General features: G+C 45.1%; 2 protein-coding genes across 12 annotated transcripts in view; both read left to right on the top strand.

Annotated features, from left to right (window-relative positions):
- Window positions 1–17,870, top strand: part of LOC106587324 (zinc finger homeobox protein 3) — a 328,380-nt gene extending 310,510 nt beyond the window's left edge. For all 6 annotated transcript variants that reach the window (XM_045709036.2, XM_045709037.2, XM_045709041.2 and 3 more), the window contains 3 exons: window positions 3,948–4,074; window positions 4,439–9,994; window positions 11,149–17,870. In XM_045709036.2, the coding sequence (XP_045564992.2) occupies window positions 3,948–4,074; window positions 4,439–9,994; window positions 11,149–12,872 (7,407 nt within the window). In that variant the 3' untranslated portion in view covers window positions 12,873–17,870. The remainder of the gene's footprint in view (window positions 1–3,947; window positions 4,075–4,438; window positions 9,995–11,148) is intronic.
- Window positions 17,871–49,067: 31,197 nt separating this feature from the next.
- On the top strand, window positions 49,068–118,112 carry LOC106587320 (uncharacterized). 6 transcript variants are annotated; one of them, XM_082969491.1, is made up of 6 exons: window positions 49,068–49,254; window positions 49,755–49,881; window positions 50,544–50,642; window positions 59,409–59,546; window positions 86,015–86,088; window positions 116,732–117,681. In XM_082969491.1, exon 6 carries the CDS (start codon window positions 116,795–116,797, stop codon window positions 117,524–117,526), a length of 732 nt encoding a protein of 243 aa, XP_082825617.1. In that variant the 5' UTR covers window positions 49,068–49,254; window positions 49,755–49,881; window positions 50,544–50,642; window positions 59,409–59,546; window positions 86,015–86,088; window positions 116,732–116,794; the 3' UTR covers window positions 117,527–117,681. The 6 variants fall into 6 exon arrangements, with proteins under 6 accessions (XP_082825617.1, XP_082825616.1, XP_082825618.1 ...); XM_082969490.1 differs by having other exon boundaries at window positions 49,755–50,642; XM_082969492.1 differs by lacking the exon at window positions 49,755–49,881 and having other exon boundaries at window positions 49,076–49,254.
- The last annotated feature ends 26,067 nt before the right edge of the window (window positions 118,113–144,179 follow it).

Genomic DNA, 144,179 nt, shown 5'->3' with positions numbered 1-144,179 from the left:
CTCTGTCTACCTCTGCTACATTACCCCAGCGAAAGAACTCAGCTCATTTTGTTTTAATCAGCATTAAATGGAAATATGGTTTTATTTTCTCTCCTTTGATTTCCTGTAAAGGACTGTGCAAATGTTGACGTTTGTTCTTGCCTGTGGAACAGAATTACTCGCTGGACAATCATTCAGGAGAACGGTGCTCTGCCTAGCTGCCTAGCCATCTTTCTGGCCCAGCTAGAAAGCAAATGGCGAACACTTTAGTATGGAAGGCAGCAGTATTTTTCTTTTATAGAGATAACAATGCACTGAGCCCCTACAAAGACTCAGGAGAGAACCATAGGTAATATAATGCACATTAAAACCAGCACCTTTTTTTATTTTTACTGGTGGATATAGATGGAAAGGTACTCTATTTTTTTTTCACATGTGTAGCAGACGAGCCTAATGAATTCTGAAATAGGAGACTTTTATTTCATGTCGACCATGCATAAAGATGCACACACTCTCTCAACCTTCATTGTTATCCACCATGTTCTCTCTCTCTCTCTCTCCCTCTCTCCCTCTCTCTCTCTCTCTCTCTCTCCCTCCTGCAGCCCCATCCTTCCGTTACCCCTCCCTCTCTCTCTCCTCTCTCGCTCCCTCTCTTCCTCTCTCCTCCCCTCCCTCTCTCATTCTATGTCTCATTTTCTGTCTGTCTAAGATAGGGGTAATGAAAATAATTGTGCTTCATTAATTCTGAGTCTGGCTAGATGATAGCCATTTTGAACTATGTTTGCCAATTAGGCGGTCCAAATTAAAAGTGACCTTGGGATACTCTCTGCTCTTGCCTCTCGTCGTCTAATGAAGCAGTTGTCTAGAAACAGTCCACTTTGTAATGTAAATCGCTGCTGTGTTTTGTATTTGTGGTATTCTCCATGCTGGTTGCATTAATTTGCCACTCTCTGTTTGGAGGAGAGCGAAAGAAAGAAGGGAGAAGAAAACAGAAAGTATCTGAATATTTTCCAGTGAATTTCTGATGAGACTAATCGCACAGTGATGGACTAGAGAATGTTTACTGTTCCACTTAACCCTGGAGCCCTATGCAAACCCGCTGTTGCTTGAGGAGGACTCGGCCTTGTGTAGGACTAGAGTGGGTCTGTTTGGAGCTGTGTGCCATGCTTTGTTCACAGACATGTCCTCATTGTCACTATTTGCAGTACACACTGCCAGTTGCAGACTGACAGAGAGTTTGTTCCTTTTAGAAGCAGACCAAAGGTACACAGAGCAAACAGTTTATTTTATGTTTCATATGACTAGGTGAATCCATTATGCCTTTATACATCACTCCTGGTGACTTAAGGTTAAATATATGTTGATAAGATTTGACTGATTATGTTCTGAAGAATATGAGTATTATTTTAGATAGTAAAGGTCAAACAGCTATTTGAATTAGATTCTTCCTTTTCATTTTGTATAGCTTCGTTTGATGTTATCATCCACACATCCACATTTAAGTAAAGAGGCAAAGCCAGGATGACCATTATGGGGTGGTAGGAGAGAAGAAGGGTGGTCCATTGCAGTAAGGAGAACCTGAAATGGAGGTAGAGGATTAATAGAGGCACGGAGAGGGGTGGGGAGAGACTGTGGGGAGTAGGGAGAGGGGTGGGGAGAGACTAGGGAGAGGGGTGGGGAGAGACTGTAGGGAGAGGGGTGGGGAGAGACTAGGGAGAGGGGTGGGGAGAGACTAGGGAGAGGAGTGGGGAGAGACTGTAGGGAGAGGGGTGGGGAGAGACTGTAGGGAGAGGTGTGGGGAGAGACTGTAGGGAGAGGGGTGGGGAGAGACTAGGGAGAGGGGTGGGGAGAGACTAGGGAGAGGGGTGGGGAGAGACTAGGGAGAGGGGTGGGGAGAGACTAGGGAGAGGGGTGGGGAGAGACTTTGGGAGAGGGGTGGGGAGAGACTGTGGGGAGTAGGGAGAGGGGTGGGGAGAGACTGTAGGGAGAGGGGTGGGGAGAGACTGTAGGGAGAGGGGTGGGGAGAGACTGTAGGGAGAGGGGTGGGGAGAGACTGTAGGGAGAGGGGTGGGGAGAGACTGTAGGGAGAGGGGTGGGGAGAGACTGTAGGGAGAGGGGTGGGGAGAGACTGTAGGGAGAGGGGTGGGGAGAGACTGTAGGGAGAGGGGTGGGGAGAGACTGTGGGGAGAGGGGTGGGGAGAGACTGTAGGGAGAGGGGTGGGGAGAGACTGGGGAGTAGGGAGAGGGGTGGGGAGAGACTAGGGAGAGGGGTGGGGAGAGACTAGGGAGAGGGGTGGGGAGAGACTGTAGGGAGAGGGGTGGGGAGAGGCTGTGGGGTGTATGGAGAGGGGTGGGGAAAGACTGTAGGGAGAGGGGTGGGGAGAGACTGTAGGGAGAGGAGAGAGTGTAGGGAGAGGGGTGGGGAGAGACTGTAGGGAGAGGGGTGGGGAGAGATTGTGGGGAGTAGGGAGAGGGGTGGGGAGAGACTGTAGGGAGAGGGGTGGGGAGAGACTAGGGAGAGGGGTGGGGAGAGACTGTAGGGAGAGGGGTGGGGAGAGACTGTAGGGAGAGGGGTGGGGAGAGACTGTGGGGAGTAGGGAGAGGAGAGACTGTAGGGAGAGGGGTGGGGAGAGACTGTAGGGAGAGGGGTGGGGAGAGACTGTAGGGAGAGGGGTGGGGAGAGACTGTAGGGAGAGGGGTGGGGAGAGACTGTAGGGAGAGGGGTGGGGAGAGACTGTAGGGAGAGGGGTGGGGAGAGACTGTAGGGAGAGGGGTGGGGAGAGACTGTAGGGAGAGGGGTGGGGAGAGACTGTGGGGAGTAGGGAGAGGGGTGGGGAGAGACTGTAGGGAGAGGGGTGGGGAGAGACTGTGGGGAGTAGGGAGAGGGGTGGGGTGCATTGGGGTACTGTGAATTGAAATGCAGCGTGGGGAGTGAGGCTGATTATTCTGTTTGGGGAGTTAATTGAAGGAAGGTGAAGCAGACAGTGCCTCATCTCCCGGCCTCTTCCAATCTCAACCACTGATTATTGTTAAATAGGAGCCGCTTAATGAGTGCATTTGATGAATTGTTGCATTTCTTTAAGGGGAAAGAGGGGCTATGAGGGGGAGATATGGGAGAGAAGGAGGGGTGGGGGGAGATAATATGGAGGGAGGTGGCTGTCATTCACCCATGATTGACTTCAACCTTTTGAGAGCAAAGAAAACCTGGCTGCTTCTCTGCAGTTTTTTAATCAATATTCATTGCTCCTTGAAATGTTCTAATTAAAATGGTAGAAACAAATTAAACCATTGTATAGTGGAAAAATGCATAGCATTCCTCCTGAAACGTAATTTCTTTGCGTATTTGTTCAGAAATCTTTATTGAACCTGTTCATGTTTGGATTTATCCATAGTAGCTCTAATTTTGTATTCTTAATGCACCTGAAATAACTTTAACGTAACTGACATTAAACCACTATATTGTGACTTATGCAGGGTTGGAAGGCACAGACTATTTCCCCAAATTGATAGTGCTTATATTACCCAGAATGCCTCTTGTCTGCTCTGGTCCTTATCATTGGAATGAGATGCACTTTTTTCATGGAATAATTATTCAATTAGATTGCCTAATAAGCTTTTCAGTTGGCCAAGGTAGGCTTTTCAGGCCATCTCACTAATTGGCTGCAGCAGAACTTTCCAGTCACATGACAAAACACCAGCAGTGATCAAAGTGCAAATTCCAGGGATGGCAAATAAAGTCAAAAGTAATATGATTATTTGTGAGTGAGTGCATGTGAGAGAGAAACCTTGTGCAAGGGTGTCTGAGATTTTTTAAGATGTCTATCAATTCCATCAGGAAAATATGTGTGCAGTTTTAAATGGAAGGAATATATAATAACATTATATTTTTGTGAGCTTACAGAAACTCCGTTGTATAATAGAACCAGACAGTAATTAACATGGGATGTGTCTTGTGTTTGATTTACCAGGTGACGGCATCAGAGGTTCTGCCAGAAAGCATGTTCATACCAGTACCAGGCCCAGACAGAGAGGCACAAAGCAGCACCCCACAGGCCACGGCTAACTCCAGCTCTGAAGATATCAAGAAACAAGCCGGTCAGTATAGCACCATGTATTTTCCTATGCTTTAATTGTCCCTCCTTTCATTTATATGTGAAGGATAGTAATGGCACGGTTCTCCCTTTGGAAAATGTAATGAAAATGTAGGGGATCATGCCAAGGCCGTCATTGACAACAAAGGAAAAATAATGATTCCTGCATCTGCAGGAGACTGAATTAGTTATTACTTCTGTGTGTTGCAACCTCCCCCTTCCCTGGGGATTCTGAAATGATACATGCGTCAAGGACTCCTAAGTAGAGATAAGATGTCCTCTGTTGAAATTACATTTTCTTGCACGAAGACTCTGCTTATGTGGGAGCCTCTTTAATTCATTTTTTCTTTCTCTTTATTTATTGACAGAACCTTTAGATGCTGAGCCTGAGAAAGGGGTCTCACTGCCTACAGAAATAGCTGAAGCTCACAAGTCACCTCTGGATGATCAGCAGTCTGGAAGGGAAGACACAGGATTCCTGTGTTGGAAGAAAGGCTGTAACCAGGTCTTCAAGTCCTCTAACTCCCTCCAGGTGCACTTCAACGAGGTTCACAACAAAAGGCCTCAGCTGCCTGTTTCGGACCGGCATGTCTACAAGTATCGCTGCAACCAGTGCAGCCTGGCCTTCAAGACGGTGGAGAAACTGCAGCTGCACTCGCAGTACCATGTCATCAGAGCAGCCACCATGTGCTGCCTCTGTCAACGCAGCTTCAGGACCCTGCAGGCCTTGAAGAAACATTTGGAGACCAGCCACCTAGAGTTGAGCGAGGCTGACATCCAACAGCTCTATGGAGGCTTACTGATGAACGGAGACCTTATGGTCATGGGAGATCCATCACTTGGAGAGGACCACGGAGGACTGGGAGAAGATGACAAAGAGGGAGAGGATAGTGACCAAGAGGAGAAGCAAAGCCCAACAGGTAGCGACTCTGGCTCATTGCTAGAAGATTTTGGATCAGAGCCCAAGCGTGCCCTGCCATTCAGGAAAGGTCCTAACTTTACCATGGAGAAGTTCCTGGACCCATCTCGTCCTTTCAAGTGCACAGTGTGCAAAGAGTCATTCACACAGAAGAACATTCTTCTGGTTCACTACAACTCTGTCTCACACCTGCACAAGGTCAAGCGGGCCCTACAGGAGTCCACCACTGGTCAACCAGAGCCCACCAGCAGCCCTGACAACAAACCATTCAAGTGCACCACTTGCAACGTGGCTTACAGCCAGAGCTCTACTCTAGAGATCCACATGCGCTCTGTCCTCCACCAGACCAAAGCCCGAGCAGCCAAGCTTGAAGCAGCAGGAGGAAACACCAGCTCCAGCAGTGGTTCTGGATTAAGTGGCGGTGGATCCTCCATCAACACTTCAACTCCAAGCCCAAGCCCAGCTACTAACTCAACAACCAGCTCCAGCAACCACAGCTCTTCTGGGGCTCAGACTACACAGAGTATTCTTGGAGGCAACCACATGAGCCAGTCTCACAGCATTGAAAGCCTTGGGAACTCCTCAATGACTTGTCATCCGTCTGAAATCCATGAATCAAAAAAGAAGAAATTTGCAGACATGCTCTCTGCAAGGGGACAGCAGCAGCAGCAGCAGCAGCTTCAACAGCAACAGCAACAGCAGTTGGCTCAGGCCCAAGCACAAGCCCAGGCCCAGCTCCAACAAGAGCTCCAGCAGCAAGCTGCCCTCATCCAGTCCCAGCTTTTCAACCCAGCACTTCTGCAGCACTTCCCCATGACAACTGATGCTCTTCACTCACTGCAGCAACAACAGCTGCTCTTCCCTTTCTACATCCCTGGAGCAGAATTCCAACTGAATCCAGAGATGAACCTCAACAGTTCTGCACTTGGCCTGTCAAGCTCCACTGCCAACTCTCTGTTGGAGGACCTGAAGAACTCTGCCCAGCAGGCTCAGGCTCAGAGCTGCCTGCAACAGCAGCTGATGCACCACCACCTTCAGCAGCAGCACCAACAGCAGCAGGCCCAAGCCCATTCTCAGGCCCAGGGCCAGATGGCTTTGCTTCAGCAGAGTGCCAATCTCCTTCACCAGGCTGAGAAAAAGCAGAAGGCCGCTGCCGCCCACAATGAGAAGCAAGAGAGAGAAAGGGAAATACAAAGAGAAAAAGACCTAAGAGAGAAGATTGAGGAACATGTCACAAAAGACAGCCCTGACAACAAGTCAAACGAAAAAAAGGATATGCAACAGACTGCAATGAACTCCAACCACGATCCTGGCTTTCCTCCACCAAGGATTGCTTCAGATGCTCGTGGAAATGCCACTAAAGCCCTTCTGGAGAACTTTGGGTTTGAGCTAGTGATTCAATACAATGAAAACAAGCAGAAAGCTCAGAAGAAGCCAGCGGGGCCTGGACCAGCTGGAACAAGCACGCCTGGTGGGATCACGAGAGTGGTGGACCCCATTGAGGGATTGGAGAAGCTGGAATGTGAGGCCTGTGGAAAACTATTTTCCAACATACTGATTCTGAAGAGTCATCAGGAGCACATCCATCAGGCCTTCTTCCCGTTCCGCTCCCTGGAGAGATTTGCCAAGGAATACAGAGAGCAGTATGACAAACTGTATCCACTCAGACCCCAGACACCAGAGGCTGCTCCTCCTGCTCCTGCACCTCCTCCTCCTCCTCCTCCTCCTCCACCTCCACCCCCTCCGCAGAGAGCCCCAACACCAAATATTCCTGTCTCTGCTCCCTCCATCACACCCCCAACTGTGTCGACCCCACAGCCTCCTGTTCAAATGGCTCAAATTCCCATGCCAATGGATATGCCCCTCTTCTCACCACTCATGATGCAGTCAATGTCTCTACAGTCCATGCCCTCCCAAATGCAATCCCAGATGTCATCTGTGGAGTCACAGTCACTGGCTAATGATCTGGCCCAGCTTTACCAACAGCAACTTACACCAGCCATGCTACAGCAGCAGCAGAATAAGAGGCCCCGGACACGTATCACTGATGACCAGCTTAGGGTCCTTCGGCAGTATTTTGACATCAACAACTCCCCCAATGAGGAGCAGATTAAAGAGATGGCAGATAAGTCAGGGCTACCCCAGAAAGTCATCAAACACTGGTTCCGCAACACCCTCTTCAAAGAGCGCCAGCGCAACAAAGACTCACCCTACAACTTCAACAACCCACCCATTACCACTATGGAGGATACCAAAATTGACTCTAAACCCCCTTCCCCTGAGCCTCAAAGACAGGAATGTTATGGGAGTAAAAGATCCTCAAGAACAAGGTTTACAGACTACCAATTGCGGGTGCTTCAGGACTTCTTTGATGCTAACGCCTACCCCAAAGATGATGAATTTGAACAGCTCTCCAACCTTCTGAGCCTCCCCACCCGTGTCATTGTGGTGTGGTTCCAAAATGCTCGTCAGAAGGCACGCAAGAATTATGAAAACCAGGGGGATGGAAGTAAAGATGGTGAACGAAGAGAACTGTCCAATGACCGTTACATTCGCACCACCAACCTGAACTACCAGTGCAAGAAATGCAGTCTGGTTTTCCAGCGTATATTTGACCTCATAAAGCACCAAAAGAAGCTGTGTTACAAAGATGAAGACGATGACGGGCAATACGACAGCCAAAACGAGGACTCTATGGATCTTTCTCATGAATACTACACCCCCTCTGGGTCCTCCTGTCACACCCCTATGCCTTCTTCCTCAAGCCTCTGCCCTCTCCCTCCCTCCACCTCAGCTTTCTCCCACCTCTCATCCTCTGAGAAGGAGGAAGCCTCACCAGCTAACACATCAAACTCTTATGATGAGAAGCCCAAACATTTGGCTGAAATGTCCTCAGATCCACGTGAGCACCAGACCACCATCAAACAGGAGACTGTGCATCAGCCCCAATCTGAGACTCAACATCAGAGAAGAGAAGCCCGAGATGAGAAGCCACAAACAGCCCCAAAGACAAACAAGCATTCTTCTCCTTCCCTCTCTCAGCAGCAACGTGAGTGTGGTCCCTCAGCCTCTCAGACAAGCCAGGCTGAGAGAGCTTCTCAGAGCTCCCACATGGGCCTCAACCCTCACATGAGCTCTGCATCACAGCAACAGCTGGCACAGCAAATGATCCAATACCAATGTGAGCAGTGCAAGCTTGGCTTCCCATCCTTTGAGCACTGGCAGGAGCACCAGCAACTCCACTTCCTCTCTGTGCAAAACCAATTCATCCACCCTCAGTTCTTGGACCGCCCAATGGACATGCCCTTCATGTTGTTTGATCCTAGCAATCCCCTGTTGGCCAGTCAACTCCTCTCTGGGGCTATGCCACAGATCCCAAGCAGCTCTGCCACCTCTCCATCAACACCCACCTCCACCATGAACTCCCTGAAGAGGAAGTTGGAGGAGAAAGCAGGCACTAGCCCAGGAGAGAATGACAGCACCAACAGTGGGGAGGAGCCACAAAGAGACAAGCGCCTAAGGACTACCATCACACCTGAGCAGCTGGAGATCCTCTATCAGAAATACCTGTTGGACTCAAACCCCACTCGTAAAATGCTTGACCACATCGCTCATGAGGTGGGACTGAAGAAGAGGGTTGTGCAAGTTTGGTTCCAAAATACCAGAGCCAGGGAAAGGAAGGGGCAGTTTCGGGCTGTAGGGCCTGCTCAAGCTCACCGGCGATGCCCTTTTTGTCGTGCTCTCTTCAAGGCGAAAACTGCACTAGAGGCACATATCCGTTCCCGCCATTGGCATGAAGCCAAACGTGCCGGTTACAACCTAGCTCTCTCTGGCATGTTCACTGAGGAAGGGATGCAAATGAAGATGGATCCTCTGGATATCTCCAGCTATTCCCAGCTTGCCCCTTCTAACAATGATGGACAATGCTCCTCTCTGTCACCAGTGAGCAAAAACATGGACTTGTCTCCCAGGGCCCTTTTGAGCCCTTCATCCATTAAAGTTGAAGGAGGAATGGAGGACTTTGAGAGTCCATCTATGTCCTCTGTCAACCTTAGCTTTGACCAGAACAAACTTGATAATGACGACTGTTCTTCAGTGAATACGGCCATCACAGATACCACCACTGGTGATGAGGCCAATGCTGACAATGACAGTGCTGATCAAAAGCATGGTCAAAATAGTGGTGATTACCTGTCTAAGTCTGTGGGTACAGCCCCCTCCCTTGAAAATGACGACCAGATGTCCTCAGGGCTGGTGAGCCCTGCGACAAGCTATTATGCTAGAGACTATGAAAATGAGAATATAATTGACTACAGTGAGACCTCCAGTCTGGCTGATCCCTGCTCACCAAGCCCCGGAGCTTCCGGCAGCAGGAGCATTGACAGTGGAGACCGTCCTGGCCAAAAGCGCTTCCGAACTCAGATGACTAACCTCCAGCTGAAGCTGCTCAAGTCCTGCTTCAATGACTACAGGACACCTACCATGCTGGAGTGTGAGGTACTTGGCAATGATATTGGACTTCCAAAGAGGGTGGTTCAGGTGTGGTTCCAGAATGCTCGCGCCAAGGAGAAAAAGGCCAAGCTCAGCATGGCTAAGCACTTCGGGATCAACCACACATCCTACGAGGGGCCGAAGACGGAGTGCTCTTTGTGCAGTGTCAAGTACAGTGCCCGTCTCTCCGTGCGAGATCACATCTTCTCTGCGCAACACATCACCAAGGTAAAGGACACCATTGGGAGTCAACTGGACAAGGAGAAGGAGTACTTTGACCCAGCCACTGTCCGCCAGCTGATGGCCCAGCAGGAGATGGACCGCATCAAGAAAGCCAATGAGGTCCTGGGACTGGCACAGCAGCAAGCCATGCAGCAGCAGGGGATCTTTGATAGCCCCGCCCTGCAGGCCCTGAACCTTCAGTCTGCCTATTCAAATCTGCAAGGGATGCCCCCTGGACTTCTGCCAGGTGTCGGAAGCACCTCCCTACCTGGCTTTAACTCATCAAACTCAGGTATGTCATCGCTCAGACGTCACATAGATCACCGTTTCATCCAAGGTGTCTTAAACCGATGAAGCACTCTTGGATCAAATGTAATATTTTGTCATATTCATAACTGAAAAGAAGTGCTGTACCAGTATGGAGAGGGAAATGTAGGGTCTCATTCAAGTAAAACCATTAACTAGGTCTTAACTGGGAAAACTAGTAAGCACTTTGGATTAAATAGGGCTCTGAATTTCTCCTACATTTTCCAGTATGTAACGTTTCGACCTTCTTCAGATGAAATACCCTTGTCATCAATCGATCTGTCATGTGGAAATATTCACATTGGAATACATACATGTAATACAATATAAAAGTGTGAGGGCACCTTCCATTTTAATCTGGATTTGCCAGGCACCTGTAAGCAGGTTATTTTTACATCACGTTGTATTTCATAATGAATCATGCATTCTAGTAAAAGTCATTCATTTCGTTCATTTGACAGTGTTGGCCTGCGTTATTGGAGAGACGCTACTACAACAAACAAATACAATATAAAATCAGAATGAGCATCTTCAGACATCTGCTGTCAACTTTATGATCTACTTGAACTGTTACCACTCAGTTAGAGAACATTAAACAAAGTCCTCAAATGAATACTAATCGCTCACTTCCTCAAACCTCTTTGACCTTGGGAACATTAGTAGTACTTGACCTTATTATCATTTAAATTACGTTTTGATTTCCTAAGTTTGTTTAAAGGTCAGTGTCATACTTTATGTAAAGAAACCATTTGCACATGTTTGAAGTAGTAGTTCCTAGAGTCCTTATTATGTTAAGATGTATCTAAATCCTCAGTTTGTCTGTTTTCTTTATTATTGCCCAGCTACTTCTTGATTGGTTAACTCTAGTAAATATTGTGATTGAGACCTCTTCTCATGGGCCTTCCTGGAAAGGCTGAGTTTCTAATTGGCTAACGTTGAATCAGCAAATGCAATGAAATTAATTACCATTTATCTTCAATAAAGTGCTCAGTTTTTAATGCACTGAGCTAGAATAATTAGTGCGTACAGTAGCTCTCTGGAACACCTTAGAAAAACACATACATGCATCTATGAATAACTAATGTCTTGAATCCCCCTCTAACTCTGAATTCTCCCATTTCTCTGTTTCATCTCCTCTAGCTTTAACTCCTCCCAAACCTCCAAACCTCCTGAACATGCCTGGTGCCAGTGTTCCTTCACCCAGCCTCCCTACATCTGGATTACCCAACAAGCCTCCCTCCTCCTCCTCCTTGGCATCACCTAGCCCAGCACAGGCCAACACATCTGTCGCCCACTCCAGCCCTACTTCCACCTCCACCACCACAACAACCCAGTCAGGCTCCCGGCCTGAACACCCCAAAGAGCGTAATGCTGAGAGGTCAAGAGAGAAGGAGAAGCCCCACCACAAGGAGAAGACAGAGAAGCCCTCAACGCCATCCTCCACAGGATGCACCCCAGCCCCATCCACCTCTGCTGCCAGCACCAAGAAAGAAAAACAAGATGCAGCTGTGCCCGCCACCTCCATGCCCACACCGGGTATGGAGTATGTGGTGGACCCTGCCCAGCTCCAGGCCCTGCAGGCTGCCTTGGCATCGGACCCTACAGCTCTACTGACTAGTCAGTTCCTGCCCTACTTCATGCCTGGATTTTCCCCGTATTACGCGCCGCAGATACCTGGAGCTCTCCAAGGCGGCTATCTGCAGCCAATGTACGGCATGGAAAGCATGTTCCCCTACAACCCAACATTGTCCCAAGCGCTGATGGGCCTGTCCCCAGGGTCCCTGCTTCAGCACTACCAGCAATATCAGCAGAGCCTGCAGGAGGCGCTACAGCAGCAGCAGCAGCAGCTTCAGCAGATCCAGCAACCCAAAGCGAGCCAAACTCCAGTTCCCCCTCAACCCTTGGGGGACCGCAAAGAATCTGCCAAAGATCCAGCGAAAACAGAGGAGCAGAAAGGCAACCCCCACAGAGAGACCTCTTCTTCCTCCTCCTCCTTCTCTCACAATAACCTACCCTCCAAGCAGAACGAGATGGATGGCAAAGTCGCAGACCCCCTGCTAGACCAGTACATCGTCCCCAAGGTGCAGTACAGGCTGGCGTGTCGCAAATGTCAAGCAGTCTTCAGCAAGGAAGAAGCGGCCGTCAATCACCTGAAGTCTATCTGCTTTTTCGGTCAGTCTGTGGCAAACCTGCAAGAGGTGTTGCTGCGTGTCCCCAGTGGCGCAGGTGCAGGGGTGGGCAGCCTCTACGACTGCCTGGCCTGCGACACCACGTTGGATGGGGACAAAGCGCTTAGTCAACACCTGGATTCGGCTTTGCACAAACACAGAACAATCAAGCGATCAGCCAGAAATGCCAAAGAGCACGCTACTAGTTTATTACCTCACTCTTCAGCCTGCTTCCCCGATCCTAACACCGCATCTACCTCGCAGTCTGCCACTCATCTCATCAGCACCCCCCCTCCCCCGCCAACGACATCAGCCACCATGCCGTCCTCCTCTGTCTCTTCATCCTTGTGCTCCTCCTCTGCCACCCCACTCAACACCACAGCTGCCGGCAAACCCTGGCCCCAGGCCCCTTTCTCCAGAGCTTTAGCTGGGAAGCCCAATGCCACTCCTTCTTCTTCTTTTCCTCCAGTATCCTCACATTCAACGGTTACCTCAAGTTCATTGAGCACCTCAGGAGTTCAGACCTCGATACCAACAGACGTCTTTACCGACGAGTCTGACTCTGACAGCAGTCAGAAGTCAGCAGACAGGCTGGGCAGGACGGCGGAGGTGCCGCAACAGCCCGGCTGTCTCAAAGACAGTAGTAGTTGTAGTAGTAATCTTGCTAGTGTAGGAACGGACTCCATCAGATTGTAAAAGAGCTTTCGGTGATGGACAATATTTTAAAAACGCAAAAGACAAAAAAAAACACAAATGGGAAAAAACAAACAAAAAAGCAGCGATGTTAAAATACGTTTAAAAGTATACAAAACAATTTCAGAAAAAGATGTGTAAAGACTAACTGCAATTCCAAAGCTTGTAACCAAAAATTTAAATGTTAGTGGATTGTTTTCCCATATCAACATGCTGGTTTTCATTTCTTTCAACTGAAATATATACATTTATATGTATAAGAATAGAAAAGATCACTGCAGTTAAGTTTTGGGTAATGATAGAGGAATGCTGTATAGCAATGGACTGCCTCAAAGTTGTTAAATGGCCCAAGAACCCTTTTGACAAAGTCAACAAGCTGTCCCTTGTTTGTGTAATTATTTCCACTTAATAGCACAGTCACAAAAAGCCAGTATGTACTGTATGGGAGAATAGTCTAACAGTTTTCTGCTGTCAAAGCGTTCAAATACCAATGGCTTGCAAAAGTAAAAAGAATAATGTAATGTCTATTTTATTCTCAGGTCAACAGCTCACAGACGTTTTTCTGTTACAGAAATTCATTGTTTTACACCTTTTGTTCCGAACAGGAGAAACATTTGTGTTTTTTTCTCCAGAAATTGATTTTAATGACAGAAAGTTTTAAAATGAGGGAAAATATCATAAAGGCATAGCTTTCTGGGCATTTAAAAGGGTAGCTGATCTGCTGATTTTAAACATTTGAAATACACTTAAAGGGGGAAGTTTAGCAATCCCATTTTACCCAGACACGGAGAGCATTGCAGACATGTTGATGGGGGATAAAAAAGATTTTTTTGATAAAAAAAACTTTCTGTATTTATGATAGATATGAAGATTTTTGGTGTTAAGTAGATTGTTGCATTGGAAATGAATTTAAACAGTATGGTAGATTGAAAAAAAACTTTGTGTACATTTAGCTTTTGTATCGTCCAACTTTAAGGCGCTTCATTTGATGTTGTCTTGGTCATTCCGATAGACTAGATTATGGAGCAGTAACTTATCTAAACTTTATTTCTGTCTTATTCTCGGCTTCTTGGCTAACGTTCACCCAACTGCCACTCTCCCACTAGGCAGGATCCTCTCTTTCAAAATGTTTTTTCTCTCTGTTTTGGTTGGTATGGTACTAACCAAAAAAGAAAAAAAGACCTGGGGTGAAATGTTAAACAATATTTACTTTTATTTCTGTTACCTTTGTGCACTTAACACTGTCTGACTCATAATTCTCACTTTACTTGTTTCTCTCTCTCCTCACTTTGTTTTTCTCCTCCCCTGCATTTGTAGATATGGAGATAGTTACTCCTCCTCGTGCACTACGAAGCAGGCCTTTTGTTCTTCCTGTAGTGTGGCTACAGTCTTTCTTCGGCTTTATTTTCATTTAGACTTTACGTTGTTGTTGTCATAGATGAAAATTAAAAAATAATAATAATAATAATAATAATAATTCTCACGCTTTAAAACAAAAAGAAAATCCAAAGACTAAACACTTTCACCATTGGTGCATAAAGATGAGAAAAGAGGCTTCTTTATACTTGAGAATTTGTTGCTGTTTTTAGAGGAAAGAAAACAAAGTTTTAAAATAAAGGAGTACGCATTAGAGTTGCCGTTTTTGCTTCTTTGCAAGCAGACGGGTGGCTTTTTTACGTAAAATACCAAGAATACCAAAAACCAAAAAAGGGCCCTTGTCCTTGCATTGTGGAGTAGCACCGTTACAGAGCCATTGCAGTTTGTAAGATAGAGGTTATAAATCTTTGTTTGAACTTTTCTGTCACTCACAAAAAGTACTTTTTTTTAAAAGAAAATGTATAAGGTCTGGCCTTCAAGGACATACGTTTTGCTGCTAATGTAGAATTTTGAAAAAAGAATACCTAGCTAGATGCATGCTCATTTTGCTTTTTGGCTTTAACTAAAACAACAATAAACCATTTTCTTGCCTCTGCGACATCTTTTTTTTTCTTCTTGCAAAAACGGAACTTTGAAGACTGTGAATATATGTTCCAAAGGACATTTTTGCCGATTTTCTTTTTGAACAGACCAATGTTTAAAGCCAATGATATATAACATTAGTATAGAACAGTGCATTCCAAATATCACATCAAAGTGTTTTCTTAAGCAAGGACTGATTTCATTTGAATTAATTTGAATTATTATTATTTCTTCTCATTTCTAAGGTGACTGTAAGCTGTTGTGTAAAGTTAGCATTCTGTTTGCTGAACAAAATTACCTAGATCTGTCATTTTGTGTCTGGCATGGAAAGTTGATAAGAACCCCTCCTTCCAGTTAAGTTTGTTACTCACTTGATCAGCAAGTAATAGTGGTTACCAAAAAATGTATATAATACATCTGGTACTGACGCGTCTCATAGGTTACATCATCATGCCTCTCAACTTACAAGTCTCAGAAGGAAATAATGGCTGTTTTGATAAGTCTGGAGTGCCGGCCCAACTTCCTGGGACATCCAATTGTGACTTGCCCCAGGTGTCTGCAGGGCGTAAAGCCATTTTCACGCACGATGTTGATTACAGGTTTCTAAGGGATGTCTTCATTCCAAAGCGTTATAAATCTGGAAAAAGCAGGAGTTTTTTTTGAAGATGTCCCTTGTGTTCAGATACTGTAGTTAAGAGGTATGTCATGCCTTCATGTCCAAAGAGGTCACTCGCTCCATCTTATAGCAGTGGAAATGGATGTGCTTAATTATCCCCACTCTCTCATAGATGAAAAACTTTTATTTAATTCCTTTACACCAAAACCAAGGCATATTTAAATTTGTGAATAACTGGTTTTCGGCCACTAGTGTATAGCAAGTGTATTTGCCCTAATTGATACAAAGCTGCAATCTAGGAAGTGTGTTAAAAGTGTTACGTCTTGCAGAGCAATGTCATTTGGTGTTAATACTTCCTTACGCATGCTGTTGAAATTCGGTTGATTTGGTCTGCAAGCTTGCCACTCCTCTAGTCCTGTTCTCTAGAATATTGTTCATATGATTATTTTTTGAGAATTCTAATGTTGTACAGTTTATTCTTGAATGCGTTTGCTTTATTTTGGTTTTCAGATGTCAGACATGTATTATTATTTTCTTATAACTATTTGTATGTTATTTTAGTTTCTGTATATTACTTTTCCTCATATAAATTAACACTAGCTTTAATTTCAATTGCTGAATTAAAAAAAAAAACTTTATTCTATGACCTGGCCACTTTATGGTGTAATAATGTTCTTATATTTGTTTGTCTTTTTTGACACTGTTTGATCTCTTATTTCCAAAGTGTAATCTTTGTTTTGGGCTCTTTTGTGAAAGACGGTCATGGTCTTCTTCACAACAGATTCAGCCAGCATGGACTGTGTGTGAGAGTTTGTATGTGTGCGTGTGAGTGTGTTTCATAAGAGCCAGCATCAGTTTTGAGTTTTTATACATTTTATTTTATACTGTACTTTTATTTACGCACCAAAACGTACTGAACCGAAAGCTGGATTATGAATAAAGTGGTGAAGTTTTAGAAAATTTGAATTTTAAAGTTAACAAAAATCAAAAAGAGGAGAACGACGATACCGAAGCACTGAGCAGTTTTTATTTTGATTGAATATATGAATGTGGCCAAAGCTTTATGCAGTTAAAAACAAAAATTAAAATTACAATTTGTGCCCCAGATAAGTGTATATTTTATTGTGGCACAAAACAATAGATAACTGAGATCCTTTGACTCACATTGGGATACTTGATTTTCATGGACAATTACAAAGAAAGTAAAAAACAAGGTTTTGCTGTAGAGGTCATCTTTTGCCCACTGTGAAAATGAACATGTATACAGATATAGATATATTTAAAACAAGACATCAACTTTTTTGTTTGAAATGATAAAGAAGGAATGAAAAGAAGAAATGAACTCTGGGAAACTTTGGAGATCTTGCTGAGAGGACAGGAAAGGCTGTGGGCACACCAAAACTGGGCATGGGAGCCAAAGGCAGGCTCAAGGCGGCTTTAATATCACAACCATATTTGCTTACATCTCTGAGATGGGAATGGACTCTGGAACCAGTGGACATGTGACACAGAGAGGAAAGACATTAGATAAAGAAGCTGAACTATAGTGGCTCCAGCTGCTTCCTTGTTGCTCTGTCTGTCTCTCTCTCTCTTCTCCAGCTCTGCCTCTGCTTCTGCTCTTTTACGGACATGTTTCCGCACTTCTGGACGGGGATGGACAGATACTCGCTTCATTTCTCCCGGTTCATGTTGTTGCTACCTGTTTCATTTCCTCCTGCTTGTCTCGCTGATGGACAAGTATAATCTCTCCGGTCAGATGGCGGCTCGCCCCTCTCTCTGTTCATCCCACCAACCAAAAAGAGAAATGAACCAGAGAGAAAGGGGAAGGGTTTTCTAGGCTGTCATTCCTAAAGAGGCAGTTACACACAAAAAAAGCGAATCAACCAAAATTAACAACCAAACTAACAAACAACCAAACAAACCATTTGCTCCAACTTCAAAGATGAACTGTTACTTGGAGCTCTCTCTGTTCCTTTTGTGACTCCTGGTGCCACAATGTTTTTTTAATGCATTTTCTTTTTCTTTTTGTTTCCTTGAATTATTCCTCCTCCGAGCCTCACAAGCATGGCTCCGTGGCTCCAGGCAGCCCACTGAGGGTAGAAAAAACAGCCTTGCAATGTACAAAAAAGAGCAAGTTAAACCAAAAATGTTGTTCTTGATGTCTTTTCTATACTGTAGTCTTGTTAGCTTTTTTGTTACTGTAATTATATGATGAAGATTTCCAAACTGTACCAAATTACATGGAAACTAACATACATAAAACCACATGGAACTTCAGACTTTTAAAGAAACTTTTGTCACAAAAACCTTGTTGTCCTAGTTAAGTTGATTGTAGATGGTAATTGAATATACTCCTTTGAAAATATTTCATCAAGTATGTTTCTTGCTCATTGTGATACATTAAAAAAGTATGAGCATAAAATGCATTACTTGTGTGCCTCATCCTTGTGTGTTTTGTTTGAATTCAGTTGTATTGCATAATTCATAGACTGCAGATGAAGAGTGCAAAAGTCAAGTGTCACATACAGAGAGAGAACGTTGAACCCTGAATAGCAGTTTGTACATTTAGCTCAAATCAATGCCTTTCCTGCCATGAATGAGTGGTACACGTTGATACTACTATAGCTGCACTCTCTGTACCAACCATGAGCATTTGACCCTTTTATGCTTTCTTCTGTATTTACAGTGTAGAGTTGAAATACAGCAACCTCACACAGCCATAGCTTAGCAGTATTCTCCATAATATCTATTTTTATCAAACCTTATCCTTCACATTTGTATCTCATTAAGGGTAATAATGATCTTAAAACATCATTTGCATCGTCATTGTTTTAATTGATGCATAAAAGTGTGATCTTGTCAGATCCCTTTAGCCTCTTCTAAATCTTCCATGCCCTGAGATGTATCATCCTTCATATTTAGCTCCCTGGTAGGGATGCTCTCTGGACATGATTAATTAAAACATATTAAGGAACGAATGCAGGATCTCACTTAATTAGAAGTGGCTGTTTGTGACTAATTCAAGTTGATTAAGGCTGAGAAAAATTATAACTCCAAGTGAATATATTGTGAACAGCAGTACTTTTTAATTCCTTTTGACTGATGTTGGAACTCAAGTGCATTGTGTATTACTACTGGGCACTCATTTGAAAATGAAGTCATTGAGAAGCTTGGATTTCTAATTATTAGTGCTTGTGTGTGCTGCTTGCAGCTCTCAGCCTTGAGAATGCGCTACATGTGCGCATTTTAATGGATTATTTGCTAGCGTGAGTGTCTGTGTGTGTCATTGTTTTACATGTGTTTTGATGACTATTGGAATGAGGATGTGAGAATTAAAGGCAAACTAGCTTGTACCTGATCACACATGGCACAATGAGACCAGAGCCAGTCCCGGCCCGGCCGGCCTGATTTAGAGAGTTGGGCCAATGTGGTTTCTGCATTATGATGCATTTACATGACACTACAACATTCTATGGCAGCCATGTTAGCTCCCCATTAACATTACATGGGGAATATTTAAACCTTAGAATTAGAATGCTACATTTCAATAGTAATTTGGTATGATCTCTATGATTTAAACAATGCTATATAACAATGTCTAGAATTAGAACAATATTCAACATTGTAAAAGTTGGCCCAACTCTCTAAATATGTGACTCTAAAAGAGACCTTTCAAAGGGCTGCGGGGACAGGATGTTCTATGATTCCTAATGAGCAACCTGGAGGCCAAGAGACGACTCACTCTGGTCCAAGTAGACCTAGTAACTCCTGTAGCCAACCATAGGCCAGGAACCTGCTACCACATATAGCTCACAAAAACCATACATTTCCTAGCATTTGCCTCTTATTTGCTCAGTCTGGAATCAGCACTAAAACACTTTCAACAGGGATTGTTTACACCATTACATCAGACTTATATGAATGTGACATTGATTTAGTGTTAGAGTAGGTATCATATTCAGTGTTATCCTGTGTAGTTTTTGGCATGCAGTAGGCTCCAAGCTGTTCCCTTACTTTATGCACAGGAGTCACAGAGGTTAGGGGGCCATTACGATTCACCCTACAATATTAACAGTAAAGGGCCTTTTGCATTAGTAACACATTTCCAATGCGTTCTTTGCATTTGTCTTGTCTTTGCGAGGTTTGCATGCACAAACATGACACGGTTCCACCATATTGGTTTGATTGTAATGCTGGAGGACTTTATGAAACGGGATGCTTTTTGTGAGAAACCAAACTGAAATAACAAGGGAGGACCTTGATAGTGGGGCCCCCTCCTAGCCAGCCCCAGTCAGGAACGATGTGACACACAAGGGCATGCGCTCCCCTTTGGAAGTTTCCTTTAATAAAGGAGTAGGCTGTTATTATTGCCTTGTGACCTTTAGTGAGCTCCAGTCTGAGAAGATTTGATTGAATTGCTGTCTGTTTTACTATAAATAGGGATGAAGAGGGTGGGCGGAGTCCTTGAGAGCCTTACTGAATTCTTGAAAGTTTCTAAAGGATCTTCATTGGAATATGATTTGAACTTGAACTGAATATTATAAATGAGAAGTGTGCTGTGAACGTGTGTGTTCATACAACATGCATGCTGAATTAACTACGGTGCACGATGGGGTTCTAGGAAAGGGGGTAAAGGGTTCCTGAGAAGCCCCAGAAAGAGAGAGAGTTGGAGGCAGGGGCCATCCTGTCTAGAGCAAGGAGCCTGATTCATCGGCCATGCTGAGCCAATTAACACGCAAGGGTACATCCCGAATGAATTAAAAACACCCTAATCGGATCAGAGTGAAAAACCAGGCCGCTTCCTCCCCAGCCCTGGACCAGATGGCACCCACACTCACATGTAGCATTGTAACAGCCCAGGCCCAAGTCGCAAGAGTGTGAAATTGGGTTAGCGCCTGAGTCTAACACTGGCCATGGGCAAGGGGAGCTCCCAATCTCATACTCTCTTAGCCTGGAGGAACAAGCCCCACATTACAAAATGTAGGGGCCCAATATTTAATTATCATCCCAACTGCCCCTCACATAGCCTGTCAGAAGGCCACAGTGAGTAGAGGGGGTCTGTATGTAGGCCTCGATCTGAGTGACAGCTCCACAGGATCTTGTCTGCCACTCCGCTCTCTCTCTACCCCTGTCTGCCCTGTACATATCTCAGAAATGGCCCCTGATGTATCAGAGCTCACTCCCTCTCAGGCCCTACAGGCAGATTAGAGCTCTGCTGGATAGAATATCTGTCGCTCTGTATGACTGGATGGCTCTAGCTGGGTGGTAATGCCATGTAGAGGGTTGAGGCCTGGTCTAACTAATGTCTCTGTGGGGTTTCTTAAGCTCTTTAGGATCTGCTTTCAACATTTGCAGTGAATCAAGGGTACGAAGTTTGGACAACTGAAGCCAAAGTGACTACAAAAGGCATGGTTGTACATAGCATGACTATGTAATCGCGGGCATTGTTTTAAATGAGAAACATGGCTCTTAAATGGTTGTTTGGCTTGAAGTTGGCACCAGCCCTGGAGACCACAAAGGCAGAAAATGAGGAGCAGAAGCTGGAAGGGAAACCACGCTACCAAACATCCCAGCATGGCTTTCAATCCAACGCTGGGCTGGTCAGGGCATCCTGCTGCCAACCAATCCGCTGCCAACCAACCCATCCGACCGTGGTGTTTCACCTCTGTCACATTAACACAAAGTCCTAAAGACTCCAAACCCACAAAGAGATGCCATGAAACCACCCTACAAACACACACACACACACACACACACACACACACACACACACACACACACACACACACACACACACACACACACACACACACACACACCACACACACACACACACACACACACACACACACACACACACAGTATTTAAAGTAAGGCAGTGTAATAATTTGTTGAGAATTGGAACAAAGTTCTGGATCCTTTGCCAGGACTGTCACTGCTATCAAACCTTTTGAGGTTTTGGGAACATGTTACATGTGGAATTGCAGGTAAACTGTTCTGAACTGTATCGAAGGAACAAATTATAGTATGTCACCAGCAAACACTGTGGACATACTGTATGCATTTGTGGCTCCACCAGTGAAAGCCCTGGCTAAGCAGGGCTGCTTTACACATGAACAGGTTTCTCTGCTGTTGAGGGCTAACCTCGGACAGGCAGTCTGGGACAATAACAGGGTACACCATGAGGCTAAGGATTCTTCTCATTGCCAGGCCTAAAAACCACAGGACTACCACATCCTACATCCACATCCTAGCCCAGTGAGCTCTCCCCCTTTTCTCCCCACCATCCCTGGATCTCCATCCATGCAGTGCCACAATGTCTTCCTCCCCTATCAATGTCAAAGCCAAATCACGCCAGAGCCGCGAGGACAGGTCAAACTAATTCAATCTCATCTGTCAGGAGAAATGATGGGTGAGGGGGATCCGAGGGAAGGCGAATGTGATAAAACATTTAAAACGCAAAGACTGGTTCCTTTTTTAAATTGAAGACAGCTGGGTGAGGCCTGGTTCCCACCTCCAGGGAATCTGATGGGATAGACGAGAATGTCAGAGGAAGGAAGACCTTATCAGGAGGCTCAGACTCTGCACATCACTGATAGCAGACCCATGTCATGTGACCTACAGACACACAGGTCTGTGGGAGGGGCTCTGTGGGTCAGTGCTGACCTCTAACTGGACACTGTTAATGGATAGAGTTATGCAGGATTTGTAAATATAGCAGACTAATACATGCCATTATTAAACACTGTTTTAGTGCAGTCAAAATTCTGTTTATCCTGTGTTTTATGTCATATTGTACAACAGCTGATGAAACTAACACTATAAAAGTGTAAAGAAAAATGTAATCAGTGTTATTTTCTGATAGTTGCTCGTTGAAAAAATACAATCTACACAGGACCTTCTAATCAGTAGATTTGCATGGGTGGGAGTTTCAGCTTTCCATGGTGACATCACCATGCGGTAAATTGGTTAATAGACCAATAACAAAGAGAGTTCCAAACCTCTCTGGCATTAAAAAGCTAGTTTTCAGTTTCCCCTCCCCACTCAGACCACTCCCAGACAGTCCTAGCAAAATTGTTGCTTGAGAAATTGTTTTTTTGCATAGACATTTACCCATATCAGTCTATTACCCCCCATCCTGTGCAGGACAAACTACTGGCCCTTGGCCCCCCACCAGCCTGGGAGCCATGGGGAAGGTGTGGAGTGTGCCTTGGCAGGCACTGGGTCTTGCTGGAGTATTTCCCATCTCCTGGACACAGGATCAGGTGTCGCCTTTTTCACAGCACCTTCTGGTTCTGCTTAACAGGAAATGAGGTCCATCAGAAGAACTCTGACCAAAACTGAGCCTGAATCAGGCCTGACAGGCAGAAATATTAGCCTGTGACGGCAGCCAATAATTGAGTGATAGGCTCACCCCTCAATCGTAATGAGGAGAATATGTGCTGGGAATGTGTTTGTCCTTCTCTTCTCCTTCTCCTTCTCCTGCCCTCTCCTCCCCTCTCTTCGCCCTCTTTTCTCCTTTATCCAATAAATCATTTCAAAGTTCTTCCCTGGGTGTCATTTCTGTAACCTCAAAGTAATCTTATGCATCGAGAGCTTTTCAAGACCTCTGCTTGAGAGGGTTTTAACCCTTGAAAATCAAAGCTCTGCGTTGATGTTAAAGTCATGAGAAAGTAAGTCAGAGTACATGAGAGATAAATTATCACACCACATTTTATTATTGTATGTAAAAATGATAATGGCTAGACCATGTAAGAGCTCCACTGTCTTTTGGTCTATCATTTTTCCTCCATAAATGTGTTTCACAGGATGTCCTGGTCTGATGGGGTCTGCTAAATCACTTTAACAGTTAGAAAGTCAAGGAGAGAATCCTGCCTTTACGTAGATCTATGTGTCTCTGGTCATTGTACTGCTGAGAGGTTTTAAGAAGGATAGACCTACAGAATAAATCTAACACTCAGCATCGGACCACCATTCCTACATCAAATATCTGTGGCATATGTAGGTTTCTGTATGCTTTACAATAATCTACACTCCCTGTGTGTGTGTGTGTGTGTGTGTGTGTGTGTGTGTGTGTGTGTGTGTGTGTGTGTGTGTGTGTGTGTGTGTGTGTGTGTGTGTGTGTGTGTGTGTGTGTGTGTGTGTGTGTGTGTGTGTGTGTGTGTGTGTGTGTGTGTGTGTGTGTGTGTGTGAGAGAGAAACAGTTTACAGTACTCTGAGTGTATCTATGTGAGGTGGAGGGTGTGTGTGTGTGTGTGAGCAGGACCTGGTTTAGTTGTGGGCAAAGGGAGGGAGGGATCTCTCTCTCCCAGAGCCTTTGAGGTGCGGCTTCAAGTTACACATAGCTTAGGGAAAAGGGCTCCGAAAGAAATTCTTAATGCAATAATTGTTCTGAGACATGTTCTTATTAATATTTCTCTGACTCCAGCTTTTTTCAAGGTTTTTTTCATCCTCCTTTTTTCCTTAACCAAAATCAGTTGTTGTCTGTTGCTGCTGGAATGCCTGTCAGACTGGGCCCTGACCCTGGGCAGGCAGCAGTAATGATGGGAAGATGAAAGCGCCAGGCCCATTCCCAGGCTGCTCTGTTAGGGGGTGCAGGCCTGTGAAATGGGGAGATAATGGAGACCAGGTGTGCAGTGGGGGCCAGAGTCGCTCCTCAGTCCTCTGTCTGAGAGGGAGGCCACAATGCCTCTGCTTCATGGACACTGACAAGGAGCTCCCTCACAGACTCACACATACAGTTGAAGTCGGAAGTTTACATACACTTAGGTTGGAGTCATTAATACATGTTTTTCAACCACTCCACAAATTTCTTGTTAACAAACTATAGTTTTGGCAAGTCGGTTAGGACATCTACTTCGTGCATGACACAAGGAATTTTTCCAACAATTGTTTACAGACAGATTATTTCACTTATAATTCACTGTATCACAATTCCAGTGGGTCAGAAGTTTACATACACTAAGTTGACTGTGCCTTTAAACAGTTTGGAAAATTCCAGAAAATGATGTCATGGCTTTAGAAGCTTCTGATAGGCTAATTGACATCATTTGAGTCAATTGGAGGTGTACCTGTGGATGTATTTCAAGGCCTACCTTCAAACTCAGTGCCTCTTTGCTTGACATCATGGGAAAATCAAAAGAAAGCCAAGACCTCAGCCAAGACCACAGAAAAATAATTGTAGACCTCCACAAGTCTGGTTCATCCTTGGGAGCAATTTCCAAACGCCTGAAGGTACCACATTCATCTGTACAAACAACAGTACGCAAGCATAAACACCATGGGACCACGCAGGCGTCATACCGCTCAAGAAGGAGACGCGTTCTGTCTCCTAGAGATGAACGTACTTTGGTGCAAAAAGTGCAAATCAATCCCAGAACAACAGCAAATGACCTTGTGAAGATTCTGGAGGAAACAGGTACAAAAGTATCTATGTCCACAGTAAAACGAGTCCTATATCGACATAACTTGGAAGGCCGCTCAGCAAGGAAGAAGCCACTGCTCCAAAACCACCATAAAAAAGGCAGACTACGGTTTGCAACTGCACATGGGGACAAATATCGTACTTTTTGGAGAAATGTCCTCTGGTCTGATGAAACAGAAATAGCACTGATGGTCATAATGACCATCGTTATGTTTGGAGGACAAAGGGGGAGGCTTGCAAGCCGAAGAACACCATCCCAAATGCGAAGCACGGGGGTGGCAGCATCACGTTGTGTTGGTGCTTTGCTGCAGGATGGACTGGTGCACTTTATAAATAGATGACATTATGAAGAAGGAAAATTATGTGGTTATATTGAAGCAACATCTCTAGACATCAGTCAGGAAGTTAAAGCTTGGTTGAAAATGGGTCTTCCAAATGGACAATGACCCCAAGCATACTTCCAAAGTTGTGGCAAAATGGCTTAAGGACAACAAAGTCAAGGTATTGGAGTGGCCATCACAAAGCCCTAACCTCAATCCTATAGAAAATTTGTGGACAGAACTGAAAAGCGTGTGTGAGCAAGGAGGCCTACAAACCTGACTCAGTTACACCAGCTCTGTCAGGAGGAATGGGCCAAAATTCACCCAGTTTATTGTAGGAAGCTTGTGGAAGGCTATCTGAAACGTTTGACCCAAGTTAAACAATTTAAAGGCAATGCTAACAAATACTAATTGAGTGTATGTAAACTTCTGACCCACTGGGAATGTGATGAAAGAAATAAAAGATGAAATAAATCATTCTCTCTACTATTATTCTGACATTTCACATTCTTAAAATAAAGTGGTGATCCTAACTGACCTAAGACAGGGAATTTTTATTTGGATTAAATGTCAGGAATTGTGAAAAACTGAGTTTAAATGTATTTGGCTGAGGTGTATGTAAACTTCCGACTTCAACTGTACGCGTTCACACCGACACACACACACACACACACACACACACACACACACACACACACACACACACACACACACACACACACTTTACATTTTACATTTTAGTCATTTAGCAGACGCTCTTATCCAGAGCGACTTACAAATTGGTGCATTCACCTATAATATCCAGTGGAACAACCACTTTACAATAGTGCATCTAAATCTTTTAAGGGGGGGGTTAGAAGGATTACTTTATCCTATCCCAGGTATTCCTTGAAGAGGTGGGGTTTCAGGTGTCTCCGGAAGGTGGTGATTGACTCCGCTGTCCTGGCGTCGTGAGGGAGCTTGTTCCACCATTGGGGTGCCAGACACACACACACACACACACACACACACACACACACACACACACACACACACACACACACACACACACACACACACACACACACACACACACACACACACACACACACACACACACACACACACACACACAGTATTTAAAGTAATGCAGTGTAATAATTTGTTGTGTGTGTGTGTGTGTGTGTGTGTGTGTGTGTGTGTGTGTGTGTGTGTGTGTGTGTGTGTGTGTGTCCACCTGACCGGTGGACTACAAGTTCCAAATGTACAGTATAATCTATTCATAATTGCTTTAAGAAACATTAATACACTATTACATTGACACTGAAGGAATAAGGTATCTGTAGATTTTGCCCCTGCCTGAGCATAGCTATCCGCTCCTTCCTCACGGTTGTAGGACCAGCCAGTCAAAGGGAATTATGACAAACCTTACAACAGATGATTCTCACCTCCTCAGTCCCCAGTGGTGCAATGCTGCCAGATATTCATTTGTTTCTTCATTTGGAAGTAGGAAGCCTTGTCTAACTTAATAAGTGTTAAATCCAGCATGTAAATTATTAAAACTGGGAATTATGTCTTGTTAGGCGGGGGCTAATGCAATGAATTCAATCCACATCTGGTTTTGCAGTTATAATACTGGTGGGAAGCAATCTCCGATCTTTAGATTGCATGGGAACACAGTGATTTTTGGTCAGAGAGCATGGATGTGCATGTGTGCGTGTGTGTGGGGTGTTGGTACCATAAAGAAGAGCATTTGCATTATCTTTCAATCAGAACAAGTTTACTTGTTGAGCATTTACCCCTTGTAGCCATTGTTAATCTGAAGTAGTGAAGTTTTAAAGGAAAGGTCAAGCGGATCGGCCGCAAAAGTGTTTCTAATCAGAGCAGACAGGCTTGCAAAGCTCCGCTGTAATTACAATCTAATTAGCAGGCAGCAGACAGAATCCGGCATGCCATTTAACATCAATAATTTAACCCTTCACAGGCGCTCTACAAAGAACATGTACTCCACAGCCCATCGAGAAGCAGATGCTAGAGTGAACACATTGGATATCCCCTACCTCCTTTTTTTCCATATAAGGTCAGTAAATGTCAATTGGAGAGAGTTAAAATTCCTAAAGAGGGACTTGGCTGAAAATGAGTCCTCATTAGGACCTCCTCCATAAGAGCCCAATTCATCTCAGATAAATATTACATTCAGATTATGTATAAATATGAGACTGATTATGACCCTTATCATCATCAGTGACTGTAGGTTCCACCAGATTATCACATCATTCATTCAAATAGGAGGGCAAATAGGCCCTTACATTTAAGAGGGAGACAGTTTAATTATTCCAGGAGGAAAAGCACCAATCAGTTTCTCAGTCACATGGACAAGGAGCTGACAGATACAGAAGTAATCAGTTCAGAAGAATATGGGAATATTGCAGAAGCAAATTTATATTTGATTAATTTGGTCTGGTTATTGAAAGGCCTGTCGCTCAGGGTTGCTTATCTGGTGCGGTAAAATGGAATTCCACTTTTGGCGTGTCAGTTTTTATACCTTATAAATCAAATATTGGCATTGTGTTTACTGTAGAATTATAAAGAGGAGAGAAACATGGTTCTCCTCCAAATGGGAAAACATTTGAAATGATACAGAACAGTAGAAAAAGAAAGGGGCTATGTGTTGGCAAGAGATGGGGAGTAGAGAGTAGAAGGTAGAGAGAGAAAGAAGGTGAGGAGACAGAGGGAGAATGGAGCGAAGGGAGGTAGTGAGGTCTTGTCAGTAGGTGTCTCTCTGTTTTAATGAAAGATTACTGTCACACTGCGAACAGACCCACTCTGAATAAGTCCACTGCACAGTATCATCTTGACATGAAGTTGTTTACAGACATTTGGAGATATTCTTGCAAAAAGCACTTTGACAGGGGCAGCCGTGCTGAGAGTTTGAACCCAGGCAAATAGGATTTCAGAGACAGATCCCTATTACTTTGTGAATAAGGTTGTTTGCAGTAGAAAAGTGAGCTGTTCTGTTAGCCAATTGAGTGGCTGATATTACTTTTTTTTGCTCTTGGTGCACCTGACTGGCACTGATAGAATAAATATTGACTGGTGCAGGCAGATTAGGAGGCTGAGGTCTGTGGGTCTGGCTCTGTGCTGCCAGGAGTCAGGGTCCTCCTCCCAGGCCCCTGTCTGTCCCAACGTCCCTGTCTGTCTGTCTGTCTGTCTGTCTGTCTGTCTGTCTGTCTGTCTGTCTGTCTGTCTGTCTGTCTGTCTGTCTGTCTGTCTGTCTGTCTGTCTGTCTGTCTGTCTGTCTGTCTGTCTGTCTGTCTGTCTGTCTGTCTGTCTGTCTCCCTGCTGGAGGAACACACCTTGGCCTTGTCTGCCCTTCCCATTACAGTCTCCATTCTGACTAATACTGTTGAGAGATATTTAAACATAACTCTAATAAGAAGCACATTGGTCCTCTCTCCTCCTCCCCATATGGGCTCAAACAATGAAAAGGCAAACACTCCTACACAAACGTTTTCTCTTCTGATATAATGAGCGCTTGGTAAATCAATCTTGCTCACACTCATCTGAAGATAATATTTTTATGAGTAAATAGATGTTTATATCATGTAAAAAAATAATGTAACCCTCTAGATGTGTCTCTGATTATAGGCCTTTTTTTGTACAGAGGTTGAAAATCTCCTCAGAGCCAAAATGTTGTTTTCCCGACATGAAGCACGTCCACCTATGTGATGAATTTATTGTTCTTCTACGATAGAATGTTAGTTGCAACACGGCTGTTATGTTTTTTAGTGAGCTTCCTAGCGAGGTCTGTTGTTGCTACTGCTTTGGCCTGCTTCATACCCAACATATTATGGCCCTGCTGAGCAGCCAATCACCTTCTTTGTAAGTGCACCTCTGGGTCACATGCACACTTCTCAGTCACATGCACACCACAGGAGGTTGGTGGCACCTTAATCGGGGAGGACAGGCTCATGGTAATGGCTGGAGCAGAATCAGTGAAATGGTATCAAGTACATCAAACTTTGATGCCATTCCATTCCCTCAGTTCCAGCCATTATTATGAGCCGTCCTCCCCTCAGCAGCCTCCACTGATGCACACACATACTGTACATGTGTACACACACACACGCACAGTCACACACACATGCACACACACATACATGCAGGAAAATCAAACCAAGGTTATTGCACATTCATTTAACTTTGGTATATGGCCACTGTTTGAAATTAATAAGGCCACCTTTCTAAATGCCGGGTTATCAGCTTCATAAAACAAATGCAGGGCAATTCCTCCCCCCTCCCTCCCTCCCCTCCTCCCTTGATATATGAATTTTTGACCAAATGTCCCCTCTTGACTACTGTAACGAGGTATGATGTATTGAGCTTTGGCTGTTGCCATGGAGACCCCATTCCCCTGTTACTTGTCATTAGAGCACAAACAAGCACTGGCATCTAATGTCATTCCAGTCAACATGAGGGAGAGCGATGAGAAAGGGAGAGAGTTTGTGTGTGCTGGGATCTTTCTCCCGCTCCTCAGCGACAAAATGGCTTGCTGCGTATAATGTTTTGGTTCCATTCCCTTTCTGGTGTGCTCAGGGCGGGGGAGTTGGGAAGAATATATAGCAAGAATGGAGTGTGTACCTCCTACCCTGTCTCCTTCTAACCTTTCAATGATTCAAGGTAGGACTGCAGATGAGTCAGGATGTCTTGAAATAATTGCCTGTTCCTGTGATTCTCTCTAGTCCTTTTCTTCCCTTTCAACACCGTCTCTTCCGTTTCTGCTTCTAAGGAACAATGGGGTCATTTTCTCTAGATGGTCGAGGAAATCAAGACGCACCTCTGGTATACAAACAAGAGGACATTGCCACAATTTAACATATGGTAGCAGACATTTCTGTATAAAACATTTTGGACTGTTCCCGTTACATACAATTGTGTAGGAGGCGTTGCATAGTACATACAGTGAAAACAATATATAGGTGTACTGTGCAACCCAGTTGCTGTAGATTAGTGGTAAGACTGGATAAATGTTCAGGGACAGTGAAAGGAGTTTGTAATGTTCAATAACTGGTTAATATACACCAGAGAAAGATGCTCATATACGTTGAGTGAACTGTTGAACTGGTGTGCTGTCTGCCTCTGGTGTTCAGTGGTGAAATATTTCTGGCTGGTGATATGCTGAATATGAACTACAGTATTATACTAACCAGGTAAATTGAACAATAACTCATATGCAAGGTACTGAACAAGAAAAATCATGAAGTGAAATGCAATAGAAGGATATTATCAAAATTGAGAAAACCTCCTGGTGTTTTTCCAGCACTGAGATTATTTTGGGCTGTGGACAGGTAATAATACTGTAGTTGTAGTGCCAGTGGTGCAGTGGCTTTCAGATGCTCTATTCTTTGCTTCAGGTTTAATCAGACACTGTTGTTCAGTCTGGTTGTCTTGGGATGAAAGTATGTGCCTCGTTTTCAGATGTTCCCTTTCCCCTCATTTCCGTTTTAATCAGGCACTGCTTTCTAGTCCTGTTGTCTCGGGGTGAAAGTGTAGCAGCATTCCTCCCTGTCTTCTCTCTGAACATAATCTCTTCCTCACACAAAACATTCATCTACCTTATTTTCTCTCTGTGTTGCTACTTTATTTCTTCCAGGTGTTAAGGCCCTGTCTCGCTCCCAGGCAGATGTTTCAGGAAAAAATGGCCTTTGTTTGGAGTTTGCTGTTTTTCAAAAGGAAATATTCGCTTGGCTCTGTTCTCTGAAGACTTGAATAGACAAAACAGAGAAAACAGAGAAAACTAGAAAGAAAATTAGGTGAGAGAAATTGAGTGAGAGAAACAGATATATATATATATATAGAGAGAGAGAGAGAGAGAAAGAGATACATTAACAGACAAGGTAAAATAATTTTGCCCTACAGCCAGGGCCATTGAGACATCTATGTTAGTTTTGGACAGGAGATCTATGAAGTGGTTGTCTTGGCAACGTATGTGCGGCAACGTTTATATGGCTTGAGTTTTGGCATTTGCTATAAGAACTTCCGCAATTGAAGACCATTATTACATGAATACAACACAGGTCTATCTCAGGTTTCTGTTCACAGTGCTTCCACTGGCAGAAACAAACTCTGTGACCTGTGTAGTACTGGTACAAACCACAAGCAACACAATCATAGAGAATTATAATACTTTGCTTGGATTATAGAGACAATGTTACTGATGTATCAATTTCATCAACTGCATACCCAATAAATCACACTTCATCTGAATAATGCAAGGATTAATGACAGATTAAAAGACACATTAGGTCTGTGGGTATGGCAGAATTATCCTGTTTTGTGTGTGTGTCAAAATGAAAAGGACTCTCTTAAACCTTTCCCACATCTCCCCTCTGGACTTTCTCCCTTTTCATGTAAGGAACTAAACTGAGATCCCATGTACTTGCAATGAAAAGTGACAGGAAATTGACTAAAACATTGGAAATCAATGGAAAGTAAATGCGCTCCTTAAGTACAAGTGAACAGCGGAGAGCGGCCTTATGTCTACCCCTCTCTCTCCCTCTCTATCTCTTCCTTCCTCTCTCTTTTTTACCTTTCTCTCTCTCTCCCTCTCTCACACACACACTCCCTATCTCACTCCCTCCATCTCTGTCTCAGGCTGAGTCAATACCTGTACACAGTCGAGAAAAGATAGCTGATATGGCTTGTTAGTGGCTGGAGTGTGTGTGTGTGTGTGTGTGTGTGTGTGTGTGTGTGTGTGTGTGTGTGTGTGTGTGTGTGTGTGTGTGTGTGTGTGTGTGTGTGTGTGTGTGTGTGTGTGTGTGTGTGTGTGTGTGTGTGTGTGTGTGTCCAAATGGAGCAGTAAAGACAATCTATTCCCCAGTGCGGAGGCCAGGTCATTGTAAAGGATGCATAGGAAGTGCCAAGGGAGTACTTCCAGCTGTGCCTGGCTATACGTTGCTCTGATTGGCTACTGTGATGAGGGATAGGTCATGTAGGCCTACCAGCCATCTCCTTTAAAGATGCACTCCGGGATCTTAAGCATAATACATTTGTAACATATTGCACAAATTGGATTCGTAACATATCACACGAATTGCAAAATTCATATGATATCATACAAATTGCAAAATTCGTAACACATCACACGAAATGAATGACGTAGTAAACAATTGGATGATGTAGTACACAAAAAACGGGGACCCGTTTTGGCTCATGAGCACCACATTCAAAACTATTGGCTGAAATTATACAAAAGTTTGAGAGTGCATCTTTAAGTCACAGGTTTACCTTAGAGGAGATGCTCAGTACAGGTAGCCAAAGAATCTGTCTGACAGAGAACGGGGCGTTACGGCCATGATGTGTTGGGTTAGTTCAGTTCAACCTTGATCTCTGAACACTGGGTCCCAGATGGTTAAGAGAATAGCAGTCCCTAATGCCATTTAACCCTTTCATCTGGGGACCTCCTAGCCTGAGGCACAGGGAGTATGCACTTGACATCTGCTCTGATGGGCTTTTATTGTCGAGGCTCCTGGCAAATTTTGGGCTGGATAATTTATATAACCACTCAGATGAACCATCAAAACCACAGATTTAATTGGATATAAAAGAATGGTTCAGAATAGAATGGAACAAAACAGAAGGGAGTAGAATCTTATAGAATAATAAGGATCTCGGAAACCAGGGTGTTTTCAGCAGTGTACAATTGCAGTATACTTAAAATTACCATTTAAAGCACAAAACATAATATAGCCTACAATTAAAAGTTTATATCCAATGGTTATGTTCAATCTGGGAGAGGAGCCCTAGAGCCTGATTGTGTTGCTTTCCTCTCCCCTTCAGAAGGAAAGGGCCACATACAGATATCAATTATTTTCAAACGTATCATTTAGAGTTAGCAGCAAGGCACCTTTTGCAACAGAGAAGAAATAAATCAAATAAGAGAGTGTGGGAAGGAAACGGGCATGTGGGCGTAGTTGTGAATGTGCCAAAGCGAAGGAAGCATACGTTGGAGGCAGAATCAAAACAATAAAGCTGATTTATACTTCTCCAAATGATGTTCCTGTAATCGAGTCAATTCCCTCCAAATCCATTTACCATGTTTGGAGAATGAGGCCCCGGGAGCGCTTTGATGATGTAATGCCCCATACAGGTTTAGAAGACTTTATTCTTAATCCAGACCTCCGTTGTCCCACAGGAGATCAATGGGGGTGGTGCCAGATCAATAGCATTACATACAAATCTATGTCACTTTCCCACCAAACTGTGCTGGCACATGATCTATCTCCCTGCCAGCTGCCCAGCCAACTTCCACAGCAGGGCAGAGCAGGCTAGCTGACTCCAATAGACACTCACAATGGTAAACACATGCATACTGCTGCCTTAGTTAATGAGAGGGACAACCAGAAACCATTGAAGGAAAAGAAAAGGTTTGCATACAAAATACAACATTAAATCATATTGCACATGAAATATGGAATACTTTGCTATATTTTTTTACTAATGTGTCTTGGGTATCACTTTCATGTTTTTTTTAAAGAGGAGTACATATGTTAATACTAGCTTTTTCACATGAAAGCTGTTATATATTACATATGAAGAAAGGTTAACAGTCTAAATATGGGGATTGTATAAAGAGAGAATGGGAATTGTGGCAGAGGTTCCTGGCAGAGGTTCCTGGCTGTGGGACTATGTGTTTCCATGTTCACTGTGTAATGCCTGTGCTTTCATTACAGATAGAAGCATCCTCTGGGGAAACCATGGTTTAGGTAAAGCAAAAATTAGAGAGAAGACCTTGCTGTCAAAACAAGTGGAAGAGATACATATAAACAAGGATCTTTTTTTTAAATAGGTCCCCTCTGTCATCTCCCTCATCTAACCCCAACCCCTAATGCACAGACTGGTATGAGTGTAACCATCCAGGGGTTAAATCCATTGCACCATAAAACCGGAGCTGTTCATAAAATGGAGGAATAAGAAGCAGAAATAATATTTCAAGTATGATTAGTTCATCCGCAGGGCACCTTGTGCGATTGAGAAAGGGGGTGAGAGGGGAGGGGGCATTGTGCACGGCGAGCAGTAAATTATATCTAGCCTTTGAATGATTCCTGCAGATCCTATTACGACAGGGAGGAGGGGGTGGAGGGGGTTGGAAGGGGTTGGGGGGGAGAGAGAGAAGCAGCAGAACGAATCGGATGAATTCTGTTTCCAGCTGTCTGAATGGGGGTGGGGGGAGGGGTTGGGGGGGGGGGGGGGGGGGGTGATGTGTGTAGGGGGCCAGCAGCAGCAGGGAGGTTGGCTAAGGGATGGGCAGGGATGTGGTGAGACAATAAAATATGCATTTGTTCCCGATCCAAAAACACTGTCATGTTAACATACACTTACCAAAACACACACAAAATATATTTTTTCTTTGTTATTCACTCCATCTTTCCTGTTCCCACCAGCTCCCTTCAAAATGAGGAAAACAAAGTGTATGTATCCATCTTCTATCTCATTTGAACAGTCCCCCGCCCTCTGCTGCTGTGTACCCTGAATATTTGAGAGGCTCTTGTCTCCCATTCGTCATCTTGACTAGTGATATAGTAGCTGACACTAGCTGTTGCGTTAGTGTGCTGCTGCTGGAGATTGCCTTTGCAGGAGACATTCTGCATTTATTCACCCCACTCCTCTTTTTGGAGAGCAGTCACCCAAATATTGTGCATCATCAGTCCTTTTCCTCTCCAGGCGATTAAAACACACATAAGGAAAATCATCTCTGCAGCACTTTCCAATTGTATGGTGCTCTGTAAAAAGAATATGTATACAGATAACAGAAGAGGCAATATAGTGCATTTATCTGGATGGACAATAATCATATTTGAGATAACTCTAACAACAGCTTTGGTTGAATCTAACTGCTGCAAAAGTGTGTATCGGTTACTAGTCCACCATTAGTTCTTACCAGTGGAGGGGAGGAAGGCATATGATGACACAAAGTAAGACTAGCTATATTGTTATTTGATAAGCTGATCAGTTCGATTTAAGATTTATCACTCCAAACCTCAGCAACTCTCTGTCAATAATAGCTTACATGTCTGTTTTTAACATGCTTATTCCATGCTTGAAATGATGCAATTCAGGATGAAACAACTTTATAATGCTATTCGTTAACCATCAATCATGTCTAAAAATAATCCTACTCTCAGAGTGTGTTGAGCGGAGATAGTTTTATAGAAGAATTTACTGACACAACTGTTGACATCAGTCACTTGTTCCAGGAGCTCAACATTCTCTGGGTATGAGATATGTAAACAGGTGAGCTCTGATGAGATATGATCCTGTCGACCAGCATCACATTACACTACAGATGTAGGATCTTAATTTGAGTCCCCTTGCTACAGCAGAAAAATAATCCTGCAGCAACAGGAAATGTGAATTATTATGTAGATTATAATTAATGGACATTTTTGTAGGGGTTGATACTGTACATTTTTCGTAAGGGAAAATCAACTATTTCAGGAAAGTTCTCCTGCAACAAGGTGATCAAATTAAGATCCTACATCTGTACATGTCATATGCCAGCTCCTAACTACAAAAATCTGCCCAATGACAGCAATTCCCTAACCACTCACCAATGTACAGAGGGCCTGAGTAGATTCCACTCAGGTTGGGGATCAAATATCACACAGTATCAGTCCCCCACACTACTGAATATAACATGGGAAATAAAGGCTTTTCATATCAACACAAACAAGGAATGCTTTCACAGAGCTTACAGTGTGACCCAGAATGAGAGTAGGGAATGGTAGCCATGTGTTTTTACTCATGTAAAATGTGTTAAATTACCTCATGCCTGTCCCTCTTGTCCAATGTCCCTGTTCTGTAAAAGCTGTTGTACTTATGCATTAGAATATTAATTAAGTCCCATTTGAACGCAACGTGTTGGGAGCGATACAAAATGGGTGAGAGGGGCTGGACATTTAATGCAGAATATTAATAATAACAGGGGAGGAGCAGGGGGAAATTAAAATGAAGGAGTTCTGCACCCCACCTCCCGCTTTAATTGCAAATTTGAATTTCCTATAATGGATTCTGACATCTCAAGTCACCAAAATCCATCATTCTGAAGGGTATTATTCCTCAATTAACCTGTCACCCCACCATGTCCCGCGTCTTTCTGCGGGGCCTGTTGAAAAGAAATTAAGAATTTGAATTACCTTCAAATGTAAAGCAGATTGATAATTCACTCTCCCACACACAGCCTTGTCTCTGCTCTCTGCTTCCTATTCTGACCGCAGCACAGTGCTCTGCTCAGGGCCCCTGTCTGGTGAGACCGCAACTTCTCCATTCATTTGTAGTTCTAACATTTCAATTCATTCCTTGACCTTGACGATTGCATCTCCTTTTCTGCAGCGAGTAGTGCAGTACACCAACATTCTAATTTTAGCTGGGTTTTCTGCAACCTGAGCAGGTTATTCATGCTTTACTAACATAGTAGAGATGAAACACACATAATATCATGAATAGGTCAGGATACGGAGTAATAAAGAAATCACTAATGATGGTAAGAATAAAAAATGGTTGCCCTGATACAATATACATGCTTTTCTTATATTCAGTGTGTTTCAGATGCTATGTATCACTGTGTTGCTGTTTTGTCTGAGGTGAACCCCAGCTATCTTTGCTCCAGATGTAGATTTAATGAATAAATCACAGGTTCCTGTTCATCAGTGTAATGAATAGTGTTTCTGCTCTCCTGGGTGTCACTGGGATGGTTTTATAGTATGGGCTAGGCCTAGGGAAAGGTCTGCTCGCCAGTGAGCTCATAAGCTTGGCTTTCACACTGGCTATGCGGTCAAGATCACTCCTACAATAAGCATCTTTGTACAAACATATGTGTTGTGTAGGCCTATAGTATTCCTACATAACCGCTGGAATATACACACACATTCTGTAAAATGCCTGCGTAGCTTTTGACCAATGCACATTTTACAGTAATTCTCTCACATGTTCTATCCTGACATTAATGTAGCCTACATTACTACTATTGAACACACTGCTGTTTATAAATCATATTAATTCACTATTAAAATGTCTGATTATTCAACGTATCTATGCTACTAGGTATTGTGTAGAGATGGCAACTTGTCATGTGTGGAGCTCCCCATCTCTTACCTTGACGCTCTAAAACTTATTTCACTAAAACGCAGGTTGAAATGAAATGATAGGGGAAATAAAACATAAAGGTATTATATGGTTGTCTATTTCTGTTGAAGTATATTGAAATCTTTCATTGTCCATCCTTTTTTCCTTTTTCTAGGACATTGTGTTATTGGTTATTGTGTACCACAGTGGAAAGCATGTGCACCCAACATTCTTGAGAGAGCGAGAGAGAGAGCGAGAGAGAGAGCGAGAGAGAGAGCGAGAGAGAGAGCGAGAGAGAGATCGAGAGAGAGATAGAGAACTGTGTACTTCTTTCTCTCCTTCAATCTCCAGCTTTCATAATGAGCTTCACACACAAAACGAGAAATTAATCAACAACCATTCAAATGCAACATTGACATTACATGGTTTTCAACATTTTCAACCATTGCAGCAATTACTGTCTTTTATTAGAGTAAAGAGCCATTCACAAAGGGTTCATTGTGGAACAAAGCCTGACAGCCAGTGTTTCCACACTGCTGATGCTCAGGAAGGTAAAGAGAGAGACGTCTTATTGACAACATCTTGTTTTGCTTTGGAACATTCAAACCATTGTCTGGCTGCTTTTCTTATCAGTGTGATGACAAGTTGTAACAATTATTTATTTCTCAATTAAATACATTGTCAATTTTTTCATCCTAATGAGTCAAATGCATTGTTTTCTTTCCACAATGTGGAATGAGATGTTTTACAAGACAAGAATAGATTACATTCAAAGCACCACTATAATCAACTATCTTGAGTAATGTTCTGTATACAATAGTGCAGAACTGTCACCAGTTAGCAGTGTAGGCTTGGTTCTTTTGTGTTGTAAGGATGCCTCTTCAAAAGGACTTATTTGCCCTGTTTCTCATTTGACAGTCTGAAATGGAGAGACTGCGTGATTAGAGACATATGAGCGATGTATTGAGAGGTTTGTGTGTGCTCCTACTAGATTCCACCACCCCCACATCCAAAGAAACAAGCAAAGAACGGGTTTATGAGCTTCGGACAAGAGGAAAGTGTGGAGAGACATGGCAAATGATACTGAGCATAAAAATGAGCTGTAGAGATGGACAGAAAAGAACAGACAAATTAAAAAGATAAGGCACCTACCTTCTGGCACAATACAAGACTAGCTGGCAGCCATGTAGCTGTTGATTCTTCTTTATTTTTGTAATAATTCAAATTTAATTAAAGGCTGGGGGAGAAAATGGCCTGAGCTGATGGTATAATGAGTTGCCAAGGGACATCTTTGTAATAATCTCAGTTTGTAACAAAGATGTTGCCAAGTCGTGGTTTGCTTGTGAGTCACTGGGCCTGCGTGGCCCATCCATTGCCCATAAAAATCCCACCGACCCTTAGGACTGCATTCCTTTTTACATAATTTTCAGATTTAACTGATTACTGTACTTCATTTGAACTTTCAGCCCTAATCGACAACAGGAAACTCAGAAGAAAGTGAAATCCCAGCATTCGTCATTTGACAACGTCTCATTTACCTTGGAGTGATATTCAGTTTTTAAATTGTGCAGGAGCTACCTGGAGCCAGGCTCCTGCACCTTGGGTCAAAAAGAGAGCTAGGCTCTAGCATTTACGGTTCCAAAGAGAAAAGTATGATAAAAAGTATGATAAACCAAGGTTAGGATTTGGGTTGACATAAAGCTAGGTTTAGGGTTGAAATGTTTGCAAATTTATTGAAAATGAAATCCAGAAATATCTAATTTACATAAGTATTCACATCTCTGAGTCAATACATGTTAGAATCACCTTTGGTAGTGATTACAACTGTGAGTCTTTCTGGGTAAGTCTCTAAGAGCTTTGTACACCTGAATTGTACAATATTTGCACATTATTCTTTAAAACAAATTCTGTCAAGTTGGTTGTTGATCATCGCTAGACAGACATATTTAAGTCCTGCCAAAGATTTTCAAGCCAATTTAAGGCCCAACTGTAACTCGGCCACTCAGGAACATTCAAAGTCGTCTTGGTAAGCAACTCCAGTGTACATTTGGTCTTGTGTTTTAGGTTATTGTCCTGCTGAAAGAGGAATTCATCTCCCAGTGTCTGGTGGAAAGCAGTGTCCTACTTTGGACAGTGTGCTGCTAACAAACCTCCAAACGAGCTTCAATGCCAAACAACACTCCTTCCGTGGCCTCCAACTGCCTTTAAATGCTAGTAAAACTAAGTGCATGCTCTTCACCCGATTGCTGCCCGCACCCTCCCACCCGACTAGCATCACTACTCTGGACGGTTCTGACTTAGAATATGTGAACAACTACAAATACCTAGGTGTCTGGTTAGACTGTAAACTCTCCTTCCAGACTCACATTAAGCATCTCCAATCCAAAATTAAATCTAGAATTGGCTTCCTATTTTGCAACAAAGCCTCATTCACTCATTCCTCCAAACATACCCTCGTAAAACTGACTATCCTACCGATCCTTGACATCGGCGATGTCATTTACAAAATAGCCCCCAATACTCTACTCAGCAAACTGGATGTAGTCTATCACAGTGCCATCCGTTTTATCACCAAAACCCCATAAACTACCCACCACTGCGACCTCTATGCTCTCGTTGACTGGCTCTCACTACGTATCCGTCGCCAAACCCACTGGCTCCAGGTCATCTATAAGTCTTTGCTAGGTGAAGCCCCGCCTTATCTCAGCTCACTGGTCACCATAGCAACACCCACCCGTAGCACGCGCTCCAGCAGGTATACTGCACTGGTCATCCCCAAAGCCAACACTTCCTTTGGCCGCTTCTCCTTCCAATTCTCTGCTGCCAATGACTGGAACGAATTGCAAACATCTCTGAAGCTGGAGTCTTATATCTCCCTCTCTAACTTTAAGCACCAGCTGTCAGAGCAGCTTACCGATCACTGTACCTGTACACAGCCAATCTGTAAATAACACACCCAACTACCTCATCCCCATATTATTACTTACCCTCTTGCTCTTTTGCACCCCAGTATCTCTACTTGCACATCATCATCTGCACATATATCACTCCAGTATTAATGCTAAATTGTAATTATTTTCACCTCTATGGCCTATTTATTGCCTACCTCCCTACTCTTCTACATTTGCACACACTGTACATAGATCTTTCTGTTTTAATTTTATTTTGTGTTATTGACTGTACGTTTGTTTATGTGTAACTCTGTGTTGTTGTTTTTGTCGCACTGCTATGCTTTATCTTGGCCAGGTCGCAGTTGTAAATGAGAACTTGTTCTCAACTGGCCTACCTGGTTAAATAAAGGTGAAATAAATAAAAATATTGATACACCATCCAAAGTCTTCACCATGCTCAAAGGGATAACCTGTGTCTGCCAATAGGTGCCCTTCTTTGCGAGACATTGGAAAACCTCCCTGGTCTTTATGGTTGAATCTGAGTTTGGAATTCACTGCTTGACTGGGGGACCTTACAGATAATTGTGTGGGCTACAGACATGAGGTAGTCATTCAAAATATCATGTTAAACACTATAATTGCACACAGAATCCATGCAACTTATTATGTGACCTTTTTACTCCTGAACTTATTTTGACTTGACATAACAAAGGGGTTGAATACTTATTGACTCAAGACATTTCAGCTTTTCATTTCTATTCATTTGTAAAAAAAAATCTAAAAACATAATTCCACTGACATTATGGGGTATCGCGTGTAGGCCAATGACACAAAATCTCAATTTATGTCACACAACAGAATGTAGAAAAAGTCAAGGGGTGTGAATACTTTCTGAAGGCACTGTATATAAAAAAACATTTAAAAAACTACAACTAAAGACACACAAATGCACACACATTTCAGAAGCAGTACAACTAAAGAATAATAATGTGAGGATGTGTGTAGAGTAGAGGTCGACCGATTAGGATTTTTCAACGCCGATACCGATATCGATTATAGGAGGACCAAAAAAGCTGATAACAATTAATCAGACGATTTTTTAAATGTATATATATATACAGTGAGGAAAAAAAGTATTTGATCCCCTGCTGATTTTGTACATTTGCCCACTGACAAAGAAATGTTCAGTCTATAATTTTAATGGTAGGTTTATTTCAACAGTGAGAGACAGAATAACAACAAATAAATCCAGAAAAACGCATGTCAAAAAATGTTATAAATTGATTTGCATTTTAATGAGGGAAATAAGTAATTGACCCCTCTGCAAAACATGACTTAGTACTTGGTGGCAAAACCCTTGTTGGCAATCACAGAGGTCAGACGTTTCTTGTAGTTGGCCACCAGGTTTGCACACGTCTCAGGAGGGATTTTGTCCCACTCCTCTTTACAGGTCTTCTCCAAGTCATTAAGGTTTCGAGGCTGACATTTGGCAACTCGAACCTTCAGCTCCCTCCACAGATTTTCTATGGGATTAAGGTCTGGAGACTGGCTTGGCCACTCCAGGACCTTAATATGCTTCCTCTTGAGCCACTCCTTTGTTGCCTTGGCCGTGTGTTTTGGGTCATTGTCATGCTGGAATACCCATCCACGACCCATTTTCAATGCCCTGGCTGAGGGAAGGAGGTTCTCACCCAAGATTTGATGATACATGGCCCCGTCCATCGTCCCTTTGATGCGGTGAAGTTGTCGTGTCCCCTTAGCAGAAAAACACCCCCAAAGCATGTTTCCACCTCCATGTTTGACGGTGGGGATGGTGTTCTTGGGGTCATAGGCAGCATTCCTCCTCCTCCAAACACGGCGAGTTGAGTTGATGCCAAAGAGCTCCATTTTGGTCTCATCTGACCACAACACTTTCACCCAGTTGTCCTCTGAATCATTCAGATGTTCATTGGCAAACTTCAGACGGGCATGTATATGTGCTTTCGTGAGCAGGGGACCTTGTGGGCGCTGCAGGATTTCAGTCCTTCACGGCGTAGTGTGTTACCAATTGTTTTTTTGGTGACTATGGTCCCAGCTGCCTTAAGATCATTGACAAGATCCTCCCGTGTAGTTCTGGGCCGATTCCTCACCGTTCTCATGATCATTGCAACTCCATGAGGTGAGATCTTGCATGGAGCCCCAGGCCGAGGGAGATTGACAGTTCTTTTGTGTTTCTTCCATTTGCGAATAATCGCACCAAATGTTGTCACCTTCTCACCAAGCTGCTTGGCGATGGTCTTGTAGCCCATTCCAGCCTTGTGTAGGTCTACAATCTTGTCCCTGACATCCTTGGAGAGCTCTTTGGTCTTGGCCATGGTGGAGAGTTTGGAATCTGATTGATTGCTTCTGTGGACATGTGTCTTTTATACAGGTAACAAACTGAGATTAGGAGCACTCCCTTTAAGAGTGTGCTCCTAATCTCAGCTCGATACATGTATAAAAGACACCTGGGAGCCAGAAATCTTTCTGATTGAGAGGGGGGTCAAGTACTTATTTCCCTCATTAAAATGCAAATCAATTTATACAATTTTTGACATGCGTTTTTCTGGATTGTTTTGTTGTTATTCTGTCTCTCACTGTTCAAATAAACCTACCATTAAAATTATAAACTGATAATTTCTTTGTCAGTGGGCAAACATACAAAATCAGCAGTGGATCAAATACTTTTTTCCCTCACTGTATATATATATATATATATATATATATATACTGCTCAAAAAATAAAGGGAACACTTAAACAACACATCCTAGATCTGAATGAAAGAAATAACTTTATTAAATACTTTTTTCTTTACATAGTTGAATGTGCTGACAACAAAATCACACAAAAATAATCAATGGAAATCCAATTTATTTATTATTTATTATTTATATATATATATATATATATATGTAATAATGACAATTACAACAATACTAAATGAACAATTAACACTTATTTTAACTTAAAATATAACACATAAATAACATCTATTTAGTCTCAAATAAATAATGAAACATGCTCAATTTGGTTTAAATAATGCAAAAACAGTGTTGGAGAAGAAAGTAAAAGTGTAATATGCGCCATGTAAAAAAGCTAACGTTTAAGCTCCTTGCTCAGAACATGAGAACATATGAAAGCTGGTGGTTCAATATTCCCAGTTCTTCTATTCCCAGTTAAGAAGTTTTAGGTTGTAGTTATAGGAATTATGACGCGTCGACTATTTATCTCTATACCATTTGCATTTCATATACCTTTGACTATTGGATGTTCTAATAGTCACTTTCGTATTGCCAGCCTAATTTCAGGAGTTGATAGGCTTGAAGTCATAAACAGCGCTGTGAAGCAAGCATTGCTAAGAGCTGCTGGCAAACGTAGTAAAGTTTGAATGAATGCTTACGAGCCTGCTGTCGCCTACCACTGCTCAGTCAGACTGCTCTATCAAATCATAGACTTAATTATGATATAATAAACACAGAAATACGAGCCGTTGGCCATTATTATGGTCAAATATGGAAACAATCATTTCGAAAACAAAATGTTTATTCTTTCAGTGAAATACGGAACCGTTCCGTATTTTATCGAATGGGCGGCAACCCTAAGTCTAAATATTGCTGTTACATTGCACAACCTTCAATGTTATGTCATAATTATGTTAATTTCTGGCAAATTAATTCACAATGAGCCAGGAAGCCCAAACTGTTGCATATACCTGTCACGCCCTGACCATAGAGAGCCCTTGGTTCTCTATGGTGTCGTAGGTCAGGGCTCGACTAGGGGGTGTTCTAGTCTTTTCATTTCTATGTTGGTGCTCTTGGTATGGTTCCCAATTAGAGGCAGCTGATGTCCGTTGTCTCTAATTGGAGATCATACTTAAGTTCTCCATTGTTCCCACCTGGGTTGTGGGATATTGTTTGTGTATGTGCTTGTTGCACTACGTTACTTCACGTTTCGTTGCTTGTTTATTGTTTTTGTTGAGAAGTTTCACTTTTAATAAAGATGTGGAACTCAACACACGCTGCGCCTTGGTCTGCTCCTTTAAACGTACGTGACAGAATATCCCACCACAAAAGGACCAAGCAGCGTGCCATGGAGGATAAGGTGAGTTGGACCTGGGAGGAGATCATGAGTGGATGCGAGACCCTTCCTTGGCGGGAGTCGCAGAGGACTCAGGAAGGACAGCGACAACGCCGGGGACGGCGGCCACAGAAACCCCAAGGGGTGGTCGGCCGAGCCAAGGAGAGAGCCAGAGCCCGCCTGGGAGTCGATGGAGCAGTGTGAGGAGGGATATCGGAGAATGAGGTTGGCTACGAGTATGCTGCAGCGCAGGCGTTTTGAGGAGCGTGTTTTCAGTCCGGTGCCACCTGTGCCGGCTCCACGCACCAGGCCTCCAGTGCGCCTACCCAGTCCGGTACGTCCTGTGCTGGCTCCCCGCACTTGCCCTGAAGTGCGTGTCACCAGTCCGGTGCCACCTGTGCCGGCTCCACGCATCAGGTCTCCAGTGTGCCTCCCCAGTCCGGTACGTCCTGTGCCAGCTCCCCGCACTCGCCCTGAAGTGTGTGTCACCAGTCCGGTGCAACCTGTGCCGTCTCCACGCACCAGGCCTCCAGTGCGCCTCCCCAGTCCGGTACATCCTGTACCAGCTCTCCGCACTCACCCTGAAGTGCGTGTCAACAGTCCGGTGCCACCTGTACCGGCTCCATGCACTAGGCCTCCAGTGCGCCTCTCCAGCCCGGAGCGTCCTGTGCCGGCTCCACGCACTCGACCTGAGGAGCGTGTCATCAGTCCGGTGCAACCTGCGCCGATGCCCAGTCCAGACATGGTGTCCAGTCCCATTCCCTGGCAGGAGCCTTCCTCTGCGCCGGTGCCCAGTCCAGGAACGTCGGCCAACCCAGCTCCATGGCCGGAGCCTTCCTCTGCGCCGGTGCCCAGTCCAGGCACGGCGTTCAGCCCAGCGCCATGGCCAGATCCGGGGTCTGGGCGGGGGCGACGACCCGCACCGGAGCCGCCACCAACACTAGTCACCCCCCTACCCTCCCCATTTGGTTTCAGGTTTTGCGGCCGGAGTCCGCACCTTTGGGGGGGGGGGGGGGGGGGGGTACTGTCACGCCCTGACCATAGAGAGCCCTTCATGGCGTGACTAGGGGGTGTTCTAGTCTTTTCATTTCTATGTCGGTGCTCTTGGTATGGCTCCCAATTAGAGGCAGCTGATGTTCGTTGTCTCTAATTGGGGATCATACTTAAGTTCTCCATTGTTCCCACCTGGGTTGTGGGATATTGTTTGTATGTGCTTATTGCACTATGTTACTTCACGTTTCGTTGCTTGTTTATTGTTTTTTGTTGAGAAGTTTCACTTTTAATAAAGATGTGGAACTCAACACACGCTGCGCCTTGGTCCGCTCCTTTAAACGTTTGTGACAATACCCTGACTCTGTGTGCAATGAACGCAAGAGAAGTGACACAATTTTCCTAGTTAATATTGCCTGCTAACATGAATTTATTTTAACTAAATATGCAGGTTAAAAAAAATATACTTCTGTGTATTGATTTTAAGAAAGGCATTGATGTTTATGGTTAGGTACATTCGTACAATTAGTAATACCAAAAGCTTACCTTGACTTGGAAGACTTCCAGTGTTGTGTTGGAAAGTCATAGCCAGCTAGCTAACATAGCATCCCTCTGTTTGAGCAGGGTGTTTCAGTAGGCTAAACTAGCTAGCTGTATTTGCTAGCTATGTAAGTGAAACTGAAAGTTTTGGAAGAAATTAATTTGTTCAAAACTGTTCAACTACTCACCATATTTTATACACTGCAGTCCTAGCTAGCTGTAGCTTATGCTTTTAGTACTAGATTAATTCTCTGATCCTTTAATTGGGTGGACAACATGTCCGTTCATGCTGCAAAACGTCCTCCGGAAGTTGTCATAATTAATGTGTAAGTCTATGGAAGGGGGTGAGAACCATGAGCCTCCTAGGTTTTGTATTGAAGTCAATGTACACAGAGGAGGATGGAAGCTAGCTGTCCTCGGACTACACCATGGTGCTACCCTATAGAGTGCTGTTGAGGCTACTGTTGACCTTCTTTGCAAAATAGTGTGTTATTTATTTTTTACTTTTACCCCTTTTTCTCCCCAATTAGTAGTTACAGTCTTGTCCCATCACTGCAAATCCGACCTTCACTGGGGAGAGGTGAAGGTCGAGAGCCATGCGTCCTCCAAAACATTACCCTGCCAAGCCGCACTGCTTGTTCACACACTGCTCGCTTAACCCGGAATCCAGCTGCACCAATGTGTCAAGCTGTCGACCGAAGTCACCTTGCAGGTGCCTGGCCAGCCACAAGGAGTCGCTAGAGCACGATTGGACAAGGTAATCCCAGCCGGCCAAACTCTGCCCTAATCTAGGCGGCGCTGGGCCAATTGTGCACCGCCTCATGGGTCTCCCAGTCACGACACAGCCTGGGATCGAACCCAGGTCTGTAGTGATGCCTCAAGCAGTGTGATGCAGTGCCTTAGACCACTGCGCCACTGGGGAGGCCAAAAATAGTGTTTTAATAAATTATTTGGTTGCGTTATTCTATTTAATATTTAACATAGTTTTATCTAAAAAGGATAACTTTTTAAATGTTTTACAATTTACATTTTTATGAAATTCACTGAGGAGGATAGTCCTCCCCTTCCTCCTCTGAGGAGCCTCCACTGACTGGGATGTGAACATTAAGCTACTGTTAGGATTAGGGTTGAACATAAGGCTAGGGTCAGGCCTACACTCTTAGAAAAAAGAGTTCCAAAAGGAACTTCGGCTGTCCCCATAGGAGAATCATTTTCGATTCCAGGTAAAACATTTTTTGGTTCCAAGTAGAACAACTTTAGCTTCCATGCAGAACCCTCTGTGGAAAGGGTTCTACATGGAACCCAAAACGGTTCTACTTAGAAACAAAAGGGTTCTACCTAAAACCATCAAGGGTTCTTCAAAGGGTTCTCCTATGGGGACCGCCAAATAACCCTTTTAGGTTCTAGATAGCACCTTTTTTTCTAAGTGTGTAGCATAACCCTAACCCTAATCTTGGCATAAGCCAAATATGTCTCCTCCACCTTTGAATTCCCATTCAACCCCTGGTGATATCCAAAATGAGAGACATGACGCTATTATCACCAAGAGCAGAGATGGCACAAGGCAACAACACAAGGTAAACAACAAGCTGTCAACACATAGACATATTTGCATGCAATGCTTCCACTAGATTCCTGCTCAAGAATATTGACAAGACATTGCAATGTCAAAGGTGATTATTTCAAAACGTGAAAAATAAGGCTTTTATTGAATCTCACAAATTTGCACAAATTTCAGCCTCTGAGGCATCAGCCTAATTCGAACTTGTTGTTACACAATCCACTAAACTCAGGTGATTATGCAGGTGATTATGTTGCACAGCATTCAATAGTCTACTGTGAAGTGATTAAAGCTTGTCTCTCCTGGACTGGTGATAATCAATCTAATCTTCATACATTGACTATTTATCCAACCAGAACATTTACTGCATATGCAGAAAATTAATAAGAACTGGAAATTGATAAATAAAATGGATAGTGGCATGATACGCACAGAATAGGGAGAACAACAAGGTGTGTGTAAAATTTCCTTTGAGATTATCAGGAAAGGTTATGGATGAATGTGATTTGCAAGCAACTTTTTATTGGTTTGTGTTGCACTGCATTAGCAAAACAGAGATCTCACAGGCATGCAATATTGTCTTTGTGAATTAAACAGTTTCCTCTGGGCAAGCAGATTTGAACAATTTGTCCAGTTCCCGTTGTGACTTAGGGTCTTATAAATGTTTATGAGGCTCAGAAGCTCTGCAGTTCACAGCACATTATAAGAAATAATATTGTTAGCAATCAGTTTCAGTATCTCTTATTCATCATGCACCCTGATAGCCGTTTAAGGCCATGGAGTTTAAGGCAGGAAACAAATATGCTCATAATAAACAGGAATAGAGGGAAGGCAATTTTCAAGTCAATAATCTAGTAATATAGCAATCATGCGGCTTTCAGCACACTTTGCCCTATGATTCTCAACATGAACACATTCCAAGCTTACTGAGCAGAGAGGAGCAGCATATAACTATCAATATATTCTGCCCATTACTTTCTATTCTTCATGAAACAAAGGACCTTTGGAAATTCAATTTCAATAAAGTGTCCTATATTTGCAAGGGAAAGAGGTTCCAAGGAGATGAAACCACTGGGCAGGCAGAATGTTATGAGAACATCAGACCACATGGGCTATTTTCAGTTGTAAGGGCCAGACATAAAAAGGCAAAGCGTGAAATCACTGACCATACCTGGAATAAGGTGCAAGTAAAACAATTATAATAACACACAATCTGGACATTCCATTTTCTGATCTGTACAGTAGTACGGGTACAATGGAAGCCTATAGAGAAATCTGGAATAGATAATCATTTAGTTTTTTGGCAATATTGCATTTAATATTATACATGTGTGACTGTCACTAAAACAAATAGTTCTACTTTAATTCATCACTGCCTAAAAAGGTTGTCACACTCAAACGACATTTGCATCTGCCAGTCTCAAACGACAACATTGTGATAGTCCAACGGACAGTAATGCACGCTAGTCACAACCAAATACCTAGTTAGTTGTGCAAGTTTCCATGGAAATCTGGGACTTTCACTCCCAAAACAAATTAGTTCACGCCTCCTCGTGGCAATGTTTACACTGTGATTGGTTCTAAAGACAACGTGCAACGCAAAATCATTGCCCGATTGGCTAGTCTCACTGTTGGAGCTTGAACTGACAGGATGTGCAGGTGCAGAAGCGGGAGATGGGGGCTTCCAGGCGGGTAACGTTAGAATGTGGTGACAGCGGATAAAAACGGAACATAATAAGTTTACCACTGCGTTTATAATGCAAAGTAGAAGGGAGACTTTCACTTGCTGAACGACAAGAGGTTGATTAAATCTGTGCAAGGCGCCTCATAAAGCCACTTGGCATATCCGAAACCGAATGAAATGATAAGCAGCCGGAGTGCAACAGGTACATTATTATGAAGACAACACAACTAACTATGTTGATGTTAGCTAGCCAGCTAACGAAATTAGCCAAATAATTATATAGCTAGAAGCTAACGTCACCTATTTGGCTGTCAACGTTAGGCGACCTCGTAGTCGTTCAAGAAGTTGATAGTGCCCGTGGGTTTATAGCCATATCCTGGAAAACACTTTTGTCACTGTTTGTCAAAGTAGCTAGCTGGGTTGCTGCTACTATCTATCCATCTCACTCAGGAGATCTAGCTGAGGCTCGTGATGCATAACACTGCCACAAAGATTTGTAATGAAGGTTGTGCCTCATATAGGTGCGTGCTTTTTGCGGTTTGTGAAGTTAGCTAGTTCTAAATGTAATTTAAATGCATTAGCCTGATTTGTTAATTAACAAAACATTTTATACAAACTTGTGGCTAAACCTCCCGTTAAAGGGATATTTTATATCTTTCTCACTCTCTTGCTCTCTTGCTTTTGCTCTCCATCTCGATCTAGGGTTGGTTCAATCTAATCCAGAATATGACTTGGTCAGAAGTGAGATAAGGAAGATTGAGGCTGGTGTTGTGTAAACATCAATATGAATTAAATGGACAGCACCGCCTCTATCAAGATCATCCTCCAGGTCAAGGCTACTCAGCAGCAAGATATGATTTATTCTCATTTCTTTTTTCATTACTTATTTTCCTTTCCATGATTTCAGAAGATTTTGATGCAGCTCACTCACACATACCCACAAATAGAGTTGTTTTGGGCATTTTCATTTGTTCTTTTCCCCAAATCTCACCTGCTCCTTTGTGCACTTTATCTGCCATTGTTATAATTTATTAGTTGTCGGAGTGAAATGTGTTTTATAGGCCGCTCCTCAAAGAGAGACTATGCTGCTATGCTCCCTAGATTAATTACTGCTGTTAGAGAGAATATAACAAGGCATTGTGGTCTGAAGCAAGGGACTCTGGGTAAGTTTTGCAGCACATAATTAAAAATGATGAAGTGAAAAACAAGGGCTTTACGCACTTGAGGATTCAGGTATGTTATTAAAGCCATTTATTGTGTGGGCTGCTGCACTTCTGGACAGTCACAGTCCCTATGAGAGTAGCTGACGAGCATCAGTGGCCAGCTCAGACACTGATGCCCTCACTGAAATCCCATCCCTGTTTTTTTACGGCATCTCTCTCAACATGGTACTTTAGGCAATGTCACAATTTTCTGTTTTAGTTAAAGGTTTGTCATTGTGTCCATGCATCAGTTGTGTTGATGGTAATATGTGTTTATTTGTGTTGATAGATTACCAGTCAGAAACTCCTGCTGGAATTCCGGACCCTTTACCATGAGCGCCTTTGACACATTGACCAATCAGATGACAGCCAGGAGGAGGCTCTTTAGGTAAACTGGTAATGGTGGTGATGCTCCTTGGATGTTTGGATGTGCTGGGGCAAGTGTGTTATTTCCACTAATGAACCGATCTTGCAATGTGATGCATATGTGTGAGAATAAGATAGAAAATGGTTAGGCCTACGTTATGATGCAGACACTTAGTGACAGGCCTTTTATGGCAACTGTAACTGCTGGCCCTGCATGTGAAGTCTGAGGAGGGACAACAGACTGGGCCTGACAAGGGCAGGGAGGAAACTTGGTGTTTTAGAGACTTATAATGCTATTAGTCTAGTGCATGGCTGCTAAAAGGTATAGTGCCATAATGAAAGCATGACAGGTTGATCAATGTTGTTAAGAGAATTACTGTCTTTACATCAAAAAGCTTTTTGGGTTATTTTTTAACTATCCCATTAAGTGGCCTTTATTGAATATCTTTACATCTCGGGAAAATGTACCTTTTAGCCGATGCTCATCAGTAAAAGTGGAATAAAATATTTGTTATGACGTAAAAAGTAATTTCCCTACCTGTGCATGCTCTTAGTCCTTGTAAGTCTATTACTAATTCATTTTTCTTCTCCTAACATTTAAAGATTTTTCATATTCATCTCCACTAAAGAATGATGAAAGTGATGAGGATGAGCCAATTCCGCTGCTCTCTCTCTCACTCTGCATGTCATGTCAGTGGCTATGGGATGGGGTTGGCTGTGTGGGTGGGGGGGTGGCTGCACACCTTGAGGACTGGGCTTGATGACGGCTGATGAAAGTTTTAGTAAGCCAAGCCTGTCTCTTTGACGCTAATCACCAGAGGAAAGCTCCTTCTCTCAGAAGTATCCTCTCCATGGTCGAAGCAATGGCGGAGTTTGGAAACAACACAGCCTCTCATTTTAACTGCATTTATTCTGTGTTTGGGGAAATCCTGTTTGATTCACACGGCCTCTGACAGCCTCTGCTCTGGAAACACAAAACAAGCCTTTTAGAACTCTCTTGTCAAGGATTCAAAGAAGGACTAGTACAGTATATCAACATCTCTATTGCCTATCCTATAATAGTGTTGTTTTGAAAGCAGTGAGCTAAGAGTTTAATTAGATTACATAGCATACACTATCTAATTTACTTGATAATTACCATCAGAGGGGTATGTCAAACTCATTTAGGTATTTACAAAATGATCTCTATCCAGTTCTGTAAGTTCAAAAATGTTTCACTTATTCTGTAGTACGTACAGTGCATTCGGAAAGTATTCTTGACTTTTTCCACATTTTGTTACGTTACAGCCTTATTCTAAAATTGATTTAATATTTTTTTCCCTCATCAATCTACACACAATACCCTATAATGACAAAGTGAAAACAGGTTTATAGACATTAATGCACATTTATTAAAAATAAAAAACACAAAAACCTTATTTACGTAAGTATTCAGAGCCTTCGCTATGAGTCTTGAAATTGAGCTCAGGTGCATTCTGTTTCCATTGATCATCCTTGAGATGTTTCTACAACTTGATTGGAGTTCACTTGTGGTAAATTCAATTGATTGGACATGATTTGGAAAGGCACACACCTGTCTATATAAGGTCCCACAGTTGACAGTGCATGTCAGAGCAAAAACCAAGCCATTAGGTCGAAGGAATTGTCTGTAGAGCTCAGAGACAGTGTCGAGGCACAGATCTGGGAAGGCTACTAAAACATTTCTGCGGCATTGAAGGTCCCCAAGGACACAGTGGTCTCCATCATTCTTAAATGGAAGATGTTTGGAACCACCAAGACTCTTCCTAGAGCTGGCCGCCCGGCCAAACCTTCCAGAAGGACAACCATCTCTGCAGCACTCCACCAATCAGGCCTTTATGCTAGAGTGGCCAGACAGAAGCCACTCCTCAGTAAAAGGCACATGACAGCATGCTTGGTGTTTGCCAAAAGGCACCTAAAGGACTCGCACACCATGAGAAACAAGATTCTCTGGTCTGATGAAACCAATATTGAACTCTTTGGCCTGAATGCCAAGTGTCACGTCTGGAGGAAACCTGGCACCATCCCTACGGTGAAGCATGGTGGTGGCAGCATCATGCTGTGGGGATGTTTTTCAGCGGCAGGGACTGGTAGACTAGTCAGGATTGAGGGAAAGATGAACGGAGAAAAGTACAGAGAGAACCTTGAAAACCTGCTCAGGACCTCAGACAGGACAACGACCCTAAGCACACAGCCAAGACAACGCAGGAGTGGCTTCGGGAGAAGTCTCTGCATGTCCTTGTGTGGCCCAACCAGAGCCTGGACTTGAACCCAATCGAACATCTCTGGAGAGACCTGAAAATAACTGCAGCGGCGCTCTCCATCCAACCTGACAGAACTTGAGAGGATCTGCAGAGAGGAATGGGAGAAAATCCCCAAATACAGGTGTACCAAACTTGTATCGTCATACCCAAGAAGACTCAAGGGTGTAATCGCTGCCAAAGGTGCTTAAACAAATTACTGAGTAAAGGGTATGAGTACTTATGTAAATTTGATATTTCCATAAAAAAAAATTTTCATTAATAACCTGTTTTTGCTTTGTCGTTATGGGGTATTGTGTGTAGATTGATGAGGGAAAAAAACGATTTAATCCATTTTAGAATAAGGCTGTAATATTTCTAAAATGTGGAAAAAGTCAACGGGTCTGAATACTTTCTGAATGCTCTGTAAGCGTAGAGTAGACCCATGGGCTGTAAGGACCGTGATTGATGGCATGTAGTCTGTCCCCTGCTCTCTGCCTCAGTACCAGTATGTGTGTGGAGGTGTCTCTTGGACCCCATATCTCCTCTCAGTCCCTGGTCCCAGTGGGCCATTTATCTGGCCATATTGAGAAGCCCCAACAGCCCTGAGTGGACCCAGTTTAATGCTATTCTGTTGTTTCCTAGTGACCATTTTAGCCACCATTTAGTGGTCCAGTGGTCCAGTGGTAAACAGTGGTCCATATTGTAAAAAATATCTCCTCCTCCCCCTTTCTTACCACAAAGACCTCAGCTACCATTCTTTTATAGAGTAACATCAACCTGACAGAGACTGAAGAGTCAAGCTGCTCCCAAGTGCATTGTGGGTATACAAGCATGTTGGCGATATGAGGTTTCTCTTTGACCAATAGAAGGACAAGCCCAGGCTTGATCAATGTATTCTAACACTCCAAACCTCACAGCTAGTCCTAATCTGTATCTGCAGGGAATAACAGATAGAAGCTATGTGAGGTCTTTGGCTTTACTGGACATTGTGTGATGTGACTTCTTCCACATTTAAGAAAATACATTATTTATTACTATATCTCACAAGTGCAGTTATGATCCAGTAGTGTTGAGTGATGCCATCCCTTCAATATCTTCTCAAGGAAGATGGTGGCTTGGAGAGGGAGTGTGTAAGTGAAAGTGGTCATCCCCCTCTTCAAAGGGGGGAGACACTCTAGACCCAAACTGTTACAGACCTATATCTATCCTACCCTGCCTTTCAAAGGTCTTCGAAAGCCAAGTTAACAAACAGATCACCGACCATTTTGAATCCCACTGTACCTTCTCCGCTATGCAATCTAGGGTCCGAGCTGGTCATGGGTGCACCTCAGCCACGCTCAAGGTCCTAAACGATATAACCGCCATTGATAAAAGAAAATACTGTGCAGCCGTATTCATCGACCTGGCCAAGGCTTTCGACTCTGTCAATCACCGCATTCTTATCGGCAGACTCAACAACCTTGGTTTCTCAAATGACTGCCTCACCTAGGTTCACCGACTACTTCTCAGACAGAGTTCAGTGTCAAATTGGAGGTCCTGTTGTCCGGACCTCTGGCAGTCTCTATGGGGGTGCCACAGGGTTCAATTCTCGGGCCTACTCTTTTCTCTGTGTATATCAATGAAGTTGCTCTTGCTGCTGGTGATTCTCTGATCCACCTCTACGCAGACGACACCATTCTGTATACTTCTGGCCCTTCTTTGGACACTGTGTTAACAAACCTCCAGATGAGCTTCAATGCTATACAACTCTCCTTCCGTGGCCTCCAATGCAAGTAAAACTAAATGCATGCTCTTCAACCGATCACTGCCCGCACCTGCCCGCCCGTCTAGCATCACTAGTCTGGACGGTTCTGACTTAGAATATGTGGACAACTACAAATACCTAGGTGTCTGGTTAGACTGTAAACTCTCCTTCCAGACTTACATTAAGCATCTCCAATCCAAAATTAAATCTAGAATCGGCTTCCTATTTCGCAACAAAGCATCCACTTTTGCTGCCAAACATACGCTCGTAAAACGGACTATCCTACCGATCCTAGCCTCCAACACTCTACTCAGCAAATTGGATGCAGTCTATCACAGTGCCATCTGTTTTGTCACCAAAGCCCCATATACTACCCACCACTGCGACCTGTAAAGTCGTGGCCAAAAGTTTTGAGAATGACAGAAATATTAATTTTCACAAATTCTGCTGCCTCAGTTGTATGATGGCAATTTGCATATACTCCAGAATGTTATGAAGAGCGATCAGATGAATTGCAATTAATTGCAAAGTCCCTCAGTGCCATGCAAATGAACTGAATCCCCATAAAACATTTCCACTGCATTTCAGCCCTGCCACAAAAGGACCAGCTGACATCAGGTCAGTGATTCTCTCGTTAACCCAGGTGTGAGTGTTGACGAGGACAAGGCTGGAGATCACTCTGTCATGCTGATTGAGTTCAAATAACAGACTGGAAGCTTCAAAAGGAGGGTGGTGCTTGGAATAATTGTTCTTCCTCTGTCAACCATGGTTACCTGCAAGGAAACATGTGCCATCATCATTGCTTTGCACAAAAAGGGCTTCACAGGCAAGGATATTGCTGCCAGTAAGATTGCACCTAAAACCAGCATTTATCGGATCATCAAGAACTTCAAGGAGAGTGGTTCAAATGTTGTGAAAAAGGCTTCAGGGCACCCAAGAAAGTCCAGCAAGCGCCAGGACTGTCTCCTAAAGTTGATTCAGCTGCGGGATTGGGGCACCACCAGTACAGAGCTTGCTCAGGAATGGCAGCAGGCAGGTGTGAGTGCATCTGCACACACAGTGAGGTGAAGACTTTTGGAGGATGGCCTGGTGTCAAGAAGGGCAGCAAAGAAGCCACTTCTCTCCAGGAAAAACATCAGGGATAGACTGATATTCTGCAGATATATTCCGATTGTTTGGGGCATCCGGAAAAAAGCTTGTTCGGAGAAGACAAGGTGAGCGCTACCAGCATTCCTGTGTCATGCCAACAGTAAAGCATCCTGAGACCATTCATGTGTGGGGTTGCCTCTCAGCCAAGGGAGTGGGCTCACTCACAATTTTGCCTAAGAACACAGCCATGAATAAAGAATGGTACCAACACATCCTCTGAGAGCAACTTCTCCCAACCATCCAGGAACAGTTTGGTGATGAACAATGCCTTTTCCAGCATGATGGAGCACCTTGCCATAAGGCAAAAGTGATAACTAAGTGTCTCGGGGAACAAAACATCGATATTTTGGGTCCATGGCCAGGAAACTCCTCAGACCTTAATCCCATTGAGAACTTGTGGTCAATCCTCAAGAGGCGGGTGGACAAACAAAAACCCACAAATTCTGACAAACTCCAAGCATTGATAATGCAAGAATGGGCTTCCATCAGTCAGGATGTGGCCCAGAAATTAATTGACAGCATGCCAGGGCGGTTTGCAGAGGTCTTGAAAAGAAGGGTCAACACTGCAAATGTTGACCCTTTGCCTCAACTTCATGTAATTGTCAATAAAAGCCTTTGACACTTATGAAATGCTTGTAATTATACTTCAGTATTCCATAGTAACATCTGACAAAAATATCTAAAGACACTTCCAGTTCTCTGCTGGCAATGACTGGAACGAATTGCAAAAATCACTAAAGCTGGTGACTCATATCTCCCTCACTAACTTTAAGCATCAGCTGTCAGAGCAGCTTACAGATCATTGCACCTGTACATAGCCCATCTGTAAATAACACATCCAACTACCTCATCCCCATATTGTTATTTATTATTTCTGCTCCTTTGCACCCCAGTATCTCCAGTATCTCCTTTGCACCCCAGTATCTCTACTTGCACATTCATCTTCTGCACATCTATCACTCAAGTGTTTAATTGCTAAATTGTAATTATTTCGCCACTATAGCCTATTTATTTCCTTACCTCCCTAATCTTACTTCATTTACACACACTGTATATAGACTTTTCTATTGTGTTATTAACTATACGTTTGTGTAACTCTGTGTTGTTTGTGTCGCACTGCTTTGCTTTATCTTGGCCAGGTCACAGTTGTAAATGAGAACTTGTTCTCAACTGGCCTACCTGGTTAAATAAAGGTGAAATATATATATTTTTTAAAAGCCTTGAAAAGACTGCTTTAGCAAAGGCCGCACTCTCTGGCAAAATCTACAGATACCTTATTCCTTCAGTGTCAATGTAATGGTGTATTAATGTTTCTTAAAGCAATTATGTATAGATTATACTGTACATTTGGAACTTGTAGTCCACCGTTTAGGTGGACACACACACACACACACACACACACACACACACACACACACACACACACACACACACACACACACACACACACACACACACACACACACACACACACACACACACACACACACACACACACACACACACACACACAACAAAGTATTACACTGCATTACTTTAAATACTGTGTGTGTGTGTGTGTGTGTGTGTGTGTGTGTGTGTGTGTGTGTGTGTGTGTGTGTGTGTGTGTGTGTGTGTGTGTGTGTGTGTGTGTGTGTGTGTGTCCTTAGGAGACAGAGGAGATGTTGAGAGAAGGGTGCGATAAAGAACTGTCTGTTTGTGGTGGGCTGATGTGGCAGACGGCGTGCGTTGGGTGATACTTGATCTGATGTTAATGTGCTGCCGTGTGTGAGGGAGGGAGTGAGTGTTTGACTGAGTGGAGAGAGGGAGAGAGGGGAGATGGGCAGATAATCCCGTCTGCCTGATGAGATTGAAGGCTGGGATTGATTGATCGCCTAATCATAGGAGGAAATGGGCCTGAAAATGAATGGGACTCTGCCCTTGGCTTGCTGTGGAGCTGGGCGGCTGGGTTGCAGGGGATGTTAGCTGCAGCAAGACATGGCCTTAATGTGCAAGGGAGCTGATTTCATTTGTGTCTGATATACAGTTATACGATCCTGGCTAAATGATCAAATAAAAAAAGGAAGAGGGGGAACATGGAAGGGGTGTAAATCAAGCTTTATTGCTGGAATATTACTTTTTCATGCCGTCTGAAATGGATGCTTTGAGAAAGGTGAAAGAATAAAAATCCAATATGAATTTGAATGTGGTGAGGCTGTGTGGTGGCCGAGATAGCCAGCCGCTGTCCTGGATGCAGCTGGGTGGCTGGCTATTGGTGTTATTGGATTATTATTTGTGTCATTATGAAGTTTGCATTATCTTCCTCATGGCCAGGATATTTGTTTTATAAAATTGCTCACAGCTGAGAGGCAGGATTATATACCTAAAAGATAGTATTCTGTGTTCTCTCTTTCCCACTTTCTCTCTCTCTCTCTCTCTCTCTCTCTCTCTCTTCTTATTTTCTCCCCCTCTTTCTCATCCCTCCTGCCCTACCTTTCCTCACACTCTCCCTTCTCCCCCCTGCCAGACGTTTCCTAACTCGCTCCCCCTCTCCATCCTCTTTTCTCTCTCACCTGCTCATTCTTTCAAACTGAGGGCAGAATTACTTAACAGAAAGGGGAACCTTTGATGTTGGCAGGACCCATGTTGGTACTCTCAAGGAACCTAATGCTGCTCCTCTCATTTATTAGTCACAGTAAGGACTCCCACATGCGTCTTTGGGGCTAGAGAATTAGCCCAGTGTTTGAAGGGGGAGGGCCTTTCCATGTACGGCCCCCAGTTCACTGGGTGTGTGCTGCCAGTGCCCATCACCATGGGCTGATTGAGCTGGTGGGCTGGGCTTTGCATCAGGGCAGCATCAAACCCACCTGTTTGTGTTCTGTTTAAGTGAGGCGGGGCACTTGTCACTTCCACTTCACCTCCATCTCCACTCCTCTAAAAGAGGCTTTGAAAAGCAAATACCCTTCAGTCTGATGGAGCATTTATCTCCATTTCTACCTGATGGCCGACAGAGCCGTAATAATTCCTATGTGTCCATCCCGCACTAAATTATAATCTGGGTCCAAACTGTCTGGGCTGTTCTGCAGATAGTCGGCATGTTCCTGCATAGGAATTAGTGTCAGAGCATCCATGTGTCTGGGCTGTGAAGATGCCATGCTAGATCAGAGGTGACATATGGCTAATAGTACCCCTGGTGTTAGCAAAGCTCTAATATGGGGGGGGTTTGGATGTCATGTGACAGGTTTTGCCTGAACTCCCCTGCATGTCCTGCTTGATGACCAGAGGGGCTGGCTGTCAGAGAGGGGATGGGGGCGGGACAGGAAAGGACACAACAGCAAGCGAGAAGAGTTGTTTCTGTCTCCCTCAAATACCTACCTGACTTACCTACCTGACTTACCTACCTGACGTACCTACCTGATGCCTACCACTTTCAAACTTTCTCTGACCATCACTGCTTCCTTTGCTGTATTCATACAAAGTGGTGTTTGAGAATGTGCTGTGTTTTTCTGAATGGATTTGTTTTAATCCCAACTGGTCACTCAGTCCTCCCTCCATAACAGTGGTGGGTTGCAGCAATCCATTTCAGTGTTGATATTCCAATAAACACCTAACAAAGGTCATGTCTGCTGTGCCCCTCCTCTCTGTCTCCCTCTAGAGCAAGGTGGGCATGCTGCAGTCGTTTGTGCGGGACCTAAGTGAGCAGAATGAGGTTCTGATCCAGGCGCTGGAGGCTGAGGAGGCGGAGGACCGGGTGGTGGAGGGGAGAACAGTCAGCCTTCACAAAGAGCAGGAGGTGAGTGATCAATGGCATTGATCAGCTAGTCAATCCAGAAGTCTATATCCCTCTCTGTTTACACCCTCAGTGCGCTGCTGTGTTAAACTGAGCGTGCTCTAAGCAGCCACCCCAGGGACCCTCTAAAAGCCCGCCTCACACCCGCCATTGATTGACATGTCGATTAGCCTGGAAGCTGTTGACAGTGGGCTTGTTAGCCATCTTAAGCATTAATGATGATGGGGAGGGGTGGCCGCTAAATTCAGGGTTACACTCTGACTATGGGGAAAGTCACATTCACATTCATAACTGTATAGACAGCTGACTGTGTGTGTGTTATGGATTGTCAAGGCTCATAGAATAAGCCTGGAGCTCGGCCGTCAGTGGGCTTGCAGGTGAGTTCAGAACAAGATAGGGGGAAACAGCCTCATCTGAGTCTTTCACTGGGAACAGCTAATCAATTTAAGATTGATTTACTCTCAGGCCCATGTATTGTTGAACTTGTTCCTGCACTGAACGATTGTTGAGATTTCCCCCTAATGTTATTAACTGGGCTTTTCATGCAAAATCAGCCGTATTCACTGTAGCTGGGCCTCAGGGTCGACACTGGAGCTGCTAACCACATGGTCTTCATTACAGATGAAATTGTCATGGAGGCATCTGTATCACAGCTTATTAATCAGGTTTCATGCCTCAAAAACCTTTGGTTTGAGCACCTTCGCTTTTCTCCCATGAACAGTATAATGAGAGAGGCAATTTGGGTGAACAGAAAGTTGCTTTTGTAGAAATTGGTATCCCCTCCATTTCCCTGTAGACTCTATCCTGCGCTCTAAAGTAAGCTGACAGTAATTGAGTAACGGTGAATTATGAACTAAGACAATAAGAAAAAAGGATAAATGTGTTTGCATTGGATTGTTAAAATAAGCCCAGGCAGAGTTTGGGAAAGGGTGTTGGCCAAGTCAACGTTCCCTTTGTCTCTCAGTGTAGCTGACTGCCCCAGACCTTTCAGTCATTTCATCTTCACAGGAATGGAATGTGGTTGACCTTCAACAGGCAGCATTAATTATGAAACCCAAAACGAATCAGTCTGCTCATTCATTATAGCAGCCCACTGAAGATAAGCGCGTAGACCCGACATACACTGTTGTATATTATTTGAACATGCTGGAAAGAAACTCAATGCCATTACACAATACTGAATGTAGCACGTACTGTGTTTGCCTGTTGGGTTTGAATTGGCAGTGCTTTCTAAAGCTAGAGCTTAATTGGTGCCAGGTTGTTCTTGGCATTGGAATGTTTTTTGTTGTTGTGCAGTTAGTCAACATTTTTCATGAATGTGGATGTCATTTTGACTGGTTTTGAAGTGTGGAATGCATGTATTGTGGTCCTCCTTTGTGAATCACTCACAGATCGGTGTGTGTGTGTGTGTGTGTGTTGAAGTTAATCGTATGAAGTGTGTGCAGACACCACCACCACAAGCCCCAGCCCCAGCCCCAACCTCAAACCTGTTTCCTCTTTTATGCGTCATTTACGGCCTGTAAACAGTTTGTTTAAAGCAGTTTATAGATGATTTCTAAGAGTTCCCCCAGCTCCCCCAAATGTGTGTGGAGTTAAACAAACTCTTACCTTAATAGACAGCCAGTAATGGGGCTGCTAGGTGTCTAGGACCAGGCTGTGGGCTTGGGGGAGAGCTGGCTGACGGAAGTGGTTTGAGGTACGGTTAGAGCTCGTGCCACAACAAAGCCACTAACACTCCCCAAGCACAGAATAATTTTAACTGATGAGTTCATCTGTTTTCACTGTGTTGTTTTGTCTCTGCCTTCAGTCTCCTTTCTCTGCTACCAGATAAAACCTAGCCTGTCTTGGTCAGCGCATTAAAAGTTGTGGCGCCTCTTTACAAGATTGGCTTTAATCTTTTGCCTCTTCCTTGTCACCTCGAAACGTGTGGAGCCTGATATGATAATGATGTGGACCTGTCCAGGGTATTAGAGTTAAGCTGGCTGATTAGGCTGCCCATCGATCAGTCTATCACTCAGCACTCCGCTCCATGCTGGCCAGACCAGGGCAGCTGGCAGGGAAGAAACACACTGCTACTCTGAAGGACAGGGGCCACACACACACACACGTACACGCAAATAAAAAAAACAGTATTTTTTTCATGGAGATGGACAGCCTTGAAGTTGCAACCTTTTTTTTTGCTTTTATGCTAGAAGAATAATATGCTTGTGGCAATCTTTCAAATCTATTGAAAGCTCAAACATAGATAACAAAATTGTAATACAATGTAGGTACAGAGTACAGTGTCCTGTGGCCTTTGTGTCTCATATGCTTTTTCACATTTAAAGGTATGCTGGTACAGTATACATCCATTAAAAAGGGTTTGTTATTGTCTTTGAGAGTAGTGTAAGTTTTAACACTGGAGACATTGACCCTTCTTGCATTTATCCCTCATAATGGGTTTTCAGTTGCACATAGATTTGAGTTTCTTCCATCTCAAACTCTTCAAGGCAAGAGGCTAGTGTTGCCCGCATACCAAAACTTTAGTACTTTTTCAATACTAGATCATGAAAAATGGTGTTGTTACTTTCGGTACTTCTGTCAAAATGTGTCTCACAGATCAACTATCAGCGGCAGCCAATATCCCCTTATAGCGGGAGATGTGCACCCCGCCGTGCCTGTTCCGCTTAGCCTGCACTGGCAGTCTGAGCTGCATCATGTTAGGTCCCCACTCATGCTGCACAGAAGTTAACACTTGAATAATGTGATAAAGCATGTAGAAATTGTTCATTACTGTTCTCAAAACAATGTCCAAACAGGCTAGAACACTTTACAATGCAAGAAGGTACCGGTAGCTTCCAGCTTTGTAGGCTAGCTTTCCTTACTAGCTAACAACTAAAGCTAACATCAATTCACTACCCTAGTACTTTGTTTGTGATAATATGCGAATCACAACGCAAAATATGCTGATTTCAAAACTGATTGCCACTAAAAACTTTATTCATTCACTTATTCGGTCTCTCACGTCTCTTGCAAGGATTATCTATTGCCTTTTGGCTCATGAATAAATGAGGTAATTACTGGTTAAAGAGACAGCGCACATTTTTATAAAATAATCAACTTCTATGCAAGTGTTGTTAAGTACAAAACAATAAGATTGTCTGTAGCCCCATGAAATTTGCGAAAACAAGTGCAATAACTCAATGCATGCACACACTCCTGTTGAATATGAATTCACCTATATTGTGGATAAGCCTAGGCTACATCTTGATTTACCCAGTTTATTCCTAGAGATTTACCATTCAAATAAATGATTACCATTATGTTATGTAGTTAGATTGCTAAAAACTCATATTGATTCTATAATTGATTCATTAATGCATACATGGCTGTAATGTAATGATATTGAACTCAAAAGATGCCCAACGATTGAACCGAGTAGTAGCTGAGTTAATCTGTCTGGATCAAGTTCTGTGGCTAATATGCCTTCTTTTTGTGCCGTGTTATCGTCTTGGTATCGTTTTGGTATGGAGTATTGTTATACTAAACCTGGTAACGGTATCTAAGTCAATTCTGGTATCGTGATAACACTACAATGGGCTTTACAACAATGGTGTGAGTAGACAATGCAGAGAGCTGATGGAGAATGGAGAAAATTGTGCTGTTTTAATTTGTTCTGCCAGCACAAATGCATGAATGGAATTAACCTTATTTAAATTTAGCCTTGACTCCCAATGTGTGAGTCAATTATACAGCACATTAGGTAATGTAGACAATATATTTTCTCCACACCTTGTTGTTCTGTAGGATCTGTAAAGCCAAGGCCTGCTTTGTATCCTGTAATGATGGGGGAAAAAATCTACACAGTTGCATATCGGGATATTATTTTTGACGATATATTGTATAGTTTTGACAGTATCGCAGTATTATATTTGTTTTCAGCATTTTTTTCTTATGTCTCTCCTTTCCCTCTGCAGCTGCAGGTGAGCAATATGTTTGGAACATCTAATCGCAATAAAATCACAGTATCGAATTGCAATACATATCGAATTGTGAGAATCGCAGTACATATTGTATCGGCACCTAAGTATCGTGATAATGTCGTATCGTGAGGTCCCTGGCAATTCCCAGCCCTAGTATCCCGAGAAGTTTGGTTCACTGGTTCACCTTCATGAGTGTTTCTTCTGTTTCTCACCTCTCTGTCAGAAATGAATGGATTGTGGCTGATGTTACAAAGATAGCAACAATGGAGAGAAAGCACTATGGGGGCAAAAGGAGAGAAAAACTAGAGAAATTATTCAGGAGTGATACATACCTTGTCCTCCCTAACCTTTTGGAGAGAAAAACACTTAGACTTTAACCTCAAAGAAAAGGTTTTATGCGTGGAAACAAAGGTGTGTGCATAGCTGCCAGGAGTGGCTGAGGGTGAGAGGCAATGAAAGGTAGTGTGAGGGAGAGAGGAGAAGGGGGATGAGGGTGAGGTGGAAGGGAAGGAGAAAAGAAGCAGAGAGAGAGAAGGGGGAGGAAGGGAAGGAGAGAGAGAGAGAGAAGGGGGAGGAAGGGAAAGAGAGAGAGAGAGAAGGGGGAGGAAGGGAAGGAGAGAGAAAGAGAGAAGGGGGAGGAAGGGAAGGAGAGAGAGAGAGAGAGAGAGAAGGGGGAGGAAGGGAAAGAGAGAGAGAGAGAGAGAAGGGGGAGGAAGGAGAGAGAGAAGGGGGAGGAAGGGAAGGAGAGAGAGAGAAGGGGGAGGAAGGAGAGAGAAGGGGGAGGAAGGGAAGGAGAGAGAGAGAAGGGGAAGGAAGGGAAGGAGAGAGAGAGAGAAGGGGGAGGAAGAGAGAGAGAGAGAGAGAGAGAGAGAGAGAGAGAGAGAGAGAGAGAGAGAGAGAGAGAGAGAGAGAGAGAGAGAGAGAGAGAGAGAGAGAGAGAGAGAGAGAGAGAGAGAGAGAGAGAGAGAGAGGCTTTCAATCCAGGAACAGAGTCATTACGGTTCACAGCTGAAGAAAAGGCCAATTAAAGTTGAGTGTAGGCCTACGTCTGGAGAAAAGCAGCGTTTGCAGGCCTTTTATCGGACCAGTGGGATCTCTTCCCAGTACACCTTGGGAATCATATCAACTGCCTGCCTGCCTTCCTGCCTGCCAACAATCCCAGTATCAGTCAGTATGGACAAGATGTTTTTACATCAACTGAACTACATGAGTGAATTTTTACCGTAGCTTAAGGCAATGGTGCTTCAATACAGCACCATTAAACTAGCATAGTGCAGCTTATTTTAAATATTTAGACATTGTTTATCTTTTATGGTGACATTAGGTTGTCAGTTGTTGTTTACCTTTCTTTGCTTTATCATTCTCGTTTTTATGGAGTAACACAAAGAGGTGTTGTCACAATGTAAATGTACTGGACATTAGGGCTGGGAGTTGTAATGCTACTGTAATGTTATTGGTTAGATGTTACTCATCTGTTCATCTATCTTACCGTACAGTAATGGCTGCTGTGGACTACTGCCTGTGGATGTTAGAGAACCTGCAGGCCCAGCCTAGTCTTCCTAATCAGCCCTGATAACAGAGAGAGAGCGTGAATAACCCAGGGCTCAGGAGAGCCACAGTGACAAAAAGCGATTGTAAAACAAAGTGAACAGAGTAAACACTGCCAGAGTACCAGCAGGCTATGTTTACTGAAACCCCTGAGCATCTATTCATCTGTTCATCCCAAACTCTCTCCTCTCCTCCTGGGCTTCAGCACAACTGGACTCAGCTGCTCCCCATCTGTGTGTAGCCCAGCCTAGTCCAGCCCTGCCCAGCACCTGCTGACTGACTGACTGACTGACCACAGGGCTGGGTGGGGCGGGTGAAGCAGGGTTGAGGGAGATCACTTTCGTTTATTCAGATGTGTTCATCTGATTCATCATACAGCACTTAGAATCCCCCAGAACTAGAGCATATTCATTCTGTTGAGGTAAACAGGATGTTGAGTTGTCCCTCACACGCTCTCTGTATTAATTCAACACACAGATGGATGTTGCAGCTAATTGGAGTAAAATGGGGCTTTGTGAGGGATAAAGTAGGATTTCCATAGGCTGTGATAGGTCTTGTCTGTGAAGAGCAGTTAAACTATGCGAGGTGGAGAGAGGTCAAGTAGCATGGGTGTTTATATCTTATGTTTGTGTTGTTCTAAGACAAGGTGTTTGGGTATTTTATAAGTTATTGTAAGCAGCATGGAACATGAAGAGGCATTGGCACTGTCTACTACTCTCCATTTTGTGTGTGTGTGTTTGTGTGTGTGTGTGTTATGGATTGGTGTGTGTGTGTGTGTGTGTGTGTGTGTGTGTGTGTGTGTGTGTGTGTGTGTGTGTGTGTGTGTGTGTGTGTGTGTGTGTGTGTGTGTGTGTGTGTGTGTGTGTGTGTGTGTGTGTGTGTGTGTGTGTGTGTGTGTGTGTGTGTGTGTGTGGATTATAGCAGCAGTAAGCCCTACAGTGTCTCCTCTCAGGCCCAGCAGTTGTACCTGTGTGACAGGAAAAGCAGTCAGGTTGGTCCTCTTCCAACCAGCAGACCACCTGTGTTCAACACCCACGTACAAACGCATACACGCACAAGGTATAACCAAATGTCATCATAATAGAGAAGCCATACCTTGGCTTGGGCCTCTTTCCCATTTATTTTAGCCATATTAGTCTTCATTTAGTTTCACTCTCATTCCATATGGAGAATATTCTGCTCTTGTTCACAGGAGCACTGAGTTTTTGTAGACTACCCTGGGTATAAACGCATAGATTATCTTTTGAAAGGTAATTAGACTTTCTCACTAAGTAGACTTGGAGACGTTTTCAGACCTCTGCTCCGCCTATCAAAGAACACAGCAATCTACATTACACAGCATTTTGCACGTCCAAGGAGATTTGTAAGACATTTTACATCTCAGGTCTCTCCCTACGTAGTGAAAGAGGCTGTTAATGGGCTTCGTAGTGTTGTCATATTGTGCAACCATGTTGGTCAAATTCTTGGACTACAGCTATATAGGTTTGTAAACACCAGTGATACACTATATATACAAAAGTATGTGGACACCCCTTCAAATTAGTGGATTAGGCTATTTCAGCCACACCTGTTGCTGACGGGGGAATAAAATTGAGCACACAGTCATGCAATCTCCGTAGGCAAACATTGGCAGTAGAATGTCCTTACTGATGAGCTCAGTGACTTTCAACGTGGCACCATCATAGAATGCCACCTTTCCAACAAGTCAGTTCATCAACTTTCTGACCTGCCAGAGCTGCCCCGGTCAACTGTAAGTGCTGTTATTGTGAAGTGGAAATGTCTAGGAGCTCAGCCGCGAAGTCGTAGGCCACACAAACTCACAGAACGGGACCGCCGAGGGCTGAAGCGCGCAGCGAGTACAAATCGTCTGTCCTCGGTTAGAAAACTCACTACCAAGTTCCAAACTGCCTCTGGAAGCAACGTTAGCACAATAACTGTTCGTCAGGAGCTTAATGAAATGGGTTTCCATGGCCGAGCAGTCTCACACAAGCCTAAAATCACCATGCGCAATGCCAAGCATCGGCTGGAGTGGTGTAAAGCTCGTCGCCTTTGGACTCTGGAGCAGTGGAAATGTTTTCTCTGGAGTAATGAATCCCGTTTACCAATCTGGCAGCCCGACGGACGAATCTGGGTTTGGCGGATGCCAGGAGAGCGCTACCTACCTGAATCAATAGTGTCAACTGTAAGGTTTGGTGGAGGAGGAATAACGGTCTGGGACGTTTTTTCATGGTTTGGGCTAAGCGCCTTAGGTCCAGTGACGGGACATCTTAACGCTACAGCATACAATGGCATTCTAGACGATTCTGTGCCCAACATCAGTGCCCGACCTCACTAATGCTCCTTTGGTTGAATGGAAGCAAGTCCCCGCAGCAATGTTCCAACATCTAGTAGAAAGCCTTCCCAGAAGAGTGGAGGCTGTTATAGTAGCAAAGGGGTGGACCAACTCCATATTAATGCCCATGATTTTGGAATGAGATGTTCGACGAGCAGGTGTCCACATACATTTGGTCATGTAGTCCAGTGGTTCCCAAAGTTTTTATAGTCCCGTACCCCTACAAACAATTCAACCTCCAGCTGTATACCCCCTCTAGCACCAGGGTTAGCGCACTCTCAAGTGTTGTTTTTTGCCATCATTTTAAGCCTGCCACATACACACTATACGATACATTTATTAAACATAAGAATGAGTGTGAGTTTTTGTCCCAATCCGGCTCGTGGGAAGTGACAAAGAGCTCTTATATGACCAGGGCACAAATAATAATATAATAATAATCAATCATTTATCTCTTTATTTAACCATCTTACATATAAAACCTTATTTGTTCATCGAAAATTGTGAATAACTCACCACAGGTTAATGAGAAGGGTGTGCTTGAAAGGATGCACATAACTCTGCGATGTTGGGTTGTATTGGAGAAAGTCTCAGTCTTAAATCATTTTCCACACAGTCTGTGCCTGTATTTGGTTTTCATGCTAGTGAGGGCTCTCTCACATAGGTACGTGGTTGCAAGGGCATCAGTGTCTTAACAGCGCGATTTGCCAAGGCAGGATACTCTGAGTGCAGCCCAATCCAGAAATCTGGCAGTGGCTTCTGATTAAATTACATTTTCACAGAACCGCTTGTTGCAATTTCGATGAGGCTCTCTTGTTCAGATATCGGTAAGTGGACTGGAGGCAGGGCATGAAAGGGATAACAAATCCAGTTGTTTGTGTCATCAGTTTTGGGAAAGTACCTGCGTAAATTGCGCACCCAACTCACTCAGGTGCTTCGCTATATCACATTTGACATTGTCCGTAAGCTTGAGTTGGAAGACCATTACATTGGGATCTTTGTTGTATTGCATCATGTTTAGAGGTAGCAAAAAGTGATAAGGCATTCCTTTTCTATTCACTGTAACCCTTGTGGCCTCACAGGTCCAACCCTGCTTATCCTCCTAGACACTCTGAGGCCTGGAGAGAAGCTCTGCCTCTGCCCACCGGTCATAACAGACCAGGGTTTAAAGAGAACCAAATAAATAGATAAAGATGGAGTGTAAATTACACCTGGTTTCAGTGGGCTGCCTTGGAGGATAGAGCTGAACGAGCCTGCTGAGGTAAAAGGAGCTGGCTGTGTTTCTCTACAAGCAGAGAGAAGGAAGGCCTCTTGAGCACTATGAATAATGAAACAGTTGACTGCTCTGTACAGATTTCACATGTCATAAAAATGGCTTTTTAGTTGCTGTTAGACCTCTTACTTGTCTGCTAGGCTTACACAGGTTTGGGCGTTTGTGAGGGGCTCACAGGGAACGCTCCCTCATGCCTCATAGACAGCTTTCCAGTAACCGAAGGAAACTGGGTCTTGTATGGGACGAGATGGAGGGCTAAGGCCTGTTAGGACACCCACAGATAGCTAAGACAGACGGCGGCCATCTTTGAGTCTACTGTAAGAATGACATTTCAGTGTATGAATGTGTTTTACTGTGTATTGCTAAAGCATATGTGCTGCGGTAAGTTTCAGAAGTCGGGGGCTATGGATGGTTTTGTTGGTTTGACTAATTCTGTTTCAGTTTTGTGGTGGTGGGTTGCGGTAGGCCTCTGTCTCCCTGTCAGAATCATATCAGATTAGCTCATGCTCCAGTTGTCACCCACACACATTCAAGATGGAGGGAAAGGTGAAATGGCTGAATAATTTATGTATGAATCTCCACACAGTGGATTGAGTAGTGTGTTATTATTCCACAGAGGTTCCTCTCAGACACCGAGCAGTTTACCCATCTGTAATATCAACATGGGTTTGGAAGGAACTCACCCTGTCTCATACTGTGCACACTGACACTACATATCACCAATGCTGATTGATAGCTTTCTCTCTCTCTCTCTCTCTCTCTGTCTCTCTGTCTCTCTCTCTCCTGCTTTGCTGCCTCTCCCTTTTTTGTTCCGTCTCTCCATTTCTCTTGTTCTCTCTTTCTTTCTCTCTGAAGCCTGAGCTGATATCCTCCTTTGAAAAGGTAATGATCCTGGTGTGTTGAGATTATGTATGTGCGCTGCACAATGTAATGGCCTGGCTTTTTATTGCCTGCCGCATACTAATCCCACAACTGAAGGAATGAGATGACACCTGCAGGGAGCTGTGTGTGAGCCGCAGCCCCACATGAAAGAGCGGTCATTAAAAATGATCAAAGAAATTACTGCACTCTGCCGCACAACACTGCTCTCACGCCTGGCTAGGTGTACATCCCTGTGCCTGTCTGTACACACACACACACACCAATTACTATCTTTGTCTGATGGATCTTTTCCATGTGATCTCTGTGGAAATGTCCTCACTCTAAGTTGCCCTAGGCATTCTACAGACTCTGATACACCCACACTTGCATATAGGAGGAAATGGTGGACATGCATATGCTCAAGAGTTTTTTTCCATACCTCCACCACAGATTATTCATGACACATAACTTCAACAGTTTCCCAATTTAATATTTATTAGCGCTTTTCTTTATCAAGTAGTGTAACGAGTGTCGTACGGAGTAGACCAAGGTGCAGCGGGTTGAGTGCTCATCTTAACTTTTATTGAACACTTAACAAGAAAACGAACGAACGCACAGTATTGCAGGCTACACACAGCTATGCAAAAACAACTTCCCACAAACGACAGGTGAAAAAGGGCTACCTAAGTATGACTCCCAATCAGCAACAACGATGTACAGCTGTTCCTGATTGAGAGCCATACCAGGCCAACACATAGAAATATACAACATAGAAAAACCGTAGAAATACAAAACATAGAACAAAACCCCAAAACCCCGACAACACAAAACAAACACACCCCTGCCACGCCCTGACCAAACTACAATGACAAATAACCCCTTATACTGGTCAGGACGTGACAGTACCCCCTCCCCAAAGGTGCAGACCCCGGATGCACTTGAAACAAAACCCAACAAAACAAATATTCACAACAACAAAAAATTCCCAAAACTACATGGGAGTGAAGGGAGGGTGGCCACCGTCACCGACGGTGCCTCTGCAACACCCCTCCTTCCCAATACTCCCCCCTACGGAGGTGGCTCAGGAGCGGGACGCAGACCCCGCTCCACCCCTGGCTCACCCCACTTACATGACGTCTCTAGAGCGAGGTCCCTCTTTGTCGACCCCCGACTGGGGACCCTCGCAACGGGCGACTCTGGCTGCGTCGTACTGGAGGGCGACTCTGGCTGCGTCGTACTGTAGGGCGAGTCTGGCTGCGCCGGCTCTGGACTGTAGGGCGACTCTGGCTGCGCCGGCTCCGGACTGTAGGGCGGCTCTGGCTGCGCCGGCTCCGGACTGTAGGGCGGCTCTGGCTGCGCCGGTTCCGGACTGTAGGGCGACTCTGGCTGCGCCGGTTCCGGACTGTAGGGCGACTCTGGCTGCGCCGGTTCCGGACTGTAGGGCGACTCTGGCTGCACCGGCTCCGGACTGTAGGGCGACTCTGGCTGCGCCGGCTCCGGACTGTAGGGCGACTCTGGCTGCGCCGGTTCCGGACTGTAGGGCGACTCTGGCTGCGCCGGTTCCGGACTGTAGGGCGACTCTGGCTGCGCCGGTTCCGGACTGTAGGGCGACTCTGGCTGCGCCGGTTCCGGACTGTAGGGCGACTCTGGCTGCGCCGGTTCCGGACTGTAGGGCGACTCTGGCTGCGCCGGTTCCGGACTGTAGTGCGACTCTGGCTCAGGGCTGAGGAGTGTCTCGGCAGGCTCTGGACTGTGGGCCGTCTCGGCAGGCTCCGGACTGTGGGCCGTCTCGGCAGGCTCCGGACTGTGGGCCGTCTCGGCAGGCTCCGGACTGTGGGCCGTCTCGGCAGGCTCCGGACTGTGGGCCGTCTCGGCAGGCTCCGGACTGTGGGCCGTCTCTGCTGGCTCCGGACTGTGGGCCGTCTCTGCTGGCTCCGGACTGTGGGCCGTCTCTGCTGGCTCCGGACTGTGGGCCGTCTCTGCTGGCTCCGGACTATGGGCCATCTCTAGACGGGGCACTGTCGCCGGAAGCTCTGGACGGGGCACTGTCGCCGAACACTCTGGACGGGGCACTGTCGCCGGAAGCTCTGGACGGGTGACTGTTGCCGGAAGCTCTGGACGGGGCACTGTCGCCGGAAGCTCTGGACGGGGCACTGTCGCCGGAAGCTCTGGACGGGGCACTGTCGCCGGAAGCTCTGGACGGGGCACTGTCGCCGGAAGCTCTGGACGGGGCACTGTCGCTGGAAGCTCTGTCGCTGGAAGCTCTGGACGGGGCACTGTTGCCGGACACTCTGTTCATCTGAATAGGTTTCTAGCATGATAATTGAATTGTGTTAAGATGTTATTAGAGCTGAATGATAGTGAGGTAAGCCTATCCTTTTACGAAATACTAAGGCTGGCTTATCTACTGCTGATGTGAACTACAGTGAATCTGCTTGTATAGAGTTGCTAGTCAGAGCCTGATATCATGTGTGGACTGTGTCAATGACACTCATGGGGCCTATAGGTCATAGCTGAGCTGTGTCGAGTCTATTCCTTCTCTTCATGTCTGGTTTCAGTCCATCTATCTTTCTTGTTCTCTCTCTCATTATCACTTTTTCATTGTACTACCGCTGTGTCTCTCTCTGTCACTGTATTTATCTGTCTCTTCCATTATCCCCCCCTCTCTCTCTCCTGCTCCCTCCTCTCTCTGTCTTTCTTCCTCTCCTCCTCTCTCCCCCCCTCTCTGTCTCTCCCTCTCCTCCTCTCTCTCCTCCTCTTTCTCTCTGTCTGTCCCTCTCTCCCAGGCAGGTCTCTCTCCTCTCTTCTGCAGCGTGTCCATTTTGTGTGGCTACACAGTGTGAACCAGTCAGCTGCTCTTATCAGTGGGCCCAGTGTGGAGAGAGATGACATTTTACTGCAGCCAGTCAACCGCTCCGCTCCTCATAACACGTTCACTCTCCCTCTCCGAGCAGAGACACGCTGATAAATGCAAATTCATTTCCTTTAGAGGCCCAGAATAATACTCTTTTGCTTTGTTAAATGGCCGCTCTGAAATGGCAACTGCTCCTTAATGTGGCGGCAGAATCAACACATGCAGAAATGATGAGGACGGAACATTGATGACAAAGGAGAGTGGAGGAATGGAGAAATGGCTGTGGCCCGAGATGCAAAGCAGTTCTGAATTCTTCTCATTGTAAATGATTTTTGTAGCAAGCATATATTATTTGATTTTTTTTTCTGTCACGAACATCAAGCGCTCCGAAGCTTAGAAAGATGGTTATCATGGGGAGCCATTTTATTAAAGGATTCCTCTCCTCTCTTCTGCCCCTCCTCCCTCCCTCCCTCCCTCCCTCCCTCCCTCCCTCCCTCCTCCCTCCCTCCCTCCCTCCTCCCTCCCTCCCTCCCTCCCTCCCTCCCTCCCTCCCTCCTCCCTCCCTCCCTCCCTCCCTCCCTCCCTCCCTCCCTCCCTCAGCGGTCCATTTTAGAGCCACGCAGCTGCATGGTTTGGTGGGTAATTTCACTGCCTTTTCATGTGTCGGAGGGCGAGGAGTCCTCCTCCATTAGGTAGTGTCTTCTTGTGATGTATGCGCAGAAAAGCAATCTGATGTTTATTCATGACTTTCAAGGCAATGCCTCAGCTGAGCCCTCTGATTTCCTTTTAAGGAACAAAACTATGTGAGATTGAGACTTCCGCTTAAAGGCACAGAGACCCATCTTGCAGCACTTCTCCCTCCCTCTCTGTCTCTCTCATCCATCCCTCGTTTTTTCCCCATCTTCTTTTAAATTCTCCCCCGATGTTATTTCTGTCAGCTTTAATTTACTTGACCCTCAGAAAAAAAAGATCACTTGGTTATTTCCCTGTTATTCTGCCGGCTGGCTCCCCATCCGCCTCTGTACTTTGTTAAGGACTTTGATGAAGAGATGAATTTGGAGAGTTTTTCTAGAAGGGCAGCATGTTAATGAAGCAGCACCACCATGAGACTAAATGGCCTTTTCTGGTCATGCACACAAGGGCACAGCGTCCCTGGTGCTAGCTAGAGACTGCCCCACTGCCCACTTCCCTGGTGCTAGCTAGAGACTGCCCCACTGCCCACTTCCCTGGTGCTAGCTAGAGACTGCCCCACTGCCCACTTCCCTGGTGCTAGCTAGAGACTGCCCCACTGCCCACTTCCCTGGTGCTAGCTAGAGACTGCCCTCCCTGCCCACTTCCCTGGTGCTAGCTAGAGACTGCCCTCCCTGCCCACTTCCCTGGTGCTAGCTAGAGACTGCCCCACTGCCCACTTCCCTGGTGCTAGCTAGAGACTGCCCCACTGCCCACTTCCCTGGTGCTAGCTAGAGACTGCCCCACTGCCCACTTCCCTGGTGCTAGCTAGAGACTGCCCCACTGCCCACTTCCCTGGTGCTAGCTAGAGACTGCCCTCCCTGCCCACTTCCCTGGTGCTAGCTAGAGACTGCCCTCCCTGCCCACTTCCCTGGTGCTAGCTAGAGACTGCCCCACTGCCCACTTCCCTGGTGCTAGCTAGAGACTGCCCTCCCTGCCCACTTCCCTGGTGCTAGCTAGAGACTGCCCTCCCTGCCCACTTCCTCCACCTCACAGAACCTCACCCCACCTGCTCACGGTGCTGAACAATCATCCTGTACAGCTCTGTAGTAATCGCCAAGGCAAGCTAACGGCTGGTTGTTCACACTACACTTTGTCTCCAAACTCAAATGAGCAATAAAATAACCATACTTTGAAAAGCTAGTCCCTATTTGTCTTGTAAATGACTTTTTAATGATAATCAAGCCGCATCCATCCATCATGCCAGCACACGCCCATGCAGTTCTGTGATGGGACTCCTCCAATGACCAAATGGTATCCAATGACCAAATCTGTAATCCCAATGACCAAGTTGCAACAAAGCATGGTGCCTTTACAACAGTACATGCATCATCGTTTATAGGGACATGTATACGTATGTCTACAACATTGAAGCTTATGGAAAGCAGGGCGCTGAACTGACGTGTGTGTGTGTGTGTGTGTGTGTGTGCCTGCGCCTGCGTTAGATCCATAGCCTCAGCGCCCTGAAGCAGTAGCCACCTGTCACTACTAGCAGGGCTGCTGCATAGCTTCTAAATGGTGGCTCTTAGAAATGGGGGGTTGGATGGGGGGCCCTGGGATCCATTGTGCAGCTCAGACCCCACACAGGAATATATACAATAGAGAACTGGCAGCACTTGTAAAACACTAATGTTGAGCAATGTTTGTTTTGTGCAGGCCACACAGCATGTAGCCCAATGCTCACATGAACCATTGAAAGCCCAAAAGCACCCCAACGCCCCCCTTCTTCACCCCCTCAGCTTATGCTTATTAACATGAGCCCTTTTGTATTTTCCGGCTGACCATAGAGGTGCACTGGAGCATGAGTGAGGCAAATGACTCCCTTTTGGACTTAACATATGTAATGTTGCACTAATCAACATGCGGCCCGGCGTTGAGCCGTGCATATTCCAAACTGATATTATACATCATGGAAATGTGGCGGCCGCCGCAAATGCCAAAGAGAGTAAGGGAGCAGGGGGAGAGGAGGGAGAGAGCGAGGGAGCAGGGGGAGAGGAGGGAGAGAGCGAGGGAGCAGGGGGAGAGGAGGGAGAGAGCGAGGGAGCAGGGAGAGAGCGAGGGAGCAGGGAGAGAGGAGGGAGAGAGCGAGGGAGCAGGGGGAGAGGAGGGAGAGAGCGAGGGAGCAGGGGGAGAGGAGGGAGAGAGTAAGGGAGCAGGGGGAGAGGAGGGAGAGAGCGAGGGAGCAGGGGAGAGGAGGGAGAGAGCGAGGGAGCAGGGGAGAGGAGGAGAGAGCGAGGGAGCAGGGAGAGAGCGAGGGAGCAGGGGGAGAGGAGGGAGAGAGCGAGGGAGCAGGGAGAGAGCGAGGGAGCAGGGAGAGAGGAGGGAGAGAGCGAGGGAGCAGGGAGAGAGCGAGGGAGCAGGGAGAGAGGAGGGAGAGAGCGAGGGAGCAGGGAGAGAGCGAGGGAGCAGGGGGAGAGGAGGGAGAGAGCGAGGGAGCAGGGAGAGAGCGAGGGAGCAGGGAGAGAGGAGGGAGAGAGCGAGGGAGCAGGGAGAGAGGAGGGAGAGAGCGAGGGAGCAGGGAGAGAGGAGGGAGAGAGCGAGGGAGCAGGGAGAGAGCGAGGGAGCAAGGAGAGAGGAGGGAGAGCGAGAGCTGGCGTAACCGACTGATTGTGGGGCTGTCAAGTTGATTTGCATGAAAAAGGGTGGGCTAATTGCAACATTTAGCTGCAGCGTGGTGATAATACAGAACAGGATTACTAAAGGACACAGAGGGGCTTTTATTAACGCCAAGGATTTCCTGGGGTTTGGGAGAAACGCACCACCACCTTCTGTTTCTGTATGAGGCGTTCACAGCTACCACTCACCCACTGTCTGGCAGCCGTGGCATATCCATCACAACACACACACACACACACACACACACACACACACACACACACACACACACACACACACACTGCCTGAATCACTGTTTCAGCACCCGCTGCTCACCAGTCAAACAGCCACACCATATTTTTGTGTCATTACATTGACCAGCTCTGCAGAGATGGGGAAAGTAAAGTTAACTGCAGTGAAGGGCTAAGGCTGCTGAAAAGTGTTGCATGGGGGGAGGAGGTGTTGGGGTTACTAGAGCTGCCGAAGGCAAGCCTTCTCTTTCTTTCCTTTCTTTAATAATAAATGATGGATGTTTCAAATTAGAAAACAGTGCTGAGAAAATCCAATTCAGTGGCGAGCTTTGGAAGGAGGGCAAAAAGAATAAGCAGTGGACTTCTGTATTAAAGGTCTTTGTTTTGCTTCAATGCTCACAAAGGGGCCGCTGGTGTATGATTTAACATGCCTGGTGTATGATTTAACATGCCTGGTGTATGATTTAACATGCCTGGTGTATGATTTAACATGCATGGTGTATGATTTAACATGCCTGGTGTATGATTTAACATGCCTGGTGTATGATTTAACATGCCTGGTGTATGATTTAACATGCCTGGCTGGTGTATGATTTAACATGCCTGGTGTACGATTTAACATGCCTGGTGTACGATTTAACATGCCTGGTGTACGATTTAACATGCCTGGTGTATGATTTAACATGCCTGGTGTATGATTTAACATGCCTGGTGTACGATTTAACATGCCTGGTGTATGATTTAACATGCCTGGTGTACGATTTAACATGCCTGGTGTACGATTTAACATGCCTGGTGTACGATTTAACATGCCTGGTGTATGATTTAACATGCCTGGTGTATGATTTAACATGCCTGGTGTATGATTTAACATGCATGGTGTATGATTTAACATGCCTGGTGTACGATTTAACATGCCTGGTGTACGATTTAACATGCCTGGTGTACGATTTAACATGCCTGGTGTATGATTTAACATGCCTGGTGAAAATGGGCTCTATTATGTACCATTAAGAAATCAACCAGGCCCCACCCAGAGTGGATCTGGGGCTCTCAACCAGTTGTCGTGGCCTTTGTCTTTCCTCACTACGTATTGATTTATAGACCATACTCATCATCACATTGGGGTGGAGGAACACGATTCAGTGTGTGTGTGTGTGTGTGTGTGTGTGTGTGTGTGTGTGTGTGTGTGTGTGTGTGTGTGTGTGTGTGTGTGTGTGTGTGTGTGTGTGTGTGTGTGTGTGTGTGTGTGTGCTTGTGAGGGGACGGGCGTTAGGACGTGGATCAATGCTTGGTAAAGCCTGTGGATCTGGTCATTAACCATTTGTTATCTCTCTTCTTAACTCTCTATCTTTCCACAGACTTCATTCCTGTTCATTTCTCTCATTCCTCCACCCCCTCAAGTTCAATTAGTTACCTCTCATTCTCCATCACCCACTTTGGTACCCACTATTACTCTCTCGTAAACCTCCACCCTTCATCCCTCTTTCTTCCCTCACTCCCCCATCTTTCAATCCTGTCTCCCCCTCAGTCTCCCCTGCCTCCCCGATCCTCCTGGTCCTGCTGCTGGTCTCTGTGATATGCATGGTCTCTTTGTGATGGCAGGAATCTGGCTCTAATGAAGCCAGCATGACCAGAGAGCAGCAGCAGCAGCCAACCAGGAGGATGTCTGGCCTTTCACTTGCTGAACAGAGGGATTGGCTAATATCCCTGTCCACCACATTAAAAAAAGAATAGGAAAAATAGACATTCCTTTTTAATGAACCGTTTCCTCTGAGCCGGGACGCAAAGTTGGCAAATCCATAAAGTAAGGAGAAGTCAAAATGGAATAATAGTGGTGTTAGTTGTAAAAGGCACATTTCCTCTGTTTGTTCTCGCTGTGATCGGCGTAATGCTCCAGATTGGCACTGAAAAAAGGGTTCATGCTTTTGGCCTATGGGTCGAGGACTGAGGAAAGAGGTCTTCAAGGTCCTCTATAGCGTCTTTTTAAAAAAAGACTGGACATGAGAGAGGAACAACTGCTGGAGTTACAGTCCAACTCCCCTAGCAAGGGGAGGGTGAGTAGCTAAGTTACTGCAGCTTCACCCAGCTATACTACTCTCTTTATGAGTGCATGTGAACATGATTCACTGCAGTAGGAAGGACATTACTGGCACGCACACACACATGCACTCGCACCCACTCAGGTGTCAGGTAGACTACACTGCCGTAAAAAGCAGTGTTTCCCAGTAAAGATGGCCATATATTTCACTGCGGCGTGAAAGTGTTATTCTAGGTCGGATTCACAAGTTCAACACGGCTCGCCCGTAGGCTGCCACAGCTGTAGGGATTGTGTGTGGTTTTATCTTTGGTGTTTGGCTTTATATTGAGGAATTTTATATGCGTGTGATTTTTTTGTTCATTACAATGGCGAGTTTAAAAAGGTTTGGGTTGGACGGAGGACAGCTCGGAGCAGTACATGTTAGTTTTATTTGCGCTGCGGCCTTGTATGAATGATTCGATCAGTGTCCAACCGGGCCTGGTGCGTATAGTGCTTAAACAGCTACAGATGCAGGTCTGTGTGCCTCAGAGAGCCTTTGTTTAAGTTGGCTACCTCTTTTGAGCAGTTTCTCTAACCTCAGCCGCGGGATTTGCCAAAAGAACCTGAAGAAATGTCTCTTTCGATCCAATTAAGTCTGTCATTGCCCTTTAGCAGTAAACTGTGGAGGCAGCACATTTTTTCCTCAGCCAGCAGAGGTCATATTGCTATGCGTCTCCCAGCCTAAGTCTATTCTTATGAGCGGCCCTCTTGCCTTTTTCTCATCTCATTCTCATTCTGAGGCTGGGCTCATTTGGAGGAGTGGGGAGTTCTGGGCCGACAGGGTTCTCCTGACAGAACTGTAAACTCTGTGCAACACGTAACTTGGAGTGGTTCCCCGTGTCGGTTTGAGCGGCTGAGTATTTCAGCAGGACTCCATAATTATTAGGTCTTATTAGATCAGGGCTGCAGTAGATCCATTAGGCCAGGGTTAGGCTCACCTCTGGGATGGACTCTGGCTGGCCAGCATGCAGCGCTGCACTGGGCCTCTGGCAGCTGTTGGGTGTCAATGACAGAGAGAATATGGCCAAGTAGAATCAGCATTTCCATCGACTGAAACAGCCATGATGGGAGGATGTAGCCTAGGTGTGCCTATGAGCCAGGGCAGACCTAGTCAGGGGGGCGAGGTAGATTCTATTTGGCAGCTGTATACCGGAGAGAGATAATAGACACCATAGAAAGAATCCATGGTAGAATCCATGGCAGGGGGTTGTGGTGGTTGTTACAGCTGTGGTGGAGGTGAGTAGGGGAGTCCGTAGTAGACAGTGGGATTAGTAGTGGTGGCTGAAGCTGTGATGATGAGTATGTATAGGAGGGAGACAGTAGTAGTGGTAGATGGTACAGTACAGTAGCAGCAGCAGCATGGGAACTACAGGCAGCCTGCTGCTGTAATGAGAGAGTGAGCTGTCAGAGACACGCGTGTAATGGCTCCCCTGCCAGCCGCCCGGTTCAGGCCCTATGGGATTCAGCACAGACACTCGGTTTCTCTCTCTCTCTCTCCCTTGCTCTCTCTCTTAGGCCTGATCAGAGACCATGTCAGGCCTCTCATATCCTCCCAGCTGCTGTCTTCTTAGCTCTCTCACACACACACATACACACACACACACACACACACACACTCTCTCTATCTCTCTGTCACCTTCTCACTGGGCACACAGACTGAGGATGGACATTCAGGTAGTACATCTCCCAGGCTCTCCTTTCTTCCTCCCCTTCAGTCAGCCTGTGTGTACTGTACAGCTCCTCTCAGGGGAGTCTATTCCCAGTGAAGAGGGCAGGCAGCAGCTTCACATGGGGCCAGCCAGTATAGTCACGCAGTGATGTCACGGTGTCTATATTTATATCCCTCTCTGACAACCACTCTGCTGTAAGCACTGCTCTGCTGCTGTAGCACGTCCATGGTCAGCTGACTACTACTGTACACCACCTCCTGCTAGTCCAAGGTCATTTTCACTAGGCCTCCCTCCCAGTCACTCATTAAGACCAGATGGGGAGTTGAGATGTAGCTAAGGTATAGTCTACTGTACGAGTTACAACAACCAGTATGAAGACTAGCTTGTACTGTATGAGGGCCCAGTTCTGGGATATCTATTGCTCTCTGTTGATGTTGAGGATGCAAACATGCATTTCAGGATAATTTCTCATACTGTTCTAGCAGAGGAATGGAGTCTGAATCAGACCCCCCCAGCCTCATCTATAAATGCCCCCCTATGCAGCTCCGCGGTTATGACAGTCATTTGGTCATTCTGCTAATAACATCCTCTACCCAACTTTAAAGGCTTATTATCATATTGTGCCGGATGATTGACAGTTGACCTTTACGCTAGTTTATATTAAGCCAGTGAGATAGTGTGGGTCACCTCGATCGCCTCAGTGACACTGTATTAATACTAATCTGATAGAATTACCAGGAACCAATTAATGTGCAGGCCTGGACTGGGCAGCGGTAAAAGAGATAGTGTTAGCTCTCAGCTGGGCCTGAGCTGCAGCACACACACAGGGGTGCAGAGTTAACAGTAGGCAGCGTTCCACGTAGCCGCGCGGCGTTGTGTGAGGCCACAAGGTGAAGCGGTGCTGCTGTGGAAATGTTTAGGTGAGGTTACAGTGCCCCTGTTTGGCCTAACGAACACTCATTAGTCAGAGAGAAAATGAGGGAGAAGAGAAGGGGAAGAGGAGAGTGGTTAGTAAACCAGGAGTTCCATTTAGCTGTGTGTATTAACACTACAGGCATGGTGGAGGAGGGTTGTGGAGGGCTCTTTGTGCTGGAGAGCATCTGAGTGTATCAGTCTATTTGAGGTGCAGACACTCTCACTCAATAACATCAAGCATGCTTACCTGCTGCCTAATGCTCATGCTAATTTGCTTATTTTAATATCCACCGATTTCTCTTTCAGCCCCTGTGAATGGTAGCCGTGAATTACAGACGGCGACACAGTGACTCTGTCCCAATGATTCCCACAACGTATTCTGGGAAATCCAGGTCTAGGAGGCTAGAGGCTGTGGGTTTTTGTGGGGGGACTCCCCTGGATGTAAGGCAGACTGACCATGTAACATTTTACCCTGCTAAGACCCACTGATCCCAACAACCTCTACAGCCATTATTAACAGTGTTGAACAAGGTAAGCCTGAAGGTAGAGTGAGAGTCCTGAAATAACAGTGCTGGGCCATGGACAGAGCCTGATACCTGAGAAGGCCTGTCTGGTTGTGTACGGTCATCAGTCACTGGGAGGAAATAGTCACATTGTCACTTCTTTAATGGTAGCACAGAGACATGCAGCTGTACGTTTACTGTAGAGGCCTTGAGGCTGTAAACCTCTGTGGCTGGTGACTGGGCTACACACGGTGATGAGCCCCACGGTGCTAGTCACCTGAAATGTGCTTTAGGTGTCAGTGTGTCAACCCTATTCACAATGGAACAATAGTGCACTGGATGGATTTAAGCACATGATAGCTAGGCTATTTAGGGACTATGCCTGCCTACCCATGTCTCATATATAATAGTTATTTAATTCATGAATAAATAGTTTATTAGGCTTTATTAAATCTGGTAGAGGAGGAGGAAACTACTCTTCATCATAGGTGAGGTTATCTGATAGTTGTATTTGAAGTGACCAGGCAGCAGTATGTCTCTCTGCAGCAGTATGTCTCTCTGCAGCAGTATGTCTCTCTGGTCACTTTGGCCACATCCCAGGTGAACACAGGCCATCTGCTAAGTTATTTACCAATGATAGAATCTTCTAGACTTTTCATCTAAAGTTTGGTACAGTATATACGTACCACTGAAACCAGGCTGTAGTGTCTCTGTCCCCGTCCCCATGCACTGTGCCATGCCTGGCCTCTCTGCTGCAGCAGGCGACTAATGACCAAGGGGCTCTGGGATAGGGGGACTGGCTGCTCTGCTCTGGGGGTACAGAGGAAAGTGGCTCTACTTTTACAGCAAGATGACCTCCTCTCTCAAGGTCAAGTGGTGTTGGAGGGTGGAATGACTAAAAGCTCCCTAAACCCTGCCTGTCTGCCAGCCACTGGCACTATCCCATCATTCTGCACCCACCATGGTGACTACACTGGCTTGTTGTGCCAGGCTGTATGTGCCGTCCCGCTGTGTAAGTAGGCTTTTCTCTCTTTCTGTCAGTCTTTCTCATGGGTTATTGCTCCATATTTCATGGGGTCCCATGAGGCTGCTTGGTTTGTTTTGTTTGATGTCGTTTGCCAGCGAAACCAGTCTCATGAAATCTGGACCGTACCATCTCACTTTTTTAGTTTTTTTACCTTTATTTAACTAGGCAAGTCAGTTAAGAACACATTTTTATTTTACAATGATGGCCCTACCCCGGCCAAACCCTCCCCTAACCCGGACGACACTGGGCCAATTGTGCGCCGCCCTATGGGACTCCCGATCACGGCCGGTTGTGATACAGCCCGGGATCAAACCAGGGTCTGTATTGACGCCTCTAGCACTGAGATGCAGTGCCTTAGACCGCTGCGCCACTCGGGTGTGTTTCCAGTGTGACTCCCAAATGATGAAATGGAAGGACTAGTAAGGGGTGTTTGAGGGGAGAGGGGTTGTATGAGGAGGGAATGGGTGGGCGGGGGCAGGTCATAACATGCCAGTCAATCGGACACTGGGGTAGAAATCACCACCACTTGAGTTTCGTTTTCTTTTCAGATGGAACGCCATGGATATGCGTGATAATTACACATTTGGAAATGAGGGCTGTGTTTGTTCAGAGAAAGATAACATTCCCAGACTGTAACCAGAGAACGGCTGCTCTACACAGCCTACCAATATTACCTCCTTGCCGCACCGCGCCCTGCTGCATAATAAAGAGGCCCCTTATGCATATTAATATGAGCACTCTGCATAATGCCTACACCATGTGACACGCTCAGTAGCACACAGTCATCCTGTCGGTTCGGCTTTACCTTGCCCACATTTCACTACTATTATTTATGTCCACATTCCTCCATACAGGGATCCCCTACCTCTTACCCATCTTAACTCCTCCGCCCCCGGCTGCCAGCCTCGTTCCCACACACTCCCCCCCTCACACACACTCATGACTCCTTAAAACATACGGCGGAGGTGTGTGTGATGCCAAACGAGAACCTCGTTACCTCCCCTCCCTCTTGGCTGGCTGGTGGAAAGCTTTTGGAAGAACTACAGCGACATCTGCATGTGCTGTGGCTGCAGAGCGCCAGGCTGATACCCGCTATGCTGCGCCGGGCTTCTCCTGCCAGCCTGCTCCCCGCCGTACCGCCCCTCCGCCCACACTACCCCTCCGGCTCTCATTACTCAAATTACTAAACACGGCTAATTGTGCGGCGCGTGAAGCTCGCTTCATTTGAATATTCCTGCATATGGCCTGAGGGGATTTGCCTCGCAAGGGGATGGACCTAGCCGGGAAGTCTGGAAATTTGGGCATCCACAATTAGCCGAGCCAGGCGGGCGCTGCTCTCTCTGCATGGGGCTTATTTTACCTGGAGTTACGCCGTTTCTTTTTTCTTTTCAATTAAACGACGCAGCGAAGATCAGATCCTCCTTTATTTGGGTTTTAAAGGCCTCAACATTTTTAGTAACTTTAACTGGATTTATGATTTTTAAAAAATTCATAAATCATATATATATTTAAAAGAAATCATATATATATATATATATATATATATATTTCTTTATTATTTTAAATGTTTTATTGATTATCATACTGAAAATTGACAGGAGAGTGTGTGAAATAATAAAAATAAACATCTTTAACAAAGTCCCACGATTGGTTTTATGTTGAACTGAAACAGACGGTGGGGGGAGACAGAAACGGTCCACAATCTGTACGCCTTAATTAATAGTGTGGGGTGTGTGTGTGTGTGTGTGTGTGTGTGTGTGTGTGTGTGTGTGTGTGTGTGTGTGTGTGTGTGTGTGTGTGTGTGTGTGTGTGTGTGTGTGTGTGTGTGTGTGTGTGTGTGTGTGTGTGTGTGTGTGTGTGTGTGATCTTGGGAGCCAACAATGCAGCCCTTGTGTCCCATCACAAAAGGACAGTGCGCCAGACAGAGAGGGGGGGTGGGAGGAGGGGACATTCTGGAATCAGAAACAATGGATTAATCGCCTGTAATGATTTAATACAGGCAATCAGAGTCCAGGCAAGCATATTAATTTGCGCATAAATTACCCAACATTTATTTTTCAGACGGGGGGGGGGGTCAGCATGTGTGGGCAGTTGGGTTGGTTTTGTCTTTTCCCAGGGACATGGTGAAGGGTTGCGACAGAATGCCCCCAGCGATTCCCATGCTTATCTCTGTGCCCCGAGTCACCAGGTTTCAGCTCCCCTGGTCCCTGGTCCCACACCCGACCCGCTGGCGCTGCCCGCCCGCTGCCAGCAGCAGCTTGCCACCTTCCCAAGTAGAGAATGTTAAACCATTACAGCAGGTCAAACATAATTAAGAGTAAAATGCCCGCTTCCTCGTCAACATGATTTTGTAGCATTAATGATATCCAGAGATCACAGAATACATATTTGCGATTTGTTCTCTGCAAAATCGTCTGCGAAAAAAATAAGGAAAAAAATCCATTCCGTTAAAAGGTGCTGTAATTACAGGGATTACATTTTTTCTCCAAATCGTCCTGTATTAATTTACTATAACCATAGATATCCACATAATTTACATACACACACACATACTGTATGTATGACGAGTCCTTGCTGCGCAGATTGGAAGACACTCAATTAATCCAAGTTGGAAAGGTTGAGCGCGACCACTTTTTTAATTAACGTTCAATTAAAACCAATTGGCAGGTTGCTGGAATAGCAGGCGCACGGCTTTGAAGATTGCCATCGCATAATGAGTCGCTCTTTTCTTTTTTTACACTTTGGGCTCCTCCATTTCCACTCCCTCGCTCTCCGCTGCCAGTTGCCAATGTGCCTTAGCGATTTAATGATATGCAAATGAAATATGCATAAAACCATTCTGCTGAAGGATGATTAAGCACAGAGGACATTAGCCAGTGCCCGCCACAGTGTCTGTTGTCTCCTCTCCATTCCGCTTCGCCCGGCGCCAACGACAGACACCACTGGAACAAAGCTCAATACCAATTATAGGAGAACACTAATAATATCCAATTGAGAGAAATTAAATTCCAGGCAGGGTATTTTCTCACTCCTGTTTTGTAAGATCCACATCCAGAGAAGTGAAGGCAAAGTCCCCAGAGCTGAGGACTGGAGCTGTAGAGAGCAGAGAGGAAAGGAGAGGAGGCAGAGACCAGGTTTTCCAGGATAGCACTTGAAGAGACTAGCATTGCCAAGCATTGCAGGAGCTTTTCTCTGCTTGTTTGCGAGTAGTGTTGCATTATTTGAATGCTGTCTTATTATAGAAGGAAGGAAAATATCCCCCCTTTCTCAATCTCTCTCTCTCTCTCAATTTCCCTCCTTTCTCCCTCCTGTTCTCTGCTGCGAGCTCTCTTTTTTTTGGTAATCCATTTGTGTAATGAAGACGTGGCGCAATTAACATCCCCCATGGAATTAAATAAAAGGCCGATCATCCAAACCTCATTAGCTCCGAAAGATTATAATATCCACACGCGTTCCGCCGTGAAGGTTACGGGAAAAAACACAACAGAATCACGAATTAAACCGTTAATTGTGTGTATTTGGATCGCAGGTTTAAGCGACCGTGGCTTAGATGCCCAAAAAGATGCCACCATCCATACCAGCCTATCCTTACTGGTGGCAGCCTGGCTCTGACATCTTGGTGGTGTATGCCAAGGCAGTGTATGAAGCACAAAGATCTTATAATCCCTCCCTTTGGATGGCTTCTTCAATTATTCATATTCCACAACCGTGCCCTGTTGTCCAACAAAAATCCAGCAAAAGGGAAAAAAAAGTTTGGGATATCCATTTGTGATGGCCAATGGCTGATGTTGATTTCTTCCTCGCTAATTGTTGTAATTATTCCGGCGCAATTAGTAAAGTTAACGAAACCCTCCAATCTGTCTGTTTGCAGCGGCGCCTATCCTTGGCTCTGTGCCCGATGCCAGTGGACCTCGTGGGAACCACGGCAACGTTCTTCCGGACCCCGTAAGTACCAAGACCCGCGACCCGAACCGGTTGGTACCCCTTCTGCATCTGTTCCTCATAGTTTACCCCTTCCACTTTACACCAATAAAAACACTGGAAGGGTGGAGTTTGGTAGTTCCTTTGGTCGGTTGGCAAGGAGGGGGCAAACTAAAAAGCATGGGTGAGGGGGGTGCCAAAAGTGTTCCCACGGCCCCCCTACCCCTGCCTGGCGGAGCTGCAGGCAGGCCGAATGGGGTAGGGTATCTCCTCCCCTCCCCACCCCACCAGTGTGTGTGTCTGTGGCCGGGACTGCTGCTCCTGTCCCCCTGCCTCCTGTGCCCCTGCCCCCTCCACTGAGTTCCAGCATGTCTGTTGTCTGTGTGGCATCCCCCTCGCCTCAGTCTGGTTCCCATACTGGTGGATGCTGTATAGAGCCTACAGCCTGAGCCATTCATCTCCCTGGTGATTGCTGTGAATGTAGATAAATCGCACGCACACACACACACACACACACAGACACACACACACACACACACACACACACACACACACACACACACACACACACACACACACACACACACACGCCTGCCTGCCTGCCTCTCTGGCATAGCTTTGCTTGCTGCTGAAGTAGATTTTCATTCTTTCTGTTTTTGCCTTTTCTTTTTTTCTTTTTTCAGGAAGTTGTTCCTGTCACGCATAAATCCCACACACCTGGAGGAAACCATGATGCGCGATAAGTTTTTCTTTGGCGAAAAACAAAAAGTACAATTTAAACGAACGCAGAGAGAAAAGTAAATAAATTCCTGTCTGTCCGCTGATTATAATTTGTGTTGGTACTTCATTAGTATGCGTCCTCATGTTTGCAGTTTTTTCTTTTTGTGTGTGTGTCTTTGTAAACAGCTGCTGTTGAGACCTTGGCACAGTCCCTCACGTCCTTTCTTCCTCCCTCCTCTCTTGTGGCTGGCAGGCAGGCAGGCGATTGGCAGGTTGGCAGGGTCTGCGGCATGGAGGCAGGCAGCAGTGCCCATGGTAGACATTCCTCACCGCAGTGGCTGCCAGCCGGCTTGATGAGAGCTGGAGGAAAATGGTGTGTTAGAGGAGGAGGGGGGTGGGGGGGTTGGCACAAAAACAGGCACCAGCTTCACACCCTCCCCACAGAACAGCTTGCCGCTTTGTTTTGTTTGTAATCTTTCCCATTCCTTTCATTTCGTCCGTCGCGCTAATTAACAGAGCAAACTTTTGTTGTTCTAATTAGTCATTTGAAGCACTTGATGGTCTTTGTTTTGCACTTGGCTTTCTTTATCTTTGCCAAGCGACCCGCGACGGATGCCCGATCGTGTTGATTTGCTCTTGATCGTTGTGTACCATTTCTCGCCCCCTTACACTTTTCCGCGACAGATGCCACCGCGTTCCCGCTGGTACACCTCTCGAAGATTGTGGGTACCGAATCACCGCGCTCCTCGGGCATCCTCAGAAGCGGTGACTTTCCCGCAAATCCGTAAACACCACCTTCCAGATGAAGAAGACATGTTGCCTTTTCATCGCCTGTGTTATCCTAGGGTGCGCCGCGACTGTCGATGAGCAGGTTGGCATGGCGTACGCTGCCTGGCTGGCTGGCTGGCTGGCTGGCTGGTTGCCTGGCACAGGGGGTTGTGCTTGAGAAGGGAGAGCAAGAGAGCGAGAGAGAGAGAGGCGCTTCTTTTTGTCCCACCCCTCAGTCGTCTCTAGGACAACACCACAAGCTGCAAGTTTCTCTGTGTTGGTTGTTCTCAAATTTCCACTTCCCCCACCAGTCCCTTGTGGCAGAGCCCATTTCCTTCATCTCCCCTGGTCCCTGGCTCATTCGCCATCCCCCTGGCATCCTGCGCTGTGGGCCACCTATCGTCTTTTGTTTTTTGTTTTCAAACCGATACCTCCTCCCCCCACTCCTTGCCACCATGCTATGCCAAGCGCTCCATCCCAACCCCCAAGGTGTCCCCTGAAATTCCTCCAGGTGCGCCGCTCTTCTCTTCCCATCATCTGAAGGCTCCTTTCTTCTGTAATCTGGGGCAGCAGATGTTCTCCTCTTCTCCTCTGCGGGGGCATTGACTTGACATTGAGCCTTGTCTCCAGAACCCTATCCGCATCCGCACTCAAACTTCTACTATTTGTAAAACACCCACCCTCCCCCCAAAAAGTCCCACCCCTGGCGTGGCACTAGCTGCCAAATCAGGCGGGGGTCCTTCTGTCTCCCTGTCTACATCTAGCCGCCTACCCCCGAGAGCGAACACGAGTCCGCCCTGGCGCTACCACTGAATGGATGGCACTGTGCCAGCTTCTCTCTGCCATCATCTGCATTCGCTGCTTGTTTCTCTCACTCGCCCGCCCCCTCTCTTCTGTCTCTCCCTCTCTTACCCTCCCCTCGTTCTCCTCTTTTAGCCCCCCACCCCCCCGAGCCCCCCTTTTGTTCTATAGGCTTGACATTAATTAACATACGGGTTAATTGACTCTAAAAGCTGATGAATTGCTCTTTACATCTCCCATAGGCTGGCTAGCTGTGTGTCGCGCCCTGCGCCCGCGCCCCCTTCTGCCTGGCACCGCCTGTGCCTCTACCTTGCCCTAGCTAGCCTCCACGTAGGCTGGCGCTAATAGAGGAACAGAGAGATAGCCAGCCCTGCAGCCAGCAGCTCTGGTGTAGTGTAGTGTTATAGACGTGAGTGAGCAGTGCCCCTACCCCACTGTACGCTGGGAAGGATCTCAGGCTGCTTATTGGACTATAGCTGATCGCAGTTGACGTTTTGCTGTCTGATCCCACCGCAGGATGTTGCAATGGCATTTTGTTATAAATAATCAAAGTCCTCCTGCAACCACCTCCCACCCCTTTTTCTATCCACCCTTCTCCTCCCTTTTTCACCCTCCCTCTCTCTCTCCACCCTCTCCTTCCCTCTCTCTCTTTCTGTCTCTAAACTAAACACACTTTCACACCAGCAGATACCAACTCTCCTGTCCTGTTTTGCCTTTCCACTCTTTTCTATGACCATCTGTTTAGCTTTTCCCCATTTTTTTAATGAACTTTGAGGATTAAATGGATGACGAATCAAAGTTGTAAATAAATTGCCATGTTTTTGGTCGTTTTTCTAATAGCGCTCCTTATGTACCTTGCGGTAATTATCTTTTCTCTCTTGTCGTTAGTGGTTTCGGGGAGCCTCGCTGAGAATTAGCCTGAATTAGCTATGTCTGTCATATTTGATTAGGTAATTATCTTGGCCACACCGCTTTCTGTCTTTTATTTTTTCTGGTCGTTCCGAACGGAGCTGATGAGGTTAAAAACAAGAGACCGAGCAGGTTTTAAATATTAAATAATATGCCCCCCTCCCTCTGAAAGGGGTCTGCCAAGTGCCGTTAATTAGCCAGGCTGCTGCTCGCATTAATAGTCAAGGTAGAACAGAGTCATTAAGACACAGCAACACTCAGACACACACACACACACACACACACACACACACACACACACACACACACACACACACACACACACACACACACACAGCCAGGTTACCAGGTGCCTCAGGATAGAGGCTAGCTGTAATCTATAATTTCCCTCTCTCTCCCTGCCTGTGTTTAGATTTGATATGTGTCTGGTCGTAAGCTGTTTAATTGCTGATGTTCTTAGTGTTGTCTCTTTTCCCTGCGATCTCCCTGTTCTGTTTTTTGGTGGGGCGGCGAGATCCCTCGCAGCGGCTCCGTCTGGCGCTGGCGTTTTGGGGAGGCTGCGATAGGATGGTGAGACGGTGCGCTGGCACACCACTCCACGGGGTTGAAACACGCTATTCTCTCCTCTTTCACACCCTTTTTTATTTTTTTCATTATTAAATAAAAAGGAGCATGAGGCAACTGAGGCAACAAGAGGACTCCATTATGCAAATGCTCTGTTATTTGCATAATGTCTTACGCCAGGAATATGCAAATGAAGCGTATAATTTATGAGCGCCTGCGTCTGTCTCAGTGTTCCCATAACTTACAAAGAGGATCATTTTTGTTCTACACCCTCTCTTCTCCCCTCCTCTCCAGGCTGGCACAGACACACACAGTCTCACACACACCATACCCATACAAAACAAGCACACGCTCTATTCTCACAAAAGGGTTGGTGGCTGTGTGTACCATGGCTGGGTGGGAAACAACTTGTCTGGCAGACTGATGGGGGATAAGGAGGCAGGCTAAGGAAGGGAAGGGGAGGGTTGGTGTGATGGAAGACATGGTGAGAGGGGCACATAAACCCCCTTTACAAAGGAACAGTAGCAGAAGCACATTTTCTATAATAAATTAAGGGACACTAATGCGGGGCCGGGTGCTGGGGAGCCCCTGTGCTTTTTGACTTTTGTTTTGTCTTTGCGAGAGAATATGGTCCAGCCTCTTCTGGCTTTTCTTTGATGCCCGCTTTTGGAGTTGAGATTTCTGCCTGTCACAGGAGCTGGTAGCTAATCCTCATCTGGAGGGTTTCCTCAGGAGTCAGTCTGAAGAAGGCAGAACAGCGTCGGCCGGGATGGAGAGGAGAGGAGAGAAGAGGGAGAGAGAGGCTGCATCTGAAGGCTTGTGTGTGGGCTCCACTCCACACAGCCTCCAGTACCCGAGGCTGCAACATGTCAACCCAGCCCAGCCAAGTCCTCCTCACCTCAGCGCTGCTACAACCCGGACCAGAACTAGGAGAAAACCCGGAGGCATCCATGTTGTCTGATCCGAACCCAACAGTTTTGTTTTATTTGAGCCTTTTTCTCCTCAAGCTTCTGTCTCTGTTTTTTTCCTCACCCCGGGTTATTGTAATCACCAGCCTGTTTTGCATACTTGATCTGTGGCTAATGTCTGAAGTGACAATACCACATTGTTGAAGAGACAGAAAGCCACAGACGACATGCGTTGGAGAAAAACACGCCCATTTCTGCATTACAGTGTAGTGTGGAGTTGGGCGGAGAGAGACAAACTTTGGACGGTTGCGCTGGTTTTGAGAAAGACATTCCTCTTCAGGGCCTCCAGACCTCTTTTTGTTTTCTCCTTCATCTTTTTCTGTCCTCGTCTTCTTGCTGGCGACTTGGTGGCTTTTCCTCTCTTTGTATGTGTCCCACACACGGATGGATGGATGGATGGCGGCTGGGGAGGCTGTGTGTATGTGTGCCAGGACAGAACCCCCCCGTCACACACAGGACCAGTGTGCCCGCCTCCCACTGAGCCCAGGGGCATCTGCTGCCTACTCCTCTCTGCTTTCCTGGTAGCAGCTAAGCATTTTACAGTTCAGAGATGGTGCGGGCACCACAGTGTGTGTGTGTGTGTGTCTCTGTGCCTCCGTGTCTCTGTGTGTCTGTGTGTGTCTGTGAGTGTGTGATGGCTTTCTGGTATACAGCTCAAACACACACTCACACAGGGTGTGTCACCTTGACTCCAGGCAGTGCAGGATTCTCTATTGCAGTGATCAGATCTCAGTATGGCAAAGGACAGAAGACTCTTCCGTGGGAATATTGGCTTTGCTTCTCTGTATCCGTGCTGTGTGTGTCCATGGCTTGGACTGTCACTCGCTAGGCTATACTGTACTTACAGCCTTCGGATCCTGCTACAGCCACTGTTAATTAGAGCGCCGTGATCATTATCCGTATCCATTTAATTCATCGCTGCTCTCAATTGTCGTTTCTGATTCACATTCATTTGTTTTGTGTATATTGGCACAGTGTAATTGGACAGAGTTTCTGTGTGTACGTATGTTTCTTTTGCAATCGCAATTATATCAGGAATTAGCGTTCTGCTGGTTTAATTATGCCGCTCAGACCTTTCATTATTCACATGCATGACAATGAGCTTCTCGATGAAATGTTGAATATTCACACCAACGCACATGTTCTGAATATCAGCTGCAGGTCATCAAGAGCAACGTATAACAAATGGAATTTGCAATGTTTGTTTTTTTCATTACATTTCCCAAGTGTTCATGAAGTTAAATCGCAAAGTGCAATTGAGACTATAATTGACAATGCAAACTAGTCATTGGCTAAATTAGCAATGTCAAATATAACTAGGTCTGTATTTTTTTTAATCCGTTTCCCACTCATTTTCTCTAACGAGACCAGCAATTGTTAATTCACAGTTTAGTTGCCCTGTTTTTTAAATCTGTGACAGAGTCACATTGCTCATTATTTTATGTGGCACATTACTTTCACCTGGCCCATGTCAGTGAAATTGTTGCTCTTGTTTTTATTTGTGTGTTAAACTGAAGTGAGGAGCTATTCTGGCATAAGTGGGAAAGGAGATTTAAAGCCCTGAAAATACCTCCACACTTCTTGTGCTCTCATCAAACAGGAATAGAAACAGGAATTTCATTCTCTGAAAAAGCCAAAGAAAAGCAATTTAAAATGTGATTTAACTTTGGTTTGAAGTTCTATTGGAGGTCTGTACAGGACAGCTGAGCGGCCTGCCATTGTCACTTGTATATATCCACAGACTGAATTAAAAACTCAGGGCATTTGGGAAGGCAAAGAAAACTGCATTTAAAGGGAAATGGGAGAGAGACAGAAACAGAAAGACATGACATTGGGCTTTCAAAAGGATACTTTGTTTCGGAAATAGGCCCACCTTTGCTTTAGATTCAAACTGTGTGTTTGGAGGTCTTGATCACCAAGTTTCTCAACTATTTCATAAGCACATTGGATACGAATAACAATGCACGAACGGACCAACGAGACCCAAAATAATGTATGATTGCAGTTTGCTTAGGTTTTGTGCTTGCAAGTATATTAAAATGTATGTAGTTCTGTCCTTGAGCTGTTGTCTATTAATGTTCTGTATTATGTCATGTTTCGTGTTTTTGTGTGGACTCCGGGAAGAGTAGCTGCTGCTTTCGCAACAGAACTTGTCCCGATTGGTGTTTTTAAATCATTGATGAAGGATTTTGAGGCTGATTCCCTGACCTGTCAATGTTTTTAATTTGCTGTTTTAGGATTTTGTTATACTCCTGTGAATTCTATGTTTTTTTTACTGCCTGTAGTTTTTCATGTTGTCTGTCTGTAATTGTGTAATGACTTGTGTAATGACTTGGTGCTGCCTATCTTGGCCAGGATGCTCTTGAAAAAGAGATTTGAAATCTCAATGAGCCCTTCCTGGTTAAATAAAGGTTAAATAAAATAAAAAAAATAAGTATACAAATAAAATCCTAAACTCTAGTAACTGCATAATACAAACAGCATATGCTTACTTTGGCTAGTTGAATAGACACTTCCTGCTGAAACCCTGAAATAGTTTCGGGCTGTAATTCTATCCCAAACAATGTAGGAGAAAATATCACAGTATCCTAACTAGCAGTATTGTGATGCAGAATATCAATGTATACAACATGTAGACTCCCACAATTCCAAAAAGGAGTAGGCCTAATTAACTGTGAATGGTTCAGTGCTGTTCATCATGTTTTCAAGTTACTTATGTGCACAATGTTGTATCAAAGAGGTGTGTTAGAAAAAATAAATGACCAAAGCATTATTTACCACGATGGCTTATGTTTTCCTTGTGATATGGGTGTGTCTTTGAGCACTTTGCCAGTACACAGACACATAAATGGCCTCTTCTGGTGACTCATTTAAGCAGGATGACATTATATGTCAGTCTCAATACCTCTTTCATAGTGTTGACTATGCAAGAGGTTGTAGTTAGTGTTTCTTTAGCGGGGCTCAGTGTCTGCACTACTGCAGTAGCGGCAGTTTAAATGAACATGCTAATGAATATATGAATATAGCTCCTCGTAAGATGAGTAGAGCCATTGAGCACTTCAGATGGGCTCAATAGAGTGTTATGCCATCAGTTCATTTGTTGAGTTAATTAGATTTCTCTTCAGTATAGAAGCCATGTTATTCGATCCCCTCAGTCAGTCAGCATTGTATCTCTGGCCTCTAGTTATGTGAATGGAACAATAATGAGTGTCTTGGCTACAAGTGGGTGTTCAGGCCGGTGATGCTCTTTGTTAAGGTCTCTGATGAATGTTTGAACTCTGTGTTGGAGACATACATGAGTTTCAAGAGCTTAATATAAGTATAAGTGCATGACATAGACTGATCAGGTGAAAGCTATGATTAATGTCACTAGTTAAATCCACTTCAGTCAGTGTAGATGAAGGGGAGGAGACAGGTTAAAGAAGGATTTTTAAGTCTTGAGATAATTGAGACATGGTTTGTGTATGTGTGCCATTCAGAGGGTGAATGGGCAAGTCAAAATATTTAAGTGCCTTTGAACGGGGTATGGTAGTAGGAGCCAGGCGCACCGGTTTGTGTCAAGAACTGCAATGCTGCTGGGTTTTTCACACTCAAAAGTTTCTTGTGTGTATCAAGAATGGTCCACCACCCATAGGACATCCAGCCAACTTGACACAACTGGGGGAATCCCTGTGGAATGCTTTTGACAACTTGTAGAGCAATGCCCCAACGTGTTCTGAGGGCAAGAGGGGAGGGTGCAACTCAATATTAGGAAGTTGTTCCTAGTGTTTGGTATAGCCAGGGTATATTTCGTTGTGTAAGAGCTCAGTCTCTCAGCAGACATAAACAGAATGTTTTCTTCTCCCTGTCACATTCTCAATCTCCTTTCTGCTCTTCCTATGACTGTCTTGTTTCTAAACTTCTCCTTCGATGTTGTTTCCTTAAGAATACGCCATAATACATTTCCCCTGTGATTGTGAATAAGTGGTTGACTTACTGAAGCCTTTGTAGGGTGGAATTAGCCTTCCATTTTAGCAATCACCATTTTGTATTTCTTTGAAAACAGAAGTAACATTGGTTCTATTTTAAAACGCCTGTACTCACATACCTGGTACAATGTAATTACATAGGCTATTCCCTTATAGTTATTTCATAATAGATATGTAATGTCAAGTGTTGCATGGTGAGTGTTCAACAAGGATAAACCTGTCTCAAGAAATGGGGAAAAGAGACAGGCGCTGGGTGATTGAAGGGAAAATGGAGACGCTGTTGGAAGAGACACTCCAGTGTGGATCTCTTTTAATGGAGGCGTATGAATGGGAAATGCGGCTAGATTGCTGCCCTATTGAAAAGCCCCTTCACATTCATTGCGCCCTTTGACACTGAGGTACGTATCAGATGCCGAGCGTTTATTTCAACACAACATGTTCTCTCATAAAAGTGGCAATCTTGCTCTAGCGGCATGAAGGTTTTAGCGCACTGAGTAACAGCACCTGAAATCACACAGACACAAATGGGCCCAGTCCAGTCCATGAATGATGGAGGCAGTCCAAGTAAAAGCACACGGCACAAAGACAGCCAGGCTGCACTCTCTCTCTCTAATTATATAAGTTCCCTTCCTCCATTCCTGGTAAACAACCACCACTCTCATCTGCTGTATAGAACTCTTCTTGATGTTGAATACAATAGTCTTTGCTCTTCTATCATGGTGGGATCATCCAGATCCATTCCATGTCCATGGGTACATTGTGTTTCAGTGGTCCTAGCCTGGTTTATAGAGTTAATATAAATGCCTGGCTAGGAACCAGCCAGACTACCATTAACCTGAGCAGCACTGTGTGTGGAGGCCTGTGGAACAGCAGCCATGTGTTCCAGTATTCCGCCATGGGCTTCACAGGGACTCTTTAGTCTGGCCTTGCCCAGCCCTGATAAAGCCCACACTTATCACACATGATTGATTTGTTTACCTATTTGAGGCCGGCCCACTCATCATGTGTCTTATCCCTGAATGATGTGTTCTCGTTCTCTCTCCTTCCCCACCACTCTCCCTCTCCCTATCTCTCTTTCTCTTTCTCTCTCTCTCTCTCTCTCTCTCTCTATCTTTTGCACACAAACTGTATGAGTTGACTTTATATTTATATACATGTGTATGTATAAACCATCACTGTAAAACGACAATACCCGGTCATCATTCTTCCAGCCACCTGGATGCTTGATGTAGGAGGTTGGTATGCTGATAGAATCCGAGGCCTTGGCGAGTTCCATTTTTCTTTTGAAGCAGCCAGTCAGACACTCTTAGTCATTGTACTTGATAAGGGCACTGTGTGCATGGTTCGGCTAGGCCGGGCAAAGGACTCCTACAGGTCCCCGGTTAACATGGTGAACAAAAGCCCAGAGTGAATATCCCACCCCACCTCATTCAGCTCTGTAGTAGGGCCTGCTGCTGTGAATGGATGAGGTTAGAGAGTGATGGCTGTACTATGCATCCCTGGTTTCACTCTACAGTCCTCTTAACCCTTCCTCTTAGCCAGGAAGCTAGCAAAGCTCCATCTGCTTTTTCAAGGTTTAAGGACACTTATTATTTACAGGCAAGGGAAAACTGTTTTTGTATTGAGTTTTCCATTGGCATTTATCACCCCATGTTATCATGATTGATATTTTTTATAATCTCAAGGTCAGTTTTTCTCTAAAACTATCCAATACCTTTTCAACGTCTATCTGAATCTCATCAGTTGTCAGGGACATAATTCAGGTAGAATACTGAATTTGATAAACCATTTTTAGATTAGGTCCACTCAACAAAGTTATGTTTTCAACGAAATTCACGCAAGTGGGCTGGGGAGGAGCATGGGACGGAAGCAGTCTTTCCCCAATGAAAGCAGTGTGCAGCCAAGCCTGATATCAAGCAATAATGACACACAAGTTACATTGTTTATTTTACTATAACTGGATTACATCTCCCATCCAAATGTTGTGAATGATACTTTCCATGACAGACTGAACAGGTGAAAGCTATGATCCCTTATTGATGTCACCTATTAAATCCACTTCAATTAGTGTAGTTGAAGGGGAGAAGACGGGTTAAAGAAGGATTTTTAAGCCTTGAGACAATTGAGACATGGATTGTGTACAGTCGGGGAAAAAAGTATTTGATCCCCTGCTGATTTTGTACGTTTGCCCATTTACAAAGAAATGATCAGTCTATAATTTTAATAGTAGGTTTATTTGAACAGTGAGAGACAGAATAACAACAACAAAAAATCCAGAAAAACGCATGTCAAAAATGTTATAAAATGATTTGCATTTTAATGGGGGAAAAAAGTATTTGATCCCCTGCTGATTTTGTACATTTGCCCATTTACAAAGAAATGATCAGTCTATAATTTTAATAGTAGGTTTATTTGAACAGTGAGAGACAGAATAACAACAAAAAAATCCAGAAAAACGCATGTCAAAAATGTTATAAAATGATTTGCATTTTAATGAGGGAAATAAGTACTTGACCCCTCTGCAAAACATGACTTAGTACTTGGTGGCAAAACCCTTGTTGGCAATCACAGAGGTCAGACGTTTCTTGTAGTTGGCCACCAGGTTTGCACACATTTCAGGAGGGATTTTGTTCCACTCCACTTTGCAGATCTTCTCCAAGTCATTAAGGTTTCGAGGCTGACGTTTGGCAACTCGAACCTTCAGCTCCCTCCACAGATTTTCTATGGGATTAAGGTCTGGAGACTGGCTAGGGCACTCCAGGACCTTAATGTGCTTCTTCTTGAGCCACTCCTTTGTTGCCTTGGCCGTGTGTTTTGGGTCATTGTCATGCTGGAATACCCATTCATGACCCATTTTCAATGCCCTGGCTGAGGGAAGGAGGTTCTCACCCAAGATTTGACGGTAGATGGCCCCGTCCATCGTCCCTTTGATGCGGTGAAGTTGTCCTGTCCCCTTAGCAGAAAAACACCTGCAAAGCATAAAGTTTCCATCTCCATGTTTGACGGTGAAGATGGTGTTCTTGGGGTCATAGGCAGCATTCCTCCTCCTCCAAACACGGCGAGTTGAGTTGATGTCAAAGAGCTCCATTTTGATCTCATCTGACCACAACACTTTCATCAGTTGTCCTCTGAATCATTCAGATGTTCATTGGCAAACTTCAGACGGACATGTATATGTATTCCAGAGCAGGGGGACCTTGCGGGCGCTGCAGGATTTCAGTCCTTCACGGCGTAGTGTGTTACCAATTGTTTTCTTGGTGACTATGGTCCCAGCTGCCTTGAGATCATTGACAAGATCCTCCCGTGTAGTTCTGGGCGGATTCCTCACCGTTCTCATGATCATTGCAACTCCACGAGGTGAGATCTTGCATGGAGCCCCAGGCCGAGGGATGTTGACAGTTCTTTTGTGTTTCTTCCATTTGCGAATAATCGCACCAAATGTTGTCACCTTCTCACCAAGCTGCTTGGCGATGGTCTTGTAGCCCATTCCAGCCTTGTGTAGGTCTACAATCTTGTCCCTGACATCCTTGGAGAGCTCTTTGGTCTTGGCCATGGTGGAGAGTTTGGAATCTGATTGACTGATTGCTTCTGTGGACAGGTGTCTTTTATACAGGTAACAAGCTGAGATTAGGAGCACTCCCTTTAAGAGTGTGCTCCTAATCTCAGCTCGTTACCTGTATAAAAGACACCTGGGAGCCAGAAATCTTTCTGATTGACAGGGGGTCAAATACTTATTTCCCTCATTAAAATGCAAATCAATTTATAAAATTTTTGACATGCGTTTCTCTGGATATTTTTGTTGTTATTCTGTCTCTCACTGTTCAAATAAACCTAACATTAAAATTATAGACTGATCCTTTCTTTGTCAGTGGGCAAACGTACAAAATCAGCAGGGGATCAAATACTTTTTTCCCCCCGCTGTATGTGTGCTATTAAGAGGTGAATGGGAAAGCAAAATATTAATATCCCTTTGAGCATGGTGTAGTTATTAATTACACTTTGGAGGGTGTATCAGTGCACCCAGTCATTACATAGATGCAGGCGTCCTTCCTAACTCAGTTGCTGGAGAGGAAGGAAACTGCTCAGGCATTTCATCATGAGTTCTATGGTGATTTTTAAACAGTTAGAGTTTAATGGTTGTGATATGAGAACACTGAGGATGGATCAATAACATTGTAGTTACTCCACAGAGTGAAAAGGAAGCCTGTACAGAATAAAAAGATTCCAAAACATGCATCCTGTTTGCAACAAGACACTTAAGTAATACTGCAAAAAATCTGGCAAAGAAATTACGTTTTTGTCATGAATACAAAGCATTATGTTTGGGGCAATCCAATACAACACATCACTGAGTACCACTCTCATATTTTCAAGCTTGGTGGTGGCTGCATCATGTTATGTGTATGCTTGTAATCGTTAAGGACTAGAGAGTTTTTTTAAAGATAAAAATAAATGAAATAGAGCTAAGCACAGACAAAATCCTAGATGAAAACCTTGTTCGGACACTGGGAGACAAATTCACCTTTCAGCAGGACAATAGCCTAAAACACAAGGCCAAATCTACACAGAAGTTGCTTACCAAGATGACATTGGATGTTCCTGAGTGGCCTAGTTACCGTTTTGACTTAACTCGGCTTGAAAATCTATGGCAAGACTTGAAAATGGCTGTCTAGCAATGATCATCAATCAACTTAACAGAGCTTGAAGAATTTTAAAAAGAATAATGGGCAAATATTGTATAATCCGGGGGCCCCATTTATTAATATTGCGTAAAAACTATTCTAAAATACTACTTACGAACGGAATTGATATTTATCACACAATCCTACAAGCGTCATACGCACACCGTTAGGAGATAACCATTGATAAATACCAGTTGTTCTCAGCCTCCGTGCTTGTGCACAACCTTGGCTATTTGCATCTCAAAACACCCCTATTTAACCATATGTGGTCAAAATCAACCCTTTAAAGCCTGTGGGGATTATACAACGCTGTACCATGAAATACAACGGCGTAATCAAAAAAAGCTATGAAAAAAACAATTTCTGAGACTAAAATAGAGGTGCTAGTGTCAGAGGTTGACACTGATCGAGAGGTTGGCTCACTCAAGTGTGGCTTGACCAGTAAAAATGTAAAACATAGCTACAAAGACAGGACCATTAGGACAATTCAAGTTGCTTTAGCAATGGCAAATATACTTCAAATGAGTAGGCAACACTCACCAATAAGCCATCCATGCGATTGTGTATGGAAATTATGTTACAGTTCGTTTTGCTCATGATTGCATCCAAAACATTGGCTCATCAAGGGATCTGAGGTGCCGATTGGCAAGCTCCCACTGAAAAAACCCGAGGGTGGATAGCACTTGTGGCTTCCCTGTGGCTCAGTTGGTAGAGCATGGTGCTTGCAACGCCAGCATGGTGTTTGCAACACCAGGGTTGTGGGTTTGATTCCCACGGGGGGCCAGTACGAAAAAAAAAAAAATGTATGCATTCACTATTGTAAGTTGCTCTGGATAAGAGCGTCTGCTAAATGACTAAAAATGTAAATGTACAACAAAATGGCATGTGTTTCACTTTTCTAAACTAGGTCTTAAATCTTCCCAAAAATCCTATATGATCGGTTTTGGTGAAAGATGTCTAATGAGCCAATCTTAAATCTTCCCAAAAATCCTATATGATCGGTTTTGGTGAAAGATGTCTAATGAGCCAATCTGTACTCTCTGCAAAAAAGTCCCACCTGTCCCTAAAAACGCACTCTCTGCAAAATGCAGCATGTGCCAAATCTTCCAACAGAGCACGGTCTGCCATCTCTCATTCCATTTCCCATTTCCCATTGTCTTTTATAGTATTTCAACAATTGTTTCACATTTGCCTCTAATTGAACAAATTACTGTACTTTATATGGAATATTATTGTAACAAATGCACTGATGTGGTCATATACAGTTGAAGTCGGAAGTTTACATACACCTTAGCCAAATACATTTAAACTCAGTTTTTCACAATTCCTGACGTTTAATCCCAGTAAAAATTCCCTGTCTTAGGTCAGTTAGGATCACCACTTTATTTTAAGAATGTGAAATGTCAGAATAATAGTGGAGAGAATTATTTATTTCAGCTTTTATTTCTTTCATTACATTCCCAGTGGGTCAGAAGTTTACATACACTCAATTAGTATTTGGTAGCATTGCCTTTAAATTGTTTAACTTGGGTCAAACATGTTGGGTAGCCTTCCACAAGCTTCCCACAATAAGTTGGGAGAATTTTGGCCCATTCCTCCTGACAGAGTTGGTGTAACTGAGTCAGGTTTCTAGGCCTCCTTGCTCACACATGCTTTTTCAGTTCTGCCCACAAATTTGAGGTCAGGGCTTTCTGATGACCACTCCAATACCTTGACTTTGTTGTCCTTAAGCCATTTTGCCACAACTTTGGAAGTATGCTTGGGGTCATTGTCCAGTCGGAAGACCCATTTGCGACCAAGCTTTAACTTCCTGACTGATGTCTTGAGATGTTGCTTCAATATATCCACGTAATTTTCCTCCCTCATGATGTCATCTATTTTGTGAAGTGCACCAGTCCCTTCTGCAGCAAAGCACCCCCACAACGTGATGCTGCCACCCCTGTGCATCACGGTTGGGATGGTGTTCTTTGGCTTGCAAGCCTCCCCCCTTTTCCTCCAAACATAACGATGGTCATTATGGCCAAACAGTTCTATTTCTGTTTCATCAGACCAGAGGACATTTCTCCAAAAAGTACGATCTTTGTCCCCATGTGCAGTTGCAAACCGTAGTCTGGCTTTTTTATGGTGGTTTTGGAGCAGTGGCTTGTTCCTTGCTGAGCGGCCTTTCATGTTATGTCGATATAGGACTCGTTTTACTGTGGATATAGATACTTTTGTACCCGTTTCCTCCAGCATCTTCACAAGGTCCTTTGCTGTTGTTCTGGGATTGATTTGCACTTTTCGCACCAAAGTACGTTCATCTCTAGGAGACAGAACGCGTCTCCTTCCTGAGCGGTATGACGGCTGCGTGGTCCCATGGTGTTTATACTTGCGTACTATTGTTTGTACAGATGAACGTAGTACCTGCACCCAAGGTTGAACCAGACTTGTGGAGGTCTACAATTGTTTTTCTGAGGTCTTGGCTGATTTCTTTGGATTTTCCCATGATGTCAAGCAAAGAGGCACTGAGTTTGAAGGTAGGCCTTGAAATACATCCACAGGTACACCTCCAATTGACTCAAATGGTGTCAATTATCCTATCAGAAGCTTCTAAAGCCATGACATAATTTTCTGGAATTTTCCAAGTTGTTTAAAGGCACAGTCAACTTAGTGTATGTAAACTTCTGACCCACTGGAATTGTGATACAGTGAGTTATAAGTGAAATAATCTGTCTGTAAACAATTGTTGAAAAAATGTATTGTGTCATGCACAAAGTAGATGTCCTAACCGACTTGCCAAAACTATAGTTTGTTAACAAGAAATTTGTGGAGTGGTTGAAAAACGACCTAAATGTATGTAAACTTTTCGAGTTCAACTGTGTGATAGGCCTATAGCCTGTCAAGATATGTTGCATGCATTCACATTTGAAATACAATGAAATAGAACAATTATTTCATTATTAATGTCAAAATGTAAAAAAATTAACATGCAGTATATTTTCCCCATTCACTATGTTACGCTTGACAACAGTTCACCTATTACAGAATTTGGCACTGTGCGTACGCATAGTCATTGCTGTACATTTACGCACACTCTCAAGCAAACGTTCATATTGGAAATGATCCCACGCATGGTTTGCGTACAGATTTGTGCCTACAAATGATTGATAAATGAGGCCCCAGGTGTGCAAAGCTCTTAGAGACTTAATCCAAAAGACTCACAGCTGTAATTAATAAATTAGCAAACATTTCTAAAAATTGTAACTTTGTCATTGTGGGGTATTGTGTGCAGATGGGTGAGAAACAGATATATTGAATCCATTTTGAATTCAGGCTGTAACTCGACAAATTGTGGAATAGGTATGAATACTTTCTGAAGGCACTGTATTCTTGTCATATTCACCAGTCAACTCCATTACATTCAAAAGTTACTTCAACTTCAACCAGTGAATGCTAGAAATGTCTAGCTATGTTAGCTATAATACCTGTTTGTTGTAATGAGTGCTAGCATGCTAACAGCACACCCTGCACACGAAAATGCATATTTTTAAGGGGTATGCAGTAGATTGATAATGCTATCACTAAAGTATGTTGTATCAGACATTTCAAACAACATTCCCAGCTAATGAGAAAACATGGTATTTAATTTAAGAGAATGAACAAGATTTAACAAGGCAACTTTGGGGCTAATTTGAATGGGCGCCAACGGCAGATTTTGTGGGATGTTTACATCCGTACCCCAGTACGAACCACGTGGTCGCAGTGAACGTCACTCCGTGAGGGATTATAGGATCCCCAAAGATTTTGACTATAAATGCTGGTTGATAATCTGATTTTGTCTGCGCTGTGTAGGTTTATTGCTAGCATATGATATGCTAACTGAGGGTGAAATTGTTTGTAGCTACACTCCTGATTCTGATTGCATAAACAACTTTTTACAGATTTACTTTATTTTCAAAAAAAATTCAACTTCAATTTTGTTTACAGTGGAGAAATGGCAGACCGTTACAAAGATGTGCAGACACACCTGCCTACCCAGGATGCTATACTTCAGCATCTCAAAGAGGCCTGTCTATCTCAGCAAGCCCAGGTTAAAGTAAGTATCCTGCACCTCCACTCAGCTCCATTCACTGTTTGAAAAAACAGAGGAACTGGCCATTACTGCAAGGAGTGGTAGACTACTGACTCCTACTAGTTGTGTATTATGGAGACAGAGTTAATGCCCACTATTCATGCAGTCAGATTGACCGAAGAAAGGCCAATGATATTTTCCACCAAATTTGACATAGATGTACCCCATCTCTCAGTGTGTGTGTGTGTGTGTGTGTGTGTGTGTGTGTGTGTGTGTGTGTGTGTGTGTGTGTGTGTGTGTGTGTGTGTGTGTGGTGTGTGTGTGTGTGTGTGTGTGTGTGTGTGTGTGTTTGGGTCTTATCCTTGACTGCATTGGACCCCTCTCGGAGCAGAGTACATATCCCAGACCACCCACACTCTCACGCTTGACGAACCAGAGACAAAAAGTGCCAGGGGGTGAACACGTCCACTGGCTGCATTTTGCATGCACCACCTACCTGAGTAGAGTGGTTGGATACCCACACACGCACATCTCTAATGAGTGTGGGCCTGAAACACACACCATCCCTGGGGGAGCCCGGCACTCTGTTATGTTAACTATTGCATGCAATCCCCACTAAAGTAGTGTAAGCAGAAAGTTGAATTATTCACACTGAGTAATTAAGAGTGTCTTGTACTTCCTCTATAATTCATTGGCGTTAAAGGCCTGGTGTGTTTTTGTGTGGTAAACAGAGCTGGCATATGATGTGGCGAGAGATGAGGCAACATGACGGTTGTGCCCAGAATGGCCATGTTCTCTCATTTAGCCTGCGGGCAGCTAGGGTGACAGAGGGTGGTGTGGGAGGAGGGGGTAGTGGTTAGGGTTAGTCCGCTTCACCTGGTCCGGTAACTTACCCCTCCCCCACCACTGTCCTAACTCCCACCCCTATGGCCATGTCATGAGAGGACCTATGCTATAACTAGGTCACCATCTGAATTTAAAACAGATTAAAAAAAAAATTAAATCCTCACTGGCCTACACACAATATCCCATAATGTCAAAGTGGAATTATGTTTTTTGAAATTTAAAAACATTTATAAAAAATGAAAATCTGAAATATCTTGAGTCAAAAAGTTGTCTACCCCTTTGTTATGGCAAGCATAAATAAGTTCAGGAGTAAAAATGTGCTTAACAAGTCACATAAGTTGCATGGACTCACTCTGTGTTCAATAATAGTGTTTAACATTATTTTTGAATGACTACCTCACCTCTGTACCCCACATATACAAGTTCAAATTCAATACAACACATTACTGAGTACCACTCTGCATATTTTCAAAAATAGTGGTGGCTGTGTCATGTTATGGGTATGCTTGTAATCATTAAAGACTGGAGAGTTTTTCAAGATAAATAAATACATGGAATGCAAAATCCTAGAGGAAAACTTGGTTCAGTCTGTTTTCCACCAGACGCTGGGAGATTAAGACACCTTTCAGCAGGACAGTAACCTAAAATAGCCAAATCTACAATGTAGTGGCTTACCAAGAAGACCGTGAATGTTCCTGATGGGCCAAGTTACCGTTTTGACCTAAATCTTAAGTCTACTTAAATCTACTTGAAAACGGCAAGACCTGAAAATGGTTGTCTACCAATGGTCAATAACCAATTTGACAGAGCTTGAAGAATTTGAAAAGATGAATAGGCAAATATTGCACAATCCAGGTGTGGAAAGCTCTTACCCAGAAAGCGTCATTGCTGTTATCGCTGTCAAAGGTGCTTCTACAAAGTTTTGACTCAGGGTATCAGGTATGAAGGTAAGACCCAGATGCAGACACTTCGAATTAACAATGGTTTAATAATCCAATAGGGGCAGACAATAGACAGGTCAACGCAGGCAGGGGTCAGTAAACCAGAGGTGGGGCAACGGTACCGGACGGCAGGCAGACTCAGGGTCAGGGTAGGCAGAGGTCAATAATCCAGAGGTGGGGCAAAGGTACAGGTCGGCAGGCAGGCTCAGGGTCAGGCAGGCGGGTTCAGAGTCAGGACAGGCAAGGGTAAAAACTAGGAGGGCGAGAAAAAGAGAGACTTGGAAAAGCATGAGCTGAGAACAAAAACGCTGGTTGAAAACTGGCAAAAGACAAACAAAGAACACAGGTATAAATACACAGGGGATAATGGGGAAGATGGGCGACACCTGGAGGGGTGTGGGGACAATCACAAAGAAAGGTGAAACAGATCTGGGTGTGACACAGGGGTGTGAATGCTTATGTAAATTAGATATTTCTGTATTTCATTTTCAATACATTTAGAAATATTTCTAAAAACATGTATTCGCTTTGTCATTATGTGGTATTGTCTGTAGATTGGGTGAAAAAAACAGCTAAATAACACAACAACATGTGGAATAAGTCAAGGGGTATGAATATTTTCTGAAGGCACTGTATTATGTTGAGTACATTCTCTGAACATAATGCCAATATAATGTTCTGAGAAGGTTACAAGCCAACCATGCATTATTTCCATTGTTCAACGTATCGAATAGACTTCAGTTAGATGATACATGAGCCTGTTTTATTCGATTAGACAAGGCAGAGAAATATTCATATAAATGATCCTCATCTTCATATTCCATAACTTCTAGTGATTAGACCATGATGGTGTTTGTTATAGAATTTGCAAAAGGGTCCTGGTAATTTGGATAAAAGTCTTAATTGGCATGTGATAGATTGACTGGGCTCAGAGTTTAGACGGAAGGCGGCAGACGATTGCAAGGCTTCAGAGAGACTATTGATTGTGCGTACTTAAAAACGCTCCCACCCAAACTAAGAGGAGGGCTTAAAAGTGCAAGGCAAATTAGTCACGACTTGTCAATCATTTACACTAAGATGTATGCCGAGGGATTCGCTGCTTCAACCCCAGACTGCTCCTTTTAATGGAAAAGAGAAAAGGCTGAATTCAGAGGAATCTTTATAGATCTGTCTTTTTACTACAACCTCCTCCGTTCAGAGACAAATGGGATTAGCTCAACTAATGGAACTTCTGTATCTGAGCTCTATGTCATCAGGCTCTAAGTGGTTATTGGACCAGAATGAAGTAAGGGACATTCTGTGTTGTGAGATTCTTCAACCGTACAACACACATACCAACACGTACACATACCGGGTAATATGCTCGGCTGTGGCTAGAGCTAGTGAGAAACTGCCCTTTTGGAGAAAGCTCAGAGAACTATCAGTAACAGTAAATTAATGCACACACACATTTGTACATTTCTCTGTGTAACTGCTTATGTCTACTGGAGAGACGAGCAGAGAGCTGCAGTACGTGGGAGCTCTCAGCGCTCTGATTCCATCTGTCAGGTTCCTGATCTGCCGGCCCACTCCAGCCCACCAGGCCGACCCCTCCCCCACACAGCCCACTGCTCTATACAACACAAGAAGTCATCCCAGAGCCGTTTAAAAGGTCAGCAGGACTACACTACAGCCTGCCTTGACATTTGATTGGGAGAGGTAAATATCTTCGAGTGGTTGAGATGGGCTGAGTCCTCGTGCACTGCTTCAAAGAGCAATGTGAATGGGAGATACGCTGGGTTGCTTCCTCCGGGTGAACTCCTATTCACTGGGTCTTCTTTTAACAGGGCTTTACTGAAGCTGTATAGACCTTTTGGGTTGTTATTAGTCTCTCACTACAGACTACCATTCATTGTCTCTGACAGCATCCTGTTTTGATATGCAGATATATGCAGGCCGGTCAAATTGCTAGTTATGTTTATGTGGAGGTGGACAACCTTGAGAGGTTTGTGTGTACGTGCGTTTGTGCGAATAGTTGAAATTATTCATCTGGTGTGGGTGTGTATTGTGTTGTGGCCTCAACAAGGACAGGAGGGCACCAAGGTGGGTCATCTGGGCCCTGCCGCCTGCCAGTCCCTTCCCCTCCTTCCCCCCTCCGCCTCTCCAGCCCACTCCCTCTGGCCACCGCCTTGTGTGCAGCGTGCTCTGGCGGCTAAAGGCGCTCGTTAAAGGCCATAACTTATCTCACGTTTGAAGCTAATGGGAGGAATACTGGCCGCAGTGAAAAATAAATGACATTGCCCCCCCCCCCCTCTCTCCCTGCCCTCCTAACCTGCAGCGTAATATAGCAGCGGTGAGGGTATGCATTACAGATCTGAGGCCTTAGAATTTATCTGTGCTGCACTACGCTGACTGATGCATTTGAAAATAATGTACTGGAGCCAGAGCATAACAGGGACCCCGTAACTAATGGACAGCTCTCGCCCCGTGGCCGCCACTGTATATCATTCAGCTGTACTACCTCATCAAGCCCCGGGCTTGCACACAGCGCAATATATCCCCTCCCCCTCCGCCCTTCCTTCTTGCTCTCTTTTTAATTCTCATTCTCTCTCATGATGCCCTCTTACTAATTAATACATAAGCCTACCTTCATAATGTGCTGTCGTTGCTCTCTGTGAACGAGGAACCGTATTAACCGTTCAGATTGATGCACCAAAGTCTACTCTGAAAGCCGTCATTGTGTTTCCTTCATAATAACTGAGATGTTTTGAGGCCTAGTTACTGAGTCATTTTACTTTGACCAATCAGATATCAGAGCATAAGACATACTGTATCTGCGACATTAAAACAAGTTTCACATTTTTGTCATCTGCATTAGTTCAGTGAAATGCCTTTCTTGTTTGCTCTTTCCCGACAATGCGATAATCAATATCAGTAGTACTATAATTTTTTTAAATAAAAAAGTGAAGTAGAACAAAAACACACAAGAAATATAAATAAGAGACCACAAGAAAGTAAGTAAGCTATATACAGGGTTGGTTCCAGGGTCAGTGCCAATACCATATTTACAATGTGCAGGGATCCTGGAGTGGTAGGTTTAGATATGTATAGGGGTAAGGTGACTAGGCAACAGGATATATGATAAATGTACAGTGGCAAGGGTTGTTCTTTATAATGGTTGAATATGTAAAAACATTTGAAAGATTGGTGGAGTGGGTCAGATCAGAGTAGATAAACAGGTTGAATATGCAGGTTGAATCACTTTTCAAGCATAATATAACTGCTTGATCATTTATCTTTTAGGCCCCCTATTTCCTCTCACTCGTTTCATCTCCCTTTTCACAGCTCATTTTTATTTAATGGTGTTTATGTTTAATAGTTGTATCAGACAGTAGTCGCTCACTGCCCTTTTCCAGCCAAATCAAGGTAAAGAAAGAGGGAAAGGCCAAATGAATTCCATCCAGCGAGAGGTCAGAGAGACAGACAGAGAGTGCATAGCAATGCCGGACCCCCAGGACGACCATAAAGAGTTTCTGTATATTTTTTAAAAGAAAACACCCTGACAAAATGAGGATGTCTGCTTTGAAATGCATTAATAATCAGTAGTGGACTCTTTTGTTCTAGGATATGAAATAGGATTGAAATTCCCTAGTCTTGGGGAGGGCAGGACTGGGCGAGAGAGGGGGGTAGTGGTGGGGAGTTGAGGGCCTTAGAGAGAGTTAAAGAAAGGCAGAGGGTGGAATAAGAAGTGTGTTGGTGTGAGCGAAGTTGAGGAGGCCTCTTCCTTCCTGCTCTCCTTCCGTCTTGCTTTCCGTCCAGGTGCACAGGGCAGGGGGAAGAGAAGCCAGGAAGAGGCTCTCATTATTTCTGGTTTCCGTTTTCTCTTAATGGAATGCTCTGGATGGTAGTGGGTGTTTGAACCCTCAGCGTGTTTCCCATGTTCCTCTCTCCGTGATAACGCCTGTTTTAAAACAAAAATGCCTCTGACTCACTCTTAGGAAGAGAGGAGGAAAATGAGGAATATTTGAACAGTTATGGCCTATCTTAGAGCATGATGAAAAAGACTTGAAAGCTTTGTCTTTCTCTCCCCTTCTATCCTAATCGTAAATTCATAGAATAACGAATGAAATGAAATCTGTAGGAAGTGTGCCATTTACCCCCCTTTCTTACATAATACATCAGAACATTTTGGTGTTGTGCTGATTTTATAATACAGTAGAATCCTTAAGTGGAGGAAATCTCTATTATTAAAGTGTAACATAATTATAATACTTTGTAATTGGAAAATGCATTGCGGTGTATAATAAAAGACTGTGGTGGTCAAGTGCAGTCTCAAGCAGATTCTCCTCCCCTGATTATGTATGAAGGTCAGACGTCAGCATTCCCGCTGCCTAATCTCTCTGTATAAACATATAGGCAACGGCTCTGGGCTGTTTCCATACTGAAGACCTGGCCCACTGTCTACCACAGGGGAAATACCTGTTTGTCATCACAAATACATAATTCACTTCAATTCATTTTAGTAACTCGGCTGTAACCTTGGTAAGGTATTACTAATTATCCTTATTGGATTGTTAATTTGGTTTCGATCCTAATCAATGCATTTTTATTCACTTTCATTCCATTTTGGCACATCTTCAAGTGTTATGATCCAGATATCTGTAGGACTAGTACTTTATATGGAGACAGATGGCCCGAGGTCCCTATAGTTGGTTGGATTGACTGAGTGATTGATGTAAATAATAGATTGGCTCTTCCATCCTCCAGTAGTTGTGAGGATCCAGGGAGAGCGCTCCAGGGCTCGGCCATGTGTTGATGTCACTGAGAGGCAGGCAGGCAGGACACCTGGACAGACTGGGATTTCATTGTGACTGAGCATGTGCGGCTGGCTGGTGGTTTCAGTGTTGTGACAGGCCAGGCTGAGGCAGGCGGGTGGCCCGCCCAGGGGAAGCGGTCGATCAGGTCGGTCAGACCTATTTTCTGACTGACTTCCTCTGTGAGGGGGAGATGGGCCGTGTGAGGTGGCACTGACCAGGACAGAGAAGGTGACCCTGGGGAGGGAGTATAGGTACTGTAGGCAGAGCAGCAGGTCAGAACTGAGTCACTGACCAGTCAGTCCACCTAGAGGGAGATGGAGCTTCTAGTAAGCCCATCGTCACTCTGTGTTTGACTCTGTCTGGACACAGGCCTGGTTCTGTTTCAACCCCACACTGAAACCTCTTCAGCAGCAGCCCAATGGTTGAACTTCAGTTAGTATGGCTCTAAAGCACTCTTCACTGGGCTGGCAACCTGGCACTCTCACTAAGCAAACAGTAGATGGGCTCTGCTCTACTCTTCTCTTCCCTGCCTGAATAGTCTTCTCTCATGGCAGTGTGATCCAGCCAGCCAGGCCCACCTAAAGCGCTGTAATGGCTGTATGTGAAAAGCGTTTGCTGGGAATGGTTTTAAACGGTGGAGAGCTCTGAAGAGGCCGACGGTCGGAAAGATATCACCTAACAGCCTGCCGTTAAAAGGTTGACTGTGCTGCGCTGGAATGGAGGTGTCCTATAGTCGGCCCAATTTCAGCTAATCCACCACGCCTGATTGTTTGCTGAAGTGCACATTTGGGGTGGACATTCATTAGTCCTCCACTGGAGGTTTTATACCATGATTTCCTTTATTTTGGTCTTTTTCAACTGTTTAAAAAAAAAATAATACATGGGCTATCATTTATAATTTCCCCAAGCTACTGAATCTCATCTACTCTGGCTTAATTTAGACCGTCCTCCCAACATCAGAGTGCATATCCTATTTTTTGGGGACACTTACAAATAACATGGAGCATCTCAATGTGAAAGCATTATCCAAATTGCAATTGGTAAGTGTTGCGCTAGATTTATTTTGGTACCTCATCTGCAACAGCCTCAGTACCCAGACACAGCCTCTGCCCCCCCCCCCCGGCCTGTGCTTTGATGTGGGTTATCAGTGAGCCCCATCGCCCCTGTCCCCCGCCACCCTCCCAGCCCCTCCGTGTCAGCACCTTTTGATGTAGCCTATGTGCACTTCCAAATATCATTTTTAATAAGGAGTCATTATCATTTAGATTTCTTGCTGAATGAGAAGAGTGACCTCTGGTATTTATCTGGTGGGGGGGGGGGGGTCATGGTGATGATGTGTGTATGGTGCTGTGGTGGTGGCAGGCAGACAGATATGGCTCATTGACATTAAGCCAAAATGCTTACTATGTGCATTCTGGGAAGATTGGGTGGAAGCCACTTATATGGGGAGCTGTATACGGTGGCAGTCATTCACATCTCTTTTCTGTCTGGTAATCAGAATGTCTTCTCTAGCAGTTCCCTGAACAAGTCAGTTTGGGTCCAAGCACTCTAGTCTGCATACTTACTAGTAGTTCAATAAATCAGTAGTTATTTAGAACGTACTGTAGATGTAGCTTGTTGGAGATACGTATGTGTGTAGTGGTGGGGAGACTTATTATGAAGCTCACCTTCCCTGAATAATGGCATTACAGAGCAGGTTGGGGGACTGGCCTTGGCTGTGTTGGGCTGTGTAAGCCAGGGAGGGTAGCAGCTGCGCCCTCACATACAAGGCTCCTCTAATTTGTCAGAGCTCACCATGGACTCCCTCCACCTCGTTGAAGGAGAGTCTCAAGAACTAATATCATCCTATTTTTATCAGGCAGTGAGCGAGCAGAGAGAAGTCCCAGGGCCCTGACAGGACAAAGAGCCTCTCCACATGCCTCCCTCTTTAATATCTTTCTGTGGACCAGGTCGCAATTAGCATGTTAATGAAGGGATCTGAAACCTCTAAAGATCAAGACAATAGGAGTCCTTTCTGGGCGCCTGAAGATAACAAATAACCTTTAACGGAAATTACTAGATGAAATGTACAGCGTTTATCGAGTGAAATACTCATTTTTAAGAGTAATCTACGAAACGCTGGTGTTAATCTTTTTCTTTATGCTTTTGAGCCCCATGCCTGCCTCTAGCTTATTTTGGTTAATTACATTGAGGACACTTTATGCTTGTCTCTTTTAAAAAGGCCTTGCGGTTAGCTGCATATTCTCCCTGCCCTACTTGATGTTGGTGCATGCTGGCTAAGCTGTGAGAGGCTCATTTAGGAGCCCTGGTGCTGCAGCTTTGTCACAGCGGTGAGAGATCAAAGAGACCCCTAATACTCAGATTCAGGAAGAAGAATACCAAAATCAAACTGGTTTCCTGGGCAGGCCTGGTGTTGGTAGCATTGGGTCAAACTCAAGATAATGAGGAGTGTGTTACAGCCCCTTTTAAACCACACAGATTTTCACACATGTCCATTATGGAGTGGGAACCTGCTGGACTGGGCTGACCCTGTGTAGGAGTAGAGGGTTAGTATTAGTACAGGTGGTAATGTAATAATATATGCCATTTAGCAGACGCTTTTATCCAAAGCGACTTAGTCATGTGGGCAGACATTTTACATATGGGTGGTCCTGGGAATCGAACCCACCATTTTGGTGTTGCAAGCGCCATGCTCTACCAACTGAGCTCCAGAGGTGATAGAGGCAACAACAAGGCCTTGATGCAACGGTCCGATGTGAACAAATAAATGGGTTGATAGACAACCCTGGCAGAGGGCAGGTAGAGGAGTGAGCGTAGGATGGGGTTGGGAGAGGCAACACTATTGGGTTCAAAGCACCTGTGTGAAGAAGACACTTAAGGGCTGTCCTCTACAGAGAACCCCTGATTCACTGTTCAGTCAGACCAGTTAAGCAGAGGCTTCCTGGAAACGCACGTGTACACACACACACACACACACACACACGCACGCACGCACACACACACACACACACCACACACACACACACACACACATCAGCCAGGCCCAGACGATACCCTGCAGCGTCAGCAGCACCCTAGCACCCTCCGCATGAACTGCCCCAGGCCACAGATACAGACAGACAGACAAGACAGACAGGCCCAGCCTCTCTCTACTCCTCTCATCTATCACTCACCTCTCCATCTCTTTCTCCCCTCCCCTCCCCCTATCTCTTCTCCTCCTCCCCATCTTCTCTTCTCTCCTCCTCCCAATTTCCTTTCCTCCTCCCCATCTCCTCTCCTCTTCCCAATCTCCTCTCCTCCTCCTCCCATCTCCTCTCCTCCTCCCTATCCTCTCCTCCCCCTCCCCATCTCCTCTCCTCCTCCTCCCTATCTCTTCTACTCCTCCCTATCTCTTCTCCTCCTCCCCATCTCCTCTCCTCCTAGTCTCCTCTCCATCTCTTGTCCTCCTCTCCTCCTTCTCCCCATCGCTTCTCCTTCTCCCCATCTCTTCTCCTCCTCCCCATCTTCTCTCCTCCTCCCCATCTCCTCTAATCCCTATCTCCTCTCCTCCTCCCCATCTCCTCTCCTCCTCCTCCTCCTCCTCCTCCACATCTCCTCTCCTCCTCCCCATCTCCTCTCCTTTCCTCCTCCCTATCTCCTCTCCTCCTCCCCATCTCCTCTCCTCCTCCTCCTCCACATCTCCTCTCCTCCTCCCCATCTCCTCTACTCCCTATCTCCTCTCCTCCTCCCCATCTCCTCTCCTCCTCCCCATCTCCTCCTCCTCCACATCTCCTCTCCTCCTCCCCATCTCCTCTCCTTTCCTCCTCCCTATCTCCTCTCCTCCTCCCCATCTCCTCTCCTCCTCCTCCTCCACATCTCCTCTCCTCCTCCCCATCTCCTCTACTCCCTATCTCCTCTCCTCCTCCCCATCTCCTCTCCTCCTCCTCCTCCTCCTCCTCCACATCTCCTCTCCTCCTCCCCATCTCCTCTCCTTTCCTCCTCCACATCTCCTCTCCTCCTCCCCATCTCCTCTCCTTTCCTCCTCCCTATCTCCTCTCCTCCTCCCCATCTCCTCTCCTCTCCTCCTCCCTATCTCCTCTCCATCTCCTCTCCTCCTCCTCCTCCACATCTCCTCTCCTCCTCCCCATCTCCTCTCCTCCTCCTCCTCCTCCTCTCCATCTCTTGTCCTCCTCTCCTCCTCTCCATCTCCTCCATCTCTTCCTGTCTCCTACTACTAGCTCAGTGTCTTTATTCTCTCTGTCAGTCCATGCCAGTTGAATGGATTTCTAATATCTGTGCATGGACATGGTTGTGTGTATGACTCTGTGCTTATAAGAAATAACCTTTAACCTTTGGTAACCTTGTTCATATCAATCAGGGTACATAATGTAGTTATTATACAAAATGTACATTGCATGCGTTCGTGAGAGAGGGGTTTGTACACCAATATTTTCCATGGAACTGAATTCTTCAAATATCTTCCCAGTTTAGCCCTGGCAGGTAAGACCTCACACAGATGTCAGGCGAGGTAAAGCTGCCCCTGTAATATTGCTAGGAGGTGGGAATAAAACGGTGTGAATTATCTGTCAAAGCATCAGCCCAGTGAGCTGTGTGGCCAGTTCATTAAACTGCTGACAGTACCATTAATATTAGTGTGCCTTTAAAACCCCAGCATCAAATCAAAACCACCCAGGGAGATGTGAGGTGGTTCAGCTTTTAGAGGGGAGTGATCTGAATTGTAATGGGCTGTAGGAGGATAGGTGGTGGAGGTCTATAATAAAGTCTCTTTTAAAACCTCTTTTTGGAAATGGGATTTATATGGCACTGCTGGCATTATAGAAAGCAAACCTTAGAAAACTGGTGAGATGGACATGTCATGAATGAATGTTTATCATCATGCCAAGCATTAGGCTAAAATGTCCCTGATGCATAACTTCTTGCCTAATTATGATTTTGAAGAAAAAAAAACTCCTGGACTTTCCATCACATTTAGACACTGTGTGTATTTGGTAGTTGCCACATAATATTTTTTCTGTGATACAAATTTCCAGTAAACTAAAAGATGATAGCCTCGTAGTGTGCATTCTCTTGCAGTAACCTGTACCAAAAGATAGCTTATTCTTGTTTGCTTTTGCTTTTCATATTTGGTGAAAGAACCAGCAAACTTTTAGGACATGGAGATTACCAAGATGGTATGCTGCGCGTATACAGAACTAAATGCATTTTTCGTGTGGAAAACAGGACAGAAATGTGTTGCTTTGATGTTAGCCATAAAACCATTTTTTCTTTTTTTAAGGATGAATACTTTGGATGTACACAGAGTGGTGTGACAGTTGTAGAGCGCCCTCACCGTTGCTGTCCAGCAGTGCCTGGGTCCACACATTTAGCATATATCCTCCCACCACTCTGTCTTCCAGAGTAGCTTTTATTCTCCTCAGAGGAGGGAGAGATGCCTCTTGTTCTCTTTAAGACAGATTTTTAATACTGTTCCTCTCCGACTACATTTGTAGAGAGCAAATGCTTTGATGAAATATGGGACAAACACTATACACATCATGTTTTTCATCTGTAGTAGTATAGCCTTGAAATGGACTCTACCGCACATCATTTATCTGATATAGTCCTGTACTTGCTTTTGGACTGTCTAAAAAAAACTGCCCGTTGATTTCAAAATATTTATTCCAACCAGTATCTTGGTGAATTTACATGAAATTGAAGTCATGACATCCATTTGATAAGCAACTGAGGAGTATATAATTGGAACATTCAGGGAAAATTACATCTTAATTATATTCGCTGACACTTACCATGCAGTGTCAATTGGCTGGTAATAAAGAATAGGACATGCATATTATCTGTGTAGAATAGTTTGATTACAAATCTGTCTGTTGGGTAACTTGGGTTAATTGAGTTTATGAAATTAGAAGTTTTCTTCATGAATTCAAATGTTTCCTTTCTTACATCTTGAAGTTCTCAACACTGTCAGTTGTATTGTATAGTAAGCATGGTGTATAGCAGGATTTGATACATGTATTGTGTTGAGGTCAGCTATTGTACTGTGATGTACAGTTTCATCTTCCAAAGCCTATTGAATTGTGACACATTTGCTTCTGGGTGACTGGCCTTGCTTTCGTCTACACTGTGACTCTCAATAACAGAGGCTAATTTGGCTATGGGAAATGGATTCAAAACTAACCCAGCAACAAGCAGCAGTGGAGCTAAGCTTTTCTGGGAAATTGATATGTACTGTATCTTCTGTCACAAAAATGTAATATTGTACCTGACATTGTGTGGTAGGAGATGTGCCTCTCTTGATAGTTCGACATGTGAGTACAAACTGTATTGTATTTTGTGTTTTACTGTAATTGATGACTTTGATGTTCAGTTGCTTCTGGGGACCTTCAATAGGCTTTGTGTTTTAGTTTAGTGCTGCAGACTTCCAATAATATGTAAATGCATCCCTGTTTCTTTCCTTCCCTCCTTGAAATAATCACTTATCTGACATGTTCTGACATGACTTGATTGGCAAAAATAATAGTGGAATCCTTGCTTTCACCTAATCTAGTGTGAAATTGGTGATTACCTCAAGGAAAGCTGGATGGATGGAAGGAAAGGAGGAGGAAAGGAAGGAGGTAAACATATATCAAATCAGGCCTGTGTTTATCTTGTATCAGGTGGAGGAGCGTGAAGCCCAGGTCCAGGAGCTGCAGGACACCATCACAGAGCTGCACCAGGAGATGACCAGGAAGGACCAGGACACGCTGACACAGCTGCAGGACACCATCACAGAGCTGCACCAGGAGATGACCAGGAAGTACCAGGACACGCTGACACAGCTGCAGGACACCATCACAGAGCTGCACCAGGAGATGACCAGGAAGGACCAGGACACGCTGACACAGCTGCAGGACACCATCACAGAGCTGCACCAGGAGATGACCAGGAAGGACCAGGACACACTGACACAGCTGCAGGACACCATCACAGAGCTGCACCAGGAGATGACCAGGAAGGACCAGGACACGCTGACACAGCTGCAGGTCACCATCACAGAGCTGCACCAGGAGAAGGACCAGGACACGCTGACACAGCTGCAGGACACCATCACAGAGCTGCACCAGGAGATGACCAGGAAGGACCAGGACACACTGACACAGCTGCAGGACACCATCACAGAGCTGCACCAGGAGATGACCAGGAAGTACCAGGACACGCTGACACAGCTGCAGGACACCATCACAGAGCTGCACCAGGAGATGACCAGGAAGTACCAGGACACGCTGACACAGCTGCAGGAGCTCCACCAGATGGAGAGCAGGGTGAAGCAGCTCACTGACCAGGTAGAGCTGGGGAACTATTACCACCCAGACAGGTCTAGTTCAGGACTGGCCAGTTCCATTGGGAAACACTTGCCCACTTCTAATCAAGATCAAATAGAACAAGTAAATCAAAATGTTAACCTCATTTAACCACTTTTAATCACATTTTAAACACACTATTGACAGAGTATGCAATTGCTTCATCAGCATAATGAAACCAGCATTGGTCTAATCTACAGTGTATGACACAGTTGTACTTGTAACCCATTGGTGTGGTACAGTGAATGATGTGCTGTGTGGTTGTCTTGATGGCAGGTCAGGAGCTCCGAGGAGACCATAGGCCAGCTGAGACAGGAGGTGGCTGTTAGAGTGGGCATCAGCAGCGCTACACTGTCTGGGGACGTGAGCACAGCAGGGAAAGTGGGTTAAAGCACAGTGTTCATGCATATACAGTACATGTACTGTTATACATTCCACAGGACATGATCTACTACTTGACCTACGTTTTTATAGGCTGTAGGGTCTAACAATGCATCAGTGAACATATAATGCACTTGGATCCACTCGGCTTTTACGGTCTTAAATATTCATCCAAATGTCATTTTTCTGTGCAAACAAATGCATTACTAGGTGATAGAAATGATAGAAATGTAAGCTAGTCCTATAAAGTTCCAGTTATATTGTGTTCATTGTCTCTATTCTAAGACTCATTGACATGTCATCAGTCATCCTGTTGTTATTAACATTCCTATACAAGCTTACGCATTCACACATAAATCACATTAGACCCTCATTTCCAGATGAATGCATACGTACATGGTGACTCAGTCTCTCACACGGTCTGTCTGTATGGTCTGTCTGTATGGTCTGTCTGTGTGGTCTGTCTGTGGGCGCGATGGTCTGTCTGAGGTCGCGTGGGCTGTCTGTATGGTCTGTCTGGTGGTCGCGTGGCTGTCTGTGGGCGCGATGGTCTGTCTGTGTGGTCTGTCTGTATGGTCTGTTTGTATGGTCTGTCTGTGTGGTCTGTCTGTGTGGTCTGTCTGAGTGGTCTGTCTGTATGGTCTGTCTGTGTGGTCTGTCTGTGTGGTCTGTCTGTATGGTCTGTCTGTGTGGTCTGTCTGTATGGTCTGTCTGTGTGGTCTGTCTGTGTGGTCTGTCTGTCTGTATGGTCTGTCTGTGTGGTCTGTCTGTGTGGTCTGTCTGTGTGGTCTGTCTGTGTGGTCTGTCTGTATGCTCTGTCTGTGTGGTCTGTCTGTGTGGTCTGTCTGTATGGTGTCATGGGTTGGAGATCATGATTGCCCTGTAGAGCTGGAGATCTTTGAGACCAGTGTTTGTTGAGAGGGGCTCTAATGATGGCACATGTGGCCTGGGTTCTGATGGCCCCAATGTGGGAGCCAGGGCCAGTCTGAATAGCAGCTCTGTCCCCCTCTCTCCACCTAACTCTTGACGTCTCCACACATCTGGCAGGCAGCCCAGAGACCATGATGGGAGTCAATTAACTCTAATGAATTGTAATATTGTGCAATTTTAATCAGGCAGTAATTCTGTATAATAACCTTAACATTTCTGGAAGGGATTGGATTGCAATTACGTGTGCAGCAGCAGAAGAAGGCAGAGAGTTTAAGTAGGGAACTATGCAGGTCCCTAGAAAGAGGGCTTTTTAGAGTTCCTTTTGTTTGCGTTTAATATGGAAATTGTGCGAAAATAATGAGACAACTTCTCCTCATTGCTTATTGAATTTGGGAGGTCAGGCACAATGAGTTTTGTGTAATTATGGACATAGCCTCAGAGATGGTAGGTAGATTGGCCTATTAGTCCTGTCTGGGATGATTTTTTTCTCTCTGGTGGATTTTGACCTTCAAATCATCCAAATGCTAGTTAGAACCTTCCTGATTGGTTGAATTGGCTTGTTGATTAGTCAGGCTTCCCTGGTGGGCTAACTGACTGGTATCCTGTTTGGCTGCGTGGGGGTGGAGGAGGAAACAGCCTCATAGCCAGATGGTAGAGAATAGAGGGAACCGTAGAAAACATATGTAAATGAGAGAAATGTTCCTGTCGTGTATTTGGTGTTTTAGTGAAACAGCATTGTCTTTGTGTAAGAGTGGATGTTTTTGGTGCTGAAACAGAATATTCTAACACTGAAGGAATCTATGGGTCCTAACCCTGTCCTCCATCTCTGCAGCCTTTTCCTCTCTTCTCCTCATCTCTCATCCCTTTTCCTTCTCTCTTTCCCTCTCTCAATGTGGAGGAAATGCATTGGAAAGGAGAGCCAAAGTCACACAACATTAGTTTGGTAGTGGCTGCCGCTGCAGAAAGCTATTAATCTTCCTTGACAGTATCATAGAGTACGGTGGAGCTGGGTCGCGCCTAGCCCCTCGCTCTCCCTCGCCATGCGCCACTCGCAGGAAATTGCCTCATACTTCAGCGGGCAGGAAGGTGACACGTCGGCGACACCCACGCATGTGTCACTTTCAGGGCCCAGGGCCTGGGTGGGAGCGGGCTCCGGTGCCACAGACAAGCGCTGCCTGGGGAGCAGTAGAGGAGAGCTGCCCAGGGGAGGCTGGCTGAGCTGGGGTCTGGACATGCAGGGAACCACGCTGGATTTAGAGGAGGGGCGGAGGAGGGGTAGAACTAGTTACCAATAAATGAGGTCTTAACCTCCCTAACTTTCTTTGGCCACTAGTATTTGACCTGATTGAACCCATCTACTGCACAAAAGGACTGGGTGGAAATGGAGAGTTGTGGCGTTGAGCTAGCCAGTTCAAGAGGGTGTTGCAGTAGATGGGATATTTGCAGTGCCCGCCGTTCGCTGTCTCTTATTTGATGAATTCTGACTCCTACAAAGAGGATAGGTAGTTGCCCCACTGGGGGGATGGACGGAGGGATGCAGCAGGACCCAGGGAATGTGCTAGGTGGTGAGCTTCTCTGTGGCTGGTTTCAGCCTGCATTCTGGATCATGAGGGCTGTTCTGTATGGGGAGCAGTAATGAAAGGAGAGGTTAAGGAGTAGAGTGAAGTGGTCTCGCTCGACAATAAATCCTATGTAGTAGGGGATGCTATGGGACCCCACTCCTAGAACACAGTAGGGGCGTTGAAAAGGGACAGGCGTACGCACACTTACCCAGACACACATGCTCACACACACACGCTATGCCTGTTAAGAACTGTTGTGCCGCGTCTATGAAAGAGATTGAGCTAATGGAAATGTGGGCTAATGTTTTGTGGAGAGCATTCCCTGAAAAAGGCCAGGATTCTCATTTCTCACTCAATACATTAAGTTCTTTGTGTCATACGTTTGACTAAAATGTTGTTTATGAGTTGATTTGACTATTATTTGAAAATGTAGACATACATCATTTTAACAAAACTGAAGCTTTTATCAGTTCTGAAGCCACAGACACTGATGCAGGTGTGGTATACGTACCAGCTGCTGGGTTGGCCATTGTTTTCAGATGAGACATGTACACTGTGCTGTTTGAGAGGGAATAGAAAGCTTTATGCTGTACCATCTCCTCCCAGCACCACACCCCATCCCTGTGCAGACCTCTCCAGAGGACCAATGTTTATTGCCATTCTAAAGCAGGCTTTGTTGTGATTGTGTGTGCTCTCCGTCCCCTTCTCCTTGTTTCCACTCTTCTTTCATTTTGTGCAGGGCTGGGGGGATTGCTGTGTGCTGCGGCTCTGTGATTAGAGAGAGGGAGAGGCAGAGTGCTTCTCAGCAGGACTCTGTTTTATATTCATCAAAAGAGCTGCCTTTGATTTGCTCCCTCTGACGTGTGACAGCGGCGTGGCTGCAGCACTGCACAGCCGCCGAGGAAATCGTGCACTTATCACCCCTCCCTCTTCCTCCCCTGTTCTCCAGCAGTACCCACCACCGAACTCCCCACCACTCCCCCCCGCAGCCCAACCTTCAGGCCGCCTGGCCGTCTTATTCATTTCTCTATTGTTGTTAATATTCCCTCTTTTCACTCAAAAGGCAGACTTTCTCCAAGATTTGCCCTCGCCATCTCTCCCTCTCCTCAGAATAGTTACCCAGAGTAGAGCCTGTGGACTGACGGGCCAGCAGAGAGAGGGGGGGAGTAGGGGGAGGGAGAGAAGGGGGAGAGAAAGAGGGCGAAAGAGAGAGAGCTCTAAGTATGGATGATGGGTGGTGATGAGAAGCTCATCTAGGCCCTGTCTGTCTGAGTAGGACAATGTCCATTTCCATGGGAGGGAAAACAGGCTGTTGTTGATTACAGAACAGTATTGAATACGTTTTTTTCCCCTGTTGATTGCAGTATATGAATGTGACCGTTCAGTCACTGCTGCCTACATAGAATTACAATTTCATTACGGTTGCCTTCTTTGTCTTGCTGACGTTCAGTGGCCACCCTGCTGTACAGACTCCCTCATTATCCAGGGTGGGAATGACATAACATCTGGGTTGGAGAAAAGGCCAGGTAATGTCCTGGGATGGTGGAGGCTCAGGTTAACCCAGATAAAGTCCTGTCCTGTAGCCTGGAGGAGCATCTCTCACCCTGTCTCTATGACCTTCAGCTCTGTGTCGGTAGTAGCTCAGACGAGGCCTCTGTAGTTTCCTATGTGTTTACACAGGAGCCCACCCTATTACCACCCTCAACTAGCAGATCAGTCAATTCTGCACAGTTTCTGATGGCTCAGACTAAAATCACATACTCACGCACACACACACACACTAGCTCTTCTCTCCAAACACTGCCCCCCTCTGCACCACGCCTGGTCCGAGCAGGACACACACTCCTGTGTTTGAACAGGGCCCCTCTGTGCTGCAGAGACCAGCTTGGTTATTAACGGTGTCAATTATTAAAGCAATTTCCAACTCTGCAAACAGTGGCAGGGAGAGGCGAGCAGGCGCAGGAACGTGTGTGTGGACGTGTGTGAGTGTGAGATCCATGGGGAGGGAGGGACAGACTGAGGCCGTTTGCCTGCTGCTTTGTCCCTGCAGTGGCCCAGCTAACAAGGTCACATACACCCAAGGTTAGCTCGGAGGGAGGGGAACATGCTTGGGTAATATTTCACCTTCTCCTTGGTTCCACAAGCCTCTTATGCACATCACACACACACACACACATGGACACACACATACTTGCAAACACACTCACTTCCCAGTAACTGGAAATTGAAAGATGTCCAATTGGCGTTGTGCATGTACAGCAGCAGAATGAAATGCAAACTGAAGCAGTGTTCTCTGATGCCCACTGATCTCTCCTTGCCGTTTGTCGATCCCCCAAACTTCACGGCTCATGTCGCATTTGATAGTGACGCCGCCATGTTACAGTTCATATACTGTACTGTATACACAGGGTTAAATGCACGCCACAGTCTCAGGGTCCTCTGGAGAGCGGGATACGAAAGTAAACATTCAGCTGCATATTGTGGCTGACATCAAATCTAATTTTTGTAAACAACAACTGAAATGCTTACTTACAGCTCTTTCCCAACAATGCAGAATATAATAAAGAATTATTATAATAATAGAAAAAAATAATAACACAAGGAATAAATACACATTGAGCAATGATAGCTTGGCTATATGCACAGGTTACCAGTACTGTGCAGGGGTACGAGGAAATTGAGGCAGGTATGTACATATAGGTAGGGGTAAAGTGGGGGTAAAGTGACTAGGCAACAGGATAGATAATAGACAGTAGCAGCAGCATATGTCATGAGTGTGGACGTGTGGACGTGTGTGTGTGCTGACAGTGTGCCTGTGTGTACTTGTTATGTGTGAGTGAGTGTGTGTGTATGTGTTGGAGTGTCAGTGTAAGTATGTGTGTGTGTGGGTGGGTAGAGTCCAGTGTGTGTACATAAAGTCAAAAAGGGTCAATGCAGATAGTCCTGATATCTATTTGGTGAACTATTTAGCAGTCTAATGGCTTGGGGTTGGAAGCAGTTCTGGAGCCTTCTGGAGTGTCCCGGTACTGTTTGCCGTGCGGTAGCAGAGAGAACAGTCAATGACTTGGGTGACTGGTGTCTTTGAGAATTTCTAGGGCCTTCTTCTGATACCTCCTGGTATAGAGATCCTGGATGGTAGGGAGTCTGGCTCCAGTGATGTACTGGGCTGTACGCACCACCCTCTGTAGCGCCTTGTGGTCTGATGCCAAGCAGATGCCAAACCCAAGCAGTGATGCAGCCAGTCAAGATGCTCTCAGTGGTGCAGCTTTAGAACTTTTTGAGGATCTAAGGGCCCAAGCCAAATCTTTTCAGCCTCCTGAGGGGGAAGAGGTGTTGTCATGCCCTCTTCACGACTATGTTGCTGTGTTTGGACCATGATAGGTCCTTAGTGATGTGAACACCGACGAACTTGAAGCTCTCGACCCGCTCCACTACAGCCCTGTCGATGTGAATGGGGGCGTGTTCGGCCCTCCGTTTCCTGTTGTCCACGTTAAGCTCCTTTATCTTGCCCACGTTGAGGGAGATGTTATTGTCCTGGCACCACCCTGCTAGATCTCTGAGCTCCTGGTAATCGTCGTTGGTAATCAGACCCACCACCGTCGTGTCATTGGCAAACGTGGTTACATTATTTTATCTCCTCTTCTCCTGTGTTGTGTTTGAGTCAAGCCTCGCTCCTGAAAACAAAGCTTACTGTAGGTCCTTTAGTATTAGCTCTCACATCTTGTTGCTCCGAGGGCCGATGCGGAACAGACAGACAAGGTAGAAGGACTACAAGGTAATACAATGGAATATACAGTGTAGGCTTATGATGCCTCACGCATGTAGAGCTTTCCGTGTTTAGATAACTACTAGGAGGGAATGTTAATGTCAGGCTGCACAGCTCACAGCTCCAGGGAGAAGGTAGTTGGATGGCAGTTTGAATGGAGTTTGATAGGAGCGTAATGACCGTCTGATGGCCCTCCTGTCTGGGTCTTGTCAGGCTGTTCAAGGTGACCGCTCCAGACCCCACTGTCTGTCTCTGCGTCTCTCTGTCTACATGCATGATGATGCATTTGATCCGAACCCATCTCCCTAATGGTCTCTGTGAGCTGCCAGCATTCTACAGAGCACTCAAGAAGCCCTTGTCCCTGTCATTTCAGATGTTCACCTGCCCCACTAAGCATAGGTAGCCATTCGCCCCTCGTTCGCCCGGTGCTCTTGACAGTAAGAAAGAGGGAGATGAGAGCGGCGTAGAGAGAGAGAAAGAGGGAGAGAAAGGGAGTGTTAAACCATGCAATGCTGCACTTTGTGTCAGAGAGGGACATCTTCCTTCTGCTCCGCTGTAATCTCTGAAGCCGTGCCATGGTGTGTCAGTGTTAAGTTGATACCGAGCTTTGGGCTACTGTGGACCTCTACTTCTGAAGCTCTACTGTAGGGCCTAAACCCCATAATCCAGCTCAAAGGCAGACGCTTGGGTTAGTTATGTGTCTATGTGCTGGAGATTGACTGGCTCTTTTCTGAGAGGTGTTTTCTTTCTCCTCTTTCCTCCTCTGTTGTTCCCCCATGTTCCTGAGGCTGGCTCTTTGGCCCTGCAGGATCCCCACAAGGCTCTGGGTGATTCCAGCGTTTATCCTCCCGCCCCTCCATGTCTCTCGCTGGGGAGAAAGCAGGAAGCGGGGATAGCAGCAGCTCATCCTCAGGGCTCCACTGTCTGCTGCCACATAGGCCCTGTGGCCTTCTGCACATTTCTATGGAAACACTGACTGGCTATTTCTGTAGCTGATCTGACAGCAACCATCCTGTCTGGCTTTCGGTACATTATGTAGCTTTATATAATATATAAACAGCCATACACAGTGCATTCGGAAAGTATTCAGACCCCTTCCCTTTTTCCACATTACTTTATAGCCTTATTCTAAAATGGATTTTTTTTAAATGATCCTCATCAATCTACACACAATACCCCATAATGACAAAGCGAAAACAGGTTTGTAGAAATGTTTGCAAATTTATAAAATATGAATTATTTACATAAGTATTCAGACCCTTTGCTATAAGAATAAGAATTGAAATTGAGCTCAGGTGCATCCTGTTTCCATTGATCATCCTTGAGATGTTTCTACAACTTGATTGAAGTCTACCTGTGGTAAATTCAATTGATTGGAAATGATTTGGAAAGGCACACACCTGTCTATATAAGGTCCCACAGTTGACAGTGCATGTCAAAGCAAAAACCAAGCCATGAGGTTGAAGGAATTGTCCGTAGAGCTCCGAGACAGGATTGTGTCGAGGCACAGATCTGGGAAAGGGTAAAAAAAAATCTGCAGCATTGAAGGTCCCCAAGAACACAGTGTCCTCCATTATTCTTAAATGGAAGAAGTTTGGAACCACCAAGACTCTTCCTAGAGCTCGGCCAAACTGAGCAATCGGGGGAGAAGGGCCTTGGTCAGGGAGGGGACCAAGAACCCGATGGTCACTCTGACAGAGCTCCAGAGTTCCTCTGTGGAGATAGGAGAACCTTCCAGAAGGACATCCATCTCTGCAGCACTCCACCAATCAGGCCTTTATGGTAGAGTGGCCAGAAGCCGCTCCTCAATAAAAGGCACATGCCTGCTTGCTTGAAGAAGGGATGTTTTATTTGCAAATGTAGGGACTCAGAGTCACTATCCATCTGCTAGCCCAGCCATTTTCTCTCCACAGCTTCCCTTCCTCCGTCTCCTGCTGCACCACCTTTGTCTGTGAGTCTCGTCTTCACTATAGGACAGAGCCTCTTATCAGTGTAACTACAGCAACGCAAATCACGTTGAGAGAGAGATGCTAGTAGCTCATTTTGTTTGTTTTCTTTTTAAGGGCATATTGTTTTATTTATGGTGGTTTTCTGTATTATTAAGAGAAGAGTTGTGAATCGCTGTCGCGTCATTGGTTTATCTTTGTGAGTATGCTTCGATGTCTGCTCTCCCTCCCTGGCCCTGTGAAGTCAGACTTTTTGATAGGGCTCTTGACACAGCAACACTTGGCAGCAGACTCCCTTTGTTCTCGCAGGGAAAGGTGCCGAAGGCATTCGAAAGCAATAAACAGGAAAAGCTATCAAATTCAATATTTCTCAGCAGATGACGAAACAGACATGTGTTTGTGCACTTGGCATGCAGCGAGATCCCTCCTGGCTCCTGGATATGATACAAAAAAAGTAAACATGCAATATTAGCGTTAAGGTAGGGGAGCATTATCTGGCAGACACCACACCAGGCCTAATCTTATCAGTGACACCAACACATATCAGGTAGAATCTCTTAATTTAGCAGAATTGAACAGATCCAGATAAGTCCCTGGGAAGGAAGAAATTCCCTACATGGAAACACCTGTCCCTGCCTTTGAGTGGCTTTGGGGGAGCCAGCCAACTGGAAGCAATTATTTGCTGGTGGTCAGCGTTTGAGCTATCTGCTGGGATTAGCTGAGGGGCTGCTGATCTGGGAGCTGGTCGAGTGTGATGTGGTTACACCTGACTGGGCACTCTGGGCTGAGCTGAGATAGGCTTGGCTAAAGTCAACTGGCATGGGATGGGATGGGCTGAGCCAGGCTGGGTTGGGCTAGACTTGGCTGGGTTGCTTGGGCTGCACCTCATTGAGCTCAGGAGCCTGCCTGTGCCTGCTACGTTCCACATCACCAACAGAGTCTCAGGCTAGGTGGAGCTTTTGAGGTGAGCCTCTTTATAATGGAGATATACTCACTGGTGATAGTAAGAGATGATAAGCACTATTTAACTGGGCGGTATTGTATGGGGCGAAAATGTGTTCATGTGTGACTACAAACTAATGTATTTTTGTGTGTGTGATTATTTACAGATTTGGGTAAATGTGAGGGTTCTGAGTGTGTGTGGTGTGGTGAGTGTGTGTCTGGCTGCGTCCATCTGAGGGGTCTGGCTGTGGACGTGATTGTGCTTTGATGAGGTCTCAGTGGTGCGCCCCGCTCTGGTCTTGTTGAGATGCTTGGTGCCTTGCATTCCCATCGCTTTCCCAATTTGACAGCTGATGGGATCACAGATGGAATGTGTGCCCGTGTGAATTGCCCGTGATATACATAACAGCCTAATTTATCTTCTCCACCCCTCTCTTTTCAGCAATTCCTCCCTCCTTCCTGCGCACCCCTCTCCCTCCTTCCTACCCCATTCCCTCCTCTCTCCCTCTCTCTCTCTGTCTGTCTTTCTCTCTTTCTCTCTCTATCAATCTCTATCAATCTCTATCAATCTTTTCCCTTGATAGAGGGAGCAGGAGAAAGAGAGTAGAGAGAGTGAGAGAAGGGAGAGAGAGAGTAGAGAGAGTGAGAGAAGTGAGAGAGAGCAGGAGAAAGAGAGTAGAGAGAGTGAGAGAAGTGAGAGAGAGAGCAGGAGAAAGAGAGTAGAGAGAGTGAGAGAAGGGAGAGAGAGAGCAGGAGAAAGAGAGTAGAGAGAGTGAGAGAAGGGAGAGAGAGCAGGAGAAAGAGAGTAGAGAGAGTGAGAGAAGGGAGAGAGGGAGCAGGTGAAAGAGAGTAGAGAGAGTGAGAGAAGTGAGAGAGGGAGCAGGAGAAAGAGAGTAGAGTGAGTGAGAAAAGGGAGAGAGGGAGCAGGTGATTGAGACGAGCCATTGAATCAGACATGGCTCTGTGGTGCAGAACTGTTATATTGGGATTCTTTGTAGACGATTTCCTTTCTCCTGTGGTCAGTGTGGGAAGTTTGATTTACTATCAGAGATTGTTTCATACTGATGGAGGGTGTTGGAAGAATTATTATTTAAAAAAATTGTGGAACAAACAGCTGACTGAAGACGGGACAAAACCAAAATAAAAAAACATGATTTTTTTATAATCTAACAAAAACTGAACTTACCTCAAAAAGCAGTAATCGATCAGCAGTATCAGACAGAGCAGTGCAGGCGGCCGAGTTGAATCAACAGATCACATCACATATTTTAGCACATATTTTACTTCCTGCTTTGCTCCTATGGGTACACTCACAATGGCCGCCAGTCCACCCATTATGCCATCATTGATTTGAATGGGGATGCCCATTCTATTCATTCTATTTCTATGGCAGCACATGCAGTCAGGAGCGGAGGAGAGGAGAAAATGTCATCAAACGTTAATTATGTTGACCGCGTTCATTTGGCTGGCGAATTACCGTCATCCAAAATTCCATGACCATCACAGCCCTAGTGTGAGTGCATGAGTATATGTGTGTGCCGTAGACTACAGTGATGTGCATGGGGAGTAATGGATATAAAGTACCTCATAGAGATAGCTCCCTAATCTGATTCCTCCTGAAGCTGTGGGCTTGCCATGATTTGTTTGGCTGGCCTGGGCTCTGTATGCACATCATGCAGAGTGGGCTTGATTTGCAGCGCTACAGAATGATCCCACTTGGCATAACAGAGAGAGAGAGACAGAGATATTTGTATACTAGAGAGTGCCGGGGAGGCTGGTAAAGAAGCATCCTTCAGTCCAGTGGGTGGGGCTGATCCATCTCGCTCTGAATTGTGCACTTTGAGGGACATTTCTCGTAACGGGCCACTCGCTCATCCTTAACACCAGCAGCCCGCTGGGAACTTTCCAAAACTCTGTCCGATGCACCACAGCGGTGACACACAGCCCAGCACTCGGCACGCCACCTCCACGGCACGCCGCTCCTCGCCATACCCACCCCCCTGATGCATCATTCACCGCCGGGCCCATTTACATCCATTTATCTGACTGCGTCAACATGGGTACAGTGTGGGAACAGTTGTGTTTATCTGCTCCTCATATATCATCATACTGTATACTGTGGGGATTTATATTCATCAGCTTCTGTTTTCGAGAGTGTAACTGTTATGCTATTATTATTATTATTGCATTGGAAATGCGCTCTGTGGTAAGAATTCCCTCAGTCCAGGATGATTTTAATCTGGTAAACAATATAATCATATAATTTGGAAAAATTAAGGGGGAAAAACCTGAATTGCAAGATAATGTATCAAGTGCCTTTAATGTGATTACATTGTGAGTGTTGCCTGTCTTTATCTAAAAGCTTCCAGAACCAAACAAAAGGAAAATGGTGTGATTGTAGGCTCTTTTAAGCAGTCCTTTGTTTCATAAAGTAATCATAAAAATAGGACTCAAGTCAATTACACATATTATCTCCCAGTTGAAATGACAGTCCCTTTGCAGGCTATATCTCCAGTCACTTTACATAATGTCGATTACATAATGAATGTCACGTATTTTCTCTACCTTATTGACGGGCTTCCAGGCACCTGCTAAACTGCCTGACAACATTCACATTAATAACACATTTTCTGTATAAAAATTCCTAAATATATTTTTCAGCTTAAAACATGTAGTTGATATTTAAACAATCTAATTATAGGAAGGTCCACTAATCACTGTGTATTGTTCATGCACTGTCAATGCAAATTCATTGAGGAGAATGTGGGCTTTAGTATTACGTATGTTGGCATAAACTGCTTTTCCCTGAGCAAACCAATGCTGTTATATTATTCATCAGCCAGACACTGTACCAAATATCCCTGCAGCAAAATGGAGGTGCGGCAGCCGCAGTAGCAGGCAGGCAGGAGACACTTAGTCACATGGACAGAGCAGGAGCAATAGCAGCTCCTCCAATTCAGCTGGGAATTGACTCTGGGTGACAATGGAATTCATTTCCAAAAGTGTGTGTGTGTGTGTGTGTGTGTGTGTGTGTGTGTGTGTGTGTGTGTGTGTGTGTGTGTGTGCGTGCGTGCGTGCGTGCGTGCGTGCGTGCGTGCGTGCGTGTGTGTGTGTCTGGTGACAGGGCTGTGGTAATGAGGCTCGGCAGCAGCCCGCTTTAGTATTAAAGGCACAACTCCCTTCCTCTACAGGCAGTAAAGCAATGCCGAGACGCAGTGAAATGTTTACAGCGCTGTGGTTGGCTCCTGCAGCCAGGCCGTGGAGGATATTACTGCAGCTCGCCGCTAATCACTCATCCCTGCCCACCAATCAGGACTCTGCCCCTCCACCTCCACAACAACGCTCCTAAAGCACCACATCACAAGGACACTTTTAATGTCTTCCCACTACGCTTAGAATGATTAGCCATATTGAAGTATTTTTCCATTATTCATTATTTGCATCAGGAACCCATAAACACGCCGGGTTCTGATTCTGGCTGTAGCTTTTGACACTGTTGAAGGTTGACTGAGGTGAGAAGTTTGCCTGGAGCTCTGGGAGGAAGGTTCCAGAGGGGTTTAGGAGGGACAGTAGGGTCGTAGGGAGGGAGCCAGGGGGTGTGAAACCTGAATAATAAAACCGACTTAACAGAGTTACACAGTCACAGCCCTGCATACATCACCTCAATGACAAAATAGGATTTATTCACCATTCAAGTGGGAAGATTATCTTTGGCACAAGCTATCAATTTGACTTTTTTTGCAAGAATGCAAGTATGGCTGTTGGAGTGTAAAGTGACTTTTAGTTTTTTTCTCCTTTTTATCAGGGCTTGGTTATGCTTGTGGTTGGTGACTCCCCATGTTATTACGAACCAGTAGTGAGTGCCAGTTTATCCTAAGCCAGTGCAGCTGGTGGGGCCTGATTTGAACTCCATTCTGATTCTGGTGGGGATTGCCGTCACACACAATCATCACATTGGATTAAAAGTTGTTGTGATTTTAAGTACTCAACTCCCTTGCCAAAATCAATAAAGCAAGTCAATAGCTGGACCCAGCGCTGCGTTCCTGCTTCCCACCACCAAAGCTGTGCTACACTGCTATGGAAGCCTGCCTTTCCTTCCTCCACAGTCACACACCCTACCAAAGACAGGTTCTCAAACCCACTAAGGCCCCATCTCATTTGGACTTTTCATTATCTCTCCTTAGTTAAGTCTATATCAGATCGTTGAGATACGCGGTCGTGTCCGCCATATTTGGGTAAACTTATCATCATTGATAAGAGTTAGATGTTGTATGCCTTGGCCAATGTCCTGTCCTTTTTGTACAATGTAGTTTGACGTATGTAGACTATTCTGTGTTCTGTTAAGTCCATGTCCCTTACTGACCATTGTCTCTCACAATAGCCTAAGAACTCTCTGCTTCTACAAAAGACAATACCACCGTATGATTATTATCTTAAGAAGAGATTCTGGTATTTGTAACAGTACAGTTACTGTACAGTTAGGTTACAGTTCAGTTAGGTTACAATACCGGCAGGTTTTTTTTCATTGCCGTGGCGCTGCTAAGGCAGCCATGGCTGATCGCTCCCATACGTATTTGTACATTTATTGATTTCTAAGTATTATTTGAATTGTAATTTGTCCATCAGATTTAGTTTTTTTATTTGCTTATTTAGAGATGGTTACACTTCGTCATCTTGACAAAGTTTTAAGTCAGTTGTTGCCAAAGTGAGTGCTACACAGTGTTTGTGGAGAGGAGTGGCTAGTGTGCTGCAATTCAGCTTTCAGCTGCCAAGTATGTAATGTATGTAATAATAATATACTACTACTAATACTAAAATTAGTACCACTACTACTATTGTACTGTTACAATACTGTAGGTGTGAGTACGGAAAACTATTTTGTTGATGTTTTTAGTTTTGTGTGTTTGAAGCCTCATGGCTAGGCCTTCATGCCTAGGCCTTCATGGCTAGGCCTTCTTGGCTAGGCCTTCATGCCTAGGCCTAATTGGCTAGGCCTTCATGCATAGGCCTTCTTGGCTAGGCCTTCATGGCTAGGCCTTCATGCGTAGGCCTTCATGGCTAGGCCTTCATGCCTAGGCCTTCATGCCTAGGGCTTCTTGGCTAGGCCTTCTTGGCTAGGCCTTCATGGCTAGGCCTTCATGGCTAGGCCTTCATGCCTAGGCCTTCATGCCTAGGGCTTCTTGGCTAGGCCTTCTTGGCTAGGCCTTCATGGCTAGGCCTTCATGGCTAGGCCTTCATGCCTAGGCCTTCATGGCTAGGCCTTCTTGGCTAGGGCTTCTTGGCTAGGCCTTCTTGGCTAGGCCTTCATGGCTAGGCCTTCATGGCTAGGCCTTCATGGCTAGGCCTTCTTGGCTAGGCCTTCATGCATAGGCCTTCTTGGCTAAGCCTTCTTGGCTAGGCCTTCTTGGCTAGGCCTTCTTGGCTAGGCCTTCTTGGCTAGGCCTTCATGCATAGGCCTTCTTGGCTAGGCCTTCATGCATAGGCCTTCTTGGCTAGGCCTTCATGCATAGGCCTTCTTGGCTAGGCCTTCATGCATAGGCCTTCTTGGCTAGGCCTTCATGCATAGGCCTTCTTGGCTAAGCCTTCTTGGCTAGGCCTTCTTGGCTAGGCCTTCATGCATAGGCCTTCTTGGCTAGGCCTTCATGCATAGGCCTTCTTGGCTAGGCCTTCTTGGCTAAGCCTTCTTGGCTAGGCCTTCTTGGCTAGGCCTTCTTGGCTTACTTTTTATATCAAGAAGAGATTCTGGTAATTGTAACAATACAGTTATTGTCTTGTACTGATATAATACAATACAATAGTGTAGGTGTGAGTTTAACAACACAGAAACTCTTGATGTTAATTGGTTTATGTTTTGAAACCTCTGGGCCAGGCCGTCATTGTGAACGAGAACAAGTTATTGACTTTTTCTCATTTAAAGAATGGATATATAAAAAAAATGATCACCTCAACTATGCCTCGTCCAAGGAATGGACATAAAATGGATGCCTTCCAGGGCCAGTCTTGAAAGGTGTCGCATATTTCATTTCCCCTTCTTGACAACATTTATTTTATCCTGCCACGCCAGACGAGCTGCAGGAGATGAATCTAAGCAGAGATGAGGGCTTTGTACCTATCAGTACTATATGTTTTATTTATGTTTATATGTTTTAAAACTCTTAACCACTAATCGAGCAGATTTTTAATTGCAATCCAATGAGAGTCGTGATAGTTTCAGCTGGAGATAACCTGCTTCTGAAAAGATGGCTGTTTTTAGATGATCCAATCTCCACCAACACTAGCAAGGCACTCTTTTGTGTGTGTGTGTGTGTGTGTGTGTGCGTGCACGCGTGTACGTGCGTACATGGCTCTGTGTGTGTGTGTGTGTCTCTGTGTGTATGTGTGTGTGTGTCTCTGTGTGTGTGTGTGCATGTGTGTGTGTCCTCGTAGCTGCGTCTGTTTTGGTGTGTGGGTGGTGGGTGATAACACAGTTTACAACTAGGTGTAGGGAGCATTCCGTGAACAAACAGCATGATTCGATTCTGGGAAAACACATGTATTAGTGAGTGTTCACTTCAGCGTGCTGGGGACGTGGGTGGTGGAGCTGACCATGATTTCATTGTGTTCTTGTTGTTGGTTTCTGAGCTTTTTAAATAGCTTTTACATTTTTAAGTAGTAGTCTCAAATCCTCCTGACAGTGGGCTCTTGTAGTGAAGGCCCGCTTGACTTACGCTTCTGGCATACCCTCTGGCCTTGCGTACACACACCACACACACACACACACACACACACACACACACACACACACACACACACACACACACACACAGACACACACAGACATTCATAGTGGAGATGAGGATGAGGGGAAAAGAAATAAGCTGCAGCACTGCATAAGACAGGTGTCAGCGTGTCCTCTTCGCCGGCCATAAAAGTTAATTAAAGAAAAGGAATTTTTATTATGCTGTGCTGCTGGAGCACGACTGCTGCTTAATAATAGCCTCTCCTGGAGCTGCTGTCAAGAGGAGCACCAAAGCAGAATAATGGCTGTGTGTGTGTGTGTGTGTGTGTGTGTGTGTGTGTGTGTGTGTGTGTGTGTGTGTGTGTGTGTGTGTGTGTGTGTGTGTGTGTGTGTGGGTGTGTGTGTGTGTGTGGGTGGGGGGTGTGTGGATGTGTGTTCATCTGCTCATGTGCCAGAGGGATTCATTCTGTGTTGGTAGGAATGTTTTGTTTCATTACAGTGATGATATTCTATTGTACATAGTCCTTCTATTCCTACAAAGACCACTCAATATTTCATTGTTTTATTTGTGAAGAGGTTGAGCCACACCTAATGACATCTGAGGACTTGGATTTCTGAGGACTTGGATTTCACCTACCTTAGTGTTGTGATCCCACCATGGCTCGATAAAGACCTGACTCTCTAGAAAGTCATGTCCCCATGTGGCAAGAGAATACCTCAGAATACTGCAGTGCACTGGGTGTCTACATAGCCTGACTCTATGTGGAATATATCAGGGTTTATATAGTAGTCCTTATTTGTATTCCCTTCCTGCCACTGCTTTAATGGTATTTGTTTTGTTCTGCTCTGAGAGTATTTTGGGAATATCAGTGGGGAGTTTGGGTTTTAGGAGGATTGGGTGATTTGGATCAATGTGGCTCATTTTTCTTCTGGCATACAGCGATGCCCTCTTTTTTTGGCACATTTGAAAGAGAAACGTGGGCGTATCAAACACTCAAACAAGTACACACACCTAAGAATGCACTCACTCACTCAGTCACACACACACACACACACACACACACACACACAAACAAGAAAACAAACGCATGCACACTAACAAACACACTCTGTACATTAGGATATACAGTACCTAGCAAGTCTACCTGTTTTCCTGCTTTAGCATTATATCCATACAGTATAATACATTTATGGAATGCTATTGAAGAGCCTACATACAGCACAGTATGGAGTGGTGGATTCGATCTCTAGGTTTATGTCTAAGTTCAGCTTTAATTACCAGAACGACTCAGCAGTAAATTAAGTGGCGGAGGATGAGTTGAGAAAGGGAGGGAGGGGGGCGGAGGAGAAGAGAAAGGGAGGGGGAAGCATAGACAGGGGAGTGGGGAGGGGAGCAGTGCGGCAGTAAAGGATGCATTAAGCAATTAAAGTTAGGGCGCAAAAGAATGAAGTGATGCAATGAGTTTTGCAGTAATTGCCTTCGCTATGACTGGTGATCACAGGGGAGCAGGACGGGGGGGGGGGGGGGGGGGGGACACGACAATATTCTGTATGTCAGTATCTGCTGAAAGTCCTTCATACTCACTCACAATCAAGGGCATACTATACACACATGATACACACATGTATGCATTGCATATATATAAACACACGCACACACATACACACACACATTCTAAATTGCACAGGTCCAGAGCAGAAGGATAAAAATAGTATGCTTGGCTTTACATTTGCGTTGATTAATTCATATGTGCAATCATTCTCTCTCTCTCTCTGTCTCTCCGTCTTTCACCACCACAGAAACGTATAGACACCACCATCTGCACACACAGGCGTGTATAATTATGTATGCATCAATATTTGATAAAGAACACATGAGTTAGCACCATGCAGTATTTGTGATCTTGAATGGTGGGATTATGTATGTTAACAGTGCTCACACAAGCTCATCTATGATTTATCTGGTGCCAGAGCCCAAGCCGGCACTTTTTCACACTTTAAAGCATTTGTCTCGCCTGTCTGTGGGAGATAAGACAGTGGAAATACTTGGGATGGGACGGAGGACAGGAAAGCAGGGGGAGAGAGAGCGAGGACTGGACAGCGACAGTGCCGATGGAAGGAGAGGTGTAAGCTTTTGTTTGTGACTGGGGTGAGTGTGGGGTGTGTGCCAAGCCCTCCTTCCTCCTCTCTCTCTCTCTCTTTCTCCATCTCTCTCTCCATCTCTCTCTCCTCTGTGTTTTAGAGGGACGTCTGGCTCCCGCTAGCCGCTCCCTGCAGGCCCTGATTAATGCTAATTTATGCAGCCTCCTCTGGCACAAAGAAGGGCTGGGAGGGGCCCTCTCCCCTGATTACCAGCAGAGAGAGAGGGGGGAGGTGGGAGAGGGGGTGACGTGGACAGACACCTCGTTTCATTTAATACATTGGAGCATGCGGTGGCGGGGTGCGCCAGAGAAGGAGGGAGATAATCAAGAGCCCTGGCCCTTGTAAATGTGCGCTGAGATGACACAGAAGAGATTGGATTTGGAAACGAGGAGCAAAGAAGAGCAAAGCCGAGCGAAACGCGATTGATTGATTCCATTCAAGTGATCACACCCGCTGATAAGGAATGAGTTATTTTTCTTTTTTTAAGTAGAAAAGAAAATCTGATGAGTTTTTTAAAAATGTAATACAGTGATTGCGAATTAAGTGTTTTCATAGCTCGGCCTATCTCTTGTTTAGTGATGTTCCCACTTTTTACAGTCACACACTAAATATGCATCATAAATTCCTGTTTCATGTAGCAGAATCTGCTTTTAAAAAAACTACAAACAGCAGTAATATGGTTGCCAACACATCCAAACATTCCAAACTCAATTCCATAAATAAAAAACTGCTTCTGTAGGTATTTTGGGCCCAGACTTCACAGAGATAGATAATATCTATGTCTCCCAGCGGCTCCAGTTCAGTAATGCAGCTCTGTGAAGTAAAGTGATACCTGGAAACCCCCCTGGTTCCCTGAAGACCTGCTCTGGTCATCCCTGAGCTGGTGCACCTCACGAGGCTCTGGTCTCTCTCTGCTGAAGGTTGAAATGCCGTCCGCGCTGTGACGAATGGCAGGAAATCGGGAGGCGGCCATGACTGGCAGATTATGAGATCCCTCTGTCTACATGACTTAGCCTCTTAATCGTTAAAAATGATTAAAGCAAACAAACGCAGCATTATTAGATTAGTCAGAAGGACATGGAGTCTTCGGCACTGATTATCTTTTCCTTTTTAATGAAATGCTGCTCGGAATTAACATTGCTTTGGCTAATTTGATTTAGCACTGCCCCGAGAAATGCCAGACAGCTCTGATTCAACTGCAGACTGTTTGAGATCCTTGTCAGGAGCTTAAGACCAAACAGCGATGCAAGATCAACATTTCCAGCATTTTAGAAAGTTCAAGAGGCTGATTGAGTTACAGGCGCTGTATTCTAAATGACAGAAGGCTTCGGATGAGCTAGTCAGAGATAGTAGAGATGAGATAGAGAAACTAGAGGAGGGGTAGAGGAAGTAGATATGGGGGACAGGAAGTAGAGATGGGATATACAGTTGAAGTTGGAAGTTTACATACACTTAGGTTGGGGTCATTAAAACTAGTTTTTCAACCACTCCACAAATATCTTGTTAACAAACTATAGTTTTGGGAAGTCGGTTAGGACATCTACTTTGTGCATGACACAAGTAAGTTTTCCAACAATTGTTTACAAACAGATTATTTCACTTAAAAATTCCAGAAAATTATGTAATGGCTTTAGAAGCTTCTGATAACTAATTGACATAATTTGAGTCAATTGGAGGTGTACCTGTGGATGTATTTCAAGGCCTACCTTCAAACTCAGTGCCTCTTTGCTTGACATCATGGGAAAATCAAAAGAAATCAGCAGAGATCTCATAAAAACAATTGTAGACGTCCACAAGTCTGGTTCATCCTTTGGAGCAATTTCCAACCGCCTGAAGGTACTACGTTCATCTGTACAAACAACAGTACGCAAGTATAAACACCATGGGACCACGCAGCCGTCATACCGCTCAGGAAGGAGATGCGTTCTGTCTCCTAGAGATGAACGTACTTTGGTGCGAAAAGTGCAAATCAATCCCAGAACAACAGCAAAGGACCTTGTGAAGATGCTGGAGGAAACAGGTAGAAAAGTATCTACATCCACAGTAAAACGAGTCCTATATCGACGTAACCTGAAAGGCCACTCAGCAAGGAAGAAGCCACTGCTCCAAAACCACCATAAAAACCCAGACTACGGTTTGCAACTGCACATGGGGACAAAGATCTTACTTTTTGGAGAAATGTCCTCTGGTCTGACAAAAATGTCCTCTGGTCTGACAAAATATATGGCATCATGAGGAGGGAAAATTATGTGGATATATTGAAGCAACATCTCAAGACATAAGTCAGGAAGTTCAAGCTTGGTAGCAAATGGGTCTTCCAAATAGACAATGACCCCAAGCATACTTCCAAAGTTGTGGCAAAATGGCTTAAGGACAACAAAGTCAAGGTATTGGAGTGGCCATCAGAAAGCCCTGACCTCAATCCTATAGTTAATTTGTGGGCAGAACTGAAAATGTGTGTGCGAGCAAGGAGGCCTACAAACCTGACTCGGTTACACCAGCTCTGTCAGGAGGAATGGGCCAAAATTCACCCAACTTATTGTGGGAAGCTTGTGGAAGGCTACCCAAAACGTTTGACCCAAGTTAAACAATTTAAAGGCAATGGTACCAAATACTAATTGAGTGTATTGAAACTTCTGACCCACTGGGAATGTGATAAAAGAAATAAAAGCTGAAATAAATCCTTCTCTTGTCAAGAGGTGAGTGTAGCTGGTGCATCGAAGTCAGGCGCAGGAGAGCAGAGATCAGTGGACAAAGCACTTCACTAAGGCAATCATTTGCACAGAACGCAACATCGTCACAAAACAAATGCCCAACGAACCAGTGAGGCAGCACAAAGTACAAAAACACAAGTACAAAGTATAGGCTGCCACAAAGCACGGGTAATAAAATAAACCCGGCGCAAACCAGCCGGAAGCGTGCCAACCTTAACAATAAACAATTACACACACAGACATGGGGGGAACAGAGGGTTAAATACACGACATGTAATGAGGGAATGATGACCAGGTGTGTGGGAAAACAAGACAAAACAAATGGAAAATGAAAAGTGGATCGGCAATGGCTAGAAGACCGGTGACGTCGACCGCCGAACGCCGCCTGAACAAGGAGAGGGACCGACTTCGGCGGAAGTCGTGACATCTCTCTACTATTATTCTGACATTTCACATTCCTAAAATAAAGTGGTGATCCTAACTGACCTAAGACAGGGAACTTTTACTAGGATTAAATGTCAGGTATTGTGAAAAACTGAGTTTAAATGTATTTGGCTAAGGTGTATGTAAACTTCCGACTTCAACTGTAGAACCTAGAGATGCGGTGGAGAAAGTAGAGATGGGATAGAGAAAGTAGAGATGGGGTGGAGACATTAGAGATAGGATAGAGAAAGTAGAGATGGGATAGAGAAACCTGAGATGGGGTGGAGGAAATAAAGATGGGATAGAGAAACTAGAGATGGGGTGGATAAACTAGAGATGGGTTGGAGAAACTAGAGATGGGGTGGAGAAAGTAGAGATAGGATAGAGAAACTAGAGATGGGGTGGAGGAAGTAGAGATGGGATCGAGAAACTAGAGATGGGGTGGAGGAAGTAGAGATGGGATCGAGAAACTAGAGATGGGGTGGAGAAAGTAGAGATGGGATAGAGAAACTAGAGATGGGGTGGAGGAAGTAGAGATGGGATAGAGAAACTAGAGATGGGTGGCGGAAGTAGAGATGGGGTGGAGGAAGTAGATGGGATAGAGAAACTAGAGATGGGATGGAGGAAGTAGAGATGGGATATATTTAGTTGAAATGAGAGAGTTGGTGAACCTGTGGCAGGAAGGATAAAGAAACTGAAACAGCAGGGAATCAGCTCAGCAAATCCAATGTATGTAATTTGGATGTGTGTGTCTGTTTATGTTGTTGTGTATATGCGTGTGTGTGCATAATGCTAATCTGCAGTCCAGCAGAAGAGGAGCTCTGAGGTCCTGCTGGTGTGTAATTGGCAGCGGGTGCTGCAGTGTTGTTCAGAATAATCCTGTCAGCATAATCCTCCTTTGTGGGGTTCATTAATTGCATTTAACATTGCATGCAATCTAGCTGATTCAGGGCCTGCCTTTGAGCCAGCCTCAGCCCCTCTCCTCACATAAAGCCTCTGTCACTTCAAAGGCTAAAGGGACTGGCCTAAGCGTGTTTTCAGATTTTTTATTTAAATTTACAGTGCTTTTTATCTGTGAGTTTTACAGCAGTATGGCCACATTGTGTCTGTGGTAAAATGAATTGAACAGGCAGGCAGCCTCTCGGTCGGAGCAGCTGCTGCAGACATTTGTGTTTGAGGGATGTAGTGTTTTAATGGCCTGGTATACACACACGTGGCAGATCATTTTCTATTCCACTCCGCTCACAATAAAAGAAGTAAAAACACTTTTTACAGAAACCCTTCCCCGGCTCTTGCATTCTATTTGGATAAAGTGTGTTTCTACTCGGGTCCCTGCTCCTCCAGTATATTCCTCTGTATTGTGGAGAGAGAACCACTCAGGCAGCCGAGTCTAGCCCAGCGTGGGATAGAAACACTGTTCTCTCACGCAGCCCTGCCTCTGAATTACCCTCCTGCACACTACAGCCTTTTTTATTTTCCTGAATGAAACTTTAAGAAATCCATTTATGGCGGCCTTCGCAGCCTTGGCTGTCAGACACACGGCCGCTTAAAACCAGAGGTCAGCCCCAGACTTGTTTAATAGCTACTCAGAGCACCTAAGCGAGTGTGTGTCTGCCCCGACTCGCAATAAATACTCACTGGATGGGCCCAGGTTTACCTTTCCCCTCCGGGCCCTTTAAAGGGACACCTCTTACTTTCTGGCCCATCTTCTTCCTCCCCTCTCCCTCCCCAGTGAGCCTCTACCCAGGTCGGATGGAATAGTTGGGGTGGTGGACTGTGAAGCTGTTGCACATGTTTGGGTAATATGAAGTCTTGGGGAAAGTGAAGACTATAATAGCTACCTCTTTCTGTTGGGGTCTGCCGTTGGTTTATATTGGTCAGTGTTTGGTTGGGGATCCGGAGGGGTCCGTCCAGGGCTTAGTTTATCTGTCCATCCTGTATGGAGGAGCATCAGCCACTCTCCTCTCTGTGGACATGACAGCTGCTGGACACATGAATACATTTATAAATGTACTATTGTCCTGCATGTATTACTGCCCAAGTGGAGAATGATGAGCAGTACTGTGGACTCCTCACCCAGGTGACCCCCAGAGAGAAAGGCAGGGAGAATAAGAAGGAGGGAGACTGGGAGAGATCGAGAGAAAGATTGAGAAGGAGTGAGGGTAGTGAGAGAGACAGATAGAGGGAGAGAAAGGGAGAGGCGGAGAGGGGTCGTCAGAGAGTGACGCAGAGGAATGAGATGTATAGAGACAGAGAGAGGGGGAGACGGAGAGGGCAGTGGGGGAGACAGAGAGGAGTGCGGTGAGACAGAGAGGACTGAGATAGATATAGACAGAGGCGGGGGGGTAAAGAGCTCTCCCCTCCACCTGTGAGCTGAGGCAGTAAAGGGCCTCTCTCAGGCAGAGCAGCCCCATCACTCTCTGCCAGACGAGGGGCTTGTTCTGTGTAGAGTGCCACCAGGGACCGCTGGGCTGCGGCTATAAACTTAATGAAGTTTGACTGAACTCATCAGCTTCTGAGAGCTAGAATCTCAGAAACTAGGAAACCAGATGCAGGGGGGACTTGACATTTTTGTTGGAAGAGGCTCACTTAGAGGTCATTACTGTGGTACAGGAAGTGTCTATGGATGGGGGAGGTGGACAGGGGCGGCCCATCTGCTTTGCCCCCCCCCACACCCCACGCATGATCCTGATGGCACACACACCTGGGGCGGCAGGTAGTCTAGCGTTTAAGAGAGTTGGGCCAGTAACCGAAAGGTCACTGGTTTGAATCCCCAAGCCGACTAGGTGATCTGTCTATGTGCCCTTGAGCAAGCCACTTAATCCTTAACCCCCCCCCGTAAAACAACACATTTCAGTGCACCTATCCGGTGTATGTGACAATAAAACATATATATATTTTTTTACACACTTTGTAACGGCCGTCGTTAAAATGAGACCAAGGTGCAGCGGAGGATGTGTTCATCTTTCAAGATATTTAATGGAACGCATGAACACTACAAAATAAACAAAACGACCAGCAACAGTTCTGTCCGGTTACACACTAAACAGAAAACAATCACCCACAAAAACCCAAAGGAAAACAGGCTACTTATGTGTGACTCCCAATCAGCAACAACGAACTACAGCTGTGCCTGATTGGGAGCCACACACAGCACAAAACAAAGAAATACAAAAACATAGAAAAATGAACATAGAACGCCCACCCAATGTAACACCCTGGCCTAACCAAAATAAAGAACAAAAACCCATCTCTATGGCCAGGGCGTTACACACTTGCGATCCAGCTCTTCCCAGCTCGGCCCAGATGAGACAGAGATGCTGTTGTTGTCCCTTGCAGGAGAACCTGAAAAATACATTTAAACTAGCCTATGGCCTTTTGTCAATTAGATTTACTCATCTCCTATGTCCTCTCTCCTCCATCCTCTCTCACCTGTTTTTGTCAAAGGTCAAAGGTCGGTGAGAAAGGTGAACGTGGATTGAAATGCGTTTGTGTGAAATGAGATGGTCCTTCTCCACTCATGCGTCAATAGCCAAATGACGTTTACAGGGGTGGATAAATGTGTAAAGTGATCAAAACAAATTGAGTTAGTTGTGCAATACAAAACTCTTCCGTGGTTGGATACAGAGTATCCTTGATAAAAGGTGGCTATCGAGGAGGGGAGGACATTTCCGTTTGCCTACTAACGAAATTACACACTCCTCGACCACTTATCGGTTTCAGGGTCACGAAGGAGAGAGAACGGAGGACGATCCTTTGCCAAAATGACAATTTATATCTGAGAATTTCTGTCTTTTGGCAAAAAAACGATCAGTTTTCATGTTTTTACATGTATTACCCTACTGTTGTCTAGACTGTATTTATCAGCCTCCACTGTGTTCTGTGTAGCGTATGTCACACAGACATACATGTGAGATTATTGATATGAGTATTTGGTTTGTTCCTGTGTGTCTGTTTCTCGTCTATGCTTTAATTCAGTTCTTTGAGGCATATCCGTCTCTCTCTTTTTTCTTCTCTTTCCCCCGTCTCTGCCTGGTGGCAGGAGGGAACTTGCCATGCATTTCACGTTCAACTCAGAGTGTGTTGCTATGGTGGTTGCTAGGGATTTAGCCTAGAGTGACGTGAAAAGTCTGAATATTAAAGGTGTCCTTCTGATGCAGTGCTGTTTGAAGCTGTGAGGAATGAGCAATCACTTCTGAGAGACTATTTTGTCTCTCTCTTTGGAATATCTTGATTGATTTTCAAACACACACCAAAGGGTGGACTGGTTAAAAAAGCACTATGCCACAGGAAGAAAAAGAGAAACAACACACATACGCCTTTTCAGTATGATTGGTTATTCATTCATTTCCACATGTCTATGCATCTCTAACATCACGCTGCTCATACTAAACAGTGTGTACCATCTCATCTGTGTGAAAGCAGCCAGTTGTGTATAAATGACCAATGACAGCAGATTATCCATGTTCTTGTAAAATAGCAGAGGTCCTAATGTGCTTTCCTCACATCTCTAATGCACAGAGTCTCTGAAGGCGACGGCCCATGATTGTGTGCTTGCTGGGAGAATGTCCTTGGTAGTTGGAGGTTAGGATATAATTGAGGATGTAGAAGTGGAGGCTGAGAACCGGGTGGGGTGGGTGGTGGGGTGGGTGGTGGGGTGGGGTGGGTGGTGGGGGTGCATTGTGAACAGGGTTAAAGGCTCTCAGCATTAGCTAACTGGGCTCCACACTGTAGACGCTAATGTGGTGGCAAACATCTTCGGCATGGAGAGCAGATCAGGTGTCCCCATCACCATCCCCGCCAGCTTTCATGAACTCAACTTAACTTTGTCTTCACAATGAAGGACTGTTCATAAAAGACATGTTTCCTGGTTGCTCATGGTCTGACTGGAGGATGGGTTTTCCAGCACCAGGCAATACTCTGTCTCTGTTTAACTGTCGTCTTTCTCAGCCATCAAGTGGCTGTCCAAACCACACTGTCTGTCTGTCTGTCTGTCTGTCTGTCTGTCTGTCTGTCTGTCTGTCTGTCTGTCTGTCTGTCTGTCTGTCTGTCTGTCTGTCTGTCTGTCTGTCTGTCTGTCTGTCTGTCTGTCTGTCTGTCTGTCTGTCTGTCTGTCTGTCTGTCTGTCCTGATATGGTAGGACTGGTGTTATTATTAAGCAATAAGGCACGAGGGGGTGTGGAATGTGGCCAGTATACCACGGCTAAGGGCTGTTCTTACGCACAACGCAACGTGGAGTG

The sequence above is a fragment of the Salmo salar genome, chromosome 26 (genome assembly GCF_965601325.2).
Source record: "Salmo salar chromosome 26, fSalSal1, whole genome shotgun sequence".
In the NCBI taxonomy this organism is placed as follows: Eukaryota; Metazoa; Chordata; class Actinopteri; order Salmoniformes; family Salmonidae; genus Salmo; species Salmo salar.
The sequence above is the reverse complement of the archived record's forward strand: the minus strand, read 5'-3'. Positions and strand labels throughout refer to the sequence as shown.

What these genes read in the sequence shown, in the direction of transcription:
- LOC106587320 (XM_082969487.1), top strand. Translation starts at nt 103,418, where the DNA reads ATGGCAGACCGTTACAAAGATGTGCAGACACACCTGCCTACCCAGGAT. An exon ending in CTCAGCAAGCCCAGGTTAAA is followed by an intron (nt 103,520 to 116,731) that starts GTAAGTATCCTG and finishes ATCTTGTATCAG; the next exon opens with GTGGAGGAGCGTGAAGCCCA.